Below are 144179 nucleotides of genomic sequence, written 5' to 3'. Positions count from 1 at the left end.
GGCCTATATTGTGATATCCGTTGATGGTTAAACTGTTTGGTCGTCACATACAGTAAACAGGATCAATGACTACTGGGTTGTGGCACTCAAAAACCTTTTGGAAGAATCAGAAGTTGTGATTACTCAATGTGCTAAGACATTCAAAAACAGAGATAATGCATATTATTCTTGATCTTTGGAATTCTTGCTGTCACCCTTCCTCTAATCCTCACAGTCCCCACTCTTGGTGACAATAATAAATCAAGCTAGCATTAAGAAGATGGGGTGCTGCGGTAATAGATCAATTGACAAGCAGATGATAAGAATCGATGGAAGAGATAACCTTGGAAAATGTGGAAAGTCTGGATGAGGGAAGAGGGAACCACGGTAATTTGGCTTAGGCATACGTTATGATTGTTGTGAACAAAAGGGTTTGGCTTTCTTCCACCAAAGACAAAAGTGCTGTGCTTAAATCAGTCAGAGAAATGCTGACCTCAAACGAACTATTTTTCATTGATCTGCCTTCCTTGAGTTTCAATGTACACATTCAAGATATTTTTGTTCAAAGGATCATAGATGGAGTATTTATGTCTTTGTTTAAAGGGCTATAAAAAAAAAAAACACATTGTGCACTGAACCACATGGAAATTCTACACCATTCTTTTTGCCTTTTACCGTAGTGCTTTGGACTGATATGACAGATCTTGTAATTATTCCCATTAAATCTTCCAGCATGACAAAAGGTTGATCAAAGAACCACCAACAACAATAAAGAAAGACCTTTTCCATAAATTGACATTATATCTGGTCTCAGCAGACTGAAGTAGCATAAAGGAAATACAATATTCCCACACAATTAAGCACATATATATAATGAGGAATCAAGGCAAACCACTGCTTAGTATCCCTTAGCATCACAATGAGATTTACTACAGACTTTACTGCATATTATCCCACAGAAGCGCACTGTGTGGCAATGGGCTGAAAGTTCTATGATCATCAGAATATATTTTAGTTAAAAGATACTTAAAATGCATTGTGCAAGCCTATTCCAAGTCAGAAAGCATGACTACCTCTGCTTTCATTTATTGCCCTACTGTATAGTACACATTAGTAGACAACTCATAGGTTTAATCAAGATGATTGTGGACTACAGGAAAAAGAAGAGGACCGAGCACGCCCCCATTCTCATCGACAGGGTTGTAGTGGAGAAGTTTGAGACCTTCAAGTTCCTTGGTGTCCACATCACCAACAAACTAACATGGTCCAAGCACACCAAGACAGTCGTGAAGAGGGCACAACAAAACCTATTCCCCCTAAGGAGACTGAAAAGATTTGGCATGTGTCCTCTGATCCTCAAAAGGTTCTACAGCTGCACCATCGAGAGCATCCTGACTGGTTGCATCACTGCCTGGTATGGCAACTGCTCGAACTCTGTACACTGGGGCCAAGCTTCCTGCCATCCAGGACCTCTATTCCAGGTGGTGTCAGAGGAAGGCCCAAAAATTGTCAAAGACTCCAGCCACCCTAGCCGTAGACTGTTCTCTCTGCTACCGCACGGCAAGCGGTACCAGAGCGCCAAGTCTAGGTCCAAGAGGCTTCTAAACAGCTTCTACCCCCCAAGCCATAATACTCTTGAACATCTAATCAAGTGGCTACACAGACTATTTGCATTGACCCCCCCCCCCCCCCCCCCCTCTTTTACACTGCTGCTACTCTCTGTTTATTATCTATGCATAGTCACTTTAATAACTCTACCTACATGTACATATTACCTTAATGACCTCGACTAACCGGTGCCCCCGCACATTGACTCTGTGCCGGTACCCCCTTTATATAGCCTCGATATTCTTATTTTTACTGCTGCTCTTTAATTATTTGTTACTTTTATTTTGTATTATTTTATCTAGTATTTTTTTGTGTGATTTTGTTTTGGTATTCTTTTCCTAAAACTACATTGTTGGTTAAGGGCTTGTAAGTAAGCATTTCACTGTAAGGTTGTATTCGGCGCATGTGACAAATACAATTTGATTTGATTAGATTTTTGAAATGAGCAAGTATATTATCTGCTTGCAGAAGTGCTGTGAACGATGCAAACCCTTGACCATTATTTTGAGCCTTTCAAGCTTTCAAGTTCATTAACTGCAGTATCTCCCTGGGAGCAGGCCCAATAATCATCATGTTTTATCCCTCATTTCAGTGGATTTGCTTGAGGTCGGCATCTGAAGTCCAACAAGTGGTCACTCTGGGTCTCCCCGATGCATTTTAAAGTAAATTAGTCTGAAATAGCCATTATAATTCATAGAGATAAGAAGTCATTTCAAACACAGAGCCCACAGGCAAAGTTTTTGTGATAGATCTCAGGGAGGTCAGTGTTGCAAATCAGTACACTCTTAGAAAAAAGGGTTTTTAAAGAGTTTTCCAGGTAGATCCCTTTTGGTTCCAGGTAGAACACTTTTGTGTTCCATGTAGAACCCTCTGTGGAAAGAGTTCTACATGGAACCAAATGGGTTCTTCAAAGGGTTCTCTTTTGGGGACAGCCAAAGAACCCTTTTTGGTTCTAGATAGCACCTTTTTTTCTAAGAGTGTAGACAAGTAAGGAAAGGAGTTGACATGTCTGAATTGCCATTGGATTGCATCGCACACCACATCCATTACGGTGATAAAGCCATGCCATCTCACATATGCTGAAAATTGTGTTAACGTGAAACAGTAAGAATGTATTCATCAAGCAGGTTTACTGGAACATGCACATGCATGGGGTTTAAGGAGTGAATGATGGGAGAGAAAGGAGTGTAAGTGGATTTTCTGTCTTCTCCATTGCTGCTCCCCTGCATGGCACTCACATCAGAGGCCTATTTGAAGGGTTTAGTCTTGCAAACATTAATCCCTGTAATTTTAGGTCTGGTGTTTCTTGGCTGTCAGGTACATCAGGTCGCATTGGAGAAGCACTAAAACAGTGAGGAAGCCTGGTGTCGTCCGCCGATAATTAGAATGCCTGTGTTCATCCCTACAAGGTAAAACAGCACTTCTTAAATGAAGGGCTGTCACACTTTAATTGTCTCCACTGAGACAGAGCGAGAACTAGAGCGTGGGATGGATAATTCTACAAACACACGGTAAATTAGAGAGAAGTAGAAGCTGAAAGAAATGACTACAACAGTTGAAATTCATCGATGCGTCATTTCCATTGGAGTGGATCATGTCAAGGCCAGTTATTTCAATGGACATGTCTCATGCACTGCTTCATCACGTCAATGGAGTAAGATACTTGTGTATGTCCCCTCAAAGCCCTAGACAAGTCACAGAACAAACCAGATTTCAAATAAAGAGAAGGTTTAGGAGTGCACATTTGAGGGATTTGAAGTTTTAAAAAGCCTGCCTTGAGCTGTCTGAAAATAACTGATTATCTACACAAAGTGCTCCACCAAAGCCTTGGGGATTTGATCATAAATTAATCACAACATCCAAAAAGGTGCTATTCATCAACAGCTAATGGTTCTTACAGTAATTAATAATTCCCTCAAAAATTGCTGTCTTGAAAGTAGATAGTTTAACAGGCATGCCAAAGACCTCCAGTAGGTAAACAAAAATATGTCAAAGCATTTCTGTCATCATCATTAATATGTGTGTAAATTCCTGAAGAAAAGTCAGAAATAAAGTTAGATACCTACACACTGATACGCCCAGCGGAAATCTAATTAGTATAATAAAAAAATCCCCATAAAAAATCCATGGTCTGATGGTGATGTGGATATACTCGGAATACATATCCCAAATGAAATAAATGATCTCACTCCAATAAGTTTTAATAGAAAGTTGGCAAAAATAAATAAGATCTTGCTACCATGGAAAGGTAAATACCTGTCAATTTGTGAAAAATCCCCCTGATTAACTCTTTAGTATTATCCCAGTTTACGTATTTCCTTATGGTCTTGCCTACGCCTAGCGAACAGTTTTTTAAATTATATGAGAAATAAATACTCCATTTTATTTGGAACGGCAAGCCAGACAAAATTAAACGAGCCTATTTATATAATGAATATGAATTCGGAGGACAGAAATGATTAAATATTTAAGCATTAGACCTATCACTAAAAGCTTCAGTCATACAAAAGTCATACTTAAATCCGAACTGGTTCTCTAGCAAATTACTAAGATTGTCTCACCCAATGTTCAAGAACGGTCTTTTTCCCTTTGTTCAGATTACAACCTCTCACTTTCAGTTATTTGAAAAGGAAATAATCTCCCAAATATCACTATTTCTAAAACAAGCCATAGAAAGTTGGTTGCAATTTCAATTTAATCCTCCAGAAATTACAGAACAAATAATGCAAGAAATATTGGGGTTAAACTCAAATATACTAATTGATAAAAAAAACATTATTTTTTGAAAGAATGTTTAAAAAAGGTATAATCTTCGTAAATGATATCATAGGTAGGACTGGTGGAGTTATGTCGTACACGCAGCTAACAAAATAATATGGAAATGTCTGCTCTACCCAAAATTACAACCAAATAATTGCAGCATTACCGCAAAAATGGAAGAGGAAAGTGGAAGGGGGAAAAAGTAAGGAACTTGTCTGTCGGCCCTGCATTAAAGAACATAATTGGTTAAAGAAAATTGTGATAAATAAAAAAGTATACCGGTTTCATTTCATGACCAATGTATTGACAGCCGTCCCATATAGATTGCAAAATACAGTGGGGAAAAAAGTATTTAGTCAGCCACCAATTGTGCAAGTTCTCCCACTTAAAAAGATGAGAGAGGCCTGTAATTTTTATCATAGGTACACATCAACTATGACAGACAAAATGAGCAAAAAATATCCAGAAAATCACATTGTAGGATTTTTTATGAATTTATTTGCAAATTATGGTGGAAAATAAATATTTGGTCAATAACAAAAGTTTCTCAATACTTTGTTATATACCCTTTGTTGGCAATGACACAGGTCAAACGTTTTCTGTAAGTCTTCACAAGGTTTTCACACACTGTTGCTGGTATTTTGGCCCATTCCTCCATGCAGATCTCCTCTAGAGCAGTGATGTTTTGGGGCTGTCGCTGGGCAACACGGACTTTCAACTCCCTCCAAAGATTTTCTATGGTGTTGAGATCTGGAGACTGGCTAGGCCACTCCTGGACCTTGAAATGCTTCTTACGAAGCCACTCCTTTGTTTCCCGGGCGGTGTGTTTGGGATCATTGTCATGCTGAAAGACCCAGCCACGTTTCATCTTCAATGCCCTTGCTGATGGAAGGAGGTTTTCACTCAAAATCTCACGATACATGGCCCCATTCATTCTTTCCTTTACACGGATCAGACGGGCCTGGACATGTACTGGCTTAAGCAGGGGGACACGTCTGACACTGCAGGATTTGAGTCCCTGGCGGCGTAGTGTGTTACTGATGGTAGGATTTGTTACTTTGGTCCCAGCTCTCTGCAGGTCATTCACTAGGTCCCCCCGTGTGGTTCTGGGATTTTTGCTCACCGTTCTTGTGATCATTTTGACCCCACGGGGTGAGATCTTGCGTGGAGCCCCAGATCGAGGGAGATTATCAGTGGTCTTGTATGTCTTCCATTTCCTAATAATTGTTCCCACAGTTGATTTCTTCAAACCAAGCTGCTTACCTATTGCAGATTCAGTCTTCCCAGCCTGGTGCAGGTCTACAATTTTGTTTCTGGTGTCCTTTGACAGCTCTTTGGTCTTGGCCATAGTGGAGTTTGGAGTGTGACTGTTTGAGGTTGTGGTCAGGTGTCTTTTATACTGATAACAAGTTCAAACAAGTGCCATTAATACAGGTAACGAGTGGAGGACAGAGGAGCCTCTTAAAGAAGATGTTACAGGTCTGTGAGAGCCAGAAATCTTGCTTGTTTGTAGGTGACCAAATACTTATTTTCCACCATAATTTGCAAATAAATTCATAAAAAATCCTACAATGTGATTATCTGGATTATTTTTCCTCAATTTGTCTGCCATAGTTGACGTGTACCTATGATGAAAATTAGAGGCCTCTCTCATCTTTTTTAGTGGGAGAACTTGCACAATTGGTGGCTGACTAAATACTTTTTTCCCCCACTGTAGTTGAGAAGAGATTTTTGACGTACCGATTCCATGGCATAGTGTTTTTGAACTGATACGCAAAACGACGCCGGATTCAAAACGTATAATTTTTCAATTTAAATTGTTATACAAAAGTCTTGCTACCAATAGAATGTTATTTATATGGGGGATACAATCTTCCCAGCTCTGCAGATTTTGCTGCGAAGAGACAGAATCATTAGATCATTTTTTTTGGTACTGTCCATTTGTAGCTTGTTTTTGGTCACAGGTCCAGGAATGGCTGAAGGACAGCAATATTTACCTGGAGCTAACCCTGCAGATAGCACTACTGGGTGATCTGAAAAGTCATAGTCAGTTGATCAATAATATAATAATTATTTTAGTAAAAATGTTTATTTTCAATTTACAATCTGTAGAAACAATGAGAATAGAAGGGTTCAGAACTTTTGTAAAACATCACAGTACAGTTGAAAAATATATGGCAAATAGAAATCCAATATGGATGGTGTTACGAGATAGATGGGAGGTGTTGAATGGAGTTGAAGGATGGGACTAATAACAACTAACAACAACTAATAACAACAAGATAACTAATGTAAAGCATACTGTGTCCATAATAAGTTATAGGTTGAGAGCTTTTGTGAAGGAGCAAAGTTAGAAAAGTATGGCATAGAGTAGCAAACCGGATGGACATCATGAACATTATCAGAGAGGTTGTTGTACGAGATCTTTAGTTTCTTGGCAATTTCTCGCATGGAATAGCATTAATTTCTCAGAACAAGAATAGACTGACGAGTTTCAGAAGAAAGTTATTTGTTTCTGGCCATTTTGAGCCTGTAATCGAACCCACAATTGCTGATTCTCCAGATACTCAACTAGTCTCAAGAAGGCCATTTTTATTGCTTCTTAATCAGCACAACAGTTTTCAGCTGAGCTAACATAATTGCAAAAGAGTTTTCTAATGATCAATTAGCCTTTTAAAATGATAAACTTGGATTAGCAAACCCAACGTGCCATTGGAACACAGGACTGATGGTTGCTGATAATGGGCCTCTGTACGCCTATGTAGATATTCCTTTAAAAATCTGCCTTTTCCAGCTACAATAGTCATTTACAACATTAACAATGTATACGCTGTATTTCTGATTAATTTGATGTTATTTTAATTTACCAAAAAATTGCTTTTCTTTCGAAAACAAGGACATTTCAAAGTGACCCCAAACTTTTGAACGGTAGTATATGTATACTGTATGTATTTGTATGTATGTATGTGTACATGTACAGTTGAAGTCGGAAGTTCACATACACCTTAGCCAAATACATTTGAACTCGGGGCGGCAGGTAGCTTAGTGGTTAAGAGCATTGTGCCAGTAACCAAAAGGTAGCTGGTTCTAATCCCCAAGCCGACTAGGTGAAAAATCTGCAGATGTGCCCTTGAGCAAGGCACTTAACCCTAATTGCTCCTGTAAGTCGCTCTGGATAAGAGTGTCTGCTAAATGATGTAAATGTAAACTCAGTTTTTCACAATTCCTGACAGTTAATCCTAGTAGAAATTCCCTGTCTTAGGTCAGTTAGGATCACCACTTTATTTTAAGAATGTGAAATGTCAGATAGTAGAGTAGAGAGAATTAGTTATTTCAGCTTTGATTTCTTTCATCACATTCCCAGTGGGTCAAAAGATTACATACACTCAATTACTATTTGGTAGCATTGCCTTTAAATTGTTTAACTTGGGTCAAACGTTTCGGGTAGCCTTCCACAAGCCTCCCACAATAAGTTGGGTGAATTTTGGCCCATTCCTCCTGACAGAGCTGGTGTAACTGAGTCAGGTTTGTAGGCCTCCTTGCTCGCACATACTTTTTCAGTTCTAACCACAAATTGTCTATAGGATTGAGGTCAGGGCTTTGCGTTGGCCACTCCAATACCTTGACTTTGTTGTCCTTAAGCGATTTTGCCACAACTTTGGAAGTATGCTTGGGGTCATTGTCCATTTGGAAGACCCATTTGCGACCAAGCTTTAAATTCCTGACTAATGTCTTGTGATGTTGCTTCAATATATCCACATACATTTTCCTTCCTCATGATACCATCTATTTTGTGAAGTGCACCAGTCCCTCCTGAAGCAAAGCATCCCCACAGCATGATGCTGCCACCCCCGTGCTTCACGGTTGGGATGGTGTTCTTCGGATTGCAAGTCCCCCCTTTTTCCTCCAAACATAACAATGGTCATTATGGCCAAACAGTCCTATATTTGTTTGATCAGACCAGAGGACATTTCTCCAAAAAGTACGATCTTTGTCCCCATCTGCAGTTGCAAACCGTAGTTTGGCATTTTTTATGGCAGTTTTGGAGCAGTGGCTTCTTCCTTGCTGAGCGGCCTTTCAGGTTATGTCGATATAGGACTCGTTTTACTGTGGATATTGATACTTTTGTACCAGTTTCCTCCAGCATCTTCACAAGGTCCTTTGCTGTTGTTCTGAGATTGATTTGCACTTTTCGCTCCAAGGTACGTTAATCTCTAGGAGACAGAACGCGTCTCCTTCCTGAGCGGTATGACGGCTGCGTGGTCTCATGGTGCTTATACTTGCATCCTATTGTTTGTACAGATGAACGTGGTACCTTGAGGCATTTGGAAATTGCTCCCAAGGATGAACCAGACTTGTGGAGGTCTACAATTTTTTTCTGAGGTCTTGGCTGATTTCTTTTGATTTTCCCAGGATGTCAAGCAAAGAGGCACTGAGTTTGAAGGTAGGCCTTGAAAAACATTATTTATTCATTATCATGAAGCCATGACATCATTTTCTGGAATTTTTCAAGATGTTTAAATGCACAGTCAACTTAGTGTATGTAAACTTCTGACCCACTGGAATTGTGATATAGTGAATTATAAGTGAAATAATCTGTCTGTAAACAATTGTTGGAAGAATTACTTGTGTCTTGCACAAAGTAGATGTCCGAACCGACTTGCCAAAACTATAGTTTGTTAACAAGAAATTTGTGGAGTGGTTGAAAAACAAGTTTTATTGACTCCAACCTCAGTGTATGTAAACTTCCGACTTCAACTGTATGTGTGTGTATATATATATTTGCGAGAAAAAAAACATATGGGGGATTGGAAGTGATGCAGACAATTACATTGATGGAAGTTACAATCTATCTGCAATATTAATGCTGATATACCCCCTACAACAACAAAAAAAGGTATCTTCTTCTTATTGGTGTCCTTTAGTAGTGGTTTCTTTGCAGCAATTTGACCATGAAGGCCTGATTCACACATTCTCCTCTGAACAGTTGATGTTGAGATGTGTCTGTTACTTGAACTCTGTGAATCATTTGGGCTGCAATTTCTGAGGCTGGTAACTCTAATGAACATATCCTCCATTCCTGTGGTGGTCCTCATGAGAGCCAGTTTCATCATAGCGCTTGATGGTTTTTGCGACAGCACTCCAATAAACGTTTAAAGTTCTTGAAATGTTCCGTATTGACTGACCTTCATGTCTTAAAGTAATGAAGGACTGTCGTTTCTCTTTGATTATTTGAGCTGATCTTCCCATGATATGGACTTGGTCTTTTACCAAATAGGGCTATCTTCTGTATACCACCCCTACCTTGTCTGTAGCGGGTGATGTTGGACGGAGTCAGGCGCAGGAGAGGAAATTACGGATTAAGTGCTTTATTCAAATAAACAGAGGTATGCAGTAATACGTCATATTTACCAGTGCGGTAAACGGCGCACTGGGGAAGACAAGGCACACGGGTGATTATCCCGGCGATACACAATATAAATCTAGCTCCACCGAGCTATATATCCTCTACAATGAACAATCACACACAAAGACAAGGGGGCAGAGGGAAAACCTATACAGGTACTGGACTCGGGGACGACCCGGAGGATGCGGAGCAGGGCGAGCCGGATGGCGACGGTGGAAATCCTGCAACGGGGAGGGATCGAGGATATCCCTCACCGGGACCCAGCACCGCTCCTCCGGACCATACCCCTCGCACTCCACGAGGTACTGTAGGCCCCCCACCTGACGCCTCGAATCCAGGATGGAACGGACGGAGTACGCCGGGGCCCCCTCGATGTCCAGAGGGGGCGGAGGGACCTACCGCATCTCAGACTCCTGGAGCAGACCAACCACCACCAGCCTGAGGAGATACACATGGAACGAGGGGTTAATGCGGTAATCTGGAGGGAGTAGTAACCTATAGGTAACCTTGTTTATTCTCCTCAGGACTTTGAACAGCCCCACAAACCGCTGGCTCAGCGTCCGGCAGGGCCAGATTCCAGGTCAAGAGCCTGACCCGATCACCCGGTACAAAGACCGGGGCCTTACTGCGGTGGCGGTCAGCATTGTCCTTCTGGCGATGCACGGCACGTTGTATGTGGACATGAGCAGAGTTCCACGTCTCCTCTGCACGCCGAAACCAGTCATCCACCGCAGGAGCCTCGGTCTGGCACTGATGCCACGGTGCCAGAACCGGCTGATAACCTAAAACACATTGAAATGGCGATAGGTTAGTGGAGGAGTGGCGGAGAGAGTTCTGAGCATATTCGGCCCATGGCAAGAACACCAACCACTCCCCCGGCCTGTCCTGGCAGTAGGACCGCTGGAACATACCCATATCCTGATTCACCCGTTCCACCTGCCCATTAGACTCAGGGTGAAAACCAGAGTTCAGGCTGACCGAGACCCCCAGACGTTCCATGAACGCCTTCCAGACCCTGGATGTGAACTGGGGGCCCCGGTCAGACACTATGTCCTCTGGCACCCCGTAGTGCCGGAAGACATGTGTAAACAGGGCCTCCGCAGTCTGCAGGGCCGTGGGGAGACTGGGCAGAGGAAGGAGGTGGCAGGCTTTGGAAAAGCGGTCCACAATGACCAGGATGGTGGTGTTACCTTGAGAGAGGGGAAGATCAGTAAGGAAGTCAATACACAAGTGGGACCATGGCCGTTGTGGAACTGGTAAGGGCTGTAACTTACCTGCTGGGAGGTGCCTGGGTGGCTTACTCTGGGCGTACACCGAGCAGGAGGAGACATACACCCTCATGTCCTTAGCCAAGGTAGGCCATCAGTACTTCCCGTTCAGGCAGCGCACTGTACGGCCGATACCTGGGTGACCAGAGGACACTGAGGTGGAGATGGCTTGGTGCGTAACGCCCACTTTATGTCCGCGTCCATCACCCATACTACCGGCGCCACAATGCAGGAGGCAGAAGAAGACACAGGGGCGGAGCTTGGGTGGCGTGCCCGAGCATTGAGATAGGACAGCGCCTATCCCTACCTCGGACGCATCCACCTCCCCTACGAACGGTAGTGATGGATCAGTATGGGCCAGTACCGGGGATGAGGTGAACAGAGCCCTCAGGATACTGAAGGCCCTGTCAGCCACAGCAGACCAGCGGAGCCTGGACGGCCCACCCTTTAACAGAGAGGTGATGGGAGCTGCGACCTTACCAAAGCCCTGGATGAACCTCTGATAGTAGTTGGCAAAGCCAAGAAAGTGCTGCACCTCCTTTACCGTGGTTGGAGTCGGCCAATCACACACGGCTGAAATGCGGTCTCCCTCCATCTCCACACCTGAGGTGGTAATGCGGTATCCGAGGAAGGAGACGGACTGCTGGAAAAATAGACACTTCTCTGCCATGGCATAAAGGTCATGTTCCAACAGTCGGCCTAGCACTTTGGAACCAGGGACATATGCTCGGCGCATGTAGCGGAATACACCAGAATGTCATCGATGTAGACGAGCAGACCGCGACCAAGCATGTCCCGAAACACCTCGTTCACAAAGGACTGGAAGACTGATGAGTATTCATCAAACCGTACGGCATCACCAGATATTCGTAATGCCCCATGGTTGTGCTGAATGCTGTCTTCCACTCGTGCCCCTCTCGGACACGCATCAGGTTGTATGCACTCCGGAGATCTAATTTTGTGAAGAAGCGCGCCCCATGCATTGACTCGATCACAGATGGAATGAGGGGTAGAGGATAACTATAACGAATAGTCCCCTTGTTAAGTGCTCATTAATCAATGCAAGGGCGTAGACCTCCGTCTTTCTTCTTCACAAAAAAAATAAACTTTAGGAGGCGGACGAAGTGGAGGGACATATGAACCCCTGGCCCAGGGACTCGGAGATGTACAGTTGAAGTCGTAAGTTTACGGACACAAAGGTTGGAGTCATTAAAACTCATTATTCTACCACTCCACACATTTATTCTTAACAAACTATTGTTTTGGCAAGTCCGTTAGGACATCTACTTTGTGCATGTCACAAGTAATTTTTCCAACATTTGTTTACAGACAGATTATTTCACTTATAATTCACTTAATCACAATTCCAGTGGGTCAGAAGTTTACATACACTAAATTGACTGTGCCTTTAAACAGCTTGGAAAATTCCAGAAAATGATGTCATGGCTTTAGAAGGTTCTGATAGGCTAATTGACATAATTTGAGTCAATTGGAGGTGTACCTGTGGATGTATATCAAGGCCTACCTTCAAACTCAATGCCTCTTTGCTTGACATCATGGGAAAATCAAAAGAAATCAGCCAATACCTCAGAAAGAAACATTGTAGACCTCCACAAGTCTGGTTCATCCTTGGCAGCAATTTCCAAACGCCTGAAGGTACCACGTTCATCTGTACAAACAATAGTACGCAAGTATAAACACCATGGGACTACGCAGCCGTCATACCGCTCAGGAAGGAGACGTATTATGTCTCCTAGAGATGAACGTACTTTGGTGCGAAAAGTGCAAATCAATCCCAGAACAACAGCAAAGGACCTTGTGAATATGCTGGAGGAAATAAGTACAAGAGTATCTATATCCACCGTAAAACGAGTCCTATATCGACATAATCTGAAAGGCCGCTCAGCAAGGAAGAAGCCACTGCTTCAAAACTGCCATAAAAAATGCCAGACTATGGTTTGCAACTGCACATGGGGACAAAGATTGTATTTTTTGAAGAAATGTCCTCTGGTCTGATGAAACAAAAATAGAACTGTTTGGCCATAATGACCATCGTTGTGTTTGGAGGAAAAAGGGGGTTGCTTGCAAGCCGAAAAACACCATCCCAACCGTGAAGCACGGGATGGCAGCATCATGCTGTGGGGATGCTTTGCTGCAGGACGGACTGGTGCACTTCACAAAATAGATGGCATCATGAGGAAGGAAAATGTATGTGCATATATTGAAGCAACATCACAAGACATCAGTCAGGAAGTTAAAGCTTGGTCGCAAATGGGTCTTCCAAATGGACAATGACCCCAAGCATACTTCCAAAGTTGTGGCAAAATGGCTTAAGGACAACAAAGTCAAAGTATTGGAGTGGCCATCACAAAGCCCTGACCTCAATCCTATAGAACATTTGTTGGCAGAACTAAAAAAGCATGTACGATCAAGGAGGCTTGACTCAGTTACACCAGCTCTGTCAGCATTAATGGGCCAAAATTCACCCAACTTATTGTGGGAAGCTTGTGGAAGGCTACCCGAAACGTTTGACCCAAGTTAAACAATTTAAAGGCAATGCTACCAAATAGTAATTGAGTGTATGTAATCTTTTGACCCACTGGGAATGTGATGAAATAAATAAAAGCTGAAATAAATCATTCTCTCTACTATTATTCTGACATTTCACATTCTTAAAATAAAGTGGTGATCCTAACTGACCTAAGACAGGGAATTTTTACAACGATTAAATGTCAGGAATTTTAAATGTAGTGCTTTGCCCGAGAGGCAGGAGACTAGGGCGGACACCTTCTTCCGCTCCGAGGGAGCTGGGCTGATGGTGTAGAAATAGAGTTCCATCTGCAGGAGGAAACCCTGGCAGTGGCCGCTGTCCCGTCGTACTCCATCTGTCTGGAAATGTGAATCCCTCTGGGTGCTGGGGTGTGGGTGGCTGGATCCGGTCGCTCAGCTGGTCTCGAAGGGTCGGGTCCTCTCCTCTCCAGGTGTTGGACGACCTGGAGAACCCAATCCATCGTCTCGCCCAAGCTGGCTAGCATGTTCTAATGTTCCCGGACCCGCTCCACGACTCCATACATATTCCCAGTTCCTGCTGACTCCATGTTGTTTGGGGTGTGTGATTCTGTAGCGGGTGATGTTGGACGGAGTCAGGCGCAGGAGAGGAAATCACGGAATTAATGGTTTATTCAAATAAACAGAGGTACGCAGCAATGCGTAATATACACCAGTGCGGTAAACGGCGCACTGGGGAAGACAAGGCACACGGGTGATTATCCCGGCGATACACAATACAAATCTAGCTCCACCGAGCTATATATCCTCTGCAATGAACAATCACACACAAAGACAAGGGGGCAGAGGGAACACTTATACAGGTACTGATGAGGGGATATGAACTAGGTGTGTGTAATAAACAAGACACAACAAATGGAATGATGAGATGAGGAGTGGCAGTGGCTAGAATGGTGGTGACGACGAACGCCGAAGCCTACCCGAACAAGGAGAGGAGGCAGCCTCGGAGGAAGTCTTGACATTGTCACAACACAACTGATGGCCTCAAATGCTTTAAGAAGGAAAGAAATTGCACAAATTAACTTTTAAGAAGGCACACCTGTTAATTGGAATGCATTCCAGGTGACTATCTCATGAAGATGGTTGAGAGAATGCCAAGAGTGTGCAAAGCTGTCATCAAGGCATAGGGTGGCTATTTGAATAATCTCAAATATAAAATATATTTTGATTTGTTTAACACTTTTTTTTGCTGACATGATTCCATATGTGTTATTTCATAGTTTTGTTGTCTTCATTATTATTCTACAATGTAGAAAATTGTAAAAATAAAGAAAAACCCTTGAATGAGTAGGTGTTCTAAAACTTTTGACCGGTAGTATTATATCCATAATGATGAGGCTGATGTGTGATATCGTCTGGCTCAGAAAAAGTTGATGTCTAGTCTGGACACTTTCCCTGTCTATCGCACAGGGGAGATCGCATTTCAAAATTGAAACATTGTTTCTGAGGTCGGTTTATCCAACCCCCGGCTGTAACAAACCAAATGCTAAGATAGAAGCAAGGGGAAATAATGTGCGTGGAGATAAATGTAGGAGATGATTCGGACAGCAACATGAACATGATGATATTCTTTTGGAGGCGCAGGGTTATTTCAGATGGAACTGTTAGCAGGCATAGGTGTGCCAATATCGGTGAATAGCACGGCTTGGAACACTGCTCCTCCAATCAGCATCCAGGATCAAATCAACCCTGTTTTATAACCAGAATTAATGACTAAACGTATTAACCCTTCTGCCTAAATTTAACAAAATCTTTGGAATAAATGCCTAAACTAACCGTCAAGGTTAGTTTCGTTTGTACTTTTGAGCAGTTTGACGGACAGCTAACAGACAGCAACACATTCCATAATTAAAACGGCAACGCACTCCGTAATTTACAGACGGCACCACAGCCGCATTTAAAAGGGTGACACAGTCCATAATCTCCTGTTGCCTACAGTTACAACAACTGTCTTCATTTGCCTTAGACTCAAGGTTGCGTTGTAAAATCATCATACCATTGGTGCACTCAATGACATTTATATCACACAATCTGAAAGACGTCTGTTCACCCACTCTTGAAAAATCAATGCTCATCATTCACTATCATTTCTGGTAGAATAGCGTCGCAATGAGATTGCCCTTTAGACAGTTTCTTATACTGTATATCCATTCAAGACCACATTTCTTCTCCCTTTCATAGATGCAGACATGGTTTATGTTCATATAAAGCATTTAAGACCTAATGTTCAGTGTGGCAAAACTGAGAAAGTAGACGTTTAATTCATCATATTGTACTGTATGTCTCACACAATTTATTCCATTATTATATATTTATTCTCTCTTAAAGTTGCTCTTAAGTCCTCCACCAAGCCTTACAATTCTGAAAACTCAACATTTGTAGAAATGTAATTCTGCTTGAATTGCCCTCCCCAGCCACATTCATTCTCATGAAGGGTGCAATGGGAATGTGCATTGTGATGCAACAGCAGGCAGGAAAAATAATTCAGCCCTCCTTCTCTCCCATGTGAATGTATTAATTCTATAGACCAGACTTATCATCCCTTCCTCTGCTGGTGGCTCCTGGGTTTGCTGTTGCTGGAGCTCAGGCCTAGCCTCAGTGCACCTGATTCCACTTCCTCTCCCCAAAGACCAGCGCTGAGTCCCCCATTTGTCATTGGTAAACATGTAGACGCGCCATGCTTCATACATTTGGAGGGAGGGAGGGGACTTCGTAAGAGGAAAATACAGGGACCACTAAATCAGCATAATTCTCCATGACATGAAACCCTCATTCCACAAGAGAAGTTAAACAAAATACAGCAGTTATCTTGACAAACAAAATATGTCATTGGTATAGTTAATTCTAAGGCCATTGGTATACAAAGAGTGTATTTCATGTGAAAATATCCTTACTTACAACCAATAATAACAACAACAACTCCTCTAACAATATGGGAGCCATGCATACATTTACAACTCATTAATGGAGAGTCATGCAGGAGAAAGCTTGTGAGTAGTTGAGCCCTTTTGTTTGATTTATTGGAGACAAGGGCTGAAGGAGTAAGATATAATTTAGAGAGGGAAATATTTACGACATGGTTTTACCCACAGTCATTATAAATCCATTGACTGCTGTTGTGTCACGTACCCTTACAAAAATCAGTCTCTGCATTTTCAAAACATTTTTAAATACCCATGCTCAATAACTCTGTTGATGAATAGCATGTCTTGTGCTCAGGAAAAGGGGTGGTGCGGTAGGGAAAAATCCTGATGAAATTACATTGTGGATTGATTGATCTCTGCAACTCTAGAGGATGCAGGTTAAACTGATGTATCAAGATTAGTGTCAGCAGTGGAGCTGAAGGACAATGCAGCCATTGTCTTGGGACATGACCTTCGGAATATTTCCAGACCCCCTCTACTTGGGCCGTGGTCCATGGCAGGGAACCAAAAGCTGTACATCACTCCCACATTGGAATTTTTCATTGGCATGAAGGGGAATGAGATGGAAATCAAATGGTATCACAGATGACTCAATTCATATTCACTAATGTAGTTCTGTATATTGTAGTATGAGAGCACACACACTGAAAAACACACACGCACGCACACACGCACACACACACACACACAAAACCAACAATGTGTAAACCAGTTTACCAGGTTGGATTTAGTTTCCTATTATTATGATGGGGTGGTGTGCCACAGTACACTATGATGTTACTGGAGAGTCAGATGTGGCTTACAGCAACTCTTCATAAAGATCTGACCTCTTAGACAGTGGATGTGCTCAATATGTAAATACAGTCAAAGTGAATGTGATATATGACAAATGTGCCAACACTTCACATAATAACACAATTATTTATCACGACTTGGGATTTATCAAGGTTGGTAAGCCTCTGTGGTTCTCACTAGTATTTGGCAGAGAGAAGAATATGGATATGATATCAAGTTGCAAGCTGAGCACCAGCGTCAGCTAAGTCAAGGACAACCACACAACCACAGTGACTGAAATCTTCAGGGCTATAGCTAGGTGGATCTCAGAGCAACCCATGGTAGTATGAGAAATGAAATATTTATTAATTCACTGGGCGAAGCATTATTCTTAGCCCACAACCATGTTATACAAAGAGTAACAATTACAGATCTGCTGTTTTCTGGCTCTTTTTTCGTAGAGCACAAATTTAGCTTTGACCTACTTTAAAAAAGAAAGCACCAGGAAACATGTAAGTAAATGTGTTCATGTTGAAGTTGAAATTCATTAATGATAGCTTTACTACTGTAGCTATGTAGACACTGTATTTGCCATAAAAGCTGTGATTTTCTTGTCCAACACATATCATTGGAAACATGTGATGTGTACTGTACATAGCTAATCTGGAAATAAATAGTGTATCTTCAAAGGAAAACCGTGGGAACACCAATATAAATCAGATATGGGCCCATACACTCACCTCTTTACGACTAATGCATATGGCTTACTCATTCACTCTGTTTGAAGTATGATTTCTGACATGCATATGCTAATCTCTCACTCAACATTAGCGACTGTTTTTGAAGAGCTCTCTCTTCTCCAACATTTCTGCTTATTCTGAGGAGGAGCTACTAGGGCTGATGTCTGCCACTGATAAGTCCTGAGCTCTGTAATTAGATTGGGAGGGGATTTCATTCTTCTTCTGGCTGAACTGTCTCCTATTCTGCATCTCTCCCCTGCTGTGGTTTCTTTATGATGAGGCTTATTACAATGCCCAGCGCAGATCTCCCTTTCTCCTAAACATGGCTGTAATCGCCACACTGGTCCAAGTTATTAACTCCCATTCATACTGTAGAACTCCTCTCAGCCTTACCTAGTCAACAGCACTGTATCGCCTGGGAATGGGGAGGGGATTTCATTCTTCTTCTGGCTGAACTGTCTCCTATTCTGCATCTCTCCCCCGCTGTGGTTTCTTGATGATGAGGCTTATTACAATGCCCAGCGCAGATCTCCCTTTCTCCTAAACATGGCTGTAATCGCCACACTGGTCCAAGTTATTAACTCCCATTCATACTGTAGAACTCCTCTCAGCCTTACCTAGTCAACAGCACTGTATCGCCTGGGAATGGATCTGATTGACAGATTCTGAGAGAGAGAGAGAGAGAGAGAGAGAGAGAGAGAGAGAGAGAGAGAGAGAGAGACAGAGAGAGAGAGAGAGAGAGAGAGAGAGAGAGAGAGAGAGAGAGAGAGAGAGAGAGAGAGAGAGAGAGAGAGAGAGAGAGAGAGAGAGAGAGAGAGAGAGAGAGAGAGAGAGAGAGAGAGAGAGAGAGAGAGAGAGAGAGAGAGAGAGAGAGAGAGAGAGAGAGAGAGAGCTTTAACTTCCAGTACACTAGTGTCTGAACAGCAGGCTGCCGGTGGCAAGGCCATTATAATAAGAAAATGTCCCTTATTCCTAAACTTGCCAACCTTTGATTTATTCACAACTCTATCTTTTAAAACAGGCCTAAAACCTTTTTTATGGCATATCAATAAGGTTCCCAAACACCATTATGTCAGGGAAACAATTTGTTTAGTGAATTATATATTTTCTGGTCATAATAACCATAAAGCAAACCAAATAATAGTCTGAGGGAAAGTCCCAAAACAAGGCCTATTTACACCAGTGCAGAGTCTCCTGAGGTGGTTAGGCAACTGAGCTGTCACATGACATGCATTGCAGAGTTGGAACCAATGTCATTATCTGAGAAAGGAGAAAGTTTGCAGAGAACCCAAGACATGAGGGAGGAACATGTACCCATTATGTCAATCCTTTACCATCATCATATGAGCACTCATTTGTCTTTGTATTGGAGTTCTATTTGTATATGAATTATACATTAATCCAGCTTTTCTATGTGGCTCAAAAACCAACACGTTCTAGGAATAAATGAATTCCTCTAAGTGTAAAGAAGGTAAAAAAAGTATTGGCCTGACACTTATCTAAGCTCGATGTGAAAATACAGGTAATATAATGTATGCTGTAGAACAGTGGTCACCACCCGGCAGACCGGGAGATCTGTGGCTAAATCGAGTGCGCCTACTGCACTAGCTCAAATCACTGTGCCTACCTACAGCTTCCACGACCCCAGCAACGTTTGATATTAGCCTATCTGAGATTTCATAACTTCTAAAACCATGACCAGAGAGAGACTGTCAAAGAATACAGCAAAGAGCTGCTGTTTTTATGAGTGAGTTCATGTCTAAGTTTTTATTCAGCACATTATTACAAAACGAACTTCTCCCTACTTCCACTCGTGCTGCAGCTGCAATGAATGAGTAGCCAAGTGTATCGATAGCCCTGCGTTTTTATTATTATTAGCAGCTCGTCGTGTCTGTTTTAATATTGAGGAATATTTCACTTTCTCTGGTCATAGGTATAACATGAATTTGTGCATGACGCAGATGCGATGCGACTCGAGTTTCACTATCAGGTGGAAGACAGTGTCCCCTCTCTCCGGTCAGTCTCACCAGAGGAAAGGAAGGACAGAGCAGGGACAGTGAGAGGCGGACCCTCTGCTGCGCTCTCCTTCCCTCCACTGAGACGCTGCTTGCTGTGTTCAAAACAACTGGGAACTGGGAACTCTGAAATTCTGACTTCCGACTTCCAGTGCATTCAAGAAAGAAGGCGAGGTAAGGACAGGTTCATCAAAGCTGGGACTGAGAGACTGAAAAACAGCATCTATCTCAAGGCCATCAGACTGTTAAATAGTCACCACTAGCCCGCCTCTGTCCAGTACCCTGCCCTGAACTTTAGTCACTGTCACTAGACGGCTACCAGCCAGTTACTCTACCATGCACCTTAGAGGCTGCTGCCCTATGTACATAGTCACGGAACACTGGTCACTTTAATAATGTTTACGTACTGTTTTACCGACTTCATATGTATATACTGCCAATACCTATCCTATTTAACTATTGCTGTACACATACTATTCTTCAGATATACTATATATTCTATCCATATACTGTCCATATTGTCTATACATCCCATCACATATACAAACTGAGTGTACAAAACATTAGGAACACCTGCTCCTTCCATGACATAGACTGGCCAGATGAATCCAGGTGAAAGATATTATCCTTTATTGATGTCACCTGTTAAATCCACTTCAATCAGTGTAGTTGAAGGGGAAGAGGCAGGTTAAATAAGGATTTTTAAGCTTTGAGACAATTGAGACATGGAATGTGTATGTGTGCTATTCAGAGGGTGAACGGGCAAGACAAAATATTTAAGTTCCATTGAACGGGGTATGGTGGTAGGTGCCAGGCGCACCGGATAGAGTGTGTCAAGAACTGTAGTGCTGCTGGGTTTTTCACGCTCAACAGTTTCCCGTGTGTATCAACAATGGTCCACCACACAAAGGACATCCAGCCAACTTGACACAACTGTGGGAAGCATTGGAGTCAACATGGGCCACCATCCATGTGGTACGCTTTCGTCACCTTGTAGAGTCCACGCCCGATGAATTGAGGCTGTTCTGAGGGCAAAAGTGGGGTGCAACTCACAATTTGGAAGGTGTTCCTAATGTTTTGTACACTGATTTTATATTCACTATCAGTCAAACGTTTTAGAATACCTACTCATTCAAGGGTTTTTCTTTATTTTTTACTATTTTTTACATTGTAGAATAATAGTGAAGACATCAAAACCATGAAATAACACATATGGAATCATGTAGAAACCAAAAAAGTGTTAAACAAATCAAAAAATATGTTATATTTGAGATTCTTCAAATAGCAACCCTTTGCCTTGAGAACAGCTTTGCACACTCTTAGCATTCTCTCAACCAGCTTCATTAGGTAGTCACCTGGAATGCATTTCAATTAACAGGTGTGCCTTCTTAAAAGTTAATTTGTGTGTGGGGGGGTGGGGGGTGGGGGGGGGGGTTACACAGAAGATATCCCTATTTGGTAAAAGACTAAGTCCATATTATGGAAATAACAGCTCAAATAAGCAAAGAGAAATGACAGTCCATCATTACTTTAAGACTTGAAGGTCAGTCAATACAGAACATTTCCAGAACTTTGAAATTTCTTCAAGTGCTGTTGCAAAAACCATCAAGCACTATGATGAAACTGGCTCTCATGAGGACCACCACAGGAATGGAGGATAAGTCCATTAGAGTTACCAGCCTCAGAAATTGCAGCCCAAATAATGCTTCACAGAGGTGAAGTAACAGACACATCTCAACATCAACTGTTCAGAGGAGACTGTGTGAATCTGGCCTTCATGGTCGAATTGCTGCAAATAAACCACCACTAAAGGACACTAATAAGAAGAAGAGACTTGCTTGGGCAAAGAAACACGAGCAATGGACATTAGACCGGTGGAAATGTGTCCTTTGGTCTAGAATCCAAATTGGAGATTTTTGGTTCCAACCGCCATGTCTTTGTGAGACGCGATGTGGGTGAACGGATGATCTCCGCATGTGTATTTCCCACCGTAAAGCATGGAGGAGGAGGTGTTATGGTGTAGGGGTGATTTGCTGGTGACACTGTCTGTGATTTATTTAGAATTCAAGGCACACTTAACCAGCATGGCTAACACAGCATTCTGCAGCGATACGCCAGCCCATCTGGTTTGGGCTTAGTGGGACTATCATTTGTTTTTCAACAGGACAATGACCCAACACACCTCCAGGCTGTGTAAGGGCTATTTTACCAAGAAGGAGAGTGATGGAGTGCTAAATCAGATGACCTGGCCTCCACAATCCCTCAATCTTTAAACCAATTGAGAAGGTTTGGGATGAGTCAGATGGCAGAGTGAAGGAAAAGCTGCCAACAAGTGCTCAGCATATCAGGAACTCCTTCAAGACTGTTGGAAAAACACCACTATACTGGTCGTTGTGGACCGGTTTTCTAAGGCCTGTCGTTTGCTCCCCATGCCGGGCCTTCCTACTGCCCTGCAAACCGCCGAAGCACTATTCACCCATGTGTTCCGGCACTACGGGGTACCCGAGGATATTGTGTCTGATCGGGGTCCCCAATTTACCTCCAGGGTCTGGAGAGCCTTTATGGAGCGGTTGGGGGTCTCGGTGAGCCTCACCTCGGGTTACCACCCGGAGAGTAATGGGCAGGTGGAACGCGTGAACCAGGATGTGGGTAGGTTTCTTAGAACATACTGCCAGGACCGGCCGGAGGAGTGGGCAAGGTACGTTCCCTGGGCCGAGATGGCCCAGAATTCCCTACGCCATTCCTCCACTAACCTAACCCCTTTTCAATGTGTGCTAGGTTACCAGCCGGTTCTGGCACCTTGGCAGCAGAGCCAGATCGAGGCTCCTGCGGTGGATGAGTGGGCGCGGCGCTCGGAGGAGACATGGAACGCTGCACACGTCCACCTGCAGCGGGCCCTCCGACGTCATAAGGCGAGCGCCAATCTCCACCGCAGTGAGGGACCGGTGTACGCACCTGGTGATCGAGTCTGGCTCTCTACCAGAAACCTGCCCCTCCGCCTGCACTGTCGGAAACTGGGTCGGCGGTTTGTAGGGCCATTTAAAGTCCTGGGAAGGTTGAACGAGGTGTGTTACAAATTACAACTGCCTGTTGAATATAAAAGTATTAACCCCTCGTTCCATGTGTCCCTTCTCAGGCCGGTGGTAGCTGGCCCACTCCAAGAAAGTGAGATCAGGGAGACTCCTCCGCCCCCATTGGACATCGAGGGGGCACCGGCGTACACTGTGAGGTCCATCTTGGATTCGAGACGTCGGATGGGGGGTCTCCAGTATCTAGTGGAGTGGGAGGGGTACGGTCCGGAGGAGCGGTGCTGGGTGCCGAGGAGAGACATCTTGGACCCGTCTCTCCTGACGGAATTCCATCGTGGGCACCCGACGCACCCTGCTCCGCGTCCTCCGGGTCGTCCCCGAGGCCGGAGTCGGCGCACGTCTGGAGCCGCGCGTCAAGGGGGGGTACTGTCACGGTTTCGGCCGAGGCTGCCTCTCTCCCTTGTTCGGGCAGGCTTCGGCGTTCGTTGTCTCCGGAATACTAGCTGCCACCGTTGTATGTTTCATGTTCGTTTGCTTTTGTCTGTTTGTGGTCACACCTGTTCTTGTTTAAGCCTAATTAGTGTTCTATAAGTTTCTCGTTGTGTTTGTCTAGTGTTGTGTGTTATTGATTTTTGTCAGTCGTGTATAGGGCGTGTTTCCTGTATTTCGCTCGGTTGAGCTTCCCTCCACTGTTGGAGTATTTACGCACCTGTTTGTGCGCTTTTGTTTTGTTCGCCTTCGTGCGTATTTCGCCTTCGGGCAAGAGTGGACCTATTGCCGTGTTTGGCGATCACTAAAGTCTGTTGGATTATCCGTCTGTGTCCTGCGTTTGATTCCACCACTGCACCCACCTACAGCACGCGTTGACAGTTTAACACTTTTTTTTCTGACATAGTTTTTTTCTGACATAGTTTTGATGTCTTCACTAATATTTTACAACGTAGAAAATAGTAAAAATAAAGAAAAACCCTTGAATAAGTAGGTGTTCTAAAACTTTTGACCAGTAGTGAATATCCATAATAATGAGGGCGAAGGGTTTTGGCGCAGGGTTATATAAGATGGAACTGTTAGCAGGCATAGGTGTGCCAATATCGGTGAATAGCACGGCTTGGAACACTGCTCCTCCAATCAGCATCCAGGATCAAAACAACCAGGTTTTACAATAATATATATATATATATACAGTGGGGAGAACAAGTATTTGATACACTGCCGATTTTGCAGGTTTTCCTACTTACAAAGCATGTAGAGGTCTGTAATTTTTATCATAGGTACACTTCAACTGTGAGAGACGGAATCTAAAACAAAAATCCATAAAATCACATTGTATGATTTTTAAGTAATTCATTTGCTTTTTATTGAATGACATAAGTATTTGATACATCAGAAAAGCAGAACTTAATATTTGGTACAGAAACCTTTGTTTGCAATTACAGAGATCATACGTTTCCTGTAGGTCTTGACCAGGTTTGCACACACTGCAGCAGGGATTTTGGCCCACTCCTCCATACAGACCTTCTCCAGATCCTTCATTTTTCAGGGCTGTCGCTGGGCAATACGGACTTTCAGCTCCCTCCAAAGATTTTCTATTGGGTTCAGGTCTGGAGACTGGCTAGGCCACTCCAGGACCTTGAGATGCTTCTTACGGAGCCACTCCTTAGTTGCCCTGGCTGTGTGTTTCGGGTCGTTGTCATGCTGGAAGACCCAGCCACGACCCATCTTCAATGCTCTTACTGAGGGAAGGAGGTTGTTGGCCAAGATCTCGCGATACATGGCCCCTTCCATCCTCCCCTCAATACGGTGCAGTCGTCCTGTCCCCTTTGCAGAAAAGCATCCCCAAAGAAAGATTTTTCCACCTCCATGCTTCACGGTCGGGATGGTGTTCTTGGGGTTGTACTCATCCTTCTTCTTCCTCCAAACACGGCGAGTGGAGTTTAGACCAAAAAGCTATATTTTTGTGTCATCAGACCACATGACCTTCTCCCATTCCTCCTCTGGATCATCCAGATGGTGATTGGCAAACTTCAGACGGGCCTGGACATGCGCTGGCTTGAGCAGGGGGACCTTGCGTGCGCTGCAGGATTTTAATCCATGACGGCGTAGTGTGTTACTAATGGTTTTCTTTGAGACTGTGGTCCCAGCTCTCTTCAGGTCATTGACCAGGTCCTGCCGTGTAGTTCTGGGCTGATCCCTCACCTTCCTCATGATCATTGATGCCCCACGAGGTGAGATCTTGCATGGAGCCCCAGACCGAGGGTGATTGACCGTCATCTTGAACTTCTTCCATTTTCTAATAATTGCGCCAACAGTTGTTGCCTTCTCACCAAGCTGCTTGCCTATTGTCCTGTAGCCCATCCCAGCCTTGTGCAGGTCTACAATTTTATCCCTGATGTCCTTACACAGCGCTCTGGTCTTGGCCATTGTGGAGAGGTTGGAGTCTGTTTGATTGAGTGTGTGGACAGGTGTCTTTTATACAGGTAACGAGTTCAAACAGGTGCAGTTAATACAGGTAATGAGTGGAGAACAGGAGGGCTTCTTAAAGAAAAACTAACAGGTCTGTGAGAGCCGGAATTCTTACTGGTTGGTAGGTGATCAAATACTTATGTCATGCAATAAAATGCAAATTAATTACTTAAAAATCATACAATGTGATTTTCTGGATTTTAGTTAGAATCCATCTCTCACAGTTGAAGTGTACCTATGATAAAAATTACAGACCTCTACATGCTTTGTAAGTAGGAAAACCTGCAGAATCGGCAGTGTATCAAAAACTATATATATTTACACATACATATACACACACATACATATCCTTTAAAAAAAAATATTTCCCTTCATGACTTTCCAACCCCACCACCCCCTTCCCTAATTGGAGTAAACTAGTGAACAACAACGCTTAGGCCTCTACTTCCAGCTTATACATACTATATAAATTTTATGGACACAATCAATTTTACAATAATTACATTTTGTTTGTTTTTACTCCTGAACTTCCTCTACCCTCAACCCCTCCGATCATCTTCATGATGTCCATCCGGTATGCCTCTACATGCCATATCTTTGTAACTGTGCTCTTTCACAAAAGCTCTCAACCTATAACCTATATGCTTATTATGGACACAGTATGCTTTACATTAGTTATCTTGTTGTTATTAGTTGTTGTTAGTTGTTATTAGTCCCATCCTTCAGCTCCATTCAACACCTCCCATATATCTCTTAACACCATCCATATTGGATTTCTATTTGCCATATATTTTTCTACTGTACTGTGATGTTTCACAAAAGTTCTGAACCCTTCTATTCTCACTGTTTCTACAGATTGTAAATTGAAAATAAACAATTTTGCTCAAAGTATTATTATATTAATGATCGATTGACTATGATTTTTCAGATCACCCAGTACGGTTTAGCTCTAGGTAAATATTGCAATCCTTCAGCCATTCCTGGAACAGTGACCAAAAACAAGCTAGAAATGGAAAGTACCAAAACAAATGATCTAATGATTCTGTCTCTTCACAGCAAAATCTGCAGAGCTGGGATGATTGTATCCCCCATATAAATAACATTATATAGGCAGCAAGAATTTTGGACAATAATTTAAATTCTAAGTTTTGCGTATCAGTTCGTAAACAATATGCCATGGAATCGGTACTTCAAAAAATCTCTTCCCAACTATTTTGCAATCTATATGGGATGGCTGTCAATCCTTTGGTCCTTAAATGAAACTGGTATACTTTTTATTTATCACAATTTTCTTTAACCAGTTATGTTCTTTAATGCAGGGCCAACAGACAAGTTCCTTACTTTTTCCCCCTCCCACTTTCATCTGCCTTTGTTGCAGTAATGCTGCACTTTTTTGGTTGTAATTTTGGGTAGAGCAGACATTTCCATATGTTTTTGTTAGCTGCATGTGCGACATAACTCCACCAGTCCTACCTATGATATCATTCATGAAGATTATACCTTTTTAAAATATTTATTCCAAAAATAATGTTTTTTTTATCAATTAGTATATTTGAGTTTAACCACAATATGTCTTGCATTATGTGTTCTGTCGTTTCTGGATTAAAATTGCAACCAACTTTCTATGGCTTGTTTTAGAAATAGTGATATTTGGGAGATGCTTTCCTTTTCAAATAACTGAAAGTGAGAGGTTTTAATCTGAATAAAGGGAAAAAGGCCATTCTTGAACATGAGGTGTGACAATCTTACTAATTTTCTAGAGAACCAGTTCGGATTTAAGTATAACTTTTGTATGACTGAAGCTTTTAGTGATAGGTCTAATGCTTCAATATTTAATAATTTCTGTCCTCTGAATTCATATTCATTATATAAATAGGCCCGTTTAATTTTGTCTGGCATGCCGTTCCAAATAAAATGGAGTATTTCTTTCTCATATAATTTAAAAAACTGTTCGCTAGGCGTAGGCAAGACCATAAGCAAATAGGTAAACTGGGATAATACTAAAGAGTTAATCAGGGGGATTTTTCCACAAATTGACAGGTATTTACCTTTCCATGGTAGCAAGATCTTATCTATTTTTGCTAACTCTCTATAAAAAGGTATTGGAGTGAGATCATTTATTTCATTTGGGATATGTATTCCGAGTATATCCACATCACCATCAGACCATTTTATTGGTAAACTACATGGTCATGTAAAAATTGTATGTTTTAGTGATTCAAAACGTAATATAGTATATTTATCATAATTTGGTTGTAATCTAGAGAGGTTAGAAAATGTATCTACATCCTCTATGAGGCTGTGGAGGGATTCAAGTTGTGGATTTAAAAGAAAACATGAATCATCAGTGTACAATGACACCTTTGTTTTTAAGCCCTGGATTTCTAATCCCTTGATATTATTGTTGGATCTGATTTTAATAGCTAACATTTTGATGGCCATAATACATAGATATGCCGATAGTGGACAACCTTGTTTCACTCCTCTTGACAGTTTAAAACTTTCGGAGAAATAGCCATTATTTACTATCTTACACTTAGGGTTACTATACATGATTTTGACCCATTTTATAAGAGATTCTCCTAAATTGAAATGCTCCAGGCATGTATATATAAACCCCAGTCGTACTTTATCAAATGCCTTTTCAAAGTCTGCTATGAATAGTAGGCCTGGTTTCCTAGATTTTTCATAGTGTTCTATCGTTTCCAGTACTTGCCTTATATTATCTCCAATGTATCGTCCATTTAAAAAAACTGTCTGATTAGAATGAATAATATCCGACAATACCTTTTTAATTCTATGCTCTATACATTTTGTTAGAATTTCTGCATCACAACACTGAAGTGTTAGGGGCCTCCAATTTTTTTAATGGACTGGATCTTTATATTTCCCACTCGTATCCTGTTTCAGTAATAATGAAATCAGACCTTCTTCTTGAGTGTCTGATAATCTACCATTTACATAGGAGTGGTTAAAACATCCTAATAACGGTCCTCGAGTATATCAAAAAAGGTTTGGTATACCTCGACTGGTATGCCATCCAACCCTGGAGTTTTCACACTTAAAGTCTTTGCATCCAGAAGTTCCTCCTCTGTAATTTCACCTTCAGATGAGTCTTTCTGTATTGCTATTAATTTAACATTATCAATAGAAAAAAATCACTACAGTTAGCGTCAGTTAGAGGAGATGGAGGCGACTGAAACGAAAACATATGCTTAAAGTACTTTGCTTCCTCCTTCAAAATATAATTTGGTGAATCATGGGTGACTCCGTCATTTGTAACCAGTTTCAGTAAATTATTTTTGGTAGCATTTCTATGTTGAAGATTAAAACGGAATTTGGTGCATTTTTCCCCATATTCCATCCAGTTTGCTTTATTTTTATAATATATTACACTTGATCTTTCTTGAATAAGTTTCTCCATTTCTTTTTGTTTTTCCTCTAATTTATTCTAAGCCTCTATGTTACAATTTTTATTGCTATCTATCTCTTCTGTTAGACCTTCTATTTCCTTTGTTCGTATGGACTCTTTTTATTTATTTTTATTTTTATAAGCTGAATGAATGAGGCAAAGGGTGGCTATTTGAAGAATCTCAAATATAAAATATATTTTGATTTGTTTAACACTTTTTTGGTTACTACGTGATTCCATATGTGTTATTTCATAGTTTTGATGTCTTCACAATTATTCTACAATGTAGAAAATACTAAAAATAAAGAAAAACCCTTGAATGAGTAGGTGTTCTAAAATGTTTGACCGGTAGTGTCTAGTATTTATACTCCGGACTCCGACATTGCTCATCCTAATATTTCTATATTTCTTAATTACATGATTTTACTTTTTAGATGTGTGTGTATTGTTGTGTATTGTGAGATATTACTGCACCCGCAATAACATCTGCTAAATATGTGTATGTGACCAATAACATTTGATTAGAATTTATTGGACAACTGGGAACTCAGAAAAAAACTAGATTAGACTGGGAAAAAAATATTTTTGAACAGCCATCCTACTCGGAATTCCAAGTCGGAAACTCAGGCATCTTTCTAGAGCACCGACTTTTCGACCTCAAGATCACTGACTTCAGGCTCAGTTGGTAGTGCATGGCACTTGCAACACCAGGGTTGTGGGTTTGATTCCCACGGGGGACCAGTACGAACAAATATGAAAATGTATGCACTCACTACTGTAAGTCAGTCTGGATAAGAGTGTCTGCTAAATGACTATATTGTCAAATGTCATGATTTGACCTTGTTTTTTTTCAGAGTTCCCAGTTATCTTGAAAGCACCATGACCATCAGATGCAGTTCCCATCAGTCCAGAAAAATAAAAAAGCTAATTTTTAGCAAATTAGTTCAATTTATGCTCAGCTGTGCCTCGCAACTGATCTATTTTGTTATCAAAGCATGAGTTTTGAAATATAACATGGTCTGAGAATAACAATATTGGCAGGCCAGGCATATAGCCAATATGCTGTTATAATGTATTAGGCCTACTGCACAAACCACATTCCTACAGAACTGTTTTTATTAGGTTAATGTTACATTTTTTAAGTCATGTAAAATAAAAAATCAGACTGATAGATCTCGGCTTGCTTTTTGAATGCGAAAGTGATCTTGACTCAGAAAAGGTTGGTGACCACTGCTGTAGAATATAGATTTGAACCTGGTCCCATTAGTTAGTTTGCTCTTTAAACTTTAAACAGGTTAACATTCACTAGGCCACAGGGCCAGACGGATTACCAGGATGCGTACTCAGAGCATGCGCTGACCATATGGCAAGTGTCTTCACTGACATTTTCAACCTGTCCCTGACTGAGTCTGTAATACCTACATTTTTCAAGCAGACCACCATAGTCCCTGTGCCCAAGAAGGCCAAGGTAAATGACTAGTGCCCCGTAGAACTCACATCTGTAGCCATGAAATGCTGTGAAAGGCTGGCCAGTACTAACATCAACACTATCATCACAGACACCCTGGACCCACTCCAACTCACATACCGCCCCAACAGATCCACAGATGATACAGTCTCTATTGCACTCCACACTGCTTTCTCCCACCTGGACACGAGGAATACCTATGTGAGAATGCTGTTCATTGATTACAGGTCAGCGTTCAACACCATTGTGCCCTCCAAGCTCATCACTAAACTAAGGACCCTGGGACTGAACACCTCCCTCTGCAACTGGATCCTGGACTTCCTGACGGGCTGCCCCCAGGTGGTGAGGGTAGGCAACAACACATCCACCACGCTGACCCTCAACACGGGGGGCCCTCATGGGTGCGTGCTTAGTACCCTCATGTATCCCTGTTCACCCACGACTCCAACACCATCATTAAGTTTGCCGAGAACACGACAGTGGTAGGCATGATCACCGGACGACGATGAAACAGCTTGACGGGAGAAGGTCAGAGACCTAGCAGTCTGGTGTCTGGACAAAAACTTCTCCCTCAACGTCAGAAAGACAAAGGAACTGATCGTGGACTACAGGAAACTGAGGGCAGAACAAGCCAAGTCGAGAGATTCAAGTTCCTTGGCGTCCACATCACTAAGTGTCTGTCATGGTCCACACACACCAACGTAGTTGTGAAGAGGGCATGACAATGCCTCTTCACCCTCAGGAGGCTGAAAGGATTTGCCATGGGCCCTCAGATCCTCAAAAAGTTATACAGCTGCATCATTGAGAGCATCTTGACTGGCTGCATCACCGCTTGGTATGGCAACTGCTTGGCATCCGACCACATCACTGGGGCCGAGCTCCCTGCCATCCAGGACCTCTATACCAGGCAGTGTCAGAGGAAGGCCCTAAGACTCCAGCCACCCAAGTCATAGACTGTTATCTCTGCTACCGCACAGCAAGCTGTACTGATGCACGAAGTCTGGAACTAACAGGACCCTGAACAGCTTCTTCCCCCAAGCCATAAGACTGCTAAATAGTTAGTCTGGGTAGCCATTTGTCTAACTATTTAACTATCTGCATTGACCCTTTTTGCACAAACTTTTTTGACTCATCACAAACGCTGCTGCTACTGTTTATTATCTGTCACTTTATTCCTAGTTATATGTACATATCTACCTCAATTACCTTGTACCCCTGCACATCAATTCGGTAATGGTAGCTCTTCTATGTAGCCAAGTTATTGTTATTCATTGTGTATTTATTATTATTTTTATTATTACGTGTTTTATTTGTATATTCTATTATTTCTTTATTTTCTTTCTCTCTGCATTGTTGGGAAGGGCCCCCTAAGTAAGCATGTCACTGTTAGTCTACACCTGTTGTTTACGAAGCATGTGACAAATACAATTTGATTGTATCATATCTGTAGTGAAGATTTATTACATATGACTTCTCCTGCCTTTGACATACATTCTATTACAAATCTTTATCCTGCATTAAAATCTAGATTATCTTGGGAAAAGCAGGTTAACGTTGACATTGATAACATTTTCCCAGGTTCACCCATTAAGTCTTCAGAAGATGCCATTTAAAAAGGCATACCCTGCATCTGATGTCAGTGTGCAGTGTGAGAGGAAACGTTGACTTTAATCTGCTCAATTGAGGTACTCTGATTTCCATAATGATTAAACTTGTGCCAGATGACCTCCGGTTTCTGTTCTGTGACTGATGTTGCTGTGCAGCTGTTGCTTTATGCAAAACTCCCCCATGGAGATAGGACTGGGGATTAGACTTGTAACTGCCTCTCTTGTTCATCTTTGTCACCTCAGGGCAGTTTTCTTCACATTATAGACAGCTCTGGACCTCGACTCATCCTCCAAATCTCACTAGGGAGACATGCCTGAGCCAAATGTGTGTGTGTTTGTGCATACGTTTAAGAATTATTCTTCATTATGTTCCTGTGTTCTCATACTATAGTATATGTTTCTGTATTGCATAGTTAAGTCAACATGGGAAATTACCATACACTCAGGGAATTAGTTTATGGATGTACTCATGAAGTGCACCAAAACTATTCAGTGTGTATAGTCAATAAATTAAGCCCAGTTGCAACAACAACAACAATTTGCTGACATATAATGAATACTAGGCAATTATACAGTATAAGATCGAACACTGAAACAGTTGTTTCATTCCATTATATGACACAATTCCACTAGACGAACCAAACCGCGCTGGTTGTTGGTTGTTTTCCATTTGCTCTGGAACTGGAAACAGGACTAGGTTTAATTTGTGGGAAATACTCAGTGGTGTAAACAACTTAAGTAAAACTACTTTAAAGTACTACTTAAGTAGTTTTTTTTGGGTATCTGTACTTTACTTTACTATTTATATTTTTGACAACTTTTACTTTTTCTCCACTACATTCCTAAAGAAAATAATGTACTTTTTACCCCATTCATTTTCCCTGACACCCTAAAGTACTCGTTACATTTCGAATGCTTAGCAGGACAGGAAAATTGTCAAATTCACACATCCCTGGTCATCCCTACTGCCTCTGATCTGGCGGACTCACTAAACACAAATGCTTTATTTGTAAACGTATGTCCGAGTATTGGAGTGTGCCCCTGGCTATCTGGTTTGCTTAATATAAGGAATGTGATATGATTTTTACTTTTACTTTTTATACTTAAGAATATTTTAACAATTACATTTAACTTAAGTATATTCAAAACCAAATATTTTTAGACTTTTACTCAAGTAGTATTTTGCTGGGTGTTATGATGAGTTTCTCGGGTATCAAGTAATTCATGATGCAAGAAGATATTTAACACTTAGATGGAGAGTTCATTCAAATATTTTATAGGTACTGTGGTTCGTATAACAAAAGGAACATGCTCTGCCTTTTGCCAGTCGAACTAACTGAACAAAGAAAACCTCTCATTTTATATACATTGTGACACATTTCTTCAACAACATCTGTTAACCATCATTTGGCACTCCCTTCTTTGATGGTATTACCCTGTACCCAAGTTAGTATATCTTGTCCATCAATAATTCTAATATAACCCACCAGTAAGCTCCCTTGACATAATGGAATCCTTGTTATTCAGAAACTGTGGCACCAAGTCACTTATCTACTAAATTTTACCTGGTTCCCACAACACTATGACATGATATCATAACAATCCCTCATTTTTTTTCTTTGTGGTAAGTAACATTACTCAAATACTAATTTTTTACATCATGACATCATCCCCACAAATACAATGATATATGACCCTTTCTAAGTTACATGGATATTATAATATCTGCTCGACTAAGATAGTCTTGTTTCCACATCTTCAATCCTGTAAACCTTAAATTCCCTGTTATACAGTTCCAACTTAACATTCCACATTCCTCAATCAACATTATCAATGGACTTTACACTGGAATAACATGATATAGATGAAGAATTAGTACTCTTAATACCTTCCTGTATGTCTCTAATATTTCCCATATCTTTATTTAAATTCCCAATACCTTCCTCATTCTGATGGCCAGCATGTACAACATGCATCCCCATATAAGCACATACATTCCCCCTCTATCTACTATAATAGCATCCACTGCTATGTGATTATCAATTACATAGTGTCTAGTGAGTGCCATCTCATACCCATTGCTTGAAAATCCAAGACTGTTAATAGGTACAATGTTCAACTCTGACTTTGTTCTCCTAATATGCCTGAGGAGAGATAAACAAGATAACACTCTGTTTTCACTCCCTGTTAAATCAGTACATCCCTGAACTAGTCATGATTGAATAATTCAATGAAAAGTCAAATCATAAGAAAATACCAAAACCCCATGCTAGGAACCAGTTAAGTACTTGCCTAGCAACATAGATACAGTGGGGGGAAAAAATATTTAGTCAGCCACCAATTGCGCAAGTTCTCCAACTTAAAAAGATGAGAGAGGCCTGTAATTTTCATCATAGGTACACGTCAACTATGACAGACAAAATTAGATTTTTTTTTCCAGAAAATGTCAAGGGGTGCTGAAGGTGGGTGTGGTGCATGAATCAAGCGCAGGACGCAGAAGCTCAGTCCAAAAGACTTTAGTGCAATATTCACGTAGAAAATAAGCACAATAAGCCCGAAGGCGAAATAACGGCGCACACAGGCATCAAACAAACGGCGCACTAACATGTGCGAAAAACCTCTCCAAAACACTGGAGGGAAGTACGTAGCTCCAACACAAAACAGAAGAGCAATCACACACAAAGACAAACACACACAACGAGAACTAAATAGGACACTAACGAGGACTAACAAGACACAGGTGTACAACATCAAGACAAAACCAAACGAACATGAAACATAGATCGGTGGCAGCTAGTACTCCGGGGACGACGACCGCCGAAGCCTGCCCGAACCAGGAGGAGGAGCAGCCTCGGCCGAAACCGTGACAGTACCCCCCCCTTGACGCGCGGCTCCAGCCGTGCGCCGACCCCGGCCTCGGGGACGACCAGGAGGACGCGGAGCAGGGCGCGCGGGATGGTCCCGGTGGAACTCCGACAGGAGAGATGGGTCTAGGATGTCCCTCCGCGGCACCCAGCACCGCTCCTCCGGGCCGTACCCCTCCCACTCCACGAGATACTGGAGACCCCCCATCCGGCGTCTTGAGTCCAAGATGGACCGAACGGTGTACGCCGGAGCCCCCTCGATGTCCAGTGGGGGCGGAGGAGTCTCCCCTATCTCATTGTCCTGGAGTGGACCAGCTACCACCGGCCTGAGAAGAGACACATGGAACGAGGGGTTAATATTCTTATACTCAACAGGTAGATGTAACCTATAACACACCTCGTTCAATCTTCTCAGGACTTTAAAGGGCCCCACAAACCGCCGACCCAGCTTCCGGCAGGGCAGGCGGAGGGGTAGGTTTCTGGTAGAGAGCCAGACTCGATCTCCGGGTGCGTACACCGGCCCCTCACTGCGGTGGAGATCGGCGCTCACCTTGTGACGAAGGACGGCCCGCTGCAGGTGGACGTGGGCAGCGTTCCACGTCTCTTCCGAGCGCCTCATCCAATCATCCACCGCAGGGGCCTCGATCTGGCTCTGCTCCCAAGGTGCCAGAACCGGCTGGTAACCTAACACACATTGGAAGGGGGTTAGGTTGGTAGAGGAGTGGCGGAGAGAGTTCTGGGCCATCTCGGCCCAGGGAATGTACCGTGCCCACTCCTCCGGCCGGCCCTGGCAATACGACCTCAGAAACCTACCCACATCCTGGTTGACACGTTCTACCTGCCCGTTACTCTCCGGGTGGTACCCTGAGGTAAGGCTAACCGAGACCCCCAACCGCTCCATGAACGCTCTCCAAACACGGGAGGTAAACTGGGGGCCTCGATCAGACACTATATCCTCGGGTACCCCGTAATGCCGGAAGACGTGGGTAAATAGGGCCTCAGCGGTCTGTAGGGCAGTAGGAAGACCCGACATAGGGAGAAGACGACAGGCCTTAGAGAACCGGTCCACAACGACCAGGATGGTGGTATTCCCCTGAGAGAGGGGAAGGTCTGTCACAAAATCCACCGAGAGGTGGGACCATGGTCTTTGTGGAACGGGCAGGGGTTGTAACTTACCCCTGGGCAGATGTCGGGGCGCCTTACACTGGGCACACACCGAGCAGGAGGAGACATAAACCCTCACATCCCTAGCCAAAGTGGGCCACCAGTATTTAGTGCTAAGGCAATGCACTGTCCGGCCAATACCCGGATGTCCAGAGGAGGGTGACGTGTGAGCCCAGTAAATGAGTCGATCCCGAATCTCGAGCGGAACGTACTTCCGACCCTCAGGACACTGTGGAGGGCTGGGGTCGGTACGCAACGCTCGCTCGATTTCGGCATCGACCTCCCACACCACCGGTGCCACTAGGCAAGACTCCGGTAGTATGGGAGTAGGCTCAACGGACCTGTCCTCCGTGTCATACCGCCGGGACAGCGCATCTGCCTTACCATTCTGGGACCCAGGGATGTACGTGATTTTAAATACGAACCCGGTGAGAAACATACTCCATCGAGCCTGGCGAGGGTTCAGTCTCCTCGCTGCCTGGATGTACTCCAGGTTCCAATGGTCAGTCAAAATGAGGAAAGGGTGTTGAGACCCCTCAATCCAATGCCTCCACACCTTAAGGGCTTGAACTACAGCTAACAGCTCCCTGTCCCCAACGTCATAGTTACGCTCCGCCGGGCTGAGCTTTTTTGAGTAAAAAGCACAGGGGCGGAGTTTAGGTGGCGTGCCGGACCGCTGAGAGAACGGCCCCTATACCAGCCTCAGACGCGTCTACCTCAACCTGAAAGGGTGATGCGCCAGCACCGGAGCCGACGTAAACAGGTCCTTCAGTCTCCTAAAGGCCCTGTCCGCATCAGCTGACCACTGCAGGCGCACCGGACCCCCTTTCAGAAGGGACGTGATGGGAGCTGCCACCTGTCCAAAACCCCGGATAAACCTCCGGTAGTAATTCGCAAAGCCCAAGAACTGCTGCACCTCTTTTACAGTGGTTGGAGTTTGCCAATTACGCACAGCGGACACACGATCCACCTCCATTCTCACCCCTGACGTGGACAACCGATAACCCAAAAAGAAGACCGACTCCTGGAAAAACAGACATTTCTCTGCCTTGACATATAGGTCGTGCTCCAACAGCCTCCTCAATACACGACGCACCAGGGTTATATGCTCGGCTCGGGTAGACGAGTACACCAGAATGTCATCAATGTACACGACCACCCCTTGTCCCTGCATATCCCGGAAAATGTAATCTACGAAGGATTGGAAGACTGATGGAGCATTCATCAACCCATATGGCATGACGAGATATTCGAAATGACCTGACGTGGTACTAAACGCTGTCTTCCATTCGTCGCCCTCCCTAATGCGCACCAAGTTATACGCGCTCCTGAGATCCAATTTTGTGAAGAACCGCGCTCCATGCAATGACTCTGTCATGGTCGCAATCAGAGGGAGTGGATAACTGTATTTCACAGCAATCTGATTGAGACCACGGTAATCAATGCACGGGCGTAACCCTCCATCTTTCTTCTTCACAAAAAATAAGCTTGAGGAGACGGGAGAAGTGGAGGGCCGAATGTATCCCTGTCTCAAAGATTCGGCTATGTAAGTCTCCATAGCTTTTCTCTCCTCTTGAGACAAAGGATACACGTGGCTCCGTGGGAGCGCTGCTCCTGCCTGGAGATCAATCGCACAATCCCCCTGTCTATGAGGAGGCAACTGCGTCGCCCTAGTTTTACTAAACACGAGAGCTAAATCCCCATATTCAGGCGGAATGTGCAGTGCGGGCACTTGGTTTGGACTTTCCACCGAAGTCGCCCCCACGGAAACACCCAGACATCGCCCCTCGCACTGAGCAGACCTTCATCGAGAGCCCTCTGTTGCCACGAAATAGCAGGGTTATGGGTGCTTAACCAGGGAATTCCCAGCACCACTGGATACGCAGGAGAGTCGATCAGATACAGCTGTATAGTCTCTTCATGACCCCCCTGCGCACACATCCTAAGTGGTGCTGTGATCTCCCTAATCAACCCCGACCCCAACGGGCGGCTATCTAAGGCATGAACGGGAAAAGGTTTGTCAACAGGTAGGAGAGGGATCCCTAAATCTAAACAAAACTTCCGATCAACAAAATTCCCAGCTGCGCCTGAATCTACTAGCGCCTTATGCTGGGAATGAGGTGCAACCTGTGGAAAACACACAGGTATACAAAAGTGCGCAACAGAAAGCTCTGGGTAATTGGGACGTCTACTCACCTGGGAGGCCCCCCCAGTGCGTGGCCTGTTGTCTTCTCCCCCGGAGAACCCTCCCCAGCACCTGGCCGCAGTGTGCCCTCCACGACCGCACTTGGTGCAGGAGACAGGCCCCCTTGGGCTCCTCCTCCTCCTTTCTCTAGCGCCGGCACCCCCGAGCTCCATAGGGCTCGGCTCGGAGGTGCCGGAGGGCGGAATGGACGGACCCCCCTCGGGACGTCCACGGGTGGCCAGCAGGGTGTCCAGACGGATGGACATATCGACCAACTGGTCGAAGGTGAGATGGGTATCCCTGCAGGCCAACTCACGTTGAACGTCCTCCCGTAGGCTACATCGAAAATGGTCGATGAGGGCCCGTTCATTCCACCCTGCGTCCGCCGCTAGAGTCCGGAACTCTAGAGCAAATGCCTGTGCGCTCCTCCTCCCCTGTCTCAGGTGGACAAGACGCTCCCCCGCCGCTTTGCCCTCAGGTGGATGGTCGAACACGGCCTTGAAGCGGCGGGAGAACTCGGCGTAGGAGATGGTGTTGCCGTCCATATTCCTCCACTCGGCGTTAGCCCACTCCAACGCCTTGCCCGTGAGACAGGAGATGAGGGCGGAAACGCTCTCGTGTCCCGAGGGCACCGGGTGTACAGTGGCCAGGTAGAGCTCCACCTGCAGGAGGAACCCCTGACACCCGGCAGCTGTTCCGTCATACGCCCTCGGGAGCGAGAGCCGAATCCCCCTGGGTTCCGGACCTGGGACTGGTGGACCGGCCGATGGGGTTGGCAGGGTAGGTGGAGGTGTGGGTACCCCGCTGGCCTCCCATCGGTGCAGGGTGTTGATGACGTCCTGTAGAGCGGTCCCCAGTTGTCGTATCTGGTCATCTTGGCCGCGAACATGCTCCTCGAGCGACTCAGGCGTAACTGCAGATCCTGCTGATTCCATTTAGGTGTGTTATTCTGTCAAGGGGTGCTGAAGGTGGGTGTGGTGCATGAATCAAGCGCAGGACGCAGAAGCTCAGTCCAAAAGACTTTAGTGCAATATTCACGTAGAAAATAAGCACAATAAGCCCGAAGGCGAAATAACGGCGCAGACAGGCGTCAAACAAACGGCGCACTAACATGTGCGAAAAACCTCTCCAAAACACTGGAGGGAAGTACGTAGCTCCAACACAAAACAGAAGAGCAATCACACACAAAGACAAACACACACAACGAGAACTAAATAGGACACTAACGAGGATTAACAAGACACAGGTGTACAACATCAAGACAAAACCAAACGAACATGAAACATAGATCGGTGGCAGCTAGTAAACCGGGGACGACGACCGCCGAAGCCTGCCCGAACCAGGAGGAGGAGCAGCCTCGGCCGAAACCGTGACAGAAAATCACATTGTAGGATTTTTAATGAATTTATTTGCAAATTATGGTGGAAAATAAGTATTTAGTCAATAACAAAAGTTTCTCAATACTTTGTTATATACCCTTTGTTGGCAATGACACAGGTCAAACGTTTTCTGTAAGTCTTCACAAGGTTTTCACACACTGTTGCTGGTATTTTGGCCCATTCCTCCATGCAGATCTCCTCTAGAGCAGTGATGTTTTGGGGCTGTCGCTGGGCAACACGGACTTTCAACTCCCTCCAAAGATTTTCTATGGGGTTGAGATCTGGAGACTGGCTAGGCCACTCCAGGACCTTGAAATGCTTCTTACGAAGCCACTCCTTCATTGCCCGGGCGGTGTGTTTGGGATCATTGTCATGCTGAAAGACCCAGCCACGTTTCATCTTCAATGACCTTGCTGATGGAAGGAGGTTTTCACTCAAATTCTCACGATACATGGCCCCATTCATTCTTTCCTTTACACGGATCAGTCGTCCTGGTCCCTTTGCAGAAAAACAGCCCCAAAGCATGATGTTTCCACCCCCATGCTTCACAGTAGGTATGGTGTTCTTTGGATGCAACTCAGCATTCTTTGTCCTCCAAACACGACGAGTTGAGTTTTTACCAAAAAGTTCTATTTTGGTTTCATCTGACCATATGACATTCTCCCAATCCTCTTTTGGATCATCCAAATGCACTCTAGCAAACTTCAGACGGGCCTGGACATGTACTGGCTTAAGCAGGGTGACACGTCTGGCACTGCAGGATTTGAGTCCCTGGCGGCGTAGTGTGTTACTGATGGTAGGCTTTGTTACTTTGGTCCCAGCTCTCTGCAGGTCATTCACTAGGTCCCCCCGTGTGGTTCTGGGATTTTTGCTCACCGTTCTTGTGATCATTTTGACCCCACGGGGTGAGATCTTGCGTGGAGCCCCAGATCGAGGGAGATTATCAGTGGTCTTGTATGTCTTCCATTTCCTAATAATTGCTCCCACAGTTGATGTCTTCAAACCAAGCTGCTTACCTATTGCAGATTCAGTCTTCCCAGCCTGGTGCAGGTCTACAATTTTGTTTCTGGTGTCCTTTGACAGCTCTTTGGTCTTGGCCATAGTGGAGTTTGGAGTGTGACTGTTTGAGGTTGTGGACAGGTGTCTTTTATACTGATAACAAGTTCAAACAGGTGCCATTAATACAGGTAACGAGTGGAGGACAGAGGAGCCTCTTAAAGAAGAAGTTACAGGTCTGTGAGAGCCAGAAATCTTGCTTGTTTGTAGGTGACCAAATACTTATTTTCCACCATAATTTGTAAATAAATTAATTAAAAATTGTACAATGTGATTTTCTGGAATTTTTTTTCTCATTTTGTCTGTCATAGTTGACGTGAACCTATGATGAAAATTACAGGCCTCTCTCATCTTTTTAAGTGGGAGAACTTGCACAATTGGTGGCTGACTAAATACTTTTTTCCCCACTGTATGTACCACTCTAAACATCCATATCAATACCACACAATACTTCAAATGTATATAGTGACTATTATGTTACTACGTTAACTTAATAATCAACATATTAATGATTTCATTCACAATCCTCACATTAACTTACATGTTTCAACAGTATGATTAAAAAATTTCTACCCAAAACACATCACCCAACTGTATCCTAAGACATTATAATAATGTATCGCTGTTATAACCATAATATCTATATAAGACAATTATCTCAAATGTACAATCAATATCCTTCATGCTGAAAATATTTATACTAATATATACTAATGATTTATTTAAATCCCTCAGTCATCTTATAAATTATAACCAAAACCAAATTACTTATCTCAACCAAATTTAGAATGACAAATCACATTGGTCCTATCATTCAAAATTAAAACCTTCAACTCTATCACCCATTACAACTGTCAGAATGTACACTTATATTAACATACAGTATAAATATCCATAATTATAGTATGACTTTCCTCATCCTGAGAATAAATACAGATCATTATCTCAATGCATTCTTAATACTATTAATTTAGCAGTGTATGTACCTCCTACTCAAATTAGCAAATTTAGATAAATCCAAATGTATTATCAACACAGCTAAGCAACCCCTTTTTTCTCCGGCACGTACATCTTCTGGCTTCTCTTCATTATGTTCTTCAGACAGCTTCATAGTTCAAAATGAATTGCCCATGACAATGTCACAACTACAATGTCTCATCTGAGTCACCACCATCCCTACAACCTCATTGTGTCTTGTCCATTTTGCCAACTATTATGCCAACAACTTTAGAAATGTTGTATTTGAACAGATCTTTCTCAATGTTGGACTCCTGTCCCACTCCATCGAGATATCAACGGATTTTCTCATGTTTGTATCTTCAATTGGCTGTTGTATACCGGTTGCATGTAGAAGAGGTGCTTTACAGGAACGTCTTCAACGCCTCTGATATTCATCTTCAGCCCGGTTCAGAGGTTGTGTCTTTTTAAGGTTCACACCATTCTAGACCAAATTATCCCTGCTATATATCAAGACACCATCTGTATTTACCTCACTAGAAGACAAAACATAACAGTTTAATTGATTTAATTTATAATCCAATACATCCATATAAGCATTGCCTATGTAACAAATTATTATGTTTTACCAATTATTCTTAATACCAATTTCTAATATACTCCCCAATTTCTATTAGGGAAACCCTCCAACTACAGAGAACTGAATGGTGTGCCAGTCAGGTGATTCTTGAAAATCTGGAAGATCTTGAAGTTCTTGGAGGTCTGTAGGTCTGCCCCTCCCCCGAGGGAATTAACCAGAACACGTAGCTCATCAGTAGCATTCCTCTTGACATAATCTCCCATCACCTGATCCTTGTCAGCTCCATCATCCTCAATTCCCTTATCTCTAGATCGACGTTTCCTCGTAGTACTGTTGCAGTGGTTTACCTTATACCAGGTCGATCTCCCCTCTATCCATTCATCCGTTGGTGTAGACTGGGTGACGATGTATGGTCCCTTTAGCTCTGAATCTTCTTCCGTCACTATGGTCTCTGGATCATGCAGGGTCCTTCTCCATTTATCAACATCGCTCTGTGTAGAGTGTCCTTCTTGCATCTTACCAATAGGGAAGTTGAGAGTCCCTGCTGCAAAAAAATAATATTTTCCCTTTCTATAAGAGATGTTTTTTGTTCTTCATTCTTTCTTAAGTTTGGTAATATGAGTTTATGTGTACACCGTTTTTATTTTCCTTTTATGATATTGCATTCTCATTATTCCATGTATATTTTTTTATCTTTGTGTTTTGAATGTTTTTCCCAAATTATTTTACTTGATCACTACATGAGAGTGCCTTGATTACTTCTGGAAGTTTGTTTTGCTCAAAGGCTATTTCAGCATTGTTCATTATCTAGCGTCAACTTATTTTTATTCTATGCTATGGTGAGTTGATATGTGTCCCATTGACTGGAGTGGCCAGCTCACGTTCTATTGATCACCTGAGTCCAGACGGTCTGATCTGGTGTGGTAATTGTGATTGCTCACAGGAGCTCCCTTAATTGCTCTAAGGAACTCTGTCAGTGAGGAGTGCTGAGGTAGAAACTATTTCCCTAAGCTACATTGCAAAATCATGAACCTATAGTAGCAGTCTGCAATGCTGTATATGTGTTTCAGATCTATCATATGTTGCAGAGCCGCAGGCGAGCACCCACTGTCTGGACCCTGTGCCAGTCTAGTGAGTGGTGGGATCACTGTGTTCCACAATTTACAGGCACCCAATGGATCGGCAAATCCACATTTTGGCAGAGACTTTCCAGTTCCTCTGCAAAAGGCTGAGGCCTGTTATGGAGAGACAGGATACAGTGTTCCACCTTTGTGTCCCTCTCCAAAAGTGAATTGCCATTGCCCTGTGGAAGCTCCCACAAATTCTGAATATATTGCTATTTATTGCTAAAACGAAGGCTGGTGCTCTCTGGTGTGTAGGTAGGCAAAATAAAGAGAAAATTACCACAAGGAAAATAAATAATATATCTATTTTTCCTGGAACAACAACAGAACTGCTAGCATGACAGACTGAGCCTGGTCCCTTAGCTCAGTGTTTCTCTCCCTTTTTTGGTTACTGTACTTCCTATCACATGATTAATACAGTACTACTATATACTCCCTTATGTTCATTTTACCATTAGATGTATGTTCTTGTTAGTTTAGTTTTTTACCCCCTGTGAAAACCCTACTACACAATTGTATCTTCTATGTTCAACCAATGTTTGATTGTTGTTTAATAAAAGTGTGTCAAAATCATAGTTTACCTAATCTTTATTTCCAAAATTTATAACCAGCACAAGTAACCATGTTTACAAAGTTTATTGCTCCAAATTATTTTCATTTTTTAACACTAGGCTAAATTCAATGAACACCAGTAATTGAAAGCCCCATTCACAATGCTTTTGGTGTAGTGCAAATTTAAGTGAATAAAAAATACGTATTTTAAGAACTTCAGCCAGTTTAGTCTAGTGACATGTCTGCTGCTGATGTCTGACGTCCTTTTATGACTTGGACAAACTGTCCAAATGAAGCTTTGAAGCTGTTGTTAAACGAGGTGGTCTGGGCCATCTCAGCCACCCTGGCTTTCCTGTCTGCTGTGCTGGCTGATGCCTCATCTTCACACAGCTGATTGAAGTGCTGATCCTGCTGCTGACGCTGGAACTCAAGTGTCTCTAGGTATGAGGCCTCGGTCTCCCTCATGAAGTTCAGGAATTTGCTGGTTGTGCTCACAGTGTGTTTTCTCTTCCTTGGGAAGCTGGTAGAGCACGGCGCTTGTAACGCCAAGGTAGTGGGTTCGATCCCCGGGACCACCCATACACAAAAAAAAAAAAAAAAAAATGTATGCACGCATGACTGTAAGTCGCTTTGGATAAAAGCATCTGCTAAATGGCATATTATATATTATATTATTATATAGGCAGAAGTAAAGAGATGTACAGTACAGGAATGATAAGGTACAGACTCCAAAGCAAACCTGAGGGCAGCAAGTGTGAGTGCAGTTTTGTTCTCCAACCATGTATTGTCTCATTATATTGATAAAATCTTATCCAGCAAAGGCCAGTGTGGGGCCAACCAGATCAACCAACCGGATACACCAGTGATGCAAATAATAAAGGTCTTGGGTCAGAATATGATTAATTGAATCAGTGTGACAGTTTTACAGTATGTATAAATTCCTATGTCCATACTGTTACCTTGAATAATGTTTAGGATCATAACCCTGTCATTACAAAAACCCTCGGTGGATGAGATTGCCCACCCCTGTTGAAGACAGCTAAATTGTGTGATTAGGGCTAAACAAGTGAACATGACAATCAATTGATATTGAACTGTTTACCAACCAAGAATGGACCTTTGGCGCCTGGGGGTGCAGGGCTCAGGGGTTGCAGGAGCATTGATTGTGTCTGGGGGTGCAGGGCTTTGAAGTTGTAGCTTCACCATTCGAGCATGCAGCTTCCTCTGAGTCCGTAGGTTCAGGAAGGTCCTCTGAAAAGTCTGTTTGCTTGTATAATGTAAAGTTGAATACTCCCAGCTAACATCAAACATGAAATTAAGTCCATGGCGTTGGCCTTCCATGGATGTTTATATGAGAAATTGTCGACCCTGGTTCACGTCTCGCGCAGTTCTCACTCTCACATGCTACAGCTAGCTACGCTGAAGACATTGGTAGTTAGCTAGATAGTCATTTGGCTAAAAACAATGCATTACCATGCTGATCATCACTGCTCTGCATTATCATGGCACCGGTGTGTTTTGTGGTCTGGTCAAGGTTCAGCCATGAGATAACCCGCTATAGTATTCCAAGTTTGAGAACAGATAGTGAATGACCTTGTGTAATGCAAATTGGTTGCTCTTTCATTAAGTCTAATCTAATTAATCAGAGTTTATTAAGGGGAGCCAATAAACGAATGAAAGAAAGGGAGTTGACAAGTTAGGAACATCTTTCATTTCAGAGAAACACAAGGATGTTGATTACAGCCTGCCATGCCCATATGCACTGGCATCATTGACATATTCTTGATATTCGTACTAGTTGGAATCAATCAATAGTGGTCACATACAGTTGAAGTCGGAAGTTTACATAGACCTTAGCCAAATACATGTAAACTCAGTTTTTCACAATTCCTGACATTTAATCCTGGTAAAAATTCCCTGTCTTAGTTAGGATCACCACTTTATTTTAAGAATGTGTAATGTCAGAATAATATTAGAGAGAATGATTTATTTCAGCTTTTATTTCTTTTATCATATTCCCAGTGGGTCAGAAGTTTACATACACTCAATTAGTATTTGGTAGCATTGCCTTTCAATTGTTTAACTTGGGTCAAACGTTTTGGGTAGCCTTCCACAAGCTTCCCACAATAAGTTGGGTGATTTTTGGCCCATTCCTCCTGACAGAGCTGGTGTAACTGAGTCAGGTTTGTAGGCCTCCTTATTCACACACGCTTTTTCAGTTTTGCCCACACATTTTCTATAGGATTGAGGTCAGGGCATTGGATGGCCACTACAATACCTTGACTTTGTTGTCCTTAAGCCATTTTGCTACAACTTTGGAAGTATGCTTGGGGTCATTGTCCATTTGGAAGACCCATTTGCGACCAAGCTTTAACTTCCTGACTGATGTCTTGAGATGTTGCTTCAATATATCCACATATATTTTCCTTCCTCATGATGCAATCTATTTTGTGAAGTGCACCAGTCCCTCCTGCAGCAAAGCACCCCCACAGCATGATGCTGCCACCCCCGTGCTTCACTGTTGGGATGGTTTTCTTCGGCTTGCAAGCTAACCCCTTTTTCCTCCAAACATAACGATGGTCATTATGGCCAAACAGTTCATTTGTTGCTTCATCAGACCAGAGGACATTTCTCCAAAAAGTATGATCATTGTCCCCATGTGCAGTTGCAAACCGTAGTCTGGCTTGTTTATAGCAGGTTTGGAGCAGGGGCTTCTTCCTTGCTGAGCGGCCTTTCAGTTTATGTCGATATAGGACTTGTTTTACTGTGGTTATAGATACAGTGAGGGAAAAAAGTATTTGATCCCCTGCTGATTTTGTACATTTGCCCACTGACAAAGACATGATCAGTCTATAATTTTAATGGTAGGTTTATTTGAAAAGTGAGAGACAGAATAACAACAAAAAAATCCTGAAAAACGCATGTCAAAAATGTTATAAATTGATTTGCATTTTAATGAGGGAAATAAGTATTTGACCCCTCTGCAAAACATGACTTAGTACTTGGTGGCAAAACCCTTGTTGGCAATCACAGAGGTCAGACGTTTCTTGTAGTTGGCCACCAGGTTTGCACACATCTCAGGAGGGATTTTGTCCCACTCCTCTTTGCAGATCTTCTCCAAGTCATTAAGGTTTCGAGGCTGACATTTGGCAACTCTAACCTTCAGCTCCCTCCACATATTTTCTATGGGATTAAGGTCTGGAGACTGGCTAGGCCACTCCAGGACCTTAATGTGCTTCTTCTTGAGCCACTCCTTTGTTGCCTTGGCCGTGTGTTTTGGGTCATTGTCGTTCTGGAATACCCATCCACGACCAATTTTCAATGCCCTGGCTGAGGGAAGGAGGTTCTCACCCAAGATTTGACGGTACATGGCCCCGTCCATCGTCCCTTTGATGCGTTGAAGTTGACCTGTCCCCTTAGCAGAAAAACACCCCCAAAGCATAATGTTTCCACCTCCATGTTTGACAGTGGGGATGGTGTACTTGGGGTCATAGACAGCATTCCTCAAACTCCAAACACGGCGAGTTGAGTTGATGCCAAAGAGCTCGATTTTGGTCTCATCTGACCACAACACTTCCACCCAGTTCTCCTCTGAATCATTCAGATGTTCATTGGAAAACTTCAGACAGGCCTGTATATGTGTTTTCTTGAGCAGGGGGACCTTGCGGGCGCTGCAGGATTTCAGTCCTTCACGGCGTAGTGTGACTATGCTCCCAGCTGCCTTGAGATCATTGACAAGATCCTTCTGTGTAGTTCTGGGCTGATTCCTCACCATTCTCATAATCATTGCAACTCCACGAGGTGAGATCTTGCATAGAGCTCCAGGCCGAGGGAGATTGACAGGCCTTTTGTGTTTCTTCCATTTGCGAATAATCGCACCAACTGTTGTCACCTTCTCACCAAGCTGCTTGGCGATGGTCTTGTAGCCCATTCCAGCCTTGTGTAGGTCTACAATCTTGTCCCTGACGTCCTTGGAGAGCTTTTTGGTCTTGGCCATGGTGGAGAGTTTGGAATCTGATTGATTGATTGCTTCTGTGGACAATTGTCTTTTATACAGGTAACAAGCTGAGATTAGGAGCACTCCCTTTAAGAGTGTGCTCCTAATCTCAGCTCGTTACCTGTATAAAAGACACCTGGGAGCCAGAAATCTTTCTGATTGAGAGGGGGTCAAATACTTATTTCCCTCATTAAAATGCAAATCAATTTATAACATTTTTGACATGCGTTTTTCTGGATTTTGTTGTTGTTATTCGGTCTCTCACTGTTCAAATAAACCTACCATTAAAATTATAGACTGATCATTTCTTTGTCAGTGGGCAAACGTACGAAATCAACAGGGGATTAAATACTGTTGTTCTGGGATTGATTTGCGTTCATCTCTAGGAGACAGAACACGTCTCCTTTCTGAGCGGTATGACGGCTGCGTGGTCCCATGGTGTTTATACTTGCATACTATTGTTTGTACAGATGAACGTGGTACCTTCAGGCATTTGGAAATTGCTCCCAAGGATGAACCACACTTGTGGAGGTGTACAATATTTTTTCTGAGGTCTTGGCTGATTTCTTTTGATTTTCCCATGATGTCAAGCAAAGAGGCACTGAGTTTGAAGGTAGGCCTTGAAATACATCCACAGGTACACCTCCAATTGACTCAAATGATGTCAATTAGCCTATCATAAGCTTCTAAAGCCATGACGTCGTTTTCTGGAATTTTCCAAGCTGTTTAAAGGCACAGTCAACTTAGTGTATGTAAACTTCTGACCCACTGGAATTGTGATACAGTGAATTATAAGTGAAATAATCTATCTGTAAACAATTGTTGGAAAAATTACTTGTGTCATGCACAAAGTAGATGTCCTAACCGACTTGCCAAAACTATAGTTTGTTAACAAGACATTTGTGGAGTGCTTGAAAAACGAGTTTTAATGACTCCAACCTAAGTGTATGTAAAGTTCTGACTTCAACTGTAGCTATTCTGCTCCCAGCAACAGTTGAAATACAAATATTGACTTTAAATATGTTTACCACTATACAAACTAAGTTCTCACTATACAAACTGAGGAAAAAGTTTACTATTATGGAAAATACATAATTCCAAGATGGTGTAGCAGTGCGGTCGTGTTCTCTTGTGTGTCCATGTAAATAGCCAGTTTTTTTTATATTTATTTTATTTTACGTGTATATTTCCCTATCATACTTTTCATCCTTCTACTAAATATACTTTCCTGCAACCCGCCTCACTCAATGTGGAACGGATTCTATTATTTACTCACCTTTATCTAGAATCTCCAGTTGAAACTAGCCAGCCAGCTAACTAGCTAACTAGCTACTTGCTATTAGCCACCGTTAGCGGTTTTCACCCAGAACATCAGATTTTCTGCCGGAATAACTGAATCACTGGACCTTATCACCGGATCACAACTAGCTAGCCGCAACTGAATGGATGTCAAATGGATGTTGCTGTAGGCTAATCACCACTGCCCCCGGAGCAAGCACCAGTTAGCCTTGAGCTAGCCTCGATCAGTCCCATATCCCGGCTATCTACCTCTCTGTCTACCGGACGGGAGTAGCCAGCTAACCAGCTAACTAGCTACTTGCTATTAGCCACCGTTAGCGGTTTTTCACCATTGTCCATGGCCTGCACTACCTACCAGCCAGCTCTAGCCTGGACTATTATCGGCCAGTCTGCACTGTCTGTACAGCGCGTTATCGACCCGGAACCTATCGGATTTTCTGTCGGAATCACTGAATCACTGGACCTTTAACACTGGATAATTGCAACTAGCTAGCTGCAACCAAATGAACGTTGTTGTTGGCTAATCAGCCTTGAGCTAGCCTTGAGTCAGGCACATCTCCCGGCTATCTACCTCTCTGTCAACCGGACGGGACCTCCTAGAGTCGACACGGGGTCCCGCCGATCCATCACGACTGGTCTGCCGACGTAACCGTCTGTGGTTTCAACAGGCTTCCTGTTGCGACGACCACGAAGATCCATCTGCTAGCCCCGGCCCGCTAGCACATGCAAACAACAGTTAGTTCTTATTATACAATTTCACTGTAAAACCCCAAGTCCCTCTCGAACTGCCTCAAATGGTTCCTTTGTTCCACCCCTCATACATGCCGAGACCGGCTCAATCGGAGCCTCCAGTGATGCTATCTCTTTCATTGTTACCCAACGCTTAGTTTTACCTCCACTGTACTCATATCCTTCCATATCCTTGTCTGTACATAATGCACTGAATCTATTCTACAACGCCCGGAAATCTGCCCCCTTTATTCTCTGTACCCAACGCACAAGAAGACTAGTTCTTAAAGCTTTTAGCCATATCCTTATTCTAGTCCTCCTCTGTTCCTCTGGATGTAGAGGCTAACCCAGGCCCTGCAGCCCCCAGTATCACTCCTACTCCCCAGTAGCTATCATTTGTTGACTTCTGTAACCGTAAAAGCCTTGGTTTCTGCACGTTAACATCAGAAGCCTCCTTCCTAAGTTTGAGTTATTCACTGCATTAGCACACTCTGCCAACCCTGATGTTCTAGCAGTGTCTGAATCCTGGCTTAGGAAGGCCACCAAAAATTCTGAAATGTCCATCCCCAACTACAACATTTTCCGTCTAGATAGAACTGCCAAAGAGGGTGGAGTTGCAATCTACTGTAGAGATAGCCTGCAGATCTCTATCATACTATTCAGGTCTGTGCCCAAACAGTTTGAGCTTTTACTTCTAAAAATCCAAATTTCCAGAAATAAGTCTCTCACTGTTGCCGCTTGCTACAGACCCCCCTCATCCCCCAGCTGTGTCCTGGACACCATATGTGAATTGATTGCCCCCCATTTATCCTCAGAGTTCGTATTGCTTGGTGACCTAAATTGGGATATGCTTAACACCCCGGCCATCCTACAATCCAAACTAGATGCCCTCAATCTCACACAAATAATCAACGAACCTACCAGGTACAACCCTAAATCCGTAAACATGGGCACCCTCATAGATATCATCCTGACTAATTTACCCTCTAAATACACCTCCGCTGTCTTCAACCAGGATCTCAGCGATCACAGCCTTATTGCCTGCATCCGTAACGGGTCCGCGGTCAAACGACCACCCCTCATCACTGTCAAACACTCCCTAAAACACTTTAGCGAGCAGGCCTTCCTAATTGACCTGGCCCAGGTATCCTGGATGGATATCGATCTCATTCCGTTAGTAGAGGATGCCTGGTTGTTCTTTAAAAGTAATTTCCTCTCAATCTTAAATATACATGCCCCATTCAAAAAATACAAAACTAAGAACAGATATAGCCCCTGGTTCTCCTCAGACTTGACTGCCCTTGACCAGCACAAAAACATCCTGTGGCGTACTGCATTAGCATCCCCCCGCTTCTACTTCGCACAAATTCAGACAGCTGATGTTCTGAAAGAGCTGCAAAATCTGGGCCCCTACAAATCATCTGGGCTAGACAATCTGGACCCTTTATTTCTAAAACTAGCCACCGAAATTGTCGCAACCCCTATTACTAGCCTGTTCAAACTCTCTTTCGTAACGTCTGAGATCCCCAGAGATTGGAAAGCTGCCGCGGTCATCCCCCTCTTCAAAGGGGGTGACACTCTAGATCCAAACTGTTACAGACCTATATCCGTCCTGCCCTGCCTTTCGAAAGTTTTTGAAAGCCAAGTTAACAAACAGATCACCGACCATTTCGAATCCCACCGTACCTTCTCCGCTATGCAATCCGGTTTCCCAGCTGGTCATGGGTGCACCTCAGCCACGCTCAAGGTCCTAAACGATATTATAACCGCGATCGATAATTGACAGTACTGTGCAGCCATCTTCATTGACCTGGCCAAGGCTTTCGACTCTGTCAACCACCGCATTCTTATTGGCAGATTAAATAGCCTTGGTTTCTCAAATGACTGCCTCGCCTGGTTCACCAACTACTTCTCAGATAGAGTTCAATGTGTCAAATCGGAGGGCCTGTTGTCTGGACCTATGGCAGTCTCTATGGGGGTGCCACAGGGTTCAATTCTTGGGCCGACTCTTTTCTCTGTGTATATCAATGATGTCGCTCTTGCTGCTGGTGACTCTCAGATCCACCTCTACGCAGACGACACCGTTTTGTATACATCTGGCCCTTCATTGGACACTGTGTTAACAAACCTCCAAACGAGCTTCAATGCCATACAACACTCCTTCAGTAGAATCCAACTGCTCTTAAACACTAGTAAAACTAAATGCATGCTCTTCAATCGAACGCTGCTGGCACCCGCCTACCCGACCAGAATCACTACTCTTGATGGGTCTGACCTAGAGTATGTGGACAACTACAAATACCTAGGTGTCTGGTTAGACTGTAAACTCTCCTTCCAGACTCACATTATGCATCTCCAATCCAAAGTTAAATCTAGAATCGGCTTCCTATTTCGCAACAAAGCCTCCTTCACTCATGCTGCCAAACATGCCCTCGTAAAACTGACTATCCTACCGATCCTTGACTTCGGCGATGTCATTTACAAAATAGCCTCCAACACTCTACTCACCAAATTGGATGTAGTCTATCACAGTACCATCCGTTTTGTCACCAAAGCCCCATATACTACCCACCACTGTGACCTGTACGCTCTTGTTGGCTGGTCCTCACTACATATTAGTCGCCAAACCCACTGGCTGCAGGCCATCTATAAATCACTGCTAGGCAAATCCCCGCCTTATCTTAGCTCATTGGTCACCATAGCAACACCCACCCGTAGTATGCGCTCCAGCAGGTATATCTCACTGTTCATCCCCAAAGCCAACACCTCCTTTGGCCGCCATTCCTTCCAGTTCTCTGCTGCCAATGACTGGAACGAATTGCAAAAATCTCTGAAGCTGGAGACTCTTATCTCCCTCACTAACTTTAAGCATCAGTTGTCAGAGCACCTTACCGATCACTGCACCTGTACACAGCCCATCTGAAATTAGCCCACACAACTACCTCATCCCCATATTGTTGTTTATTTTGCTAATTTGCACCCCAGTATCTCTATTTGCACCCCAGTATCTCTATTTGCATATCTATCTATCATTCCAGTGTTAATACTAATTGTAATTATTTTGCACTATGGCCTATTTATTGCTTTACCTCCATAACTTGCTACATTTGCACACACTGTATATATATTTTCTGTTGTATTTTTGACTTTATGTTTTGTTTTACCCCATATGTAACTCTTTGTTGTTGTTTTTATCACACTGCTTTGCTTTATCTTGGCCAGGTCGCAGTTGTAAATGAGAACTTGTTCTCAACTGGCTTACCTGGTTAAATAAAGGTGAAATAAATAACAATAAAAAAGTGTGCAAGAGGATGTAAAATTGGTACTGTATACATTATTGATCTAGGTTTGACAACATGCATTACATCAAATATTTAAGGAAAGAGTGAAAGAAAGTGTCCAAATACATTATCGAATGAATAGATGTTCATGCTGTTTCCCCTCCGTCTACGATGGAGGACCTCCCCCATGATCGCCCAGATTGTACTCATAACAATGTGACTCGCCCCATGTCGAGATCTACATTTCCATATCTGAGGGCAATGATAGATGAGGCAATTGAAGTTGTGCTGAGAGATACATCAGGAGGGAGACAGGCACAGATAAAGAAGAAGGAAATCTAGGCCCTCATTGTCACCCATCCACAGGTCTTGGATATATAGTGGCTCCCTCTGGAGCAATAACTCACATACATATGCAAAAAGCACAACAGCGCTGCTCTACCTCGGGCCAGATGCTAAACTGCAGAAGGATCACATGCCCTGCCTCTATCTCACCCTCTACTCAGGCATGTATCTTCTTTGGGCCCTCTGATGATGACCTCTTTTTGGCATTCTGTGTGTTCCTACTTTTTTTTGTTTAGCTTTAATCATTTATTTTCATATCTAAATATACGTTATGTCACCCAGTACAAAATGCTCATTTGTATCCTATTTGCATAGCTGAATATTTATTGAAGTGAGTTGATGAAAGACTAAAGTGAGTAAGGATCATGGGATGTCCTGATCATGGAGTTTAAACGTTTAGAATTCGCTACCCACTCTACTGCTCTACAGTTTAATAGTTGAATGTGTTACCAATGCATTTACCAAACAGCCAATTCTTGACATTTTTTCAGGATGTACTCAACAATGTTTTTTTTGAAAAAGCAAAAACCTTGTTTTGATTGCATTTGGTATTGTTTGACGTTGCTTGCCAAAACCTTTTTTTAAACATATCCAAAAACAGTTTGATAGATGAACATGTTTTTCCTGACGCGTCAAAGCTCTCGGCTCTAATGTTGTTTATCGGCATCTTTGAACAAGCTAAATTCATTTCCTTTAAAATATGCAGTAAGCCATGTATCGATTGGCTGGTAAATGCCTCCAAACTCTCAGCTCTGACTGACAAGGACTGACAGGGAAGAAAGAGTTATCAAATTAAAAAAGGAAAATCCATTCACCTTAAATGTTTTGGTTCTTTCCCAGTACCTTTCATTGTAATTACAAAATATACAATTGAGTTGCAGCCATCAGATTCATTTATTGGAAGCATTTCCCCACAGTGTTATAGTAGAATGATATTCCAATTTTATGGTTGGGTACCTTAAAAATATAACAACAAATAGAAAGAGTGCTTATATTCTTAATGATTATGCAACTGTGTTTCTAAGAAATGAAAGGTTAAAATAAATCACAACTTTCACTTATTTTTTAAAGCTGGATAATAGCTGCATCGAAAATATGGCCAACAACAGTGTTTGAGAACCACAATTCGTGCATCATTTTATTTCAGTCCAGCTCTAACATACCTATTTAAGATAATTTATTAAAATATTATTTAAAATCAGGTTTGCTAGTGCTTTACCATTTATGGCTGAACATCAGGGGCGGTGTGTTCAATAGGGCGATATGGGCGACGCACTGCCAAACGGGAAAAGGAAGGGATTTTTTTTCTAATCAATTATATCACGGCAACAGTAGTTATCAGTGTTGTAATCTAGACGTCTGATCTGCCACAGTGCCACTAAATGTCCAATCAGGCTAAAGTCGTGCTTCAAATGCCCCCCCCCCCCCCTTTTGGGGAGATTTCAGTCAGGTTGAAAATCGCCCAGAAGTCTGTCATAGACTCCCATGTAAAATCTATTTTTTTCAAATATCAGAGCTTTCAATACAATCTCTATGGGTTTCTGAGGGCTTGCACTTACGCGCTTTCGTCATACGTAACATAACCATGAACGTAACTAAGAAAAGAGCGGGTAGCCTCATCAATCAATTCACTACTACTGTGAAAATGGCTAGGCTTCAGTGCAACTCGATTGTGTCTTTGAAAGAAGTTCCTTTTTGTCGGCGAACAAATGAAGATAAATTGGCAACGAAACAATTAGGACCTCCCAGACCAAATTTAATAATTCAACAGGTTTCTACTAAAGGGGGGAAGTCCTACACCCGAGGATTTTCCAAAAATTGGTACGAACGAAAAACCTGGCTAGCAGGCTGCGATGTAGCTAATGCAGTCTTCTGCTACCCCCTGCTTACTCTTTCACCCTGAAGGCGGCACGGCAGACAGCACCGCTTGGACAGCGACTGGTGTGTAACGGACATGCACCATCTTTCAGGAAAGATTAAGAAGCATGAGCTGTCAAAGACCCACATGGATAGCTGTTTGAGATTGTCTGCTTTGGGGAGAGTGAACATTCCCACTCAACTGGATGAGGGATACAGGCTAGCTGTCCACCGCCACAACGATGAGGTTAGTGTTGATAATCACAAGTTTACTGGAGAACTGAAACTGACAAGGCTGACAAGATAGGACCCTTTTGTCCATTGTTATTGGATAGGAACAGAACTTATAACCAGCTCCTGACCTAAATAGATCTTAGCACAACATTTTACTCAACATATCATATTCCATATTCACTATAACAAATATATTTACTACGACATTAGCAAGAACCGCCACATCCTCAGCCGGCTAATCCAGTGTGTGAAGTTTTGCGGAGTGTTTGAGTTAGCTTTGCGAGGCAAAGATGAAACTGAGGGCTCCACCAACCCTGGTAAGCCAACACTTTTGAGATCAGTCAATAAATGCTTCTGGTATTGACTTATATGCTGCCCCTGTCTTCATGTTGTTGCTGGACATATCTTTTTTAAAATGTGTGTAGGTCACCTAAATCATCAGAAAAATTGCCCCCCCTGAGAATTTTTTCAGGAGCCGCCACTGCTGAACATGGTAAAAGCCTCCAGTGATGATTTTGTTTTATTTTTATCATGGAACACTTTAAAAACACCAATAAAAACAGCCAATAACATGTATTTGGAAATTAAAGTACTTTGATTAAGGAATAATAATCCACACTCTTGAAGTGATTTTATGAATTAACTTGTGCCTCAGGAGGTCCAAATTGCAATATAAAAGTAGAGTATTATGAAAACTGCCAACATTATAAAATCATATGTAAGAAAAAAATAATGGTGAATATATTCACTTTGCTTTGAATGTGAATAAAACTTTAATGGTTGCCCAATTAAAGAAGAGCTTAGTGTATGTTTTCTACTTTCGCAGTAATTTAGAAAACACATTTCCTCAAGCAAGCTTCAGATGAGTTTCAAATGAGGGAGAAAAAGGCACATAGAGGAACCATAGAGAGGAGAGGTGTGAACCTTTAGCTTCAGATCCAACATAGCCATAGTGCTTGCCAACCTGAACACCTTGTGGTGAGTTCCCCACCGAAATGGACAAGGCCCAGGGGAATAGGAGCCAGGCTGCAGACTGTTCCCCAACCTAGGAACATCTGTGCTCACCATCTGCTTGCTCTTCATGGTGGCTACCTGAAAGTAGCATGTTACCTTCCCCTATTTGTGAAGGCGCAAGAGTGGTACTTTTGCATTCATGCACCCTGATTCATGTTTTGAGGGATTCCTTTAAACAATCAACAGGTCATATAGTCCTGTACTTTAACCAAATTATCACCCTAAGGTGCACACACACATACACACTCACATACACACACAAAAAACGAGTGATTGCCATTTATCAAAGTAGCTGTGTCATTACTTACCCAAATGAGAAGGTGCTAATTGCAATAAATGTTTGATACATTAGTGCAGCCTAAGTGCACTCAGAAGCCTGCATTATTGCTTTGTAGATGCTGACCAGTAATATGCGATTAGAATACAAACTTGGACAACACTTTTTCAAATGTTACATTGTAATGCCTATATTAGGTTGTCAAGAACATAACTTTAATATTGATATAACATGACAGGACATCAGTCATATTGCCTGTAATCACATGCAATAGATGTTTTATTGTCATATACACCGGATAGTTGCAGTTTAATGTGTAGTTTTACAGTGTCAGCCATAGTAGTACGGCGCCCCTAGAGCAAATTAGGGATAAATGCCTTGCTTAAGGGCACATCAACAGATTTTTCACCTTGTCGGCTCGGGTATTTCAACCAGCTAGGCTACCTGCTGCCCACATAATGGTAACTTTATTCATATAATTTCCATTATCACCTGTACCTGTGGTATGGTCTATATTGGCTTTAATTAGCCAGTGGCTGTTTACATTTATGACAAGATCATATTTCCACTTGTTTCTTTGGTTTCAAAAACATGAAACTGTCCCTTAAGGTGGTAATGTTAATGAGACCCTCAAGAGAAGAAGCTGTTATCCATTAAAATATTGTGGTGCAAAGAAGAATTCTGTCTGACCTGGAGTAAAGTGTGTGAACATTTCAGAGACTCATCATCTAGCAATACGTATTCCAGAGACTCATCATCGTCTAGCGATGTGAGAGGGAAAGGCACAGTGAAGGTCCATAGTGGCTGTACCTCCCTCTCTTTAACTTGTAACCTAGCTATCATTGCAGAGGCCAGAGAGCTGTGGCAAGCTTTGAAGCATCCCAGTAATTTAACTCTGCAACGGCGAGGAAATTGAAGTCAAAAGGTTCACAGCACCTCATACTACAAAAAATGATCTCCCCAGGACTGATGTATAAAGGGGAAAGGGACAATTAACCTGGTCACTTTTAGACAATGGTGAAGACAGCAGTCTGAAAACACATGAAGGCTTGTTGAGGGTAATAGTAAAATACACAATAAAAGCAACCACATTAGGCCAAGTTCAATGTCAGTTAGTGTGTTAGTTGCCAGCAGGTGTACCATTTACATTACATTTAAGTCATTTAGCAGACGCTCTTATCCAGAGCGACTTACAGTTTAGTGAATACATATATATATATATATTTTTATACTTGCCCCCCCGTGGGAATCAAACCCACAACCCTGGCATTGCAAACGCCATGCTCTATCAACTAAGCTACATCCCTGCCGGCCATTCCCTCCCCTACCCTGGACCAATTGTGCGCCGCCCCATGGGTCTCCCGGTCTCGGCCGGCTGCGACAGAGCCTGGATTCGAACCAGGATCTCTAGTGGCACAGTTTGCACTGCAATGCAGTGCCTTAGACCACTGCGCCACTCAGGAGCTCAGGAGTACCAGTGCTGCACCAGGTAAAAAGATAGGAATACATCCACTGGGGGATTAAATTGATCTCAATATCAAAGCTGTTATGCATGGGAGACTAGCCAATCCAAGATAATCCATGGTTTTATGACAACCAACTAGCTATTTGCCTCAAATCAAATCCATAATCACTGCAATACTGTGGCACTGTGGAGAAAACATCTGACTCTTCAACAAAATACTTTATACAAATAAAAAAAAGTTCTCCAAAGTTTTTGATTCAAAAGTATAAAGCAAAACCTTTGATGATATGTTATACCATCCCACCTTTTCCCCCTCTCTCTATGTGGATGACTTTACTGTACTTTGAAAAGGGTGACAACATCTGCAGCTTTTTCCTACAACCACTTGCTGAAAATTGCCTTTCTCAAGTTCATTGAGTTACCCTCTGGTTTTAAGATCTCCCTTCTCTCCCTCCAGATGACATCCAAGTATGTGCAGATTTACCCAATAAATTGAGATAATAGGGGCAATTATTGAAGCTCAGCATACCTCCACTGTCATGTATGTAACAATGAGTGAAAAGGAACCAATTTCACGACAATGAGTAATGAATGGCTTACGGGCAAATATGTCTGGTAGGTCTCAAAGCAGACATAACTTGTTTTCTCTCTTTCCCCTTGGACCTGGCTATATGCCAGAAGTGACTTGTAATCCTTGATCTCTGAAGCTCAAAGAATTACCAACCTGCTAAAACAGCCAACTCTATAACCAGGAGATTATCAAGCCTTCTGATGATGTGAGCACTAGCAGAAACCTTAGGGAGTCCACTCACTGAGCAGAAGTCATGTCACAGCATGGACAGTTCTCAAATCCCCCTATATCACACTGCTCAGTTCAGACCAATCCACGTTTTAAGGTGTTGTTTATGGGATGCCTCTCAGCCAAATGGATCTTCTCCTATGGTATCAACAACAAGGTCTTGAGATACAGTACATGCAGTATTGAGATGCCCGTCCTCTGATTCAGATATTTACCCTCTGTAAAACAGACTGTGGAAATAAGAAATAGACTGGGCCTGGTTTCCCAAAACTTGGGGTACCAGTGCCAAGTCGATGTGCAGGGATATGAGGTAATTGAGGTAGATACTGTATACATATAACTAGGAATAAAGTGACAGATAGTAAACAGTAGCAGCAGCATATGTGATGAGTCAAAAAAGTTTGTGCAAAAAAAGGTCAATGCAGATAGTTCGGGTAGCTATTTGGTTAACTATTTAACTAACTATTTAGCATTCTTATGGCTTGGGGGTAGAAGCTGTTCAGGGTCCTGTTGGTTCCAGACTTGGTGCATCAGGGGGCCCGTGCCAAATATTTTCAGCCTCCTGAGGAGGAAGAGGCGTTGTCTTACCCTCTTCACAACTGTGTTGGTGTGTGTGGACCATGATAGATCCTGAGTGATGTGGACACAGAGGAACTTGAAGCTCTTGACCCGCTCCACTACAGCCCCGTCAATATAAACGTGGGCATGCTCTAGTGGTGCGCGGGTCAGCTGTTTGTTCACCCGCACCCTCCCGCAATTGCTAATAAACCATCCGCAACCGCCCAACTATATGTGATAAAGTAACAATCTGAGGCCTGCACCCAATCCTAACCCGCTAATATAGAAAATGCGCTGTAGGCTACAGTCAAGGACAGTGGAAAAGTTATTTGAAAGGGGGTGCAGGATTTTTTTTGCCTGATTTAGATATGTTTTGTTAATAATTTCCAACATTTTGGTAGGCTATTTGTTAGTCAACTTGTCCATAATTAGTTGCATGCAGCTTTTCTTCTGTCATTATATGTTGAAGACAAAGTAATATATTTTTTATTTTTTTGTAATGTCATAATCAATAGAATAAATGCTTCAATCTAGTTAACATTGGTAAAGTTTTCTCTGTCATCTTTCACAGAGCAAAGAGGTTTAGGGACTGGGGAGAAAATGCAAGAACTCAACAAAAAAAACGGGAAAGATTTTCGGTGCGAAATATCCAAATAACATCAAACATTTGAAAATAACATCAGTTTGACCGGTTTTAAGGAAAAATAAAGCTGTGAAAACATCCCAACATGTTTCTGATAAGATGTCAGTTTTGCTTTGATGCATATTTTATGTGATTTAAATACTAAAGACAGCACTTCTACAGACCTTATCTAACTAAGCATTCCCATTCTCTCAAGATGCTGAAAGAAATAAATCTTATTTCTCCACTCCTGTTTCCGAGTCAAAATTTTGCCAACATTTGGTGTATAATTTTACTGCAAGGATCCTATGGTTCTAATGATGAACTTAGCCTTAAGATGCTTTTGGGAAACTGGGCCCTGAACAGTATGCTACAGTTCCCTTGACTTGGCATAGGCCTATTTGATGTCCCCGTCTTGAATTTGTATAGCGCCTCACAATCACATCACACATAAAATAGCCGGCACTGCTATCATCCTCTTTTACCACTTTTCCAAATGTTTCCCAAACATTATTTTTCTGTCCTTCCCTTCTTTTTATTTTCAACTCTCCATTTTGCAGCTTTTCTCTTATTCCATTAAACTCTGACATTGTCCTTTTTGCCTCCGTGGATTGACGTTCACTTTTTCTGGCCTTTCCCAAAAGCATTTGGTGATTAGCGTGTAGGCTATTTGGCACGTGTACAGTTAGGCCCTAAAGCTTAGGCTTATGCACTAATGCCAGATAGACTAAAATAATGAAATCATCGTCGTCGGTGATCAGACCTACCACCGTCGTGTCGCAGGCAAATTTAATGATGGTGTTGGAGTCGTGCACGGCCACGCAGCCGAGGGTGAACAAGAAGTACAGGAAGGGACTAAGCACATACCCCTGAGGGGCCCCCGTGTTGACGATCTGTTGGGGCAGTCTGTGAATTGGAGTGGGTCCAGGGTGTCTGGGATGATGGTGTTGACGTGAGCCATGCTCAGCCTTTCAAAGCAATTCCTGGCAACATATGTAAGTGCTACGGGGTGATAGTCATTTAGACAGGTTACCTTGGCGTTGCGGGCACAGGGACTATGGTGGTCTGCTTGAAACATGTAGGTATTACAGACTGGGTCAGGCAGAGGTTGAGAATGTCAGTGAAGACACTTGCCAGCCGGTCAGCACATGCTCGGAGTAGGCGTACTGGTAATCCGTCTGAATGTTAACCTGTTTAATGTTCTTACTCACATCGGCTACGGAAAGAGTGATCACACAGTCATCCGGAACAGCTGGTGCTCTCGTGCATGGTTCAGTGTTGCTTGCCTCGAAGCGAGCATAAAAGCCATTTAGTTCGTCTGGTAGGCTTGCATCGCTGTGCAGCACGTTGCTGGGTTTCCCTATGTAATCTGTGATAGTTTTGCGACGAGCGTCAGATCCGGTGTAGTAGGATTCAATGTTAGTCCTCTGTTGATGTTAGCCTGTTTGATGGTTCATCGGAGGGCGTAGCGAAATTTTTTATGAGTGTCCGGATTAGTGTCCCGCTCCTTGAAAGCGGCAGCTCTAGCCTTTAGCTCAGTGTGGATGTTGCCCATAATCCATGGCTTCTGGTTGGGATATGTAAGTAGGTCACTGTGAGGACGACGTCGTCGATGCACATACTAATGAAGCCGGTGACTGATGTGGTAAACTCCTCAATGCCATCGGATGAATCCCGGAACATATTCCAGTCTGAACAATTATTGTGCTGACTTTGCTTCCAGAGGCAGTTTGGAACTCGGTAGTGAGTGTTGCAACCGAGGACAGACAAATTTTTTACCCGTTACACGCTTCAGCACTCAGCGGGCCCATTCTGTGAGCTTCTTTGGCCTACCACTTTGAGGCTGAGCCATTGTTGCTCCTAGACGTTTCCACTTCACAATAACAGTACTTACAGTTGACCTGGGCAGCTCTAACGGGGTAGAAATTTGACGAACTAACTTGTTGGAAAGGTGGAATCCTATTACGGTGCCATGTTGAAAGTCACTGAGCTTTTCAGTACGTGCCATTCTACTGCTAATGTTTGTCTATGGAGATTGCATGGCTGTGTGCTTGATTTTATACACATGTCAGCAACGGGTGTGGCTGAAATGGCTGAATCCACTAATTTAAAGGGGTGTCCACATACTTTAGTGTATGTAATGCAGCTGCATTTTTTTATTTTTTTTATTTATTATTAACATTATTATTATTAATTTATTTTTTGGATAAAAATATGTTTTTATCTTTGTCACTGACTACTACCAATGTACTATCCTGAGAATGATTATTGATATGTCTCTTAATTAGGGATGGGCACGGTTATTATAATATTTGAATATCCGAATGGACTTCAGTATTAAAATACTTGCGAGAGTATTCAAAAAATAAATAAACATATAGGCCTATTTTAACAATGAAAAGGCTTTGTCTAAATTAAATTAAATTATATTTTCAATAAAACAACATACTTTTTTATGTAGTTTTTATGATGTGCGCCCCATAAAAAGACATACCGTAGCCTACACCGTAACCTATTGTTGGCCAATCAAAGTGGCACTGTCTACAGTGGCTCAATGTATAGCAAGCAACATGGGAGATCTCTAATCAATGCAAAATGGAATTGAAATGACATAATTAAGTTAGTTAAATGAGAAGAAGTAGGCTACAACAAGCAACCATCAGGTAGGCTGTTGTTTAATCTGAATGGAGTTGTCATAGACAAGGATGGGAAGCGCAGCAAAATAGCTTCGATTAGCCTAGGTAGCTAGCTAGCTAGCTGGCTAACATAGCTTGCTATCATATCTCCATTACATCGATTTGATGCAGTCAAGACAGTCACTACCAGATGGGATGATAGATAACCTATGGCATCTACAAGTTTGTCTAACTAGCACGATGGCTACTCTCTCTCTCCCTCCCGTGTCAAACTCACAGGCACCTGCCCATCCCCCGCACTGCTGCAAGCAAGCAGCACCTGTCCCCCATGTCGTGCAGGCTGCTTTTTCCAATACTTCCTGCCAAGTATCCAAAATTTGGGGGGCGGTTTGTGAGACATAGTCATGTTATAAGTATTCAACAAACAGGGATTTGTCACAGCAAGCCTGACAGACTCACAGTAAATTGAACTACTACTATTTCCATAACTTTCAATTCACATGCAGTTGAGAACTCGCCTCAAATTATTATTTTGCCATCCCATTAAGACATGAACAACAGTAAGACTGTTTTTATTTCTATTAGGGTTTTTTTATTAGGGGAAATGACAAACTGGTATAGGAACTCTCTCCTATAGACTTTCCAGCATAACATTGCTTAGAGTTGCATCATGGGGATCCAATAGTCCAAAACCACTTCCCAACCTTCAAATGTATGTAAAATAGGTCCATGCTTAGACCTCATGAATTAGTGCTGTGAATAAATTAATTATTAATCTTATCTGAATTTCATAATCAATGTTGTCAATGTGAGGATGGACTTGGCTCACCATTTTGTTTGCAGACATTGAGAGGATGTCTAATATGTAAACAGCTGAGACAGAATGAAAGTGACCAGAAACCTTTTTGTTTTTCATTGTCAGTTAATCTCCTCTCAAAGTGTTCATTAGACAGGAGGAGAGCAACATGCATTCAGATCAAACCTGATCTTTGAGCCAGAGATATTCGATAAACCAAATTTCCATTCACTTTCTGCACCCAGTGGCTATTACGAAAAAAAGCGTTATTCCAATTTCTATCAAAGGAAATGAAAAGAGGATCTTATAATTTTATATTATTATTTTTATTTTTATTATTATTATTATTATTATTATTATTATTATTATTATTATTATTATTATTATTATTATTATTATTATTATTATTATATACAGTACCTGCCAAATGTTTGGACACAACTACTCATTCCAGGGTTTTTTCTTTATTTGTACTATTTTCTACATTGTAGAATAATAGTGAAGACATCAAAACTATGAAATAACACATATGGAATCATGTAGTAACCTAAAAGGTGTTAAACAATACAAAATATATTTCATATTTGATATTCTTCAAAGTAACCACCCTTTGCCTTGATGGCAGCTTTGCACACTCTTAGCATTCTCTCAACCAGCTTCATGAGGTAGTCACCTCGAATGCATTTCAATGAACAGGTGTGCCTTGATAAAAGTTAAGTTGTGGAATTTATTTCCTTCTTAATGCGTTTGAGCCAATCAGTTGTGTTGTGACAAGGTAGGGGTGGTATACAGAAGATAGCCCTATTTGGTAAAAGACCAAGTCCATATTATGGCAAGAACAGCTCAAGTAAGCAAAGAGAAACTACAGTCCATCATTACTTTAAGACATGAATGTCAGTCAATCTGGAAAATGTCAACTTTGAAAGTTTCTTCACATGCAGTTGCAAAAACCATCAAGTGCTATGATGAAACTGGCTCTCATGAGGACCGCCACAGGAAAGCAAGACCCAGAGTTACCTATGCTGCAGAGGATAAGTTCATTAGAGTTACAAGCCTCAGAAATTGCAGGCCAAATATATTTTCATGGAGTTCAAGTAACAGACACATCTCAACATCAACTGTTCAGAGGAGGCTGCGTGAATCAGGCCTTCATGGTCTAATTGCTGCAAAGAAACCACTTCTAAAGGACACCAAAATTAAGAAGAGACTTGCTTGGGCCAAGAAACACGAGCAATGGACATTAGACTGGTGGAAATCTGTCCTTTGGTCTGATGAGTCCAAATTTGAATTTTTTTGTAACAACCGCAGAGTAGGTGAACGGATCTCCGCATGTGTTTCCCACCTTGAAGCATGGAGGAGGAGGTTTGAAGGTGTGGTGGTGCTTTGCTGGTGCCAATTTCAGTGATTTATTTAGAATTCAAGGCACACTTAACCAGCATGGCTACCACAGCATTCTGCAGCGATACGCCATCCCATCTGGTTTGCGCTTAGTGGTACTATCATTTGTTTTTCAACAGGAGAATGACCCAACACACCTCCAGGCTTTGTAAGGGCTGTTTGACCAAGAAGGAGAGTGATGGAGTGCTGCATCAGATGACCTGGCCTCCACAATCACCCAACCTCAACCCCTCTACCTTACCTGTCACCCTAGACCCACTTCAATTTGCTTACCGCCCCAATAGAACCACAGATGATGCAATCACCATCACACTGCACACTGCCCTATCCCATATGGACAAGAGGAATACCTATGTAAGAATGTTGTTCATTGACTATAGCTCAGCATTCAACACCATAGTACCCTCCAAGCTCATCATAAAGCTCGAGGCCCTGGGTCTGAACCCCGCCCTGTGCAACTGGGTCCTGGATTTCCTGACGGGCCGCCCCCAGGTGGTGAAGTTAGGAAACAACATCTCCACTTTGCTGATCCTCAACACTGGGGCCCCACAAGGGTGCATGCTCAGCCACCTCCTGTACTCCCTGTTCACCCATGACTGCATGGCCAAGCACGCCTCCAACTCAGTCATCAAATTTGCAGACGACACAACAGTAGTAGGCTTGATTACCAACAATGACGAGACCGCCTACAGGGAGGAGGTGAGGGCTCTGGGAGTGTGGTGCCAGGAAAATAACCTCTCACTCAACGTCAACAAAACAAAGGAGATGATCGTGCACTTCAGGAAACAGCAGAGGGTGCACCCCCCTATCCACATCGACAGGACCGCAGTGGAGAAGGTGGAAAGCTTCAAGTTCCTTGTCATACACATCACCGACAAACTGAAATGGTCCACCCACGCAGACAGTGTGGTGAAGAAGGCGCAGCAGAGCCTCTTCAACCTCAGGAGGCTGAAGAAATGTGGCTTGGCACCTAAAACCCTAACTAGCTTTTACAGATGCACAATTGAGTATCCTGTCTGACTGTATCACCGCCTGGTATGGCAACTGCACCGCCCGCAACCGCAGGGCTTTCCAGAGGGTGGTGCGGTCTGTCAAACGCATTACCGGGGGCAAACTACCCGCCCTCCAAGACACATACAGCACCCGATGTCACAGGAAGGCCAAAAAGATCATCAAGGACATCAACCACCCGAGCCACTGCCTGTTCACCCTGCTATCATCCAGAAGGCGAGGTCAGTACAGCTTACCGATCACTGCACCTGTACACAGCCCATCTGTAATTAGCCCACCAACTACCTCATCCCCATATTGTTATTTATTTTGCTCATTTGCACCACAGTATCTCTATTTGCACATCATCTTCTGCACATCTATCAGTCCAGTGTTAATACTAAATTGTAATTATTTTGCACTATGGCCTATTTATTGCCTTACCTCCATAACTTACTACATTTGCACACAATGTATATAGATTTTCTATTGTGTTATTGACTGAATGTTTTTGTTTATCCAATGTGTAACTCTGTGTTTTTGTTGTTTTTATCTAACCACTTTGCTTTATCTTGGCCGCAGTTGTAAATGAGAACTTTGTTCTCAACTGGCCTACCTGGTTAAATAAAGGTGAAATAAAAAATCAATTAAAAAAAGCTGGGACCGAGAGAACGAAAAACAGCTTCTATCTCAAGGCCATCAGACTGTTAAATAGCCATCACTAGCACATTAGAGGCTGCTGCTGCCTATTGAAATCACTGGCCACTTTAAGAAATGGAACACTAGTCACTTTAATAATGTTTGCATATCTTGCACTACTCATCTCATATGTATATACTTTATTCTATTCTATAATATTCTACTGTATATCAGTCCATGCTGCTCTGTCATTGCTTGTCCATATATGTATATATTCTTAAATTCCATTCCTTACTAGTTTTGTGTGTATTGGGTATATGTTGTGAAATTGTTAGATATTACTTGTTAGATATTACTGCACTGTCAGAGCTAGAAGCACAAGCATTTCGCTACACCCGCTATAACATTGGTAAACATGTGTATGTGACAAATAACATTTGATTTGATTTGATTTGAATTGAGATGGTTTGGGATTAGTTGGACCCCAGAGTGAAGGAAAAGCAGCCAACAAGTGCTCATCATATGTGGGACCTCCTTCAAGACTGTTGGAAAAGCATTCCAAGTGAAGCTGGTTGACAGAATGCCAAGAGTGTGCAAAGCCGTCATCAAGGCAAAGGGTGGCTACTTTGAGGAATCTCAAATATAAAATATATTTTGATTTGTTTAACACTTTTTTGGTTATTACATGATTCTATATGTGCTATTTCAAAGTGTTGATGTCTTCACTATTATTCTACAATGTAGAAAATAGTAAAAATAATGAAAAACCCTTGAATGAGTAGGTATGTCCAAACTTTTGACTGGTACTGTATATATACTTTTTTTTTTAAAGGTGATGTGTTTCAAGTTGATAGCCACTTCTAGATTTTCATTGCTGGAGAAGATGCTCATGAAGTTGATATGACTAGTAAATGTATGTATGTATGTATGTATGTATGTATGTATGTATGTATGTATGTATGTATGTATGTATGTATGTATGTATGTATGTATGTATGTATGTATGTATGTATGTATGTATGTATGTATGTATGTATGTATGTATGTATGTATGTATGTATGTATGTATGTATGTATGTATGTATGTATGTATGTATGTATGTATGTATGCAGTACTTATGCCTATATTTAATCAATAAGGCATGAGGGGGTGTCATTATTGGCCAATATACCACGGATAAGGGCTGTTCTTAAGCACTATGCAACGCGGAGTGCCTGGATACAGACCTTAGCCATGGTATATTGGCAATATACCACAAACCCCCAAGGTGCCTTATTGCTATTATAAACTGGTTACCAATGTAATTAGAACAGTAAAAATAAATGTTTTGTCATACCCGTGGTATTCAGGGCTCCAACCACCCAGTTTATAAATACAAATAAAATACTCAGAAATACTGCCATTGTATTTGACAGAAGATATGATTTAGTCAATCAATAAAATAACCCACAATTCTACTTTAATAATTGACTCTGAAGGTCATGGATGAAATATAACAAATAATATAAAAATTTCACTGTCCCAATTCTCCTCACCATTACATATAAATATGGTTGTCCCACTGGCCATGATTGGTTTGCAGCAGTGAAATGTGGGGAAATGTTCAGTTTTCATTAGGAAGCACATGTTGAGGAGCAGGTCCAGGCGCTGGGTTTGGGGAGTGGCGTGAGTGTATCTGGGGGAGCAGATTGTGTGGTCTGAGTACCAATTAAAACTGACAGGATGGAGGCCTTGGAGTTGGTGAGCCGCCTGATTACACCTCTTCTCTCCAGTCCTCCTATTGACTGTGGTTAGGATGTAGCCTTCCATTTCCTGCAGAAATAAATTAAAAGTCAGAAGTAATTTGCCTGATGTGGGATGCAGGTGGACTTTTTTTTCTCCAACTTTATGAATACAATTTCCCCCAGCCTGGAAATCAATTGAACCCCCCTCTTTGATGAGAAAGAGCTTATTTTCTGCCAGTGACAGTTTTGTGGCAGGAGAAAAAAAGTTGGGATTTGATTAAAGTGGAGATAGTGAGAGATTGAGGTCTTGTTCTTGCCATAGGAAAGATCAAGGCACCTAATCGGGTCTCCTGAGATGCTGGGGCAAACACCATGCTACGCACACACAGAAACCTATCTTTATTTCCTGTGCCGAAATTTGTCCAGTAATCCCATTATAGGGAAGAACACATGAGAGGAAGAGACATGACAGTTTCTTCCTTTCGTATGCCCATCTCCCATTGAGCTCATCTGACTGTCCCTGCAAACAACAATGATCCACATTCCTGCCTATGCTATCTCAGTTTTATCTAAAATAATGCAGATTGTCTATTTTGTAATTTGACCTTAACCTACAGCATCATTATCTAAAAGACAAAACTGTCATACTTTTGAAACTGTCTTCCCTTTGAGGTTGTCCTTGCTCCTCTTTGCTTTTGAGACCCCCCCCCCCCCCCCCCCCCCCCCCCCCTGTAGCTGTCCTCAAAATAACTTCCTTGTTGCTCATGCTCATGTTGTTGTTCAGAGCATGGTGAACCTCTTGAACATCAAAAAGCCTTTCATGTTTCTTTCATTTTAAATGGCAGCGTTTGTGTAACACCAGGAATCTGAAGCCTTCGCCCCACCAGATCAGCATGCACATCGTGGGATGACAGTTTGCTGAGGCGGGAGCCACATCCTGTGAGGGGATAGCATTGATAGCTTGCATGGGTGGGGGAGTGAAGGGACAAGCAGGCCCTCTGCTCTTTGAGTGGCACAAATGAAATTCACATCAGGTGTGCATGATCAAAAAGCAGATAGCTCGGAGTCTGCTGTGTTTAGACGCTTCAGTTTGCAACTTTAAATAGAGATCCCACTCAAGTTATCCCATCTGGGAGTGTAGGGCTTTGCTTGAAGTGGTTCCCAGTTATGGTGACTTCACAAATAGACAAAGGAAAGGGTGTCCTCAGAAGCAATGAACGTGTCAGGGCACTTTCACCTTTGTCAATTTTAGATGCTATTTCTTGCTAATTTTCAAGAGAGCCTACAACCTCAACACAATAATGTCTTAGATGCGATACATTTCAAGTAGCAGATATTGTGATTTAATCCTTGCTGTATGTCTTCATTTCTTTTGAAATATAAATGCAACATGCAACAATTTCAAAGATTTTACTGAGTTACAGTTCATATAAGGAAATCAGTGAATTTACATAAATTCATTAGGCCCTAATCTATGGATTTCACATGACTGGGAATACAAACATGCATCTGTTAGTCACAGACACCTTAAAAAATAAGGTAGGGGCGTGGATCAGAAAACCAGTCAGTATCTGGTGTGACCACCATTTGCCTCACGCAGCGCGACACATCTCCTTCGCATAGAGTTGATCAGGCTGTTGATTGTGGCCTGTGGAATGTTGTCCCACTCCCCTTCAATGGCTGTGCGAAGTTGCTGGCGGGAACTGGAACACGCTGTCCTACACATCGATCCAGAGCATCCCAAACATGCTCAATGGGTGACATGTCTTGTGAGTATGCAGGCCATGGAAGAACTGGGACATTTTCAACTTCCAGGAATTGTGTACAGATCCTTACGACATGGGGCCGTGTATTATCATGCTGAAACATGAGGTGATGGCGGCTGATGAATGGCACGAAAATGGGCCTCAGGGTCTCGTCACGGTATCTCTCTGCATTCAAATTGTCATCGATAAAACGCAATTGTGTTTGTTGTAGCTTATGCCTACCCATACCATTACCCCACCACCACCATGGTGCACTCTGTTCACAACATTGACCTCAGCAAACCACTCGCCCACACAACGCCATACACGCTGTCTGCCATCTGCCCAGTACAGTTGAAACTGGGAGTCATCCGTGAAGAGCACACTTATTCAGCATGCCAGTGTCCATCGAAAGTGAGCATTTGCCCGCTGAAGTCAGTTATGAAGCGGAACTGAAATAAGGTCAAGACCTTCCCTGAGACGGTTGCTGACAGTTTGTTGGTTGTGCATTCCCACAGTTTCATCAGCTGTCCGGGTGGTCGGACTCAGACGATCCCGCAGGTGAAGAAGCCGGATGTGGAGGTCCTGGGCTGGCGTGGTTACACGTGGTCTGCGGTTGTGAGGCAGGTTGGGCATACTGCCAAATTCTCTAAAACGACATTGGTATGGTAGAGAAATTAACATTAAATTATTTGTCAACAGCTCTGGTGGATATTCCCGCAGTCAGGATGCCAATTGCACACTCCCTTAAAACTTTAGACATTTATAGCATTATGTTGTGTGACAAAACTGCACATTTTAGAGTGGCCTTTATTGTACCCAGCACAAGGTTTGTGCAGAAAACTTGAGAGTTTATGTTTTCTTTTTTATATATGTTTTTTGTGCGTCTGGAACATTTCTGGGTTCTTTAATTTCAGCACATGAAACATGGGACCAACACTTTACATGTTGCATTTATATTTTGTTCAGTTTATAGAGAGAAAAATAGAGAGAGCAGTAATGTGTGCCAGAGGGAGCAAATCTCCCACGGTAGCCTGTCAGGCCAAGCAGTCTAAGTGGCTATAAACAAAAGGAGTTTTCTCCCTTAACAAGCTCAACAGGACCCTCAGAGGGGATGTGACACAGAAACACCTACTCTCTAGGGTGACAGGGAATGTCTGCCACCAATCAGTCATGCCCTATGGTCAATGGAAACAAAGCCACTATGTGATTAATCAAATAGAAAACACAATAGGCATCACAACATGTATCATGTCACTTGTTTTCATGTCTTATGCTAGATATTAATTATATGGGATGTAAAATATAAATATATGCGCTAACTCATCTGAAAAATAATGTAATTACATTTTCCAGAAGTGCCTTTTCTTATATTACTTAGAGTGCAATGCATTACAAATATCCAAGTTACAGTAGACAGACACACAAATGCTTCCTCCCCCTCCACACACATACTCACACACACACTTAGACTGTATCTTCCTTGAAGGCACTGGCAGTGTTTTGAAGATACGCTCTCTGTCACAGAAATAATTTGAAACACCCTTTTCAGACTGCCATAGCTCTGTTTGGGCTTTGATCAAAGCCAACAATGTCAATTTGGAGAGAACTGCTGTGAAGTAATGTATGATGAAACTGTCAGAAAGTTGTTTCTGCTCTCCTGTGCATCTTAAAATAATCATTATCTTGCTGCCTCCCAAATGTCTTATATTTTTATTTGCAAGGATTTCCTCTATGGTTTTCTACATATGGAGTGTCATTGAACACAATGGATTACATTAACCGTACAATATTCTAACTTGATTGTTAGCAACACATAATGTGAAATTATGAGTGACATTTTGGTTACATACAATGCCTTTCCACTGCAGTACACATTTTTAACTGGGGTATCTTCCCTAATCACTAATGTGAAGCACATACTGTATTCTCAGTCTTGGGGGTACACTTTGACACATCGTATCAATTGATCAGACATCAGTTTTTTTGCAGCACACTTTGTTTGCTTCGTGATAGCCCAGCTCAGTTTATAGATCGGCACATGCCCTTGCAGTAAATTGTATGCTTTATAAGACATGGAATATAATCCTAAGAGAAGCTGACAGGGCAGATATTTAAACATGGATGGACGGCGCCATGAGCCAACATAATTTAACAACACATTAATCTTTACACTAATGCAGTCAATAACATATTAAGCAAGCTACAAAACCTAAATGAATGAGAGGTAATGTGATGCCACACTCTTTGAAATCTCTACTAGTCAGCAGCACTGCTTATGCCAAGTCATTTCTCTTCTTGCTTTTTTTTTAAGGGTGTGTGCTTGATTAAAGTTGGGCTCATTCCACAGATTTGGTCCACCAATGCTTTTTCCAATGGCTGGAAAAGTGATCATCTCCATCACTAAAATGCCCATCATGACATTGACAAGGACACAACATTTCCCCATGAGTTAAATGTAATGTATTAGTTGGCATACTTTGTAGATAGCTGCTTTGGAATTTATGATAGTCAAAGACTACATGCAGCATATTTTTTCTTCATATTACAGAAGATAAACAGTAATGGGTTGCTTTAGTTGCCACCAAATACCTTCACTCACCATCTTAGTCAGCTAAAGTGTGGATCTCTAAAATATAGATTTTTTTTTTCATGGAAAAAATCTGTGATATTAAAACATCAATCAGATTTTCTGTGATATACCAAGTCCTTACCTGGTCATGCGAGACCGAAGCACTTAATTGGTGAATGTTAAGCAGTGTGCCTCAGTGGTTTGTTTGTTCAGGGACAGCACATGTATGCAGACACTGAAGGCCTGTAGCTTCCTGATTACTTTTCTACATCCACAACTCAATAGTAGGCTCTTTCCCATTCTGCTTCAGCTTCAGCTCTTTGGCTCCCAGGTCTCTTCGACAACACTGGTTTCAGAGGGAGTTATGGGAAGTAGTGAGATGCCCAGGTCTCCATCACTAATGCAGGGCTTCCTAGTAACCTTACACAGGGAGCTTCGCCCGGCAGCGGAGACAGCAGCGTACCTTTCAATTTTACCTAAAATATTTGAACTGAATCAACAACCTAACTTGGCATTCTTGGCCAGCAATCAAAAATCCACTTCCTGGAATACTTTTTTAGTGCACAGTCTCTTCTCTCACACCTGACAGAGCTGTTTGACCTGCACTTAAATTACTCTCATTCCTGAATAAACTAGTATCTTTAGTTTGAAAACTATGGAACATAGTGTAGTAACAAGGGTGCATTTCCAAGCAGCATGAGAAGATACATCAGCATTTTTGCCCTATTTACATTCGTGTGACTCACTTCAAATGTATCTGACTTGTTTGTATACCTTGTTGATGTCACCTGCGGCAAACTCTATGAGAGAGTTATGCCCTCAGGATCTGATATTCAAATCAAAATATACAGTAACCCTTGACTTCGAGAAGCACATACCCACTCGCAGCATTCCGTTTTGCTGTAGTGGGTGGCACACATTGAATAATAGATGGACTTAATTGTCCTCAAAGAGGATGATTGTGTAGGCAACAAAAGCAACACCAACAGCAACGAGCAAAAGCAAAATGAAGAACAACAAAACAACACAACTTGTTCAGATGCACAGAGCAAAAACAGAGCAACTGTAAAAAATACATTGCAGATTACAGTTTTTCTCAATCAAGCAATTTTGGGATCTGTCTTGAAACTTATCTATAGCAGAACAGCAATGATCAAATGCTAAAATATGTTTACAGAACTTCTGATCACTTGCCTTAGTACCTGACTTGGATATCTTAGACTGGGCTTTCGCAAACTCGGTCCTGGGGCCCCCCCCTGGGTGCACGTTTGGGTTGTTGCCCTAGCACTACACAGCTGATTCAAATAATCAAAGCTTCATGATGAGTTGGTTACTTGAATTAGCTGTGTAGTGCTAGGGCAAAAACCAAGACGTGCACCCAGGGCGGGCCCCAGGACCGAGTTTAAGAAACCCTGCCTTTTGCAAAACATTAAATACAAACGTCATCAGTGAATACAAAATTCAAGTGTTTTGTTCACAGAATATTAACACATTGTTTTCTTCAGAAGAGAAATGTGTGCAGTTGTGTTCACTATTTCTGGCAATCAGTAAATACTACTGCACAAAATTCTAAATCACCCCATCAGTGTCATACCATGTACAGTACAGCGCATTCACTTTTTCCACATTTTGTTTTTCAATCTACACACAATACCCCATAATGACAAAGCAAAAACAGGTTTTTAGAAACATTTGCAAATGTATTAAAAATAAAAAAATGGAAATATCAAATTTACATAAGTATTCAGACCCTTTACTCAGTACTTTGTTGAAGCACCTTTGGCAGCGATTACAGCCTTGAGTCTTCTTGGGTATGACGCTAAAAGCTTGGCACATTTGTATATGGGGATGATCTCCCATTCTTCTCTGCAGATCCCCTCAAACTCTGCCAGGTTAGATGGGGAGCGTCGCTGCACAGCTATTTTCAGGTCTCTCCAGAGATTGGGTTAAAGTCCGGGCTCTGGCTGGGCCACTCAAGGGCATTCAGAGACTTGTCCCAAAGCAGTTGTTGTCCTGTTGGAAGGTGAACCTTCGCCCCAGTCTGAGGTCCTGAGCGCTCTGGAGCAGGTTTTCATCAAGGATCTCTCTGTACTTTGCTCTGTTCATCTTTCCCTCAACCCTGACTAGTCTCCCAGTCTCTGCCCCTGAAAAACATCCCACAGCATGATGCTGCCACCACCATGCTTCACCGTAGGGATGGTGCCAGGTTTCCTCCAGATGTGACGCTTGGCATTCAGGTCAAAGAACTCAATATTGGTTTCATCAGACCAGAGAATCTTGTTTATCATGGTCTGAGAGTCCTTTAGGTGCCTTTTGGCAAACTCCAAGCGGGCTGTCATGTGCCTTTTACTGTGGAGTGGCTTTCGTCTGGCCACTCTACCATAAAGGCCTGATTTGTGGAGTGCTGCCGAGATGGTTGTCCTTCTGGAAGGTTCACCCATCTCCACAGAGGAACTCTAGAGCTCTCTCAGAGTGACCATCGGGTTCTTGGTCACATCCCTGACCAAGGCCCTTCTCCCCCGATTGCTCAGTTTGGCTGGGCGGCCAGCTCTAGGAAGAGTATTGGTGGTTCCAAACTTCTTCCATTTAAGAATGAAGCCACTGTGTTTTTGGGGACCTTCAATGCTGCATAATTGTTTTGGTACCCTTCCCCCGATCTGTGCCTCGACACAATCCTGTATCGGAACTCTACGGACAATTCCTTGGACCTCATGGCTTGGTTTTTGCTCAAACAGGCACTGTCAGCTGTTATATAGACAGGTGTGTGTCTTTCCAAATTATGGGGTATTGTGTGTAGATTGATGAAGAAAAAATGCAATTTAATCAATTTTAGAATAAGGCTGTAACGTAACAAAATGTGGAAAACGGGAAGGGGTCTGAATACTTTCCGAATGCACTGTATATGGAAAGACAATTTTGACTGTCTAATTGTTGTGATTTGTTACAATATTGTGGACATGCAGAGAATGAAGTTTGGATACTTCTAAGTAACTTTGGGTTACTCCTAAATCATCATCTCCAACATTGTGACCTTCCATTATAGAGCTTTGCTTTGGTGTGGATGTATGCCTATACGTTCATATCAGTCATATCAATGGAAAGTCTACAAAACTATGAGCAAACCAACCTTTATATTGAAAACATGGAATTGGATTGTGATGATACCGATAAATGAATGAACCTGGGATTTTTAAAACACCGACTAACTTTCTGTTTTCTCTGCTTGGACTTAAGAGATAAGTATGGTTGCATTAATCTTTTTGCAGGCAGTCATGCTCTTTTGTTGAATGTATTAGCAATTTTGATGGTATAGTATAGTTTTGATTAATGTATTTACTGTTTTTCAAAAGGCCATAGAGTTCTGTGTCTTGTAGACTGTTTTGAAAATCTTCAACATTCCAAAAAATGCTTGTACATGATTGAGAAAATTGTTATTAAACAAGAACTGCAAAGCTGTTAGTAAAGAAAGCAAAATATTGGTATTGTACTGTATATTGAAACAATTTCCTCACCTCACTTAACCCACTTAACCTAATTATAAATTAGGCTTTCTCAATGGTTGCAGCACAACAAAACGCAAAATACAGTTTTGAATTCACTCAGGATAACCCACAACCAAATTAATAAATGGTTCAGTAAATGAGAAAGGTGTGTGTGTCTGTGTGTGTCTGTGTGTGAGTGTGTGTGTGTGTGTTTGTTTATGTGAGGGTGATTGTGTGTGTTCGTGTAAAGGAGTGAGAGCGCAAGACATATTTTACTTTCATGCATGTTTAATGTGATATACACCCCCATTAAGTTTCGTGGAAATATACATAACAGGAAAAAGCAACTTCAATTAACAAGTGAGCAAAGACTGCTGGCATCTGATAGCAAAGGGAAAACACAGGACAATACATACAATTTACAAGACATCTAATTCAGCCTCCTTGTTTGGAAAATTGAATACACAATACAGTGTGAGTAGAGCATATTTATGGGTGGAAGCGGTGGTTATAATTGATTTGTTTAAACTAATCTGTGCTATTCTACCTCCATTTGGCCAATAGCCTTAAACCCATTCAAGACAACAAGAAAAAAGAGACAGACTTCCGAGGGTTTGGGAAATAACCTGGGTCATTCGTTTTGCTCAAAGAAGAAAAGGTTGAGGACGGAATAGATAAACCCAAGATAAATTCATGATACTGCTGCTATTGTGACTAATAATGTTACCTTTGTCATTGGAATCCCTATGGAAATATACAAATTCAGAATTGTTCTATACTCCATGGTTCACTCTCCCGTATGAAGAAATAATTTCAATTTCACCTCTGGATGAGCATCTACTCAGGAGTAATTATTTCAATACAATAAATGGTTCTGTGGTGAAATAGTCTGCAGCACACCAATGACGAAAAAAATATGATTTGTATGAAGCAGTAAATTACGCTCGACTGTAATGATGACGAGGAAAGTAAACACAACATGAAATTATGATGGTGTTGTTGATGTGGGACACGTGTAAATTTTTATTATCGAATGTTGTCCTGGTCCATCATGGTCAACTGACTTCATAAAGCTGGACCTCTACAAAGCTTGTATAAAGGTGTTAAGAGGATGCAGTGTGGCAGATGATTGAAGAGCATTGTGATTCAGGGGCCCACTGGGTTATGGTTAATCATGTCAACCTCCTAAAATCAGACATATTTATCTGCTGTCATGGGGATATGACTTTGCATGCCAGGGTGCATATTGGGCAGTTGAGATGATGAGAGATGTACTCTACTAGGGCCATTTAACGTCATGGTAACAAGGGAGGAGGCTGCTCATCGATTTTTGTCTGGCTGACACCACTCCTCACATGAAGATGAAATGTGAGGCAGGATGTTCTCACATTGAGGTGACCTACAAGACTGAAATAAAATGCAATGTACTTTGACTTAGTGTTTTCAGATTATTCATCATGAAGCGTTATGAACAAAGGTCTGGATTCAATCCGTACCGCCAAAGTATTAGTATTGCAGAAGATCCGCATTATAGCTAGATCGAAATTTAAAGGCAATGTTCACACATTCGCGGAGACTGCATTCACGGTAAACAGTGCATACTGTATGTCGGCTCAATCGGAAATCACCTTTAAATTCTAATGTGGATCTTCCGTGATACTTCCTGGATACGGATTGAATCCAGCCCAAAGTGTGGGAAGGGTTAAGGACCTACTAATATTACAAAAATAAACTTGAATATAAAAGCAACACATTGTGTATTTTCCACTGGGACTTAAAAGTAATAGGAATTCCATAAAGAGAACAGACAGGTGAAGGACAATACAGCCACACAACACAAATAAGTGTAAGACATGGTCTTCTACCACTTACTGTAAATGTTACCTTGTTAGTATTAAAGTTGTCAACTCATAGGTCTGTTTGTCAGCTGAGACATTGTAAAAGCTGGTTTTTGATTTACAACACCATTACCAGACAATATTGGGACACTGGTCCAGTGTCAAAAGAGCATATTGTTATGTTGTTGTTTATGACAAAGTGGTTTGCCAGAGGGGATGGTAATTAGATCTGCTTTCAGTTGACTCCCGGCAAGGGAATTATTGGTAATCATCCATGTAATGCAGTGCCACTCATTTTTCTGACAGCTCTGTGAAACAATAGGTCTGCCTTTTTAGTCATTTTAATGCACATTTTAATGCACAGACTAGCCCAGTGAATCAATATCAAAAGCAGAGCAGTTTTAGGTCCATTGCTCTGTGAAGATACTCATGGAAGTTTGTCAGTAGTATTTGTTAATTTCGGTTGTACTGAATACAACCCATTCACTTGGGCGTCTGTTGAGTGCCTGCTGCCTGCAAGCCCCAAGAAAAACAACAATAAAGCACAAAATGTTGAGAGACTCTAAAAGGATGTCATTATTAATTAAAGCATCCCATCTCTGCTCTTAAACCATTCACCTTCTCCAGGCTAGAGTCTTCCTCTCTGCATGAGTGGTCTGCTGTCTTTGTGTGGTGCCATTTAATAAGCATCCTTGTACCCCTCGGGACCTGACCATGGTCCTTTCAGTGACTGTGTAGTAGCTAGAGTGGGAGACAGGCTCTCTGTCATACCAGCATAGGACCATCTCCATCGCCTTGCCTGCAAGATTCAGCAGAAAAGAAGGAACCCCTCTTCAGCATCCCATCTCCAAATATGTGAGCTGTCAGCTTCTATTTAGAGTATGCATTTATTCCTCTCTGGTGCTTTTACTTATTTATCAGAAAATATATTCGTCAAGGGGTTGACTTGCAAGAAGACATGCCAAGACACAGAGAAAACGAGCAGTGTCAGGGCATTTAACACTTCACTAGACACTATTCTCTGTAAATGTACAGCATCATTGATCATGTCCTTAGTCAGTGACAACCTCTATTTTGTAAGTGAACACAAAGAATGCTGGGCCTCGGTTAATTTGCTTTACCTGTAAAAAAAATCTAACTGTAAACAGTGCAAAGCTATGAAACAATGAAGAAACCTCATGTCCTCGAGTGGAAGCTGTTCTGTGCCAAACATATTTTTATTCTGGTCAAATATGAAAGGCTCGGTGTTGTGATATATTTGTCTTATTTCTAATATGTGAGAGGCTTTGCCACAATACGAAACAAATCACATTTTGAAGGCACTGGATCAAAGGAGGAGAGGCAGATTAATAAATAAGAATGCATAAAGGGTGAATATAACAGGATTGCATCCACTGGCTCTTGCTGAGGTGTCTGCACACCTGCCTTGACTGTCAAGCACCAGTAGGCTTTAGTGGTTTAGTTTAAGGTAAATTTAGCACAAGACACTAGGGGTTTTACATTCAAGTCTTTTTTGTAATACAATAGACCTTCATTTAAAAAACACAAAATAAATAATCTGCAGGTGGGCAGTGAGGTCCCCATTCACTGACTTGTCAAATTAATATTAAAAAATTCAACAGAGCTGCCCCCCACCTCCTGCACCCCAGCCCTTGGTCATGTCACACAGTCAGGAAAAACAAGCTGTCCAGAAAATACCTTTAACCACAGTAAAATGTCCCTTGCGAAATTCAGTTTTTATCATTGGATACAACTTCATAATTGCATGTAGTTAATGCAGGTTTTCTTTTCCCGTAATGGCCTGCAACAATTCCATTACAAGAATAGGTAATCATTAAAAGGTTAAAATGGAGAGAAAAAAGCAGAGTAATTGTTACAATTAGTAAGCCTTTCGAAAGGCTCCATACTGGTTTAGTAAGATGTATGGTAAAACAACTTAATGTCTTCCTAGCTGACCTTCATCCCATATAAACAAGGTCAGACAGACAGTGTGTGACCCTCACAAATATTCAATACACGTGTCTGCATTCAATCTGCCCAGTGGATCCATCAGCTGGGCCAATCAGGCCCCTGGGAGGGGGGAAAGCAACCCCTGCTAGAGCCACGTTTACTCTCACTTTCAAATGGGGCATTAATGATTTATAGATGTTTGCTTTAAAAAGTCATTGGCATTAATCCCATGGCTCATTAACTGTTTAATTAAAATTAAATTCTGTGTTAGGAGTTAAGCAGATTGAGAGTATTTCCTCCTGGTGGGTGGTTGTTGAATCACCTCATTTTAGGAAACGCTACATGTGTAATAACAAGTTTGACATGAGCAAACACCACACATTAAGGAAAATACAATTGAAATGCCTATTGACCAGCACATCTCTTTGTTGTATGATTATAACAAGTAATAGATCATGATATTAAGAGTAGGGTTATAATCATAGTATAACAAAGCATATTATTATTATTATTTTGCTATGTTATATGTCACAAATTAACGTTTCTAGTATGCATTATTATGAAAGAGTTTACCTTAGATCCTACTAATACATAGTAGTGTACTCTAAAACGTAATAACTTTATCATATTTATCTCTCAAGCTTGGAAACCTTAGTGCCTATCATCAGGGCTATAGCCTGCATCTCTGTTCTACTTAAATGTCTACAACTCAACTCAGGGCTGACAGTTTGAGAACAAATAAGATAGTATGTGGGGGATTTTAATGCAACAGTGATCTGAGATAATTAAGAGTCTGTACTTCATCACCAGGCTCAGTGGTTGCAGAGTGCTTTAAATTGCTTTCTAATGGGTCTTTGTTACCTAATATGTGGTTTTGCTGTTTGTTTGAACAACCTGAGGGAGAGATGCACTGAGGAAGAAAAAAACCTAAGATTGATCGTAGAGCTCCTTGTAGTAACACAACCCTAGTCCTATCCCTGAGCAGGTTTTCATAGCATTTAAAATAGCAACTCAGTAATGGCAAACACAAGCACTTTGCAGCACAAGATGCGGTCTGAAAGTGCTAGGAAATGAAAGATGGTCAAGGGTATAAATTATTGTTTTCCAAAATACCTCTTTACAGACAGTATTTGGTGCCACCTTGTAAATTGACACATCTGTATTATGCTGAATATTTGAAATATGATAATGCATTAAAGTGTACTTCCACTTAACCAATTCAACCATTGATTCGTTTTCATACTATATGTTTCAACCTATTTCAATTCCCATCACAGGTATTTACAATTAGTGAATAATTCAGAGGTCTGAATTTGCATAACAAAATTGTCTTCATAGCTATAACACTTGTGTTGATACAAGCCTTATTTTATGAGGTACCACATTGTTTTCTCTCTTACTCCTCAAGCAAAAACACTTCAAAATGGCTGCACTTTCTTTGGATAACAATAACTGAGAGGTTTTGGGTTATGAGTTTTATACTAATATCTTTGCTAGGTCTGGCTGGGGTCCAGAGAAAAGGCAAGCTGGCAGACGCCTCCACATCAATATCCAAACTAGCCACAAGGGTCTAGATAAATGATCAGGAACCTATGACCGCCAAGTACTTTTGAACTTTGAATCGACAGCGACTTACCTCGATTTCGAACTCAATTTCGGTTCCTACTTCAACTCCAACTCAGCTGTTCGGTTGTTTACTCCATTGTTCGGGCTCCCCAAGCACCGCAAGCGAAGACGCGGGAGGAGGGCTGGAGTCCTTCTTAGACTCAGACACAGAGCAAATCGTCCGGCACTCCCCTCTGTTTTATTGACTTGAGAACAAAATGGATGAGTGCCGTTCGAAAGTTTCCTACCAAAGGGATGTGAAAAGTTTTAATATTCTATGCTTTTCAGAAACTTGGCTGATGGGCGGGTTTCTCAATGCTTCGTCATGACCGGACAGCAGACTTGGGCAAAACCAAAGGGGGAGGGGTGTGCCTCTTGGTAAACAACAACTAGTGTGCTGCTTCAAATGTGAAGGAAGTCTCAAGCTTTTGCTCAGCTGGGCCCAGATTCACAAAACACTTCTTACTCAAAAATGTAAGAAGCTTCTTAAGAAAAAAAAAAAGAACTTCATAATATAGTAAGTGCAATTCCTCAAACATTTCTCAATAATTCGTTTTCTTCTCAAATATATTCTTAAAAACATCTTAACTATCTTCTTAAGATGATTGTTGCTAGGCAACTGAGCTAGCTAGCTAGCTATCTAGCTAGCAAGGACAATCATGTTAGCATATTTTTTACTGAGATTACAGGTCAAAAATATTATCTTGGATTTGAAACAATCAATACTGGAACTTTCAGATGAGGTTTGTGAGTGAATTAGCTTATTTTCTCACTTCCATGAGATTAAGACAAGGGTTTAGCTATCTTGGAATTAAGAACATTTCCAAGAAGAAATCCAATAACTTTATTTTCGACAATCAGAATCATACCACCTTGCATCCCACTGCTGGCTTGCCGCTGAAGCTAAGCAGGGTTGGTCCTGGTAGGTCCCTGGATGGGAGACCAGATGCTGCTGGAAGTTGTGTTGGAGGGCCAGTAGAAGGCAAGCTTTCCTTTGGTCTAAAAAAATATACCAATAGCCCAGGGCAGTGATTGGGGACATTGCCCTGTGTAGGGTGCCGTTTTTCAGATGGGATGTTAAACGGGTGTCCTGACTATCTGTGGTCACTAAAGATGCTATGGCACTTCTCATAAGAGTAGGGGTGTTAACCCTGGTGTCCTGGCTAAATTTGCAATCTGGCCCTCGTACCATCATGGCCATCCCCACCTTCCAATTGACTCATTCATCCCCCCTCCTCTCCCCTGTAACTATTCCCCAGGTCGTTGCTGTAAATGAGAATGTGTTCTCAGTCATCTTACATGGTTAAAAAAATACACACTATATACACTCACACAAACAAAACATACACACACTTAGTCCCGTGTTGCTCAGTTGGTAGAGCATGGTGCTTGTAATGCCAGGGTTGTGGGTTTGATTCCCATGGGGAAAAAGTACAAAATGATATGCACTCACTACTGTAAGTCGCTCTGGACATATAAAGATCCAGTCCATTAAAAAAATGTGAGGGCCATTACGCTTCAGTGTTGTGATGCAAAAATTCTAACATATCACATAGAATTTAAAAGGTATTGTCGGATATTATTCATCCTAATCAGACAGGTTTTTTACATGGACGATACATTGGAGATATTAGAACACACGTACTGGGAACAATAGAACACAATGAAAAATCTGGGAAACCAGGCCTGGTATTCATAACTGACTTTGAAAAGTATTTTGATAAAGTACGACCTGGAATATTTCAATTCTGGAGAATCTCTTATACAATGGGTTGAAGTTATGTATAGTAACCCTAGGTGTAAAATAGTAAATAATGACTACTTCTCAAAAAGCATTAAACTGTCAAGAGGAGTAAAACAAGGTTGTCCACTGTCGGCATATCTATTTATTATGGCCATCGAAATGTTAACTCTTAAAGTCAGATCCAACAAAAATATCAAGGGGCTAGAAATCCAAGGCTTAAAAACAAATGTGTCATTGTACGCTGATGATTCATGTTTTCTTTTAAATCCACAATTTGGATCCCTCCATAGCCTCATAGAGGATCTAGATAATTTTTCTAACCTCTCTGGTTTACAAACAAATTATTATAAGAGTACTATATTACATATAGGATCACTAAAAAATATAACTTTTACATTACAGTGTAGTTTACCAATAAAATGGTCTGAATGGTCTGGACATACTCTGAATTCATATCCCGAAATAAATTATCTAACTACAATAAATGTTAATAGAAAGTCAGCAAAAATCGATAAGATCTTGCTACCATGGGAAGGAAAATACCTGTCTATTTGTGGAAAAATCACCCTGATTAACTCTTTAGTCATATCCCAGTTTACCTATTTGCTTATGGACCTGCCTACACCTAACGACTTGTTTTTAAAATTATTTTAGTAAAAAATAATCCAAAATTAAACGGGCCTATTTATATAATGAATATGAATTCGGAGGGCAGAAATGATTAATTATTTAAGCATTAGACCTCTCACTAAAGGCTTCAGTCATACAAAAACTATATTTAAATCCGAACTGGTTCTCTAGCAGATTAGTAAGAATGGCTCACCCTGTGTTCAAGAATGGCCATTTTCCCTTTATTCAGATTACAACCTCTCACTTTCGTTTATTTGAAAATTAAATCAACTCCAAAATATCACTATTTTTAATACAAGACATAGAAAGTTGGTTGCAATTTCAGTTGAAACCACCAGAAAATATTAAACTCAAATATACTAATTGATAAAAAAACAAAAAACATTATAAAAACAAAACTGTATAATCTTTGTAAATTATATCATAAATAGGACTGGTGGAGTTATGTCGCACATGCAGCTAACAAAAATATATGCTCAATCCAAAATTACAACCAACTAATTGCAGCATTACCACAAAAATAGAAGAGGCAAATGGAAACTTGTCTATCGGCCCTGCATTACAGACCAAAATTGGTTGTGATAAATAAAAAAGTATACCAGCTTCATTTAAGGACAAAATAATTGACAGCTGTGCCATACAGGTTGCAAAATAGTTGGGAAGAGATTTTCGATGTACTGATTCCATGGCACATGATTTATGAACTGACACAACGTTTTCAATTTAAATTATTATACAAAATTATTGCAACCAATAGAATGTTATATGTATGGGGGATACAACATCCCATCTCTGCAGATTTTTCTGCGAAGAGACAGAATCATTAGATAATTAGTTTTGGTACTGTCCATATGTAGCTTGTTTTTGGTCGAAGGTTCAGGAAAGGCTGAAGATTTGAAACATTTGCCTGGAGTTAACTCTGCAAATAGCACCGCTCAATAATCAATAATATAATAATACTCTTAGCAAAAATGTTTATCTTTAATTTACAGTCTGTAGAAACTTTGAGAATAGAAATGTTCAGAACTTTTGTGAAACATCAAAGCAAAGTTGAAAAATACATTGCAAATATAAATCAAAACTGGATGGTGTCCATTAGTTTACTCCAATTAGGGGAGGGGTGGTAGGGTTAGGGGAAAAGAAGAAAGGAAAATATGTTTAATATATATATATATATACACTACCAGTCAAAAGTTTGGACACACCTACTCATTCAAGGGTTTTTTTTACACTGTAGAATAATAGTGATTAAATCAAAATCATGAAATAACACATATGGAATCATGTAGTAAACAAAAAAGTGTTAACCAAATCAAAATATATTTTATATTTGAGATTCTTCAAATAGCCACCCTTTGTCTTGATGACAGCTTTGCACACTCTTGGCATTCTCTCAACCAGCTACACCTGGAATGCTTTTCTAACAGTCTTGAACGAGTTCCCACATATGCTGAGCACTTGTTGGCTGCTTTTCCTTCACTCTGTGGTCAGACTCATTCCAAACCATCTCAATTGGGTTGAGGTTGGGGGATTGTGGAGGCCAGGTCATCTGATGCAGCACTCCATCACTCTCCTTCTTGGTAAAATAGCCTTTACACAGCCTGGAGGTGTGTTGGGTCATTGTCCTGTTGAAAAACAAATGATAGTCCCACTAAGCCCAAACCAGATGGGATGGCATATCGCTGTACAATGCTGTGGTAGTGATGCTGGTTAACTGTGCCTTGAAATCAAATAAATCACAGACAGTGTCACCAGCAAAGCACCCCCACACCATAACACCTCCTTCTCCATGCTTCACGGTGGGAACTACATATGCGGAGATCATCCATTCACCCACACCGCGTCTCACAAAAACTCGGCGGTTGGAATCAAAAATCTGGACTCCAGACCAAAGGACAAGTTTCCACCGGTCTAATGTCCATTGCTCATGTTTCTCGGCCCAAGCAGGTCTCTTCTTCTTATTGGTGTCCTTTAGTAGTGGTTTCTTTGCATCAATTCGACCATGAAGGCCTGATTCACACAGTCCCCTCTGAACAGTTGATGTTAAGATTTGTCTGTTTCTTGAACTCTGTGAAGCATTTATTTGGGCTGCAATTTCTGAGACTGGTAACTCTAATGAACTTATCCTCTGCAGCAGCGGTAACTCTGGGTGTTCCATTCCTGTGGTGGTCCTCATGAGAACCAGTTTCATTATAGGGCTTGATGATTTTTGCGACTGAACTTGAAGAAACTTTCAAAATTCTTGAAATTTTCCGTATTGGCTGACCTTCATGTCTTAAAGTAATGATGGACTGTCGTTTCTCTTTGCTTATTTGAGCTGTTCTTGCCATAATATGGACTTGCTCTTTTACCAAATCTTCTGTATACCCCCCCTACCTTGCCACAACACAGCTGATTGACTCAAACGCATCAAGAAGGAAAGGAATTCCACAAATTAACTTTTAAGAAGGCACACCTGTTAATTGAAATGCATTCCAGGTGACTACCTCATGAAGCTGGTTGTGAGAATGTCAAGAGTGTGCAATGCTGTCAGCAAGGCAACGGGTGGCTATTTGAAGAATCTATAAAAAATAAAATATTTTTTTATTTGTTTAACGCTTTTTTTGGTTACTATATGATTCCATATGTGTTCTTTCATAGTTTTGATGTCTTCACTATTATTCTACAATGTAGAAAATTGTAAAAATAAAGAAAAACCCTTGAATGAGTAGGTGTGTCCACACTTTTGACTGGTACTATATATACAGCTGCGGAAAAAATTAAGAGACCACCGCAAAATTATCAGTTTCTCTGGATTTACTATTTATAGGTATGTGTTTGGGTAAAAATAGTTTTTTCTATAAACTACTGACAACATTTCTCCCAAATTCCCCCAAAGAATATTGTCATTTAGAGCATTTATTTGCAGAAAATGACAACTGGTCAACATAACAAAAAAGATGCAGTGTTGTCAGACCTCGAATAATGCAAAGAAAATAAGTTCATGTTCATTTTTAAACAACACAATAGTAATGTTTTAACTTAGGAAGAATTCAGAAATCACTATTTGGTGGAATAACCCTGATTTTCAATCACAGCTTTCATGCGTCTTGGCATGCTCTCCACCAGTCTTTCACATTGATGTTGGGTCTTTATGCCACTCCTGGCGCAAAAATTCAAAAACAGCTCGGCTTTGTTTGATGGCTTGTGACCATCCATCTTCCTCTTGATCACATTCCAGAAGTTTTCAATGGGGTTCAGGTCTGGAGATTGGGCTGGCCATGACAGGGTCTTCATCTGGTGGTCCTCCATCCACACCTTGATTGACCTGGCTGTGTGGCATGGCACATTGTCCTGCTGGAAATACCAATCCTCAGAGTTGGGGAACAATGTCAGAGCAAAAGGAAGCAAGTTTTCTTCCAGGACAACCTTGTATGTGGCTTGATTCATGCGTCCTTCACAAAGACAAATCTGCCCGATTCCAGACATGCTGAAGCACCCCCAGATCATCACCGATCCTCCACCAAATTTCACAGTGGGTGCTTTTGATAGGCTAATTGACATCATTTGAGTCAATTGGAGGTGTACCTATGGATGTATTTCAAGGCCTACCTTCAAACTCAGTGCCTCTTTGCTTGACATCATGGGAAACTCAAAAGAAATCAGCCAAGACCTCAGAAAACAATGGTAGACCTCCACAAGTCTGGTTCATCCTTGGGAGCAATTTTCAAACGCCTGAAGGTACCACGTTCATCTGTACAAACAATAGTATGCAAGTATAAACACCATGGGACCACGCAGCCGTCATACCGCTCAGGAAGGAGACGCGTTCTGTCTCCTAGAGATAAACGTAATTTGGTGCGAAAAGTGCAAATCAATCCCAGAAAAACAGCAAAGGACCTTGTGAAGATGCTGGAGGAAACAGGTACAAAAGTATCTATATCCACACTAAAACAAGTCCTATATCAACATAACCTGAAAGACCGCTCAGCAAGGAAGAAGCCACTGCTCCAAAACCGCCATTAAAAAAGCCAGACTACGGTTTGCAACTGCACATTGGGACAAAGATCGTACTTTTTGGAGACATGTCCTCTGGTCTGATTAAACAAAAATAGAACTGTTTGCCCATAATGACCATCGTTATGTTTGGAGGAAAAAGGGGGACGCTTGCAAGCAAAATAACACCATCCCAACCGTGAAGCACAGGGGTGGCAGCATCATGCTGCGGGGATGCTTTGCTGCAGGAGGGAGTCGTGCACTTCACAAAATAGATGGTATCATGAGGAAGGAAAGTTATGTGGATATATTGAAGCAACATCTCAAGACATCAGTCTGGAAGTTAAAGCTTGGTCGCAAATGTGTCTTCCAAATGGACAATGACCCCAAGCATACTTCCAAAGTCAAGGTATTGGAGTGGCCATCACAAAGCCCTGACCTCAATCCTATAGAAAATTTGTGGGCAGAACTGAAAAAGTGTGTGCTAGCAAGGAGGCCTACACACTTGAGTCTGTCAGGAGGATTGGGCCAAAATTCACCCAACTTGTTGTGGGAAGCTTGTGGAAGGCTACCCAAAACGTTTTACCCAAGTTAAACAATTTAAAGGCAATGCTACCAAATACTAATTGAGTGTATGCAAACTTCTGACCCACTGGGAATGTGAGGAAAGAAATAAAAGCTGAAATAAATCATTCTCTCTACTATTATTCTGACATTTCACATTCTTAAAATAAAGTGGTGAGCCTAACTGACCTAAAACAGGACATTTTTACTAGGATTAAATGTCAGGAATTGTAAAAAACTGAGTTTAAATGTATTTGGCTAAGGTGTATGTAAACTTCCGACATCAACTGTATATGGGGGATTGGAAATTATGCAGACAATTACATTGATATAAGCCACAAACAATTTGCAATATTAAAGCTGATCCACCCCCCATTTATTTTTATTTTTTGATAAACCAAAAAAAATATCCATTGTATATCTGTATATCAGTATATCTGATTACATCCATTGCCGTGACTGAACTTTTGTGTCTATGAAAAATGTAGTCAGATAGAAAGTCATATCTGACAACCCTCCTCTACCACCCTTCAGACTGGATTGCTCTCCGATATTAATTCATCATAAAGTGTGTGGGCTGTTGGTACATCTTAAAATGTGATTGTCATACACAATGTGTTATCCTGAGTTCCAAAAACCACAAAAGGCTTGATTTGCGCTGTAATCAACACATTCATCCAGTGCACCTGCCAGTAATTCCCTCCATCTCTGGATACACAACATTTTGCTCCCCAGGTATGGCCCAGGTTCACAGCACGACAGAAGGCCTATGTCCTGAGGCAGACAGAGTGTAAACTCTGCCCGATAGCACTGTTTTTATGTGCTGGGGATTAAATCTCTTGCATTTGTTATATGTGGAAATCACTGAAAAAAAAGCATTAATAAAGTACATTAGATAAAGCACTGACCGGTAGAAAGTATTAGTTAATTATTATTTTATACTCTATTATGAATGTCTTGGTTGATATACATATGGAAATAGGGTGTCCTATAATGAGCACCGTTTCTGCTACTTTACTAATATAAAGCATAAACATAAAATGGCTGTAGCAAAAAGGAAACAGACACCAACACCATGGCTATTCTACAACATCATATGCTTGTCCTTCTGAGCCCATGTCTGGGTCTTCCTCGCTCTGGTCTGTGATTCTGTTGTGATTCCTGCCTCCTCGATTCCACCCTCCGTCAGTTAGAGGCCTGAAATGTTGTGGGTTCTTGTGGGACCATCCTGGCTCCTGGTCAGAGGCCTTTTGAGCTGCCAAGCCAACAAAGGCCGTTGGTCCCCTGTGAGTTATTCTACTGTGGCTGGCTGGACGCTGGCAGAGGCCCACTGATTTATTGCCTTTGGCTACAGCACTTTCCAAAGAGAGGCAGTCTGGGATGTCATTTGTTTGGAGCACATTTGGCAATGACTGGCCTCTTGGCTATCTTTGAATTCAACCAACAGAGGCGGAATGAATGTAGGATATCAAAGATGTGTCAACTATGAGGTTTTTTTTCATAGAAGAAGTAGGTGTACTAGAGCAAATGTGATCATGCAGCTCATCACCCTACACAGTACACAATACAACTAAAGCTATGAGATAAAAAAAAGGATGTAACTTTCTGTGGATCGTGTAGTAAATGTGTCAGAATCATCTAATAGAGTTATTGCTGACCACTGTAGAGTAAAGCCTCGGCCACTGTTGTATAAACAACAGCATATTATTTCATGGTTGCTCCTATAAGACACACATCACACATGCAGTGCCATATCTGTCAAAAGTACGAGGTCTCACCGTTCTTGTTCAATATGGCTGTCTTATTTTCCATTTTAAACATTGTCTACTGGGCACTTCAAGACATCTCAGGCATTCTGAGACGTCTTTCTGTCACACAGTTTCTAGGTGAAGTTTTCTTTCTTGATACTTATAGACAGGGGAAAACTGAAAGCTACAGTTGAGTGGCAGCATTTTGTTTTGCATTTGTCTCCAAACAGATGCATAGCTGTCATTCCTGGTCCCATTGAAGACTTGTATTAAATATAATCTCTTCAAAGACTATTCCCATGGACTGGTGTTTACTGATACAGCTTTCTCAGGTGTCTATCAAATCATACTGCGGAGGGCAATGTAGCAAACACTTCAAATATATGAGTATAAATATAGATGGGGCCATGGAAAATAATAACTCATGTCAAGTATTTCTTAAGCTACATAATTGAGGTACCATCACAATTTCACTAGATCAGTGTTCAGTCCTTGGGTATTCATTGGGTATTCATTGTTATATGAGAGTAACACATTTTTGTTTAGCACATTTCTGATTTGAAATTAATTTCACTGATGACAATAAATTATCAAGGACATAAATTAACACATAATAAGACAACATTGTTCAACAGCAAAATATTCACATCCTAAAGACGTGTAGTGCTGAACAAACCTCTGATTCAATTTGACCTATATCATTGTTACAGCAATGTCACAATGTGATTTAATAATCAAATCACGTTTGATGTTTTGTTTCACGCTATAAACATAAGAACAAACAGCACTTGTTTGAATGACACCCTTGATTTAACTTTTTTTTGTTCTTACTTTAATAATAGGCAGAAGCATTTGTTCAGCAAAATGTCTCGGACATCCGACCTACAGTTGTCCTTTGTAATATTTGGAATCAATCAGCTCATGGCTTAGTATGGATTTGCAGTATTACACCTTGCACCCTATTAAAAGAGCAATAAAAACCTTTCAGTCACATCAACCACTTACATCAGGCCACAAACATGTTGCTAGAGAAAGAAGCATGTAAAACCCATCAAATTGCTATTTTATTGAAGTGCTATGAGATCTCCATGGGAATGGCAAGTGTTGTCATATCCAGGCAGACCATAGAAATATGCTGAAACAAATTATACTTTTAGGAAATCCCATGTTGCAGTGCAACAAAGCTTTGCGTTTGTTTTTTGGCAGAGTACAACTTCCCAGTTTCTATTGTAGGAATATGAGCATCCTAAAGTGATGTGTTGAGTCAATTTATTGTAGAGTTCCTCATTTTGATGCTTGAGCAAGAACATCAGCTGTTTTGCTTTCTAATGGTATTACTATTGAACTATGTTTTTCATTTCAATTTTTCTAAACATGTAATAAATATGTATTTTTCCCTATGTGAACCTAATACTGTACATGCTTAATGAGTGGTGTTGTCAATTGATGTTTTAGAACATACAGTATTTGATATTAGGGATTTCCACAATGACTTAATCAAATAAAACCATGAGTCCTTACAATTTATTTGGAAGTTGCAACCTACCTGCATGAGACACACACATGAGTTTTGTCTCTTCCCCATACAATCACAGCAATAAATCAATGTTTAATCTAAGTTTTTCCTCCGCATCACTTTCCACTGATTTGTGAACTAGTTTACCATGGGTAAACAAAATATAAGGACCTGCAAAGAAGCATCTGTGCTACTAGAATGAATGACCATTACCAGTCCAATGAGAGTGAGGATAGTGCTGCTGTAGAAATGTAAGCATTGTAAATTGATATGTCAGAGCAAACAAGACCTCTGTGGATGATACTGTGGACAAAAACGGAGGACACGCCTTATCCAGCTTGCCTCTAGTCTACTCAAGAAATGCAAAAAGCAAAGACATTTGTGGATGTATTATGTATATAACCTAAGTTTTTTGGACGGAGTGGGTTAGATCAAAGTAAACAAGTAATCTGCAGCCATGGGCTTTATCCTTCAGATAGTAAGAAGGGTTGTGACAGATTGAGCTCCTTACCATGACATCTTTGGCTCTGCTCATGGCACATCACTACTTCAGATCACACATCATTGTCACCCAGTGTGTCCCTGCCAGTGACAATAGGATCACAGATCACAGCCAGTCCTACAGTAGCCCGTGTACCAGGCTTGTCTCTCTCTAGAGGCCACACTGGAAACAATAAAGGGTATAGATGTGTAGAAGAGATATGGGACATGTTGTTTATTTTGATATTTCTCATAAGGATTATTCATAACAAGTAATTTGCATTAATGTGTTTTGCAGACAGAAATGTAACCATGCCATGGTTTTTCTTGATTTGGTAGCTTCAGCCAAGATGCAAACTTTAAAACTTCAAAACTTGTGGTCATACTTAACATTACATTGTCCGTGCTGTGAAATTATTATTGTAAGCATAATACATAATCTAAACATTTTGAAAATAATATTATAAATGAATTCCTGGACCTGCTATGGGAAATAAACAACTGAAATGCACTGTTTTTACATCTACTAATCTGCACACAAGGGTAATTGGGAAAACATGCACTGAGTGTACAAAACAGTAGGAACACCTGCTCTTTCCATGACATAGACTGCCCAAGTGAATCCAGATTAAAGTTATCATCCATTATTGATGTCCACATCAATCAGTGTAGATGAAGGGGAGGATACAGGTTAAAGAATGACTTTTTAGCCTTGAGATTGTATATGTGTGCCATTCAGAGGGTGAATGGGCAAGACAAAATACAGTTGAAGTCGAAAGCTTACATACACCTTAGCCAAATACATTTAAACTCAGTTTTTCACAATCGCTGACATTTAATCCTAGTACAAATTCCATGTCTTAGGTCAGTTAGGATCAACACTTTATTTTAAGAATGTGAAATGTCAGAATAATAGTAGAGAGAATTATTTATTTCAGCTTTTATTTATTTAATCACATTCCCAGTGGGTCAGAGGTTTACATACAATCAATTAGTATTTAGTAGCATTGCCTTTAAATTGTTTAACTTGGGTCAAACATTTCGGATAGCCTTCCACAAGCTTCCCACAATAAGTTGGGTGAATTTTGGCCCAGGCCTCCTTGCTCGCACATGCTTTTTCAGTTCTGCCCACAAATGTTCTATAGGATTGAGGTCAAGGCTTTGTGATGGCCACTCCCATACCTTGACTTTGTTGTCCTTAAGCCATTTTGCCACAACTTTGGAAGTATGCTTGGGGTCATTGTCCATTTGGAAGACGCATTTGCGACCAAGCTTTAACTTCCTGACTGATGTCTTGAGATGTTGCTTCAATATTTCCACATCATTTTCCTTCCTCATGATGCCATCTATTTTCTGAAGTGCACCACTCCCTCCTGCAGCAAAGCACCCCCACAGCATGATGCTGCCACCCCTGTGCTTCACGGTTGAGATGGTGTTCTGTCTCCTAGAGATGAACGTACTTTGGTGCGAAAAGTGCAAATCAATCGCAGAAAAACAGCAAAGGACCTTGTGAAGATGCTGGAGGAAACAGGTACAAAGGTATCTATATCCACAGTAAAATGAGTCCTATATCGACATAACCTGAAAGGCCACTCAACAAGGAAGAAGCCACTGCTCCAAAACCACCATACAAAAGCCAGACTACGGTTTGCAACTGCACATGGTGACAAAGATCGTATTTTTGGAGAAATGTCCTCTGGTCTGATTAAACAAAAATAGAACTGTTTGGCCATAATGACCATCGTTACGTTTGGAGGAAAAAGGGGGTTGCTTGCAAGCCGAAGAACACCATCCCAATCGCGAAGCACTTGGAGGGACTGGTGCACTTCACAAAATAGATGGCATCATAAGGAAGGAAAATTATGTGGATATATTGAAGTAACATCTCAAGACATCAGTCAGGAAGTGAAAGCTTGGTCGCAAATGGGTCTTCTAAATGGACAATGACCCCAAGCATACTTCCAAAGTTGTGGCAAAATGGCTTAAGGACATCAAAGTCAAGGTATTGGAGTGGCCATCACAAATCCCTGACCTCAATCCTATAGAACATTTGTGGGCAGAACTGAAAAAGCGTGTGCGAGCAAGGAGGCCTACAAACCTGACTCGGTTACACCAGCTCTGTCAGGAGGAATGGGACAAATTTCACCCAACTTATTGTGGGAAGCTTGTGGAAGGCTACAGGAAACATTTGACCCAAGTTAAACAATTTAAAGTCAATGCTACCAAATACTAATTGAGTGTATGTAAACTTCTGACCTACTGGAAATGTAATGAAATAAATAAAAGCTGAAATAAATAATTCTCTCTTCCATTATTTTGACATTTCTCATTCTTAAAATAAAGTTGTGATCCTATCTGACCTAACACAGGGAATTTTTACTAGGATTAAATGTCAGGAATTGTGAAAAACTGAGTTTAAATGTATTTGGCTAAGGTGTATGTAAACTTCCGACTTCAACTGTAAGTGCCTTTGAACAGGGTATGGTAGTAGGTGCCAGGCACACCAGTTTGAGTGTGTCAAGAACTACAACGCTGCTATGTTTTTCACACTCAATAGTTTCCCGTGTCTATCAAGAATGGTCCACCACCCAAAGTACATCCAGCCAACTTGTCACAACTGTGGGAAGCATTGGAGTCAACATGGGGCAGCATCCCTGTGGAACACTTTCGACAAGTTGTAGTCCATGCACCAACTAATTGAGGCTGTTTTGAGGGGAAAAAGGGGTGTAACTCAATAGTAGGAAGGTGTTCCTAATGTTTGTACACTCAGTGTATGCTAATACTAGCATATATTCAAGAATATCCGCCATTGGAATGCTGAAGAGTTTGCCACCATATCTGGACTTTAAGAGAAGGAGGTGAGGGATGGAATATGACCTGGCGCGAGAACCGGATACGATGCCCTCATGAAAGAACATCAGTTCGTGCCAGGCCATTGTTATCCATACGGAGATGAAAGGCTATCCAGCTAATGAACATCTGCCAAACCTGCAGAAGGACTCCAACAGACACTGGCACCTTGAACTGACCATCAAGCAGAGCAGCTGCTCTGATCAAAAATATTTTAAGGATGATGCATATATAGAATGATAGTGGATGGAAATGCAAATGTAATTGTAATAGTTGAGTACTTGGATAAGGAGGATCTATGGCTTTCTTCCTCTATGTATCTAAAATGCTGAAGTTCAAACACTTGACCTACACTACGCTATCAGCCCACTATCGAGTCTGCTCTATGACGACTGAGATAACAAGATAGATACTGTATGTCCCAAAATGTGTTCCAGTTTATAGCATTTTGCTGAGAACATAAATGCATCTCAAAGTCATATATTCAGGAAAGATGCAGATAGATTTTTTTAACAGTCTGAAGCAGAGATGGCACCACATGTTCAAAAGTGGCAACATTTGTACGTGTCTTTTCTGGGGCCTGAAGGTTTCCCTTTTCATCTGAGCTATGACTATAGGGCTGGGTTTTTTCTTGTCGGGTATTGTGAATTGGAAACACTCATGGCCTAAGGTGGATCAAACCCTTTCAAACCCTCCCTGCATGTCTCAATAGGTCCAGGTATCCTCATGACCTTTCCTCCTTTGTTCTATATTGCAGATTTTATTTGAATTTGTAGGTTTTTGCAGGTTTTTACCACAATTATTTGTGAATAATCACAAGCAGTGGAATAATCACCAGCAGTGGAAATAAAATATTATGCCACAATTACAGGGGGAAAACTGTCTGACTAACCTTTTCAGGAACTTCAATATCCCTTGGCCTTCGGTAGCAGCAGCAGATCATTTCATCTTCTTTATCCTGTGCCAAACACATTTATTCAGTGAGTCTAAATTATTAATGTTAGTTGCTGGCTGCATGATTGCATCAACCTAGCAAGCTAATGTTAGTTAGCTAGCTATCTAGTTAGGCTACTTAAGATAACGTTTTTTGTCTTGTTAGATATAGATTGGATCATTCTAGATAGTTTTAGAGGATGACGAAAGTGCTTTTATTAACTGCTTTTATTAACACACCTTCTTTTCTATGAAAAGTCAAACAACGAGGTGCTGGTGTAACCAAACATAGTTGTTGAGAGGCATGGTTGATGAGGCTCTGTAGGCTGTAGCTAGGAGACCACTGTGACTGACAAGTGAATCCACCTGTCGCAGCGAGCGTGGGGGTTACCACTAGTGGCGGTCGGGGCCATTTAAGATGAAGGAAGATAAATATTTAAACAATTTTGAGCATGGCCTTATTTCTATTACAGCATATTGGATGACTGTCATTCATATTCCATTCACCCAGCTCAATGTAACATTGATAGGTTTAGGTTACTACATGATGCTTGAATTTTCCCCGTACCATCATGAGGTTGTTACATCCTAGCCTATGAATGAAAGTTTACAGCGTAGGTGCACAGGTCGAGATAATTTTGAGTAATCAATATTTATCAAGGTGACAGACAGTAATACATTCAATACCGCCTTACACACGCTTGCCTGCATCTAGCTGATCTAGAGTGTAATCATTAGTCCAACAGTTGCAAACGAGAGTTTCTATTGGACAAATACATGTATATTTATCCCCGTTTTGTTCCATTTGCTTCAGTTTTTAGATTTTTTTTTTCAACAGAATTGGCGCAATGAAAACACCGCTGATCACACACAAACACAGTTAACTTTCATGGCAGCCATATACAAACAGATCGCTGTATATATAATTCCTTCTCACATCTATCTAAGCGCTCTCCTCCTCTCACATTTTCCCTTCTCTTGTGGACTTCATTGCACAACACATCAGCTGTCTGTGACCAGGCGAAAAAACCTTTCCAAGCCAAACTTTCATATCATGACCACTAACTGCACACCCTACATCATTGTCGAGTCATAGTCAACGTAGCTCCTAGAACTAACGCGTTAGTAAACCCACTACAATCATGCAGTACAGTGTACAGTCAGCAGCAAGCAGTTTAGCAGTTGTCTATGGAAGGGGGTGAGAACCATGAGCCTCCTAGGTTTTGAATTGAAGTCAATGTACCCAATGGAGGACAACAGCTAGCTGTCCTCTGGCTACACCATGGTGTTACCCTACAGAGTGCTACTGAGGCTACTGTAGACCTTCATTGCAAAACAGTGTGTTTTAATCAATTATTTGGTGATGTGAAATATACTGTATTTAGTATAGTTTTATCTAAAAAGGATACATTTTTAATGTTTCACTATTTTTATTTTTATGAAATTCATTGAGGAGGATGGTCCTCCCCTTCCTCCTCTGAGGAGCCTCCACTGGTTACCGCATGAAATCCCAGGGACAGGGTTGAATTCGTTAGACAAAACAGAGGCAAACGGACTGAAATTGGGGGAGGTATTATGTCAACTTGTCCAATAAGAAACACCTGCTTTCTTTTCCGTAAAAAAAATGTTTTTATATGTTTTTGTATGATGTGAACTAATGTACAGTATATATCTTGTAAAATCGTTCGGTGCTGCTGCTTTGAAAGTGGTTTGGAGGCCCAATACCAGATTGAAAAGTACTGGGGCAAATGCTGTCTCGCCACACGTTTTCCAGCGGCTCTGGTCTGAAGTTGGACTTGAAGAACAGAATGCAGTAATAACAATGAAACTTTAAATGTTTTTGCCCCAGCAATATAATCTTAATACAATTGTTTAAGGGTTTCCATTAAGATATTCCCCACATAACTGTGAAGTAATTTACATAATGTGATAATTCAAACATAAAATGCAATTACATTGTTCATACAACCATGCATCAGGAAATGATTACTCTAACTGCAATAACTGCATCACACAACATATTGGAGTAGAATCTGAATATTGTTAAGGATTCAGCATAATCGTAATTACGTTAGTGATACTTTCCACTATACAATTTCTCTGTCAGAGGGTCTCATCTTTCATTTTTCTAGTCACCTTTCTTCTCCACAGTACTAAAAACCGCAATAGTAGAATATGACACCCCTGCCAGTGAATGTGTTTTGACATGAAATGGATACAAGTTTTGTTGCAGGAACACAATAATGTTGCACATTGTCTTGTTTCATGGTGCGTAAATCATGCAATGGCATTTGAACTCTGTTGCACAAGTACAATGGTCAACGTTTTTAAATGTGTGTGGCTTTACAAAGAGGGAGCAACCCACTTGAGGATCTGTAGAGTGGAAAGGGCATAAATGGGGTTCGAAGCTTCTGAGCAGTTCTTAGGCATATGTAAATAGAGGCTTACTCTGGGAAATGGGAAGGACTTTGAGGTAATTGTTCAGAAGTCATCTCCTATTTTGGGGGGCTGTAGGGTTGGTAGAGACCTTTGGGATTAGAGCTCAGACAAGAGCACTGGGTCACAGTCTGTAGTGCCCAGGCGGTGGGTGTAATTGGCATAAATGGTGAATCACCCGCGCCCAGACAGTGAGGTTATCACCTGCACACTATGCTAATCTCCCAGCAACTCTGACAATCTCTCCAGCTTCAGTGGAGTGGCACAGACTAACAGCAGGCCTATTCCATTTCCCTGGCCAGGTCTGCAGAGCATATCCAACCTCTGGGAGAGACATATCTAAACCCAACTGTTGTATGAAAACATGCTAAGAGAGGATGTATACTATTAAGTTGTACAGATGAGATAAATTCATGTTTATGTTTTTATTTTAACGCTGTCTGCCATTGTGACTGTTGAAATAGGAGTATACACTATATATTTCTGTCATTATAGGTACCCGTGTGTGTATTTGTGTCATATGTGTGAGTGTGTGAGGTTTCTAACAAAGGCGAGCCTGCATGGGGCGGATCCTTCAGGCGTGACAGCCACTCTCAGACCATGGGGAGGAGGGGATGGCTGTTCACAGCTTGGGATATTGAGCTCCTGCACAAGCGTGTAAGCACCTTTCAGCTCCAGCTCTTAGGCTTGGCCCCACTCTCAGCTCAGGACAATTACAATGGATAAAACCAGGAGACTGAGTGCACAAAACGTCCCGTAATAACAACAACATAAACTGGGATTCAATTGTATTCATATCTCTTCAATGTATGTGTTACATGAACCAAATATGAATCTCTGGATTTAGGGGGGGGTGGAATTAGGAGGTGAGAAAGCTGAATAGAAAAATAATGCAGCTAGCTCTGTATTGGCCAGGCTCATAATGTATGCCAATATGCCATGATCAACGACACAACAAGGGAGAATGACAGACTTCCCTTTGTCTGCCTCCAGGACTCAGAGGTGCAGTGGTGATAGCAGCATTGTGTTGCAGTGTAAGTGTAAAAGGAGAAGGCAAATCCTGAGTGCACCACCTCACAGTGCCTGTATCCGCCTGTATCTCCTCACCTGCTTTGATCACCAGCAGGAGTGTCGTTCATCACCCATGCAGCAGTGCAGCAGACAGGCAAGGGGGGCTGCAGAGGAGAGAAGCCCCCTACCATGGAGCCCAACGCACCTCAAAGCCATGCCAGTGTGAAAATAATAGTGTTTTTTTCCACCACTCCCCAGAATGCACTCTGAAGACTGTGTTTGTGTAAAAGTCAATTTGTGTAAAAGTCATGTTGTTTTTAAACAATTACCTGGAGGTTAGTTTTACATTTTATTTTGACCACAATATATTTTACATGTATGTCATTTAGCAGACACTCTTATCCAGATTGACTGACAGGAGCAAAATAATGTTAAGTGCCTTGCTCAAGGGCACATCAACCAATTTATTTCACCTAGTCGGCTCTGGGATTTGAACCAGCGACCTTTCGGTTACTGACGCAACAGTCTTAACCGCTAGGCTACCTGCCGCCCCTGTACATCATTTGGGTGCATGTTAACACAGTCAGTGCAAATAAAATGGTGTACCCACATAAGGCAAGGTGTTAGTACAAAGCTCTACAGAAACAAGAACCTATAGAAATTGGCGATAGCTTGTCTTTAACATTTGATGACAATTACAAAGCCAAAGCCAGAGAAATACTACTAATTTCCTATGAATGGTAGCGTATATGTGCTCATTACAGTAGACGAGGGAACATTCAATCATCACCAGCACAAAACCTTCTTACTACAGACCCCTGAGACAAAGCATTAGATGTGTATTATGGGCCTCCCGCAGCATGTGCAGAGTGCACACACGAACAGAGACAATTATACACAGAGGCACACAATCACACTTCCGCCTCAGAGCATGGCATATACTGCAGCATCCAGGTCTTCTAGTCACACAGGTACAATAAACACTGTCTGACAGGTGCCAGGCTTCCACATCAGCAGCAAGGCGAGAGACTCCCTGTCTGTGACCCACCACTGGGCGGCACAGGAGGCAGAGGAAGGGCATGAAGAAAGTAAGAGTCTTCTGCACAGTCAGTGAGTCTTGGTAGGGGGGTGGATTATGGCCCCCCTCTCAGGCTTGCTTCCACCTTAAAAGCCTACTCCCCCAGCTAAAGCGGGCAAAACTGGTCTTGGATATTTTCACTCAGTCTCAGTGGTTGTATCACATTGACTCTGTGTCTGAGAGAATAGCCATTATTGAATCCTGCTCTGTCTGATGGTCAGTTTGTTGGTCTGAATGTGTATAGATATACAGGAGGCAGCATTACCACAGTGGAAAAATATACTCCACCATAGCCTCACTATATCAGCAGCATCAAGATGATCCATAGCCAAAAAGACAGCTTTCTAAGATGGTAAATAACACACACTGATTAGTAATTGTATTTGGTGACATATCTGATGGACTATCACTGCGCATTAATAACATATTATCTCAGCAACAGTAACAGTTGTTCAGAAATGTCCTGGGGAACTTAATTGACAGAGGCACAATCTCTTTATGGCAAACGTCTTCATTAAATGTCTGGGAAGCTAGGCAGGCTCTTTGCCAACATATATAAAAATATGACTGAAATAAATGCATAGACAAACAATCTGTTACTAAAGCTTTGAGACTAGAGACTACGCAACTATCACCCAACTGTATAGCAGTCGTTGTTCGTATGGGAAATTGTGAAAAAATGGCATACCCTCAGGTACACTGTTGCTTTGATGCTCATTAAATGTGCATTGTTAGAAGCATTTAGCTTCTGAGCTCAGAATGACATTGACATAGTGATGCCTTGCAATGAATATGAGGCAAGCAAGTTCGGTGCCAACTCGGCGCAGCTATATTGGAGCCATAATGAGCCCAGTGAAAATGTAAAGAAGAGGAGATGAAAACTGAAATTGGCGTGTCAGTGTTGAATGGCAAATCCCTGACACACAGAAGCTTTTCCTCAGGCATTTAATGCATTTGATTTCATTTCTACATCTCTGAGGCAGAGTGAAACAACAGGCGGAGGAATATGAAGGGGGGAGAAAGGTGGTGGTGGGTGTGTGTGTGGTGGTATACATCTTCCTGTTGAACGCGGGTTGCGGAACGAGGTAGAGTTTGGTTTGTTGTTTTGGAAAGTTTTTAAAGTCTACTGAAAAAGTTTGCTTACTACACTGAACAAAAATATAAACGCAACATGCAACAATTTCAAAGATTTTACTGAGTTACAGTTCACATAAGGAAATCAGTCAATTGAAATAAATTCATTAGGCCCTAATTTATGGATTTCACATGACTGGGAATACAGATATGCATCTGTTGGTCACAGATACCTTTGAAAATAAAGTAGGGGTGTGGATCAGATAACCAGTGTGACCACCATTTGCCTCATGTAACGCGACACATCTCTTTGCATAGAGTTGATCAGGCTGTTGATTGTGGCATGTGTAATGTTTCCCCACTCCTCTTCAATGGCTGTGCGAAGTTGCTGGATTAGGGTGGGAACTGGAACATGCTGTCGTAAACATCGATCCAGAGCATCCCAAACATGCTTAATGGGTGCATGTCTGGTAAGTATGCAGGCCATAGAAAAAATTGAAAATTTTCAGAAGGAATTGTGTACAGCAGGAATTGTGTACAGATCCTTGTGACTTGGGGCCATGCACTATCATGCTGAAACATGAGGTGATGGTGGCAGATGAATGGAACAACAATGGGCCTCAGGATCTCGTCACGGTATGTCTGTGCATTCAAATTGCCATTGATAAAATGCAAATGTGTTCATTGTCCATAGCTTGTGCCTGCCCATACCATAATGCCACCGCCACCATAGGGCACTCTGTTCACAACGTTGACATCAGCGAACATCGCCCACACAATGCCACACACACTGTCTGTCATCTGCCCGGCACAGTTGAAAATGGGTAAAGCACACTTCTCCAGCATACCAGTGGCAATCAAAGGTAAGCATTTGCCCACTGAAGTCGACACTTAACTGCAGTCAGGGCAAGACCCTGAGACTGTTTCTGACAGTTTGTGCAGAAATTATTTGTTTGTGCAAACCAACAGTTTCATCAGCTGTCTGGGTGGCTGGTCTCAGATTATCCTGCAGGTGAAGAAGCCGGATGTGGAGGTCCTGGGCTGGCGTGGTTACATGTGGTCTGCGGTTGTGAGGCCGGTTGGGCATACTGCCAAATTCTCTAAAACAACGTTGGAGGCGGCTTATGGTAGAGAATTTAACATTCAATTCTCTGGGAACAGCTCTGGTGAACATTCCTGCAGTCAGCATGCCAATTGCATGCTCCCTCGAAACTTGAGACATCTGTGGCATTGTGTTGTGTGACAAAACTGCACATTTTAGAGTGGCCTTTTATTGCCCCCAGCACAAGGTGTACCTGTGTAATGATCATGCTGTTTAATCAGCTTCTTGATATGCCACACCTGTTAGGTGGATGGATTATCTTGGCAAAGGAGAAATACTCACTAACAGGGATGTAAACAAATTTGTGCCCAATATTTGAGAGAAATAAGCTTTTCGTGCACATTGAACATTTCTGGGATCTTTTATTTCAGCTCATGAAACATGGGACCAACACTTTACATGTTGCGTTTTATATTTTTGTTCAGTGTATCTACAGTGGGGAGAACAAGTATTTGATACACTGCCGATTTTGCAGGTTTTCCTATTTACAAAGCATGTAGAGGTCTGTAATTTGTATCATAGGTACACTTCAACTGTGAGAGACAGAATCTAAAACAAAAATCCAGAAAATCACATTGTATGATTTGTAAGTAATTAATTTGCATTTGGAACTGCGAGGAGTAAGGTACATGAAATCAATAACTTGCTTACATCAAATAATATTCATATATTAGCCATTTCTGAGACTCACTTAGATAATTCATGATACAGCAGTAGCAATACAAGGATATAGCATCTATATGAGATACAGGAATGCTTATGGGGTTGGTGTTTCTGTATATATTCAGAGCCATATCCCTGTAATGCTTAGAGAAGATCTTATGTCAAGTGTTATTGAAGTGTTGTGGTTGAAGGTTCACCTGGCACATCTAAATACTTTTTTTATTTTATTTTTTATTTTTTGGGGAGGGGGGCGTGTTGCAATAGGCCACCAAGTGCTAACGTCAGTATAAAAACAATATGTGTGAAATGCTTGATAGTGTATGTGATGTAAACAGAGATGTTTACTTTCTTGGGTACCTGAATATTGACTGGTTTTCATCAAGCTGCCTGTTCAAGAGGAAGCTTCTCACAAAAATCATACAAAAGATTTAGCTGTGACTTATGTGGATGATGTTAATAATATTTGTTGGTCTGATAATAAGCATCCAGATGCTGCACTTGATGAATTTAGGAAATTGCTTCTTCCAATTATTGATAAACATCCACCTGTTAAGAAACTGACTGTTAAAACTGTTAAGGCACCATGGATTGATGAGGAATTGAAAAACGGTATGGATGAAAGAGATGGGGCAAAAAGAGTGGCTAATACAGTGCCTTCGGAAAGTATTCAGACCCCTTGACTTTTTCCACGCAGACGCAGGAATCAACAATGTAAAGGTTTACTTAACACTGAGCAAGAGAACAACACAGAGTGAGTACACGACAAGACATTAACAATCACACACAACACAACACTGAACAGTCAGGGCTAAATAGGGGTGGTGATGAGATGATGAGGGGCAGGTGCGCTGGAGGTGATTAGGGTGCGTTGGGTTTCCATTCGGGTGTTGCCGAGGTGGTGCACTCAGACCGGTGGCTCAGTAGACCGGCGAATCAGAGCGCCGGGTGGAAGCAACGGGAGGAGACATGACAGTACCCCCCCCCCCCCCGAATGCGTGGCTCCCGCCGCAGGACGTCGCCGGCCAGGAGGACGACCACGAGGACGAGGAGCGGGCCGGGTCAGGGCGGCGACTGTGGAAGTCCCGAATTAGGTTGGGGTCCAGAACGTCACAAGCCGGAACCCAGCTCCTCTCCTCAGGACCATACCCCTCCCAGTCCACCAGGTAAAGGAGCCATCCCCCACGGAACCTGGAGTCCAGCAGGTCCCTAACCGCATACGCCGGACTCCCGTCAATGTCCAGGGGCGGAGGGGGCGTACCCCGGGGGATGGCATCCACCAGAGGACCAGTAACCACCGGCCTGAGGAGAGACACATGAAAAGTGGGTGAGACACGGTAGTAAGGGGGAAGGAGCAGCTGGTACAATACCTCATTTATCCGCCGGAGGACCTTAAATGGCCCCAAAAACCAGGGGCTCAGTTTCTTGCAGGGCAGGTGGAGAGGGAGGTTTTTTGTGGACAGCCAGACACGATCACCAGGCTGGAATACGGGGGCCTCACTGCGGTGGCGGTCGGCTTGGTCCTTCTGCTGACGAATGGCCCTCTGGAGATGGACATGGGCGGACCTGCGGAACCACTCATCGATAGCGGGCGCATCGGTCTGGCTGGGTGTCCAAGGGGCCAGGGCCGGCTGGTACCCCAGGACACATTGGAAGGGAGTGAGCCCTGTGAAGGAGTGAACGAGGAAGTTCTGGTCATATTCTGCCCAGGGTAGAACCCTTGCCCACTCACCCTGCCAGTCCTGACAGTGGCAATGAGGGAACCTCCCCAGCTCCTGGTTCATGCGCTCCACTTGCCCATTCGACTGAGGCGTATACCCGGAAGTGAGGCTGGCCGTGGCCCCGATCTTCTCCAGGAAAGCCTTCCACACTCTGGAAGTGAATTGGGGGCCACGGTCCGAGATGATGTCCTCCGGAAGTCCATAATGCCAAAAGACCAGTTGGAACAGGACCTCAGCGACCTGGAGAGCAGAAGGAAGACCAGTTAGTGGCAAAAAACGGCATGATTTGGAGAACCGATCTACGACTACCAGGACTGTGGTGAAGCTGTCAGAACGTGGGAGGTTGGTGACAAAGTCTATGGACAGGTTTGACCAAGGTCACAGAGGCACTGGGAGATTAACTAGTTTGCCTGCCGGGGTGTTCCGAGGTGTCTTCGTTTGGGCATATACAGAACATGAGTTGATATAGCGGGAGACATCAGTAGTCAAGGTGGGCCACCAGTATTTTTGTGAGAAAGAATGTAGGGTGCGCATCATACCGGAGTGCCCTGCTGTAAGGGTGGTGTGCGCCCAGATCCGCAGATGGTCACGGACCCTTGTGGGTACATACACGCGCCCCAGAGGGGCGTTGGCAGACGCTGGGTCCACCTGAGCCGCCAGGATGATGTCTTGGTCCACATCCCAAATGACAGGTGCCACGATGAGAGACAGCATAGGACCCCCCAGATCCTTCCTTTTTCCGGTATGGTTTATCCTGGAGAGTGCGTCGGCTTTCACATTCTGGGATCCTGGGAGGTAGGACATAATAAACTGAAAGCGAGTAAGAAATTGGGCCCACCTGGCTTGACGAGAGTTCATCCGTTTTGCTGCCTGTGTGTGCTCCAAATTCCGGTGGTCAGTGAGAATCCGGAATGGATGGATTGTGCCCTCCAGCCAGTGTCTACATTCCTCCAGAGCGAGGACCACCGCCAACAGCTCCTTGTTTCAAACTCCATAGTTCTTCTCTGCGGGGGTAAGCTTTTTCGAGAAAAAGGCACAGGGATACATTTTCTCTGGCTTACCTTGCAGCTGGGAAAGGACCCCACCCACACCCTCCTCAGATGCGTCCACCTCCAGGATGAAAGGACGAGCTGGATCTGGGTGTTTTAGGAGGAGCACTCTGGTGAACCTCTCCTTCAGCCTCTTGAAGGCAGCGTCAGCCTCAGGATTCCAGGCCAGCTTCTGAGGCCCCCCCTTAAGGAGAGAGGTGAGTGGGGCGGCTATGGAGCTGAAGGACCTGATGAAACGCCGGTAGAAATTTGCGAAGCCCAGGAAGCTCTCTAGGCCCTTGATGGTGGTAGGAACTGGCCATGACCTGACAGCGTCAGTCTTCACTCTTTCCATGAACACCCTGTGAGGACTGATCCTGTATCCCAGGAAGGAAATGGCCTGTTGGTGTAATTTGCATTTCTCCCCCTTCAACAACAGGCTGTGTTCCCGGAGGCGGAGTAGGACCGCTCTGACGTCCCTGATGTGCTCCTCGAGCGGAGCCGAGTAGATCAGGATATCGTCGATGTACACCACCACCTGTCTACTCAGCATGTCTGGGAACGTCATTGACGAATGACTGGAACACGGAAGGTGCGTTGGCGAGGCCGTGGGGCATGACGCAGTATTCATAGTGGCTTGAGGTAGTGCTGAATGCCGTCCTCCACTCTTCTCCTTCCCGGATTCGGAACATGTTGAAAGGCACTCCTCAGGTCCAACTTGAGGCCCCTCGCAGCTGCTCGATGGCTGATGGAACACGAGGGAGGGGGTACCGGTACTTGGTGGTGACTGCGTTCATCCCCCGGTAGTCAATGCACGGCCTCAGTCCTCCGTCTTGTTTAGCCACGAAGAAGAAGCTGGCGGAGGCAGGAGAGGTAGAGCATCTGATGAACCCCTGGCACATACTTCTCCATGGCCTCAGTCTCCGCTATGGAGAGGGAGTAAATGCGACTCTTCGGGGAGTGTTGTTGCTCCAGCAGGTCAATGGCACAGTCCCAGGGCCTGTGAGGAGGGAGACACTTAGCCTTGGAGGCAGAGAAGACATCGGAGAGATTTGCGTACTCACGTGGAATGTTGGGCTGGAGGGCGGACTCCGGACTCTCCACTGACGTGGAACAACAAACCACCGGCAGGCAGGTCCTCCGGCATGAGGGGGACCAGGCTGTGATCCTCTTGGTGATCCAATTGATGGTGGGGTTGTGTAGTCTGAGCCAGTGCAATCCCAAGATGATCCGGTGAATGGGGTGACGTGATGTGCGTAATGGTGCCTGATCCAAGTGGTTTATTGTCCAGCGAGGTGACGTGTAGAAGAGAAGGCAGTGGGCAACCCCCATTCAAAGATCAGCTCCCTATCTATAAGGTTCCCCGCTGATCCGGAATCTATCATTGCCGTGGAAAGCAAAGAGAAGGAAGAACTATTCACCGTTAGGGGAACTAAAAACAATGGTTTGGTGACAGGTGATGACGGAACAATCACGGAGCGGTGACGGGAGTAAAACCGCCTAGATAGTGAGCCGCCAGGAGATCTGTGGTCCGTGGGGGTGTAGGGGGTGCTTCCCACCTCCATGGGTGAGGACTCTGCGGCAGGACGGCTTCCATAGCTCAGATGGGGTGAGCGTCGAGGCTCAGGGAGGTGTTGGGAATGTCGTCGGTCTCTCAACATGTCGTCAAGAGGAATGGACGTGGCGATGAGGGTATCAAGGTCCATCTCGTCGTCCCGACATGCGAGTTCCGTCGTGATGTCATCCCATAAGCCTCTCCTGAAGGCTGTGCGCAGATCACGCTCATTCCAGCCGGGAGACGCCGCCACCGTGCGAAAGCTCAGGGCGTACTCGCACGCGGCCCCCTCTCCCTGTTGTAGCTGGAGGAGATGCTCACCCCCGTCCTTTCCCTCTGTGGGATGATCGAACACCGCCCTAAACCGAGCGAGGAACGTGGAGTAGGGAAGCGCCGCGGCCTCACCTCCTTCCCAGACTGTGAAATCACCAGCGCTATCCTGGCTTGGTCCGATGGAGATGCCCCACGCTGACGCGCCAGATACAGTGAAAGCTGTAGAAGGAAGCCTCTACATTTAGTCGTTTTCCCTTCATAGCGCTCCGGCAGGGCGAGGGGTCCCTCAGACGTTGGTGATAGCCTGGGAGGAGGTGGACTGGGTGCACTCGCCGCTCCCTGAGGTGGAACCGGAGCGATGGTCATTTTATGTAGCGTTTGGAGCACTTCCTGCATGGCGGCGTTCAGCTGGGCAATCTGCTGCTGGTCGAGGCACTGGGAAACTCCAGGATGATTACCTGCTGCATCCATCTTCGTGATTGGTGTGTGATTCTGTGACGAGTACTGAGGATACGAAGAGGCAGGACGCAGACACAGGAATCAACAATGTAAAGGTTTACTTAACACTGAGCAAGAGAACAACAAAGAGCGAGTACACGACAAGACACTAACAATCACACACAACACAACACTGAACAGTCCAGGGCTATATAGGGGTGGTGATGAGATGATGAGGTGCAGGTGCGCTGGAGGTGATTAGGATGCGTCGGGTTTCCATTCCGGTGTTGCCGAGGTGGTATGCTCAGACTGGTGGCTCAGTAGACCGGCGAATCAGAGCGCCGGAGGGGAGCAACGGGAGGAGACGTGACAGTTACGTTACAGCTTTATTCTAAAATCGATTAAACAAATTTTTTCCCCATAATGAAAAAGCAAAAATAGTTCTATATAAGGTTTTATATAAGGTTTTGCAAATGTATTACAAATAAAACACTTAAATATGACATTTACATAAGTATTCAGACCCTTTCCTCAGTACTTTGTTGAAGCACCTTTGTATGACGCTACAAGCTTGGCACACCTGTATTTGGGGAGTTTCTCCCATTCTTCTCTGAAGACCCTCTCAAGATCTGCCAGGTTGGATGGGGAGCGTTGCTGCACAGCTATTTTCAGGTCTCTCCAGAGATGTTCGATCGGGTTCTGGCTGGGCCACTCAAGGACATTCAGAGACCTGTACCAAGCCACTCCTGCGGGCTGTCATGTGCCTTTTTCTGAGGAGTGGCTTCCGTCTGGCCATCTGGCCACACTACCATAAAGGCCTGATTGGTGGAGTGCTGCAGAGATGGTTGTCCTTCTGGAAGTTTCTCCCATTTCCACAGAGAAACTCTAGTACTCTGTCAGAGTGACCATCAGGTTCTTGGTCACCTCTCTGACCAAGGCCCTTCTCCCCCGATTGCTCAGTTGGACGGGCGGCCAGCTCTAGGAAGAGCCTTGGTGGTTCCAAACTTCTTCCATTTAAGAATGATGGAGGCCACTGTGTTCTTGGGTACCTTCAATGCTGCAGATATTTTTGGTACCCTTCACCAGATCAGTGCCTCGACACAATCCTGTCTCGAAGCTCTTCGGACAATTCCTTCGACCTCATGGCTTGGTTTTTGCTCTGACATGCACTATCAACTATGGGACCTTACAGTGAGGGAAAAAAGTATTTGATCCCCTGCTGATTTTGTATGTTTGCCCACTGACAAAGACATGATCAGTCTATAATTGTAATGGTAGGTTTATTTGAACAGTGAGAGATAGAATAACAACAAAATAATCCAGAAAAACGCATGTCAAAAATGTTATAAATTGATTTGCATTTTAATGAGGGAAATAAGTATTTGACCCCTCTGCAAAACTTGACTTAGTACTTGGTGGCAAAACTCTTGTTGGCAATCACAGAGGTCAGACGTTTCTTGTAGTTGGCCACCAGGTTTGCACACTTCTCAGAAAGGATTTTGTCCCACTCCTCTTTGCAGATGTTCTCCAAGTCATTAAGGTTTCGAGGCTGACGTTTGGCAACTCGAACCTTCAGCTCCCTCCACAGATTTTCTATGGGATTAATGTCTGGAGACTGGCTAGGCCACTCCAGGACCTTAATGTGCTTCTTCTTGAGCCACTCCTTCGTTGCCTTGGCTGTGTGTTTTGGGTCATTGTCATGCTGGAATACCCATCCATGACCCATTTTCATTGCCCTGGCTGAGGGAAGGAGGTTCTCACCCAAGATTTGACGGTACATGGCCCCGTCCATCGTCCCTTTGATGCGGTGAAGTTGTCCTGTCCCCTTAACAGAAAAACACCCCCAAAGCATAATGTTTCCACCTCCATGTTTGACGGTGGGGATGGTGTTCTTGGGGTCATAGGCAGCATTCCTCCTCCTCCAAACATGGCGAGTTGAGTTGATGCCGAGGAGCTCGATTTTGGTCCCATCTGACCACAACACTTTCACCCAGTTCTCCTCTGAATCATTCAGATGTTCATTGGCAAACTTCAGACGGGCCTGTATATGTGCTGTCTTGAGCAGGGGGACCTTGCGGGCGGTGCAGGATTTCAGTCCTTCACGGCGTAGTGTGTTACCAATTGTTTTCTTGGTGACTATGGTCCCAGCTGCCTTGAGATCATTGACAAGATCCCCCCGTGTAGTTCTGGGCTGGTTCCTCACCGTTCTCATGATCATTGCAACTCCACGAGGTGAGAACTTGCATGGAGCCCTAGGCCGAGGGAGATAGACAGTTATTTTGTGTTTCTTCCATTTGCGAATAATCGCAGCAGCTGTTGTCACCTTCTCACCATGCTGCTTGGCGATGGTCTTGTAGCCCATTCCAGCCTTGTGTAGGTCTACAATCTTGTCCCTGACATCCTTGGAGAGCTTTTTGGTATTGGCCATGGTGGAGAGTTTGGAATCTGATTGATTGATTGCTTCTGTGGACAGGTGTCTTTTATACAGGTAACAAACTGAGATTAGGAGCACTCCCTTTAAGAGTGTGCTCCTAATCTCAGCTCGTTACCTGTATAAAAGACACCTGGGAGCCAGAAATCTTTCTGATTGAGAGGGGGTCAAATACTTATTTCCCTCATTAAAATGCAAATCAATTTATAACATTTTTGACATGCGTTTTTCTGGATTTTTGTTGTTGTTATTCTGTCTCTCACTGTTCAAATAAACCTACCATTAAAATTAAAGACTGATCATTTCTTTGTCATTGGGCAAACGTACAAAATCAGCAGGGGATCAAATACTTTTTTAGCTCACTGTATATAGACAGGTGTGTGCCTTTCCAAATCATGTCCAATCAATTGAATTTACCACAGGTGGATTCCAATGAAGTTGTAGAAACATGTCAAGGATGATCAATGGAAACAGGATGCACCTGAGCTAAATTTCTCATAGCAAAAGGTCTGAATACTTATGTAATTAAGATATTTCTGTTTATTATTTTTAATGCATTTGCTAAAATCTCTAACAAACATTTTTCACTTTGTTATCATGGGGTATTGTGTGTAGATTGCTGAGGATAATAAATAAAAAAATCCATTTTAGAATAAGGCTGTAAAGTAACAAAATGTGGGAAAAGTAAAGGGGTCTGAATACTTACCGAAGGCACTGTACGTTTAGCTGCACATCTGACTTTCTGACTTACTGCAAATTGAGAAATTATGTGACTAAACTCAACAAAAATAAGAAGAAACTGTATTATGAAGCCAAGATCAATGACATAAAGAATGATGGATAAAAACGTTGAAGTACTTTAAATGAAATTATGGGCAGAAAGACAAAGTCAACTCCATCTTTCATCGAATCAGATGGCTTATTCATCACAAAACCATTTGATCTTGCCAATTATTTGAATGATTACTTCATAGGCAAAGTGGGTAAACTTAGGCAGGAAATGCCAACAACGAACAGTACTCATGCATACAAAATAATAATAATGAAAGAAAAGCATTGCAAGTTAGAATTTTGTAAAGTTACTGTGGGAGAGGTGGATTTTATTTTATTTTATCGATCAATAATGACAAACCTCCTGGCATTTACAACTTAGATGGAAAGCTACTGAGGATGGTAGCTGACTCTATAGCCACTCCTATCTGTCATATCTTTAATCTGAGCCTAGAGGAAAGGTGTTTGTCCTCAGGCGTGTATGGAAGCCAAAGTCATACCGCTAACCAAGAGTGGTAAAGTGGTCTTTACTGTTTCTAACAACAGACCTATCAGCTTGCTGCCAGCTCTTAGCAAACTGTTGGAAAACATTGTTTGACCAAATACAATGCTATTTTTCAGTAATCAAATTAACAACAGGGTTTTCTTTAATGGAAGCTTCTCTAATGTGGTGTACCACAGGGCAGCTCTCTAGGCCCTCTACTCTTTTCTATCTTTACCAATGACCTGCCACTGGCATTAAACAAAGCATGTGTGTCCATATATGCTGATGATTCAACCATATACGCATCAGCAACCACAGCTAATGAAGTCACTGAAACCCTTAACAAAGAGCTGCAGTCAGTTTTGGATTGGGTGGCTAGTAATAAACTGGTCCTGAACATCTCTAAAACTAAGAGCATTATATTTGGTACAAATCATTCACTAAGTTCTAGACCTCAGCTGAACCTGTTAATGAATTTTGTGGCTGTTGAACAAATTGAGGAGATTACGTTACTTGGTATTACCTTAGATTGTAAATAGTCATGGGAAAACATGTAGATGCAATGGTTGTAAAGACGGGGAGAGGTCTGTCCGTAATAAAGAGATTATCTGCTTTCTTGACACCATACTCCACAAAGCAAGTCCTGCAGGCTCTAGTTCGATCTTATCTTGATTATTGTCCTGTCATATGGCTAAGTGCTGCAAAGAAAGACCTTGTTAAGCTGCAGCTGGCCCAGAATAGAGCGGCACATCTTGCTCTTCATTGTAATCAGAGGGCTAATATTAAGACTATGCATGCCAGTCTCTCTTGGCTAAGAGTTGAGGAAAAACATATTATTTTTATTAGAAGAAACATTGTGTTGGAAATTCCAAATTGTTTGCATAGTCAACTTACACACAACACTGACACACCCACTTACCCCACCAGACATGCCACCAGGGGTCTTTTCACAGTCCCCAGGTCCAGAACAAATTCAAGGAAATGTACAGTATTATACAGAGCCAGTGCAAGTGAACAGCAAACCTGGTTTCAAAGAATGAATAAAGCAACACCTCAAGGCACAACACCCCCATGTGACCTACTTGTTGTGTGTATGTACTGACATGTACAGTATGTGTAACTGATAGATGCACACACACACACACACACACACACACACACACTACATGTTAATGTTTTTAAATATATGTCAATTGCAAAGTCTTGTGTCTGTAATGTCTTTTTCGTTATGTGTCGGACCCCAGTAAGACTAGCTGTCACCATTGGCGTCGGCTAATGGGGATCCTAATAAATCAAATAAAAAATCTGAAATAACTAATTTTGCATTGCTCGAATGTTGCCCTTTTGAAGGTAAATTATATTATTGTATATGGCAATACCATTATTTTGAGGATTATGTGTTCTTGAGGTTTAGTTTATTCATTTTCCCATTGTTGATGACTCAGGCACTCCCAAGAGAGGAGCCCTGAGAATTGATTTCTGACAATCCATAATTCACCTCCCCAAGTCCCACTTCCCTGACACTCCTGCAAATCAACTTAAAGGCAGCGTCTGACAGCCCCTCACATCGCACTCCATATAAACAGCCATTATTTCTAAGGAAAGCTCTTTTTGTCTTGCACAGGGTTCAAAGTGAGCACATCTATAAAGATGAGCTACAGGTTTTTGGATGAGGGAGATGGATGTGAGGGGGAAGGGGAGGGTATCTTTTCTCTAATGAAAAATCTGCTCATCGCAAAACATGTTCCATACTGTTGTTTGTGTTTGGAAACTTTGGTTGGTATTTAAAAGGAGTCAGATGAACTCATGGATACAATTTTTATGTCTCTGCGTGCAGACAAAGGAAGTTGAAGTTAGTTTTGCGAGCCATTGCTAGTAACTTCCTCCAAACTGCATGCAGAGACATACAAATTGTGTCCATGGGTAAGTCATTGCCAAATTCGTGCACTATCCTTTTAACAATCTGTTGTTCCTTATAGTGAGATTTATATTACCTTGTTTGAGCAACCTTGATGTTATATTCATTAGATTCATACTTGGTTTCTAACAGAAACTTGTTTTCTTGAAAAAGCACAAAACAAACGTTAAGAGCTGGGTCAATAATATAACCATGATCTTTGTGCACATGTAGTTGACTTGTTCAATGTCAATAAATGTAAAACATTCACAAAATCATGTCAGAACAAATCTGAAACTCAAGAATATCTGACATTGGACAAAAAACAACATGAGCCATGGTGCAGACTGAATAATTTACCATAGGTAAAATGTGTAATGTAACAGAGTCATATTTAATTGTCTGGAGTGTAGAATGAATGATAAGACCTTTTGACGGATAAATGGCATAAAAATGGTAGACGCTATTCAGTTTTATATTTTTGACAACATAATTCCACATCAGAGTGTTTGAAAAATGAGCTCCACAGAGGCGAGTAGCTCTGGTGTGATTGCACTTCATAAAGGGAACAGCACACAGGGGTGAAATTCCACAGTAGGTTATGGATTTTCCAGTACATCACTGATAGATTGCACTAATATAACCTCAATAAAGAGTTTGAGACCAACTTTATGGATGTTTTCCTACTTTTGCCATCTCATTTTTCTCCTTAGATATGTACTCTAGTTGATTTGTCTGTTTTTCTCTTACTCACTGATATCTACAGGTACATATGGAATGCACTCAGCAAGATAAATCATGGGATGTTTATCAAAGATACACAAGCAAACCACGAACATTCAGTTTGGGTGATGGTTTAGACTCAATGGAACCGAAAACATTCACCCCCGCAGCAATAAATATAATGAACAGTTTACTTTGACTGCTCTGTGTCTGTATGTCACACCGTTTCAAACTGTTTTACTGCTCTGCTGTGGTTTGGTAATATCTGGTGGAAATATTGTCTGAATTTGAAGAGCCACAAAGAAATGTATTCCTTAACCTTATCAAACTGTACACCAAAATACCTATATGGTTGTTTTATGTACTAAGCTATCATTAAGGTGCCCTACAAAAAAAAAGGATGTTTTATTGTCACATACACTGGATAGGTGAAGTGAAATGTGTTGCTTTACAGGGTCAGCCATGGAGCAAATTAGGGTTAAGTGCCTTGTTCAAGGGAACGACAACAGATTTTTCACCATGTCGGCTCAGGTATTCAAACCAGCGACTTTTCAGTTCCTAACCGCTAGGCTAGCTGCCACCCATTCCCCATTATGTGTGTTTGTTTCTGTGTCCATGATTGCATGTGTGCATGTGTAAAAGAAAAAAGAGGAGAGAGAGTTTCAAATCAATCACCCCTCTCTGCAGGTCCCCCCTGATCTCTGTCATTGGAGGCCTTGACCAATTTTCTGTTTATATGCACACTGGTGTGAGTCCAGAGGAGGGAAAACTTTTGCCAGGAAAAACATATGGTACTGTTGGGTTATGAGCAACTGCTGTTGGGCCACTGAGAGCCATTTCTAAATCATTAGGAATTAAAGTATTTTAATGACTTCACAAACAATGCAAAACATATTCCTGTGTGGTCCCCAGTACCCCGCAGACTCCCCTGTTTCATGGAGTCTACTGTGTAGCTGTACTTGTGTGTGTGTGTTTGTGCATGCAAGAAAAAACAGAGTAGAGAAAGCACAAGACTCGTTTTAGACTAGCTCCTGAAGTGATTAATATCTGATTCTCACAAATCCCTTCCTATACATTTACACCCCGATCATGCAGGCGCCAATGTTCAGATTTATCTAGAAATTGGATACAATTCACAGTTATGAGATAAAATGTAAACAAGCCTTGAAGCCATCAATGCACATCAACATGGCACAAGGTGTGTGTATCCTCAGTAACTTGCAGGCAGTGTCTCCAGGCTTGTGTGCCAGCTGGCCATGTGATTCTCAGGTTTTGGGAATTGCTTCAACCTTCCGCCCCAGGCATCCACTGATCAGATGCTGAACGGCCCAGGGAAGATTATTGGAAAACGCTGTGATTCTTTGCGTTAGCATTCAGCGTCTGCTGCAATAGCTCAGAAATCCATTTTCAACCACAAATATCAGGGGTCCTTTAATTTTCAGCCAGACAACCTTCCATGCTCTGTCACAAGCTGAGAGAGAGAGAGAGAGAGAGAGAGAGAGAGAGAGAGAGAGAGAGAGAGAGAGAGAGAGAGAGAGAGAGAGAGAGAGAGAGAGAGAGACGAGCAGGGCGAAGGATAGGATCGAACATATGCAATATTATTGTTGTCACGGTTATTTTTCTTTCTTTATTAACACTTCAAGAAAAGTATAGCAATTTGAACATTTATTGCATTTGTCCATGGTTTTATTCAAAGGCAATAACGCCTTTGAATCTTGGTCTACCTGCAAACTCGTTCCCATGTTTATGCATGTATGCTGGGATGAGGAAGAAAACAGCTTGACACCTTGTCTTGACACCTAACAGGCATAGGGGTGAGTTACTGGCTAACATTAATAATCCCTCTATGTTGCAGTCATTCTCATGACACATCCTTGCTCCAGTTGTCCAAACCTTCTGCTTGTGAATGTAATGCATTGGCTTGGGTAGGGGTTCAGAGATGTCTAAGCATACACTGGTGAGAGTGACGACAGAAGGAGAATCCACATGTAAATTAAACATTCAGGAACACGCAGATGATGAGACAAACATATTCTGAGGTCAAATGTAGTAAAAGTATAGTACAGTACTCTAGTAGTGGTAATAATACTTATGCTAGTCAATAGCTCAAACCAAGTGGTGCTTGAGTTAGAGCCCTACACTGTTACACCACTGTTCCATTCAGCTGGTCCTCATTACTAAACCCATAAATAGTTAAGGATAACTTATTTAAACTTTACAAACTAATCCTCATGGTGAGAATGAATTTCAGCAATTGATGGAGCATGCCTCTCTCACTAAGTGCTCTTTCTTGGAGTGCATTGAACTGGATCTTGATTAACAATTGTAATCAATTCAGGCATTTGTTCTCCAGCCACCCACAGTACACTCTTAGAAAAAAAAGGTGCTATCTAGAACCTAAAATGGTTATTCAGCTGTCCCCATAGGAGAACCCTTTGAAGAACCCTTTTTGGTTTCAGCTAGAACCCTTTTTGGTTCCATGTAGAACCCTCTATGGTACCTGAAACCAAAAAGGGTTCTACGTGGAACCAAAAAGCGTTCTCCTATGGGGACAGCCAAATAACCCTTTTGGAACCCTTTTTTCTAAGAGTATCTGAGCAAATTCCCTTCTTGCTGTCCACAACACAAACCAATACATTTGTACCAATCATGTGAAGTACCGTGGATGAAAGTACTGATTTATCTGCCTATTAAAGACATTACTAGTTTAAAACACAATATGAAATTATAATCACTTTGAAATATATAATAAAAAGGGCAAATGATGTCCAGCTTCTTTTGATTAAATAATTACTTATATTTTGGCTTGTTCATAATTCAAATTACAAACAGACTTATAAGCTAATTAGGTTTTAGGCTTGTGTGCCAGATCACAGACCTACTGTCCTTTGCATGCTCAAATATTTGAAAAGTGTTTGTGTTTGTTGGGTATGTGGCTATTGATTCACTGTGCAATCACAGTCCTTGAGCAAGACCAAAATAGCACGTTCTACTACACTAGCTGATCCACATTAAAGGAATGGCAGAGGCAAGTTGATGACAGAACAATATATATATATATATATATATATATATATATATATATATATATATATATATATATATATATATATATATATATATATATGTTGGTGTTCAATAAAGGTTTGTAAAAACATAAGAAAGGAAGCCAGTTCTCAGGAGGAATTTACTGTCACTGATATAGTTGGTGGTAACAACTACAAGTGGCTTTTTGAGGGGACAGCTTGAAAACATGAGCTCACAGTAACCTTCATCTGATAACCAGTCAGTGCATTTCTCTCAATCCTTCATTAACCACCTTCAGCCACTTAGATTAGTGATAGTGTAATTAATGTTTATTTGGTCACATTATGTCTAAGGATAAATGATAACAGGGCATACATTTACAAACAGTAAGTAGCCTCACGTGCCAGGCTTCTAGACTCAAAAACAAGCACCACTTTTAATCCAGTATACAACAATAGTAAAACCACCTCTAACAAACCTTTTTATTTGATTAACCAGCTATCTAAAATATTTGCCCTCCTTATACTTAGCCATGACCAATCTTTTGTCATTGCCTCCATTACTTCAATCAACGTGGACAAATGTGAGTAAATTTGCAGCTGAGGCCTGCTGACTGCCACGTTGTCCACCTTGCATACCAAGTGTGTCCTGGAAGAAGACTCTGTGTCCCCCTCCTCCCTCTGCTGCAGAAGCTGTCGCAGAGCTCTTAAGATTTCACTGACATTTGTCTGAGGCATCACAGAGAGAAAGGTTGAAAATCCTCTTCATTATTGCACCAAGGGAGAACAAATGAGAGAGTGTATATTTATTCATTTATTTTATAGTATAATAACAATGGGCCTCAAGGACTTCCCAGCATCATTGGTGGGAGTAGAGTGTTCATATAGCAACGTCCTTGGCAATGATGTCATAAAATGAGGTGTGTTATGTGACAGGATGTAACATGCACTGTTTACCAATGATGATGGTAATGTTCTTTTCTGAGGGATGGCTTCTACAGAAGTAGTGGGTTTCTAGTACATTTAATTGAGAGGTGTTTAATTGGAGTATCATCCATATACTGACTTAATGTGTGAAAAAAAAGCAATAGAGTATCTTTATGTTAATAAAAAAATGCATACACTTTACAGAAGCTTGTATTATTGGAAGTCAATGAACATCAATCTGCTTTACAAATTGAACAATTAAGAAATGGTGTCTTTAGGCATGCCAGGAGTGTTATAATGTAATTTGTACCCCTTTCCCGTGTGTGATTATTACATTTCTATGATAAAGGTTATTGTGCTATTATAATCAAATTGATGTTGAGTCAAAATGCATGGATGTGTTTAAGAGTGGATTCCATCGTAAGCTTGCATTAGGACATGCTCATGCATGACATCACTTTGTCACACTGCTGACTTATTGTTTGTTTTGCAGCTAGCCATTAGCCTAGCTAGCTGCTTTTCCAATGTCTAACTTTATAGCTATCTATGCCCTTTAAGAGTTCTGGGAGAGGACATTGAATTTAAGTTGACCTGATATCACCATAATTAGGCAGTACGGAATACATAATGAATTTAAAACCAATAATTTAAGGTAGGGTGGTCATATTATTAACAAATCTTCATGCAAAACTGAGCGCTTGAAACAATTTGAAACAATTTATGAAATTAGAATACAACTTTTTATACTACTTTATGCAAATTATATACTTAATACACACACACCACACAGCACCCCCACCAACACACACACACACACTCAGCCTGACACAGACACACACTTCTCAACATCCCCACACATTCACACAGCATCCCCACCAACACACACACACACACCATATCACACACACACAGCCTGACACAGACACACACTTCTCACTAAGTCTGAACTGTAACATAGAAGGTTACTAGTCTAATAACATAGCATACTTCTAAGGTAGTTCTACACCTGAGTTGGGTTACATTGTAATGTTATTTTTGGTATTGATGAGTTTCTCTGGTGATGGGAGAATAAAATGCAGCAAATAATTAGCCTAGGCACAGAAGAGAGAGATTGAGCTGCCTGCTAGCCAGCTAAATAAATCACAGACGGTGTCACCAGCAAAGCACACCCACATCAAAAGACCTCCTCCTCCATGCTTTATGGTGGGAACTACACAAGCGGAGATCATCCGTTCACCCACACCACGTCACACAATGACACAGCGGTTCGAACCAAAATTATCAAATTTAGACTCCAAACCAAAGGACACATTTCTCTAATGAATTTATCCTCTGCTCTAGGTCTTCCATTCTTGTGGCGGTCCTCATGAGAGCCAATTTCATCATAGCGCTTGATGGTTTTTGCGACTGCACTTGAAGAAACTGTCAAAGTTCTTGACATTTTCCGGATTGACTGACCTTCACGTCTTAAAGTAAAGATGGACTGTCGTTTCTCTTTGCTTATTTGAGCTGTTCTTGCCATAATATGGACTTGGTCTTTTACCAAACAGGGCTATCTTCTGTAACCCCCCCTACCTTGTCACAACACAACTGATTGGCTCAAACTAAATAAATTCCACAAATTCACTTTTAATAAGGCACACCTGTTAATTTAAATGCATTCCAGGTGACTACCTCATGAAGCTGGTTGAGAGAATGCCAAGCGTATGCAAAGCTGTCATCAAGGCAGAGGGTGGCTATTTGAAGAATCTCAAATCTCAAATATAATTTGATATGTTTAACACTTTTTTGGTTACTACATGATTCCATATGTGTTATTTCATTGTTTGGATGTCTTCACTATTATTCTACAATGTAAAAAAAATATATATATTAAGAAAAACCCTTGAATGAGTACAGTGAGGGAAAACAGTATTTGATCCCCTGCTGATTTTGTATGTTTGCCCACTGACAAAGACATGATCAGTCTATAATTTTAATGGTAGGTTTATTTGAACAGTGAGAGAAAGAATAACATCAAAAAAATCCAGAAAAATGCATGTCAAAAATGTTATGAATTGATTTGCATTTTAATGAGGGAAATAAGTATTTGACCCCTCTGCAAAACATGACTTAGTACTTGGTGGCAAAACCCTTGTTGGCAATCACAGAGGTCAGACGTTTCTTGTAGTTGGCCACCAGGTCTGCACACATCTCAGGAGGGATTTTGTCCCACTCCTCTTTGCAGATCTTCTCTAAGTCATTAACGTTTTGAGCCTGACGTTTGGCAACTCGAACCTTCAGCTCCCTACACAGATTTTTTATGGGATTAAGGTCTGGAGACTGGCTAGGCCTACTCCAGGACCTTAATGTGCCTCTTCTTGAGCCACTCCTTTGTTGCCTTGGCTGTGTGTTTTGGGTCATTGTCATGCTGGAATACCCATCCACGACCCAATTTCAATGCCCTGGCTGAGGGAAGGAGGTTCTCACCCAAGATTTGACGGTACATGGCCCCGTCCATCGTCCCTTTGATGCGGTGAAGTTGTCCTGTCCCCTTAGCAGAAAAACACCCCCAAAGCATAATGTTTCCACCTCCATGTTTGACGGTGGGGATGGTGTTCTTGGGGTCATAGGCAGCATTCCTCATCCTCCAAACACGGCGATTTGAGTTGATGCCAAAGAGCTCGATTTTGGTCTCATCTGACCACAATACTTTCACCCAGTTCTCCTCTGAATCATTCAGATGTTCATTGGCAAATTTCAGACGGGCCTGTATATGTGCTTTCTTGAGCAGGGGGACCTTGTGGGCGCTGCAGGATTTCAGTCCTTCACGGCGTAGTGTGTTACCAATTGTTTTCTTGGTGACTATGGTCCCAGCTGCCTTGAGATCATTGACAAGATCCTCCCGTGTAGTTCTGGGCTGATTTCTCACCGTTCTCATGATCATTGCAACTCCACGAGGTTAGATCTTGCATGGAGCCCCAGGCCGAGGAAGATTGACAGTTATTTTGTGTTTCTTCCATTTGCGAATAATCGTACCAACTATTGTCACCTTCTCACCAAGCTGCTTGGCGATGGTCTTGTAGCCCATTCCAGCCTTGTGTAGGTCTACAATCTTGTCCCTGACATCCTTGGAGAGCTCTTTGGTCTTGGCCATGGTGGAGAGTTTGGAATCTGAATCATTGATTGCTTCTGTGGACAGGTGTATTTTATAAAGGTAACAAGCTGAGATTAGGAGCACTCCTTTTAAGAGTGTGCTCCTAAACTCCGCTCGTAAGACACCTGGGAGCCAGAAATCTTTCTGATTGAGAGGGGGTCAAATACTTATTTCCCTCATTAAAATGCAAATCAAATTTATAACATTTTTGACATTCGTTTTTCTAGATTTTTGTTGTTGTTATTCTGTCTCTCACTGTTCAAATAAACCTACCATTAAAATTATAGACTGATCATTTCTTTGTCAGTGGGCAAACGTACAAAATCAGCAGGGGATCAAATACTTTTTTTCCGTCACTGTAGGTGTGTCCAAACTTTTGACGTGTAATGTAAGTATTCAGACCCTTTACCCAGTACTTTGTTGAAGCACCTTTGGCAGGAATTACAACTATAGGGTTGAATGAATTCGCCATCAAAAGGTTGCGATAGTAAACTCCACATCCGACAGGAAAATTAATTTGCCAGCTAGCAACTCCAACAAAGTCTGCGTGTTTATAAATATTTAATTGGATGTAGGCTAATCACCCACCGGTAGGCTAAGCACATTTGCAAGAAATGTGTGTGTGGATCTATCTGTTTGCTTCATGATTATTATCCATAGTGTCCAGCACGCTGAAGGCACTGGTCATGCTGAGAAGTCTGGCAGTCGAAATATGGATAAATGTTGCACTAGGAAAATATTCTCATTCAGAAGCTCAAGCTAGCAATATCAAAGCAACTTTGTAATGACAGACCCACCAGTTTTTTCAAATATGCGCTCCTGCGTATCGTCAGCTGTCGCACAGACAGACAGATGCAAAGACGGACTTACAGCCAGGTGTCAATATTATTAACCGTTACGACATGCATTTGTCAGCTAAATTACACGTTTATTCTGTATCACTCAACTCTTATTTATGAGTCTCGTTTGTGTTGAGAGGGATATAGCTAGATATGTATTCTTGAGATGTTGCTGTAGTCGTGGATGGATCACAGGGACAACGTGCGGAAGTTAAATTATCAACTGGCCTATGCGTCATAATTACCTGGAGAAATCTGACCTGCAATTTGTAAACAAAGCTGCTGTACTTATCATCTGTAAAATCTTCATTTGCATAACTTTGAAGTGATCCAAATGGCAAATTCATCTTTCATATATACATTTTGAGAAATATTAAACCCCCCCAAAATGTGACATTATATTTTAGACTTACTGAGTCTGGCTTTAAAATGTCGGGACACACTCTATAATGGCATATGACATGGTTATGTAATAATGTAACACCCTGTTATAACATCTGGTATGTAAACACTTATGTAGCATGTAATAATATATTACATAAGTTATCAGGCAGACTGTGTAAAAGTAGTTGTTATTAACAGTTGACATTACAGCATATATAATAATAATATGCCATTTAGCAGACCCTTTTATCCAAAGCTACTTACAGTCATGTGTGCATACATTTTTGTGTATGGGTGGTCCCGGGGTTCGAACCCACTACCTTGGCGTTACAAGCGCCGTGCTCTACCAGCTGAGCTACAGAGGACCACATGACAACAGGATGAACAGTTATCTATAACACTCCTATTATAACATTTACATTTAAGTCATTTAGCAGACGCTGTTATCCAGAGTGACTTACAAATTGGTGCATTCAACTTAGGATAGCCAGTGGGACAACCACCCTTTTTTTCTTTTTTTGAATGGGGGGGTGGGGGAGGGGGGGTAAAAGGATTACTGTTATACTATTCCAGGTATTCCTTAAAGAGTTAGGGTTTCAAGTGTCTCCGGAAGGTGGTCAGTGACTCTGCTGTCCTGGCATCGTGGGGGAGCTTGTTCCACCATTGGGGTGCCAGAGCAGCGAATAGCTTTGACTGGGCTGAGCGGGAACTGTGTTTCCGTAGAGGTAGGGGGGCTAGCAGGCCAGTGGTGGATGAACGTAGTGCCCTCGTTTGGGTGTAGGGTCTGATCAGAGCCTGAAGGTAAGGAGGTGCCGTTCCCCTCACAGCTCCATAGGCAAGCACCATGGTTTTGTAGTAGATGTGAGCTTCAACTGGAAGCCAGTGGAGTGTGCGGAGGAGCGGGGTGACATGAGAGAACTTGGGAAGGTCGAACACCAGACGGGCTGCAGCGTTCTGGATAAGTTGTAGGGGTTTAATGGCACAGGCAGGGAGCCCAGCCAACAGCGGGTTGCAGTAATCCAGACGGGAGATGACAAGTGCCTGGATTAGGACCTGTGCCGCTTTCTGTGTAAGGTAGGGTCGTACTCTTCGAATGAACCTGCAGGATCGGGTCACCTCTTTGATGTTAGCGGAGAACGACAGGGTGTTGTCCAGGGTCACGCCAAGGTTCTTTGCACTCTGGGAGGAGGACACAATGGAGTTGTCAACTGTGATGGCGAGATCATAGAGCGGGCAGTCCTTCCCCGGGAGGAAGAGCAGCTCCATCTTGCCGAGGTTCAGCTTGAGGTGGTGATCCGACATCCACACTGATATGTCTGTCAGACATGCAGAGATGCGATTCCCCACCTGGTTATCAGAAGGGGGAAAGGAGAAAATGAATTGTATGTTGTCTGCGTAGCAATGATAGGAGAGACCATGTGAGGATATGACAGAGCCAAGTGACTTGGTGTATAGAGAGAATAGGAGAGGGCCTAGAACTGAGCCCTGTGGGACACCAGTGGTGAGAGCACGTGGTGCGGAGACAGATTCTCGCCACGCCACCTGGTAGGAGCGACCTGTCAGGTAGGACGCAATCCAAGAGTGAGCAGCGCCGGAGATGCCCGGAGAGGGTGGAGAGGAGGATCTGATGGTTCACAGTATCAAAGGCAGCGGATAGATCTAGAAGGATAAGAGCAGAGGAGAGAGAGTTAGCTTTAGCAGTGCAGAGAGCCTCCGTGACACAGAGAAGAGCAGTCTCAGTTGAATGACCAGTCTTGAAACCGGACTGGTTTGGATCAAGAAGGTCATTCTGAGAGAGATAGCAGGAGAGTTGGCTAGAGATGGCACGCTCAAGAGTTTTGGAGAGAAAATAAATAAGGGGTACTGGTCTGTAGTTGTTGACATCGGAGTGTAGGTTTTTTGAGGAGGGGTGCAACTCTCGCTCTCTTGAAGACAGAAGGGACATAGCCAGCGGTCAAGGATGAGTTGATGAGCGAGGTGAGGTAAGGGAGAAGGTCTCCGGAATTGGTCTGGAGAAGAGAGGAGGGGATAGGGTCAAGCGTGCAGGTTGTTGGGCGGCCGGCCGTCACAAGTCGCAAGATTTCATCTGGAGAGAGAGGGGAGAAAGAAGTCAAAGCATAGGGTAGGGCAGTGTGAGCAGGACCAGCGGTGTCATTTTACTTAATAAATGAGGATCGGATGTCGTCAACCTTTTTTTTTTTAAATGGTTGACGAAGTCATCCACAGAGATGGAGGAGGAGGAGGAGGAGGATTCAGCAGGGAGGAGAAGGTGGCAAAGAGCTTCCTAGGGTTAGAGGCAGAGGCTTAAAATTTAGAGTGGTAGAAAGTGGCTTTAGCAGCAGAAACAGAGGAAGAAAATGTAGAGAGGAGGGAGTGAAAAGATGACACGTCCGCAGGGAGTCTAGTTTTCCTCCATTTCCTATCGGCTGCCCGGAGCCCTGTTCTGTGAGCTCGCAATGAGTCGTCAAGCCATGGAGCAGGAGGGGAGGACCGAGCCGGCTGGGAGGATAGGGGACATACAGAGTCAAAAGATGCAGAAAGGGAGGAGAGGAGGGTTGAGGAGGCAGAATCAGGAGATCGGAGGGAGAAGGATTTAGCCGAGGGAAGAGATGATAGGATGGAAGAGGAGAGAGTAGCGGGAGAGAGAGAGCGAAGGTTGCAACGGCACATTACCGTAAGGGATAATTGCCAACGTTCTGTACATTATCTTGGAGAGGGACGAGGCGGAGCCGAGGACGGAGGTGTTTATCCTGCTTATACCACTGTTGCCCAAAAAAACAATATGAAAGCACACATTTACCGGTATAAATACTTATTTGTCATTGATATTTTCATTTTTATAAGCAAATTCCTTTTGGTTGCTAGAGACGCGACCCAGCTGTTCGTTCGATTAGTTCGATATTTACGGACGTGACCCAGTCGTTCGTTCTTTATGTTCCAACTAGCTAGCTACGACTACACAGTCACTACCTCTGCACCCAGAATAACAGCAAAGTTTATTCCGTTGCGTTTATATGAGCTATTTATCCCGTTTATACCACAGTTGCCAAAGAAAACAATACTAAGCACACATTTACTGGTAGAAATACAAATGTTTTTGTGAATATTTTCATTTATATATGCAAATTCATACTGTCTCATATTTTAGTTGCTAGAGACGCGACCCAGTCGTTCGTTCGATTAGTTCGATATTTATGGACGCAACCCAGTCATTCGTTCTTGATGTTCCTTGCCATGCTAGCTGGCAACATTCTTATCCCTTGCTTGCTAGCTAGCCAGCTAGCTACGGCTAACACAGTCACAACCTCTGCAGCCATAATAATAGCAAAATAGCTGTTTTCTAATGACATTCAATGAGCTAATACCCGATTTTGCCTTGCATTGCTAGAAAAGATTGCCTTCTCGTCAGGACATTCGTCAACACTGACTGCTAATTACGAGGAGATCACATTGCATATCAAACACTATGCTAGAAGCTATTTAAATAGTTTGTTGCTCGCAAACCTGCCAATATGACAACCGAATTCAAAATTTCAGTTGCTGAAAAAAGCTGGTCAAACTAGAAACGTGGGGGGATTTGACAGCATAGTGCCACTTGTGTCATGACTGCAACAGTAGGTACCAGAGAAATTCATGTTCATCACTCACCGCCACGTTAGACCATCAGATGCTCAAAAAAATATGTCTCTGCAAAAACAAATCAATGCTAGCTAGCTAACTAACTTTTTCCTTGTTGGACCTGCGTTTACAATGTATTCAATTTCAGTTTGTGTGGTTGTTGGTTTAGCTTTGTGTAACTTTGTAGTAAGTACGATCTGGATGTGTGGGCAATTATTGCGTCATGATTGCAAGGTGTCCTGATATCTTTTCCAACTGTCCCGTTATCAGGTTTTAATGTCCATTCTAGAATGCCGTTCTAGCCAGTCAGAAACGAATATTCATCAATGCTGTGGTATATCTCGTTTTATAACATCTCATGCCATTACTTAATAAGCTGTAAAAAGTATTTAAAACAACCTTTTAAATGTGAAATGTTAATGTAAACTTCCTTTTCCCTTCACCAAAACACTGTCCTTTATGCTAATAAATGTTTAAGTGTGCCCGGTTGCCCTTAGTTTGAAGATGTAATCCGGAGACAGGTGTTTTCTCCATCTCTTTAGCTGTCATACTCTAATTCCACTGATTTCAAAACTCGATCCTCCAGAAAGTGGAGAGAAACCCTTATGCAGATCCACTACACAATACATTTTTTTAAAAGCTGTGTTCGACAGGATTACCAACACAGACTGACAGAAGCCTTCTATATGGCAGACCAATCCGAAATCCTCTCTCGGCATGTCTAGCCCACTCATTATCTCAGCCAATCATGGCTAGTGGGAAGGTTGCTGCCTTTTCCTGTGGCTTAACCAACAAGGCTCGTAATTTAACAATTGTATTCATATTTACAGATGGCATACATGTTTGTTAATAAGGCACATGAAAGTTCACGTTCCAGAAGGCATTTCTGCCAAAAAACGCATTTTGTTAAATAAATAAAAAATACGTTCAAATGGCTCTCCTGTGAAGTCGTGATTTGCAACATACGTCTAGTTTGCTGAAACGGGTCACAAATACTAATCACACGTCACATAGGCTCAAGTGAAGCTCAGTGAAATGCTTTTTGAACGCTTTCATTTTCTATTTGTTAGTCTTAAAAAATAATTGCAGTAAATTATCCCACCTTAACTGTGTCTGTGAAAGTTGACTTAGATACTTTGATACTCATACTATGAAATCACCAGATACCAGGGGCACAACTTTGGTTTTAGAAGTGGGTGGGACATACAGTAGGGAGAATAAGTATTTGATACACTGCCGATTTTGCAGGTTTTCCTACTTACAAAGCATGTAGAGGTCTGTAATTTGTATAATAGGTAGACTTCAACTGTGAGAGACGGAATCTAAAACAAAAATCCAGAAAATCACATTGTATGATTTTTAAGTAATTAATTTGCATTTTATTGCATGACATAAGTATTTGATCACCTACAAACCAGTAAGAATTCCGGCACTCACAGACCTGTTAGTTTTTCTTTAAGAAGCCCTCCTGTTCTCCACTCATTACCTGTATTAACTGCACCTGTTTGAACTCGTTACCTGTATAAAAGACACCTGTCCACACACTCAATCAAACAGACTCCAACCTCTCCACAATGGCTAAGACCAGGGAGCTGTGTAAGGACATCAGGGATAAAATTGTAGACCTGCACAAGGCTGGTATGGGCTACAGGACAATAGGCAAGCAGCTTGGTGAGAAGGCAACAACTGTTGGCGCAATTATTAGAAAATGGAAGAAGTTCAAGATGACGGTCAATCACCCTCGGTCTGGGGCTCCATGCAAGATCTCACCTCGTGGGGCATCAATGATCATGAGGAAGGTGAGGGATCAGCCCAGAACTACACGGCAGGACCTGGTCAATGACCTGAAGAGAGCTGGGACCACAGTCTCAAAGAAAACCATTAGTAACATACTACGCCGTCATGGATTAAAATCCTGCAGCGCACGCAAGGTCCCCCTGCTCAAGCCAGTGCATGTCCATGCCCGTCTGAAGTTTGCCAATGACCATCTGGATGATCCAGAGGAGAAATGGGAGAAGGTCATGTGGTCTGATGAGATAAAAATAGAGCTTTTTGGTCTAAACTCCACTCGCCGTGTTTGGAGGAAGAAGAAGGATGAGTACAACCCCAAGAACACCATCCCAACCGTGAAGCATGGAGGTGGAAACATCATTCTTTGGGGATGCTTTTCTGCAAAGGGGACAGGATGACTGCACGGTTTTGAGGGGAGGATGGATGGGGCCATGTATCGTGAGATCTTGGCCAACAACCTCCTTCCCTCAGTAAGAGCATTGAAGATGGGTTGTGGCTGGGTCTTCCAGCATGACAACGTCCCGAAACACACAGCCAGGGCAACTAAGGAGTGGCTCCGTAAGAAGCATCTCAAGGTCCTGGAGTGGCCTAGCCAGTCTCCAGACCTGAACCCAATAGAAAATCTTTGGAGGGAGCTGAAAGTCCGTATTGCCCAGTGACAGCCCCGAAACCTGAAGGATCTGGAGAAGGTCTGTATGGATGAGTGGGCCAAAATCCCTGCTGCAGTGTGTGCAAACCTGGTCAAGACCTACAGGAAACGTATGATCTCTGTAATTGCAAACAAAGGTTTCTGTACCAAATATTAAGTTCTGCTTTTCTGATGTATCAAATACTTATGTCATGCAATAAAATGCAAATTAATTACTTAAAAATCATACAATGTGATTTTCTGGATTTTTGTTTTAGATTCCATCTCTCACTGTTGAAGTGTACCTATGATAAAAAATTACAGACCTCTACATGCTTTGTAAGTAGGAAAACCTGCAAAATCGACAGTGTATCAAATACTTGTTCTCCCCACTGTATATATTTTTATTTTTATATATTTTTGCTCCTGAACTTCTTCTACTCTCAACCTCTCCAATCATTTTCATGACGTCCATCCGGTTTGCTTCTATATGCCATATCTTTCTAACTGTGCTCTTTCCCAAAAGCTCCCAACATATAACCTATAAACTTATTATGGACACAGTATGCTTACATTATTAGCTATCTTTGTTATTATTTGTTGTTATTTATTATTAGTCCCATCCTTCAACTCTATTCAATACCTCCCATCTATCTCTTAACACCATCTTTTTAAGTGGGAGAACTTGCACAATTGGTGGCTGACTAAATACTTTTTTTCCCCACTGTATATATATATCCCCACTGTATATATATATATATATATATATTCTTTTTTAAAATCCAGTCGGATAAACCCTCCAAACAGCCTACCAGACCGCTCGGAGGCGTCCACATGGTCCTAATGCACACTGTTGCCTCGGTTTGTATCACATTCCAATGATAAAACTGGGGGGGACAAAAATGCAATTTCAGAATGTGGAAGGGGGACATGTCCCCCCCGTCCCCAATGAATACTACTATGCTTTCTAACATCATCATCACAGGTTCAGGTGTTGCAGGGGTGTATAATTCTACAAGACAATTAGAGCTGGTATCTGACCAATACTCACTGGGCCTGTAAATGAATTTCTGCTATTATTTTACTCCTGGCTAGAAATTTTAATAACTTTAGCCTGTTTTTTTCTTTCTGAAATAGATTAGATAAATGTCACATGAAATTTAAATTAATTAATAAACTGCGGCCTGAATATTCTGTTGAAAATTGTATTCTGATATTTGTATAATTTATTCTTGGTATGTATAATGTGATCTCTAACACAAATACCACAAAGGCAATTTATTTAGTGGCTGTAAAATGGAAGAGACTATGATTTTGCAATTCTACAATGCTTGTTCTACTGAGTTAACATTGATATCCAGAATACTTTTCACGTCAATGTACAGTATGAACTCCAAAAGTAGGATTTCTACATGCCAATATATCTGTGTTTCCATAATGTAATTAAGACTATGTAAAAAAAAGATGTAAAATTAACTAACTGCCTTGAGCCACTACTGTCATTGTGCTAAATCTTCAGGGTATCCACCCTTATGTTCAGGGTGGTGATGTTTACTGTCTATACTAACAAGCCTCAATGCTCAGAGAGATGCAGTTTAAATTCAGCAGGTATCCCACCTATGCTTGTGACCTTTCATAACAGACACTATTTGGGTAAGGTGAAGTTCGACGTTCCACTGTCTGGTTAGGCCACAATCAATGGAGCCAATAGTTCAGCGAGTACACAGGGAAACATTGTAAACTAAACCAAGACACCATATTCAATTACACTCAACAAATACAGAGCACCACACAAATCAGCCACAATACATTCCACATTCATACCTATGAAGAAAGCCCCAGGAGGTGACCGTCTCTCCATTAACATCATTTATACATACCTGTTCCCTTTTGAGGGGATAATCAAATCAAATCAAATGTTATTTTTCACATGCGCCGAATACAACAGGTGTAGACCTTACAGTGAAATGCTTACTTACAAGCCCTTAACCAACAATGCCGTTTTAAGAAAAATAAGGGTTAAGTAAAAAATAGATAAGTAAAAAATAAAAATAATTAAAGAGCAGCAGTAAAGTAACAGTAGTGAGGCTATATACAGGGGGTACCGGTACAATTTTTAAGGCCTTCCTCTGACACCGCCTGGTATAGAGGTCCTGGATGGCAGGAAGCTTGGCCCCAGTGATGTACTGGGCCGTACGCACTATCCTCTGTAGTACCTTGCGGTCGGAGGCCGAGCAGTTGCCATACCAGGCAAAAATGCAACCAGTCAGGATGATCTCAATGGTGCAGCTGTATAACTTTTTGAGGATCTGAGAACCCAATACAATGCACAGGAAGTTGGTGGCACCTTAATTGGGGAGAACGGGCTCGTGTTAATGGCTGGAGCGGAATTAGTGGAATGATATCAAATACATCAAACATGGTTTCCATGTGTTTGATGCCATTCCATTAGTTCCTCTCCAGCCATTATTATGAGCCGTCCTCCCCTCAGCAGCTTCCACTGATACAACGTGAAAACTTTGTATTTCAGCTGTACCAATGTATAAGAGGTATTCAGACACTTTAGCTATATACAAATTGATAGATATTGTGCAGGCTCTTTTGTGTCCCCATCTCCCTTAACTTTGTCCATCTCTAGACTATCAGAGCATAGGAATTAATCAATCTTTTTATAATGGACTTCCAGCCCTATGGCGTATCTCACAGCTATGCAACCAAATAGGATGCAAAGCTGTGATCCTCAAAGAATTTCTATCCCAGGAATAATGCGGTCCCAGGGCACTGCTGCAAACGCTTGCCCCGAGCATTAGGCACAGATAATTTAAACACATAAGCAGGTTCTTAGCGCACCTTAATCAATGCCAAAGGTGTATTTTAGTTGAGAGAGTGGAAAGGCAATAAAGAGATAATACTAGTATAACCCGGGGACTTGCTGCAGAAGAAATATGTAGCGCTGCAGCCCTCTGGGTAATGAGCAACAAAACTCCTGACAAAGAGTTCTCCTCCTAGAGTTTCTACACCACAGCAAAGTCACATAATAAGCAAGATCACACTGCATACATTCATGGATTTCATATAGGAAGGCTTTACAATACCACTCATCACAAAATAAACAGTACACTGTTATCCAACCTAAGTCATGTCGTGACAACTGATCTCTTAAGGTGAGACAGTAAACTGTAGGAATAATGTGTGCCACAGAGATCTATAAATATTGGCCTCTTTTATAAATGGTGCTTGCACAAGCATGATTTACGGAACACAATTGATATTTTACTGGGATGTCTTTAATGTATTGTTTTCCACTGTATACATTATAGCCGTGAAAAAGTTGTTACAAACATTCAAAATGAGACAAAATCCACACATCATTTTAAACGTAAGCAAATACAACATCACTGACAGCATGGTAGGTATCATTGAACGGCTATCACTTCATGTACAGTACCATCACACTTCTTTAAACTAGAAATCAACATTGACACCTCTCCCTTCTCCTATGTTACTGATATATGAAACCATTTCCCCAAACCAAACATGCCTCAAAACATTATTAGTGACATTTCCTCTCCGTATTAAGGTGAAGAGTGCTGAAGGCGGATATGAGAGAACCTTTTCTAGTGATGGAGTGCCTTCCTCTTCAGGTCTCTCTCACATCAAGGGGGGGGGGGGGGGGGATATATACAGTGGGGAAAAAAAGTATTTAGTCAGCCACCAATTGTGCAAGTTCTCCCACTTAAAAAGATGAGAGAGGCCTGTAATTTTCATCATAGGTACACGTCAACTATGCCAGACAAACTGAGGGAAAAAAATCCAGAAAATCACATTGTAGGATTTTTAATGAATTTATTTGCAAATTATGGTGGAAAATAAGTATTTGGTCACCTACAAACAAGCAAGATATCTGGCTCTCACAGACCTGTAACTTCTTCTTTAAGAGGCTCCTCTGTCCTCCACTCGTTACCTGTATTAATGGCACCTGTTTGAACTTGTTATCAGTATAAAAGACACCTGTCCACAACCTCAAACAGTCACACTCCAAACTCCACTATGGCCAAGACCAAAGAGCTGTCAAAGGACACCAGAAACAAAATTGTAGACCTGCACCAGGCTGGGAAGACTGAATCTGCAATAGGTAAGCAGCTTGGTTTGAAGAAATCAACTGTGGGAGCAATTATTAGGAAATGGAAGACATACAAGACCACTGATCATCTCCCTCAATCTGGGGCTCCACGCAAGATCTCACCCTGTGGGGTCAAAATGATCACAAGAACAGTGAGCAAAAATCCCAGAACCACACGGGGGGACCTAGTGAATGACCTGCAGAGAGCTGGGACCAAAGTAACAAAGCCTACCATCAGTAACACACTACGCCGCCAGGGACTCAAATCCTGCAGTGTCAGACGTGTCCCCCTGCTTAAGCCAGTACATGTCCAGGCCCGTCTGAAGTTTGCTAGAGTGCATTTGGATTGGGAGAATGTCATATGGTCAGATGAAACCAAAATATAACTTTTTGGTAAAAACTCAACTCGTCGTGTTTGGAGGACAAAGAATGCTGAGTTGCATCCAAAGAACACCATACCTACTGTGAAGCATGGGGGTGGAAACATCATGCTTTGGGGCTGTTTTTCTGCAAAGGGACCAGGACGACTGATCCGTGTGAAGGAAAGAATGAATGGGGCCATGTATCGTGAGATTTTGAGTGAAAACCTCCTTCCATCAGCAAGGGCATTGAAGGTGGACAATGATCCCAAACACACCGCCCGGGCAACGAAGGAGTGCCTTTTAAGAAGCATTTCAAGGTCCTGGAGTGGCCTAGCCAGTCTCCAGATCTCAACCCCATAGAAAATCTTTGGAGGGAGTTGAAAGTCTGTGTTGCCCAGCGACAGCCCCAAAACATCACTGCTCTAGAGGAGATCTGCATGGAGGAATGGGCCAAAATACCAGCAACAGTGTGTGAAAACCTTGTGAAGACTTACAGAAAACGTTTGACCTGTGTCATTGCCAACAAAGGGTATATAACAAAGTATTGAGAAACTTTTGTTATTGACCAAATACTTATTTTCCACCATAATTTGCAAATAAATTCATAAAAAATCCTACAATGTGATTTTCTGGATTTCTTTTTCTAATTTTGTCTGTCATAGTTGACGTGTACCTATGATGAAAATTACAGGCCTCTCTCATCTTTTTAAGTGGGAGAACTTGCACAATTGGTGGCTGACTAAATACTTTTTTCCCCCACTGTATCAGTGTGGGCCCTCTCCTTCAAGAAGCCTTTTCACAGGCGGCCAAAGAGGGCTCTGTGGATGTGAAAGGTGTCACAGCTATGTTGCAGAGAGCAGGATACAGTTGAAGTCGGAAGTTTACATACACCTTAGCCAAATACATTTAAACTCAGTTTTTCACAATTCCTGACATTTAATTTTAGTAAAAAATACCTGTATTAGGTCAGTTAGGATCACCACTTTATTTTAAGAATGTGAAATATCAGAATAATAGTAACGATTTATAATAATGATAAAAATAATAATAATAATAATAATAATAATAATAATGATTTATTTCAGCTTTTATTTATTTCATCACATTCCCAGTGGGTCAGAAGTTTACATACACTCAATTAGTATTTGGTAGCATTGCCTTTAAATTGTTTAACTTGGGTGAAACATTTCAGGTAGCCTTCCACAAGCTTTCCACAATAAGTTGGGTGAATTTTGGCCCATTCCTCTTGACAGAGCTGGTGTAACTGAGTCAGGTTTGTAGGCCTCCTTGCTCACACACACTTTTTCAGTTCTGCCCACACATTTTCTATAGGATTGAGGTCAGGGCTTTGTGATGGCCACTCCAATATCATTTTCCTCCAAACATAACGATGGTCATTATGGCCAAACAGTTCTATTGTTCTTTCATCAGACCCAAGGACATTTCTCCAAAAAGTACGATCTTTGTTCCCATGTGCAGTTGCAAACCATAATCTGGCTTTTTTATGGTGGTTCTGGAGCAGTGGCTTCTTCCTTGCTGAGCGGCCTTTCAGATTATGTCGATATAGGACTCGTTTTACTGTGGATATAGATACTTTTGTACCTGTTTCCTCCAGCATCTTCACAAGGTCCTTTGCTGTTGTTTTGGGATTGATTTGCACTTTTCGCACCAAAGTACGTTCATCTCTAGAACGCGTCTCCTTCCTGAGCGGTATGACGGCTGCGTGGTCCCATGGTGTTTATACTTGCATACTATTGTTTGTACAGATGAACGTGGTACCTTCAGGCGTTTGGAAATTGCTCCCAAGGAATAACCAGACTTGTGGAGGTCTACAATTTTTTGGCTGGTTTCTTTTGATTTTCCCATGATGTCAAGCAAAGAGGCACTGAGTTTGAAGGTAGGCCTTGAAATACATCCACAGGTACACCTCCAATTGACTCAAATGATGTCAATTAGCCTATCAGAACCTTCTAAAGCCATGACATCATTTTCTGGAATTTTCCAAGCTGTTTAAAGGCACTGTCGACTTATTGTCTCTAAACTTCTGACCCACTGGAATTATGATACAGTGAATTATAAGTGAAATAATCTGTCTGTAAACAATTGTTGGAAAAATTACTTGTGTCATGCACAAAGTAGATGTCCTAACCGACTTGCCAAAACTATAGTTTGTTAACAAGAAATTTGTGGAGTGGTTGAAAAACTAGTTTTAATGACTCCAACCTCAGTGTATGTAAACTTCCGACTTCAACTGTATATTAAAATATGTTTGTTTATCTGTATTTCTCTACATTATTTCAATGTATAACCAGTAACGGTTTTGCAAATACAGTACTGTATTATGGCATTGTACCACAATTATAAAGCTACAGTTGCGGTCAAATATATTGGCACCCTTGCACGATTCACTATTTCACAATTTCTTCTAACATATGTTGAAATTGAAAAAGCTATTGGTGTTCACACCTGTATTTTACATTTTACTTTTACATTTACATTTACATGTATTTGTTTGATTTAAGACTGATTTAAGACTGCACAGGACCCCCAAAGAAAATCCTAACTGAAATATTGATTTTTCACTTTGAAGTACAAAAATGGCCTGGACTATTCACAATTCTAGTTAAAGGGATACTCGGCAAGTGTAATTTACAGTGCATTCAGAAAGTACAGTAGTCACAACCCTTGACTTTTTCCACATTTTGTTGTGTTACAGCCTGAATTTTAAATGGATTACATTTAGATGTTGTGTCATTGGCCTACACACAATACCCCATAATGTCAAAGTGGACTTGTGTTTTTACAAGTTATTTAAAAAATGAAAAGCTGAAATGTCTTCAGTCAATAAGTATTCAGCCGCTCAGTGCTTAACAGGTCACATAATAAGTTGCATGGACTCACTCTGTGTGCAATAATAGTGTTTAACATGATTTTTGAATGACTATCTCATATCTTTACCCCACACATATAATTATCTTATGGTCCCTCAGTCGAGCAGAGAATTTCAAACACAGATTCAACCAGGGAGGTTTTCCAGTGCCTTGCAAAGAAGGGCAGACATACAGACAGACATTGAATATCCCTTTGAGCATGGTGAAGTTATTAATTACACTTTGGGTGGTGTATCAATCCACCCAGTTACTACAAAGATACAGGCTTCCTTCCTATCTCAGTTGCCGGCGTGGAAGGAAAATGCTCAGGGATTTCACTCTGAGGCCAATGGTGACTTTAAAACAGCCACAGAGTTGAATGGCTGTGATTGGAGAAAACTGAGGATAGATCAACAACATTCTAGTTTCTCCACAATACTAACCTAAATGACAGAGTGAAAAGAAGGAAGACTGTACAGAACAAAAATATTCCAAAACATGCATCCTGTTTGCAATAACGCACTAAAGTAAAACTGCAAAAAATGTGGCAAAGTAATTAACTTAATGTCCTGAATACAAAACGTTATGCTTGGGGCAAATCCCCCCACACACCACTGAGTACCACTCTTCATATTTTCAAGCATGGTGGTGGCTGCATCATGTTATGGGTATGCTTGTTAAAAAGAAACAGAATAGAACTAAGCACAGGCAAAATCCTAGAGGAAAACCTGGTTCAGTCTGCTTTCCAACAGACAATGTGAGCCAAATTCACCTTTCAGCAGGAAAATAACCTAAAACACAAGGCCAAATCTACACTGGAGTTTATTACCAAGAATACTGTGAATGTTCCTGAGTGGCCTAGTTACAGATTTGACTTAAATCGGCTTGAATATCTATGCAAGACTTGAAAATGGCTGTCTAGCAATGATCAATTACCAACTTGACAGAGTTTCAAGAATAAAACAAAAAAGAATGTGCAAATATTGTACAATCCAGTTGTGCAAAGCTCTTAATGACTTAATCAGAAACACACACAGCTATAATCACTGCCAAAGGTGATTCTAACATGTATTGACTCAGTGGTGTGAATACTTATATAAATGAGATATTGTGACGAGTACTGAGGATACAAAGAGGCAGGACACAGACGCAGGAATCAACAATGTAAAGGTTTACTTAACACTGAACAAGAGCGAGTACAGGACAAGACACTAACAATCACACACAACACAACACTGAAAGGTCCAGGACTATATAGGGGTGGTAATGAGAAGATGAGGTGCAGGTGCGCTGGGGGACAGTACCCCCCCACACACGGACGCGTGGCTCCTGCCGCAGGACATCATCAGCCTGAAGGACGACCCCGAGGACGAGGAGCGGGCCGGTCAGGGCCACGACTGTGGAGGTCCAGAATTAGGTTGGGGTCCAGAACGTCCCCAGCCGGAACCCAGCTCCTCTCCTCAGGACCATACCCCTCCCAGTCCACCAGGTAACAGAGCCGTCCCCCACGGATCCTGGAGTCCAGTAGGTCCCTGACCGCATACGCCGGACTCCCGTCAATGTCCAGGGGTGGAGGGGGCGTACCCCAGGAGAAGGCATCCGCCAGAGGACAAGGAACAACCGGCCTGAGGAAAGACATATGAAAAGTGGGTGAGATACGGTAGTGAGGGGGAAGGAGCAGCCGGTACGATACCTAATTTACCGCCAGAGGACCTTAAACGGCCCCACAAACCGGGGACTCAGTTTCTTGCAGGGCAGGCGGAGAGGCAGGTTCTTTGTGGACAACCAGACACGATCACCAGGCTGGATTATGGACTACAGGAAAAAAAAGAGGACTGAGCACGCCCCCATTCTCATCGACGGGGCTGTAGTGGAACAGGTTGAGGGCTTCAAGTTCCTTGGTGTCCACATCACCAACGAACTATCATGGTCCAAACACACCAAGACAGTCGTGAAGAGGGCACGACAAAGCCTATTCCCCCTCAGGAGACTGAAAAAATTTGGCATGGGTCCTCAGATCCTCAAAAAGTTATACAGCTGCACCATCGAGAGCATCCTGACTGGCTGCATCACCACCTGGTATGGCAACTGCTCGGCCTCCGACCACAAGGCACTACAGAGGGTAGTGTGTACGGCCCAGTACATCACTGGGGCCAAGCTTCCTGCCATCCAGGACCTCTATACCAGGCAGTGTCAGAGGAAGGCCCTCAAAAGACCTGTCCAGCCCTACGGAACCACTCGTTGACAGCGGGCGCGTCGGTCTGGCTGGGTGTCCAAGGGACCAGGGCCTGCTGGTACCCCAGGACGCACTGGAAGGGAGTGAGCCCCGTGGAAGAGTGAACGAGGGAGTTCTGGGCATATTCCAGGGTAGAAACCTCGCCCACTCACCCTGCCGGTCCTGAAAGTGGCAACGAAGAAACCTTCCCAATTCCTGGTTCATGCTCTCCACCTGCCCATTCGACTGAGGCCTATACCCGGAAGTGAGGCTGGCCGTGGCTCCGATCTTCTCCAGGAAAGCCTTCCACACTCGGAAGGTGAATTGGGGGTCACGGTCCGAAACGATGTCCTCCGGAAGTCCATAATGCCGGAAGACCTGTTAGAACAGGACCTCAGCGACCTGGAGAGCAGAAGAAAGACCAGTTAGTGGCAAAAAATGGAACGATTTGGAGAACCGATCTACGACCACAAGGACTGTGGTGAAGCCTTCAGAACGTGGGAGGTCGGTGACAAAGTCTATGGACAGGTGTGACCAAGGTCGCAGAGGCACTGAGAGAGGAACTAGTTTGCCTGCCGGGGCGTTCCAAGGTGTCTTCCTTTGGGCAGATACGGAACAGGTGTTGATATAGCAGGAGACATCAGTTGCCAAGGTGGGCCACCAGTATTTTTGTGAGAGAGAATGTAGGGTGCGCGTCATACCGGAGTGCGCTGCCATAAGGGTGGTGTGTGCCCAAATCAGCAGGCGGTCACGGACCCTTGTGGGTACATACACGCTCCCCGGAGGGGCGTTGGCAGGCGTTGGGTCCTCCTAAGCCGCCAGGCGGATGTCTTCGTCCACATCCCAAACGACAGGTGCCACGATGAGAGATGGTGGCAGGATAGGACCCCCCCAGAACCTTCCTTTCTCCAGTATTGTGCATCCTGGAAAGTGCGTTGGGTTTCACATTCTGGGATCCTGGGTGGTAGGACAGAATAAAATGAACAGAGTAAACTGAACAGTCCAGGGCTATATAGGGGTGGTGATGAGATGATGACGTGCAGGTGCGCTGGGGGTGATTAGGGTGCGTTGGGTTTCCATTCCGATGTTGCTGAGGTGGTGCGCTCAGACCGGTGTCTCAGTAGACCGGCGACTCAGAGCGCCGGAGGGGAGCAACGGGAGGAGACGTGACAGATATTTCTGTATTTCATTTTCAATACATGTTTTCACTTTGTCATTATGGGGTATTGTGTGTAAAAAAAATCATCCATTTTGAATTCCGGCTGTAACAGCAAAATGTTTTTCTCAAAGGGTATGAAATGTTGTTGTCAAAGGGTATGAATACTTTCTGAAGGCACTGTATCTCACCTGGTAAGTTGCAGGTGCCTTCCTACAAGGTAAACATAGCCATTCAACCAGTTTTGAGAAGAGAAAACAGATTATTCTGCTCCATTGTGCAGGGGGCCAATATATTTGACCACATGTGGATATCCATTTTCGTAAAATCTCCGCTTTGGGGGGCCTCTCAGTATTTCTTATATCTTACGATCATATGCTATATTATGAATAAATCTATGCTTCTAATAACTTTTTTTCATTGACCTTTGTGGTTCCTCTGCTCAGAATGCTGCCCTTGCATGTAGCAGACCGACTTGCACGTCAGCTCTTGCACTTTAATGATTACAAGGGGTTACACCCTTTGCCCATTCAAGTAGTAATTAGATGGAAACTGTTCTTCTAAAGTAGACTAGTTTCTATTTAAATTCTGTGTCCATCCCCAGCTCAGTCCTTGAACCTAACCAGAATCTAAATATAAGCCAAATGATCATTCACAATCTGGCAATGTGTCACCATTGGATTGAGTGGAACTTGAACCAGTGATACAGTATATGGACATTGCTCAATGTGTTTGTGTGGGCTTTAATCGCTATGTAGACTTGGTATCATTCTACAGACATTCACAGATAGAGCAAATAGATAGTAAACAACTAAATTAGGCAGCCATCAGAGTGAGGTAGTATATCCACTGTAAATGGACTGGCTGTCATACCCCCATGCCCCCACTAACACCCCTGTATCAGTTCACCAAGTCTCAGAGTGAATTCTAGAACTGCAATAGGGGCTCAGCTCAGACACAGCTCATGTAATCCTCCATGTTGTACAGAGGATGACTGTTGTTCTCATATATGCACCTGCCCACAACAACTCAGCATGCTCCTACCTACATCATTCATGAGCAATCCAGGGCAGATAGCAGCCAGCTCACTTGGTCCTTCCACAAAGCCTCTGGAATAATGTGAACAGAGGTGCATAAAAATCATCCCTCATGGAGACTTTGTAGATGTCTCAAGCACATCCCCATCAGTGGCCCTCTAATACTGTAGCAAGGATTTCATTTCTGCTTTCGACACAGTGACACTCCAATCTTTCCTCTGTAATTACACGCTATTAATGTTATGTAATTTATATCAGGGCGAGGAGAACCTTGCATTCAGCGGCACAATTATTAACATTAGTTGGAGACGCTTGTTCCTATGGCTTTGATGAAAAAGACCATGCCTAATTATGGTCCAATTAGGGCTGCTGTAATCTCAATGCCTGGGTGTACAGGACAACTGTCATCATAGGGACTTGGTTCCTGGCTCTGATTCTGTAGGCATATAGGGAAGAAGTTGATTATTTATTATACCCTGATGTATTTACATAAACAATTAACAAGCTGTTAGATTATTATTATTGGATACGTAAGTTTACAATGGAGGTGGTCAGAGTATTTCAGTAGAGGAGAATGATCCATACACTCAGATGGGTTCTGTTATAACGAGTTTTGATAAAGGATTCATTAATATGTGTAAACTCCTAGGCTAGAAGAGGGACACAGGACAAGGACTCACCATGTGTTAGTGGTGTCACGAGTGAGTAACAGAAGGTCAGTGTGCCAAGATAGATTGGGGGCCACTGTTGCTAATCTTAGGATGGGTGTGTGATGGAATGGCCTGGCTAGGGTGCCACACTATACCATGTAGGGTGATGCTAATGTGGTAGATGAGTGACACTTAATAATGGTTAGCAACTGTGTAAGATAAAATTAGATCGGAAGGGGCATTATATAAGATGAGAGATTTTCTATGGAAGTCATTCAGATGGCAGGAGGCTATGTCTGTACCCCCTGTCATTGAATCTAAGATTGTGACCATTAAATAATGACTGAATCCAATCTCCATCTGTGTAACATGATCTCTTGCATCCTGAACTTCTCAATACCAGAAACTCATCATAACAGGTTCCAAATGGGTTCATTGGTTGTCCCCATATGAGAACTGTTTTTGGTTCCATGTAGAACCCTCTGAGGAAAGGGTTCTACATGGAACCCAAAAGGGTGCTACCTGGAACTAAAAAGGGTTCTTCAGAGGTTTCTCCTATGGGGACAGCCGAATAACCCTTTTAGGTTGTAGATAGCACCTTTTTTCTAAGAATGTAGGAACGACTATGTCCTAAATATGAAGAAGTCTTCAGAACATTATAGAAAATGGCTGGCAATTTAGTTTTGGAAAGAATTGTAGGGGCTAATAAACTCCTGTGTGACAGATGCCACTTTGGGAATGTCATTCCCTGAGTAATAGCCTAGTGGCCCACATGCCTTTGTGTCTTATTGTAAGGTAATTGAGGCTTTTTCAGTATCTGGAATTGGGTCACTTTTATACCACTAGGAAATAGGCAACAAAGCAACAGGGCTTCTCTGTGGGAGATTGCCATAAAAAATACATAAATTGGAAAGTCAATACATACAGTGAGGGGGAAAAGTATTTGATCCCCTCCTGATTTTGTACGTTTGCCCACTGACAAAGACATGATCAGTCTATAATTTTAATGGTAGGTTTATTTGAACAGTGAGAGACAGAATAACAACAACAAAATCCAGAAAAACAAATGTCAAAAATGTTATAAATTGATTTGCATTTTAATAAGGGAATTAAGTATTTGACCCCTCTGCAAAACATGACTTAGTACTTGGTGGCAAAACCCTTGTTGGCAATCACAGAGGTCAGACGTTTCTTGTAGTTGGCCACCAGGTTTGCACACATCTCAGGAGAGATTTTGTCCCACTCCTCTTTGCAGATCTTCTCCAAGTCATTAAGGTTTCGAGCCTGACGTTTGGCAACTCGAAACTTCAGCTCCCTCCACAGATTTTCTATGGGATTAAGGTCTGGAGACTGGCTAGGCCACTCCAGGACCTTAATGTGCTTCTTCTTGAGCCACTCCTTTTTTGCCTTGGCCGTGTGTTTTGGGTCATTGTCATGCGGGAATACCCATCCAGGACCCATTTTCAATGCCTTGGCTGAGGGAAGGAGGTTCTCACCCAAGATTTGATGGTACATGGCCCCGTCCATCGTCTCTTTGATGCGGTCAGAAAAACACCCCCAAAGCATAATGTTTCCACCTCCATGTTTGAAGGTGGGGATGGTGTTCTTGGGGTCATATAGCACACCGCTATATACAGCATAACATTAAATGGAATGTTGCCAGGAAAGTTCTAATTTCATGTTAAGATATTTAAATTCCTCACCAGTGAAGTCTGCAAACTCTTGTATTCCCAAAAGCAAGTATAAACTCCCTCCTTCTGAGACACACTGATCAGGAAGCCACTATCTGCAACCATTGAATTCTGGTCTACAGTATTTACCCCTTCGCCCACCTCATTGCCAAAATCTGTCAATCACATTGTACTAATGTTGAGTGTGCAGGCACACTCCTTCCATCAGGGGAAATATTGTCCCTTTGACTTGGCATTGTAATGACACTGTAAATCCAAAGATAATTTGAATAATTTGAAATTAAATTAGTGACGTTTCTTCCACACTGACAACTAATGTGTGCAGAAAATATTTTGCACCTTTGTTGGATGATTGGAATACAGTAAGTGCCTAATGGAATTCAGATCACCGCAAACCTGATATTTTCAGCATCAGAAATGTATACAGGTTTTTAGTGTCTATCAAAAATATGTAAACCTGATATTCATTAAAATAAATGTTAAAGATATTTGACATTACGTTTTTTACATTAAGTGCAGCAGAAATGTAATACTTAACCAGGGACACAACAGGAACACTAAAATACATTATGAACTGGATATTGATACTAGCTTTAGATTAATATTGCATTTTTTGAGAATAACATGATAGCCCATCCCATAATGGCTGAACGTAGACTCTTTGAGATTTGCTCGTTGATATTGACCACAGTCAATAGAGGATCGTATAGCAAGGCAAATGTGGCAATATTGGTCAATTTTTACAGTTAGGTAATATTAGTCCCATAAGAGCTTATCTATTGATCCAACCACACCAAGGGCCATACACAATCTAGACTACTGCCTGGGTTCCCAGAGTTGGACTAATACAGCACTCGGGTCTTGCTGT

The sequence above is a fragment of the Coregonus lavaretus genome (assembly GCF_964263955.1).
Source record: "Coregonus lavaretus genome assembly, chromosome: 4".
In the NCBI taxonomy this organism is placed as follows: Eukaryota; Metazoa; Chordata; class Actinopteri; order Salmoniformes; family Salmonidae; genus Coregonus; species Coregonus lavaretus.
Note: the sequence above shows the minus strand (reverse complement) of the source record.